At 41.8% G+C, this 119,644-nt stretch overlaps 4 protein-coding genes and 17 non-coding genes across 25 annotated transcripts; 7 read left to right on the forward strand and 14 right to left on the reverse strand.

Moving 5' to 3' along the window:
• The first annotated feature begins 641 nt into the window (after positions 1-641).
• Positions 642-6,078, forward strand: uba3 (ubiquitin-like modifier activating enzyme 3). Of its 3 annotated transcripts, XM_049584725.1 has the most exons (18): positions 669-688; positions 813-851; positions 1,471-1,591; positions 1,699-1,779; positions 1,877-1,959; positions 2,073-2,153; positions 2,311-2,354; positions 2,792-2,856; positions 3,005-3,160; positions 3,271-3,373; positions 3,553-3,666; positions 4,340-4,393; positions 4,592-4,628; positions 4,735-4,816; positions 4,907-5,007; positions 5,143-5,206; positions 5,337-5,391; positions 5,513-6,078. In XM_049584725.1, the coding sequence occupies exons 1-18, from the start codon at positions 669-671 to the stop codon at positions 5,599-5,601; spliced, it is 1,389 nt and encodes a 462-aa protein (XP_049440682.1). In that variant the 3' UTR covers positions 5,602-6,078. The 3 variants fall into 3 exon arrangements, with proteins under 3 accessions (XP_049440690.1, XP_049440682.1, XP_049440674.1); XM_049584733.1 differs by lacking the exon at positions 813-851 and having other exon boundaries at positions 642-688; XM_049584717.1 differs by lacking the exon at positions 669-688 and having other exon boundaries at positions 708-851.
• Positions 6,079-7,145: 1,067 nt separating this feature from the next.
• tmf1 (TATA element modulatory factor 1) lies at positions 7,146-19,095 on the forward strand. The gene is made up of 17 exons (XM_049580800.1): positions 7,146-7,752; positions 7,851-9,214; positions 9,900-10,003; positions 10,808-10,934; positions 11,130-11,235; positions 11,718-11,860; positions 12,436-12,602; positions 13,193-13,349; positions 13,972-14,064; positions 14,196-14,352; positions 14,461-14,653; positions 15,882-15,951; positions 16,033-16,125; positions 16,249-16,371; positions 16,477-16,635; positions 17,120-17,245; positions 18,225-19,095. The coding sequence occupies exons 1-17, from the start codon at positions 7,617-7,619 to the stop codon at positions 18,363-18,365; spliced, it is 3,459 nt and encodes a 1,152-aa protein (XP_049436757.1). The 5' UTR covers positions 7,146-7,616; the 3' UTR covers positions 18,366-19,095.
• On the forward strand, positions 15,449-15,521 carry trnar-acg (transfer RNA arginine (anticodon ACG)). Its single transcript has one exon. It is a non-coding gene; the product is annotated as a tRNA-Arg (tRNA).
• Positions 19,096-20,799: 1,704 nt separating the features above from the next.
• eogt (EGF domain-specific O-linked N-acetylglucosamine (GlcNAc) transferase) lies at positions 20,800-58,003 on the forward strand. 3 transcript variants are annotated; one of them, XM_049587273.1, is made up of 16 exons: positions 20,800-20,884; positions 23,139-23,394; positions 24,750-24,850; positions 25,151-25,259; positions 25,500-25,594; positions 25,686-25,790; positions 45,861-45,967; positions 46,253-46,356; positions 47,543-47,635; positions 47,771-47,842; positions 48,658-48,744; positions 55,112-55,180; positions 55,515-55,576; positions 55,757-55,876; positions 56,268-56,370; positions 56,664-58,003. In XM_049587273.1, exons 2-16 carry the CDS (start codon positions 23,188-23,190, stop codon positions 56,808-56,810), a joined length of 1,581 nt encoding a protein of 526 aa, XP_049443230.1. In that variant the 5' UTR covers positions 20,800-20,884; positions 23,139-23,187; the 3' UTR covers positions 56,811-58,003. The 3 variants fall into 3 exon arrangements, with proteins under 3 accessions (XP_049443230.1, XP_049443251.1, XP_049443241.1); XM_049587294.1 differs by lacking the exon at positions 20,800-20,884 and adding an exon at positions 21,101-21,162; XM_049587284.1 differs by lacking the exon at positions 20,800-20,884 and adding an exon at positions 22,609-22,951.
• trnar-acg (transfer RNA arginine (anticodon ACG)) lies at positions 27,776-27,848 on the forward strand. Its single transcript has one exon. It is a non-coding gene; the product is annotated as a tRNA-Arg (tRNA).
• trnae-cuc (transfer RNA glutamic acid (anticodon CUC)) lies at positions 28,244-28,315 on the reverse strand. Its single transcript has one exon. It is a non-coding gene; the product is annotated as a tRNA-Glu (tRNA).
• On the reverse strand, positions 29,414-29,485 carry trnae-cuc (transfer RNA glutamic acid (anticodon CUC)). The gene has a single exon. It is a non-coding gene; the product is annotated as a tRNA-Glu (tRNA).
• Positions 30,527-30,598, reverse strand: trnae-cuc (transfer RNA glutamic acid (anticodon CUC)). The gene has a single exon. It is a non-coding gene; the product is annotated as a tRNA-Glu (tRNA).
• Positions 31,095-31,166, reverse strand: trnae-cuc (transfer RNA glutamic acid (anticodon CUC)). The gene has a single exon. It is a non-coding gene; the product is annotated as a tRNA-Glu (tRNA).
• trnae-cuc (transfer RNA glutamic acid (anticodon CUC)) lies at positions 33,751-33,822 on the reverse strand. The gene has a single exon. It is a non-coding gene; the product is annotated as a tRNA-Glu (tRNA).
• On the reverse strand, positions 34,340-34,411 carry trnae-cuc (transfer RNA glutamic acid (anticodon CUC)). Its single transcript has one exon. It is a non-coding gene; the product is annotated as a tRNA-Glu (tRNA).
• Positions 34,924-34,995, reverse strand: trnae-cuc (transfer RNA glutamic acid (anticodon CUC)). The gene has a single exon. It is a non-coding gene; the product is annotated as a tRNA-Glu (tRNA).
• Positions 36,419-36,490, reverse strand: trnae-cuc (transfer RNA glutamic acid (anticodon CUC)). Its single transcript has one exon. It is a non-coding gene; the product is annotated as a tRNA-Glu (tRNA).
• Positions 37,335-37,406, reverse strand: trnae-cuc (transfer RNA glutamic acid (anticodon CUC)). Its single transcript has one exon. It is a non-coding gene; the product is annotated as a tRNA-Glu (tRNA).
• Positions 37,918-37,989, reverse strand: trnae-cuc (transfer RNA glutamic acid (anticodon CUC)). Its single transcript has one exon. It is a non-coding gene; the product is annotated as a tRNA-Glu (tRNA).
• On the reverse strand, positions 39,418-39,489 carry trnae-cuc (transfer RNA glutamic acid (anticodon CUC)). The gene has a single exon. It is a non-coding gene; the product is annotated as a tRNA-Glu (tRNA).
• On the reverse strand, positions 40,336-40,407 carry trnae-cuc (transfer RNA glutamic acid (anticodon CUC)). Its single transcript has one exon. It is a non-coding gene; the product is annotated as a tRNA-Glu (tRNA).
• trnae-cuc (transfer RNA glutamic acid (anticodon CUC)) lies at positions 42,421-42,492 on the reverse strand. The gene has a single exon. It is a non-coding gene; the product is annotated as a tRNA-Glu (tRNA).
• trnar-acg (transfer RNA arginine (anticodon ACG)) lies at positions 44,007-44,079 on the forward strand. Its single transcript has one exon. It is a non-coding gene; the product is annotated as a tRNA-Arg (tRNA).
• Positions 49,137-49,208, reverse strand: trnae-cuc (transfer RNA glutamic acid (anticodon CUC)). Its single transcript has one exon. It is a non-coding gene; the product is annotated as a tRNA-Glu (tRNA).
• Positions 58,004-62,297: 4,294 nt separating the features above from the next.
• On the forward strand, positions 62,298-112,172 carry tafa4b (TAFA chemokine like family member 4b). The gene is made up of 6 exons (XM_049579573.1): positions 62,298-62,383; positions 78,524-78,690; positions 80,589-80,704; positions 91,104-91,259; positions 109,028-109,152; positions 111,379-112,172. The coding sequence occupies exons 3-6, from the start codon at positions 80,590-80,592 to the stop codon at positions 111,388-111,390; spliced, it is 408 nt and encodes a 135-aa protein (XP_049435530.1). The 5' UTR covers positions 62,298-62,383; positions 78,524-78,690; position 80,589; the 3' UTR covers positions 111,391-112,172.
• Positions 112,173-119,644: the final 7,472 nt, after the last annotated feature.

The following is a 119,644-nucleotide window of genomic DNA, read 5'->3' on the forward strand; positions in this document are numbered from 1 at the left end:
CTGCTCTTAAAACAGGGTTGTTTACCTCAAATGGACTTCTGTCTTCCAGTCCCTCCTTGACTGTTAACATGTTTTATAGACGATTGCTAAAGTTATAGGGCTGAACCATACAGAGCAGAGCAATTGTCAAGTAACTGCTGTAGTCATTTATTTAACTTGCTTTGCCATCATTAAACTCACTGCTCCAGTGTCCAACATTATTATAAAGTCATCTTGTATGAAAGGTGCCAACATTTGGATATTTGTGCCAAACACACTTTAAATTATTAACATGTGTGACAGAAATACAGCTTGATATAATGTGTAGTAGGTGTGCTTGCTCAGTGGTGTATTGTACATCTGAGCCATACAAAAATAAAGGGTAAATGCTGCCACCTGTTGGATCTATGGTGTACTTGCCGCCTTTATAGTGGACTGTTGACAATGCTGCCTTCACAGCTATCGGAAATATTGATATTCCACTAAAACTATATGGCTAATCCTAAATTAGCTCATGTGCTTTTTATATTCTCTGGGGCCTAGCTATACGACATAATAGCTCTGTTGGTCTCAGATTAAAACCGCCTCTAAATCTTCATTTTTCTTGGAGACTATTTTGATATTACTGTTCAGAGACATTGTATTTACTACGCTAACTTCGGCATTTGAAGTCGCTTAAGTAGCTAAACATGGCGGACACGGATGAGCCGTAAGTAGCTGCCGAAGAAACAAGCAAGAAACACAGTCATTAACTGCCCGAAAAGATGCTTTCAAATCTCATTAACCTACGAAAGCACAGCATGAATGAACCTTCTTTTATTCTCTCTTTTTAGGGAGAAGAAAAGAGGGAGAGTAGTGGAGCTGACTGAGAAGTTAGTGATGAATTGGTAGAACTGGCGGAAGGTTTGAGGTTACCAGACAGGAGGAAGGTTAATGCTAGCTAACGTTAGCTGGAGGAGCTAACTGTAACATTGGCTGTACACAGAGTACACCGACAGCTCGGCTACAGGCAGACTTTGGTCGTTGGTCGTGAGTAGCTAACACGTCTATACAGTCAAAATGTTGTGGTATCTTAAACCTCTATGCAAAGTTAGGTCTTCACTGTACCTTCTCACTGTTGACGTGCTAGCTGCTCACCTAGCCTAGCTGCCGGGAGCTGTCCAGGCAGGAAAGGCTAGTAAAATGCCACAGGGTTAGAAACGCCCACCTGTCAGAAATATTCAGTTTTACCTCATTTTAATGCAGTGGTTATATGACAAAATGTTGCACATGTGAGAGCAGACAAGGGCAGACATCAAAACACAAGTGAATGTTAATACAGTATTATTGAACTTCTTAAACTATTGCATGATTTGCAGTGAACAATATTACAGCTTGATTCGTTGTCCTGCATGAGTTTTTGTGTAAGATCAAACCATACAGTATTATGCAGGCCGTCTGCCATTAAATACTGCTGATGAGACATCCTAAATGGACACATTTGTGTTACAGGATGGTGGTTGATGGAGGCAGTGGATGCAGCTGTGAGTGGGAGGGACGGTGGAACCATATCAAAAAGTTTCTGGAGAGGTCAGGGCCCTTCACGCATCCTGACTTTGAACCCAGCACAGAGGTAACAATTAAAAGGAGCAGTTGATTCAAGTTTTTAATTTATTTGATCTGTCCTGTGCTGTCTGAGGTTTCTCTAATATATACTGTCTCTGTCACCTCTCACCACAGTCATTGCAGTTTATGCTAGAAACCTGCAAAATCCTGGTCATTGGTGCTGGTGGTCTGGGATGTGAGCTGCTGAAAGACCTGGTATGATCACTATTGTTATTGCATTTTAAGCATTTTAAGGTGTAAATTGTGCTTCAGTCTGTTTTGTTTTGTTGCTTTTGTTCATGTTGTGGCTCAGGCCTTGTCAGGATTTCGCAACATTCATGTTGTTGATATGGACACCATTGATGTGTCAAACCTGAATCGTCAGTTCCTCTTCAGGTCAGTATAATCATGTAAAAAATTCCATGTGAATTTCTGACCTGTATTGTTGTTTAATGTTAGATTTGAAGCAATCAGTTATGTTCTATTAATATGTGTGCAATTTTAACCAGACCAAAAGATGTAGGTCGGCCCAAGGCGGACGTTGCAGCTGATTTCGTCAACAGCCGCATACCTGGATGCTGTGTAGTCCCGTATCCTTTTGGCTGAACAACAGTTGCAAGATTTTAGATGCTTCATATAAATGCAGTTGTTTAAAAAGCCCAAACCACAACCTACATGAGTTCTGGGGTTGTGAGAGACAGTGAACATTTTGTCCAAACATGAACTTCTCCTTAATGCTCTGTGCAGACATTTTAAGAAAATTCAAGACTTAGATGAAACATTCTACAGACGTAAGTGTCTCTAGGACTATTCAGTCCCAACTTTCCAAATGTCTTGTTGGAAGATTTGTAACAGTTCAGTCAGCTTATGATACAGCGCTCAAGATTTGATACACTCACAATAGTTTTCACTAAAAATAAACTACCTGTGACCAGGAGACACAGAGAAAAAAGCCATTCATATGGTTAACAACAGCCAATAATTAATTTCAATTGCCAAGCTGGCTGTTATTTCGATAAACACTTTTTTTTTTCGATAACTAAAAAGCCAGTTCACAACACTCTGTTCCCCCTCTGCTCACATAGCCACTGTGTTCAGTTATTCAGCGCTATAATACAAACAGTGCATTACTTTATGCAGGATGAGATTTTGTTACACTCCCGCTGCTTTAACTACGCCATCATAAGATATTAGATTTGAATTCATTCATCTTTCTGTTTACACTTAGAATTCCATATAATTGTCTGTGGACTGGACTCTATAGTTGCCAGGAGGTGGATGAATGGTATGCTGGTAAGTTATTCCTCTTCACTGCAGTCTTTGCTCACAGTACTTTTGCAAAGATTTTTTTTCTCTGCTTCTATTTAAAAATGGTAAAAAGTGTAAGATGTGCCAAAGGGAACATGTTAATCACAAGCAATCCCTTTGTCTTCCTGTGCAGCTGTCATTGCTGGTGTATGAGGACGGTGTGTTAAACCCAAGTTCCATCATTCCTCTAATTGATGGTGGGACTGAAGGCTTTAAAGGCAATGCCAGAGTCATTCTCCCTGGCATGACCGCCTGCATCGACTGTACCCTTGAGCTTTACCCTCCACAGGTAAGTTAGCATTTTTTTTTATGAAATTATGTTTACAAGCACGACTTAGTGGTCTTACAGAAACAATATTTGGTCAGTTTGTTGTTGCTAAAATACACCTGTCTTTGTAGATCAACTTCCCCATGTGTACAATAGCCTCCATGCCTCGTTTGCCAGAACATTGCATTGAGTATGTCCGGATTCTGTTGTGGCCCAAAGAGACACCCTTCGGAGGTATAAATCAACACTGCTGTTATTATGTCTATAGATTGCTCTAATGTTTGTGTGTAATGGTATGTGTAGAATGATTTTTAAGTAAACCTGCCCCCTAACTCACAAGACCTTTACAAACAAGTAAAGTTAAGTTCTTTATTGTGTGTGTGTGTGTGTGTGTGTGTGTGTTTATGGATTAGATGGTGTGGTCCTGGATGGGGATGACCCAGAGCACATCCAGTGGGTGTACCAGAAATCCCTGGAGAGGGCAGCAGAATTCAATATAACAGGAGTCACATACAGACTAACCCAGGGTGAGCACACATAGCAGTCATTCATCTCTCTGTTTTCACCTATCTGTCACAACCAGAACACTGTTACTTTTCTTGCAGCTCCGCTGAGAGATGAGCCAAAGTACATTTGCTACTGTTTGGTACCTTTGTCTGTGTCTCTAAAACACTGTTTCTTTTTGTGCAAGAAAAAGGGTAAAACATTGCAACAAACATATTTTATTGAGGTTTCCTTTGATCAGCACATGTATATGAAGCTTTTACGTCTTTGATTGTCCATTTTTAGGAGTAAGCAAAACCCACATAACTTGCTAGGTCACTAAGTCCTCTGACCAGTCACTTTTGATTGTTCCTTGGGCTTGGCGAAAGCTCAGTGGCGACTGCACTTTCTCATTTGCAGGCCTCTTGTCTGTCGAACAAACTGCCCTGAGTCGTTCAAAGTACAGCTCAAGGCCCCACCTCTTTTCTTAGTGTCTGAATGTACTTATATTGCCCCCACTAATTGGCTTTTTATGATGATTGTTTATAAGTTTTTGCATCACTCATCAATTTTATCATAGTCTCTGCCTGAGTATATGCATGATTTTGTGGCCTTGCTGCCTATTTTTGTAAAGCACTTTGTCCAGCTCACGTTGTTTTAAACGTGCCATGGAAATAAATATGACTTTATTTTCTATATTCTATTTAAATGTTGCAGGTGTTGTAAAGAGGATAATCCCAGCTGTAGCGTCCACAAATGCTGTCATAGCTGGTAAGTGACTAAACTGAAAAAAAGCAAAGGTGTGTTAGTCGAGATCTGTGGACCTGATGCCTTTATAAAAGATTTTATGCCATGCCAGTTTCATGCCCTGCCAGTTAATCATTTCCAAACAGCACTGAGTATGTTGACTTTGTGTAAACACAACTGTCTACCCGGATATAACTGTTATTTTTGGTTTGTTTTACCCAGCTGCTTGTGCAACAGAAGTTTTCAAACTAGCGTCAAGGTGAGCTTGCAGGTTCTGCTAAGCAGCCATATACACAAAGTGAAGATCTGCGTAAACAGCGTGCGCCTGTCATCGCTTTTCATTGTATTATCTTTTGCATCTACAGTGCCTATACACCTCTCAATAACTACATGGTCTTCAATGACGTTGACGGCCTCTACACCTACACTTTTGAAGCAGAACGAAAGGTTTGTCCCTGAATTTCGTCTTCTGCTTCTTGCTAGCTACAGTGATAAAGTTGCCTTTTTGTGAAACGTGTATGTTTATTTCTGATGCAGGAGGACTGTTCAGCCTGCAGCCAGATACCTCTGGACCTGCACTTTTCTCCATCTTCCAAACTCCAGGAGATGTTGGACTATCTGACTGAGAGTGCCTCCCTGTAAGTTTGTCTGCCTTATTATGATTTATTACTAGATACTGCACTGTACCACCCCTGTGCTCTGTGTATGGTTATATTTTTAGAAGAGCATTATGCACTGTTTTCATCAACCAATTACAATGATTTTTTCCCCAGACAAATGAAATCACCTGCTATAACTGCAACAGTGGATGGAAAGAACAAAACATTATATTTACAGGTAATTAACCTCTGGTTTCATTTACACTATCAATTCATGTGATTCTGCAGTGTCCTAATGACAGTAGGATATCATGCAAGTTTTGGTTTTGGCTGACCTTCAGTTTTTTTTGTTTTTTTTTTTGTTTCAGTCTGTCGCTTCAATTGAACAGAGGACGCGGCCAAATCTGTCCAAAACCCTAAAGGGTGAGGCGCTTTATTTAATGAATATGTTTCCTGGATATGGCACACTCTACACTCTGAATTGGTGAAATGAGAACACTGTGAATACACTGACTCACTTATGTTATGAACATGTTTTTTCCAGAGCTGGGACTGACTGACGGACAAGAGCTGGCAGTAGCTGATGCCACCACGCCCCAGACCATGTTGTTCAGACTCTGCTTTACCTCATAGGATCAACTTAAACACTCCCACAACCAGTTTATGTCATTCTTGTTTCTTGGCCAACTATGACTCGATGCAGAATATTTAAATGGCCTAAAAACTACAACGGTTTACAGTGTATTCAGTCACAGTGTAATTGAGTGTAGCTAATTGAATTGTTTAATGTACTTATTGACTTAAGTTAATGTTTTGCACTGAAAAGCCAAAATCATTGTCCATACTTTTTACCATCCTTTGCTGATATATTGTTTGGAAATACTGAGGATTTCTGCATTAATGTGTTCATCTGCACTACAACCTAAAGCATGCTATGTGCAAACACAGCGACAAGCATTGGTTACTTTGGAAAATGTTGTCTGTACATGTTCTGGTTTTGAATATTTATTTATTCCAACATTTTTTTAGTTTTAGTAGCCATTGAAGTGGTGACCAACTGACACTGATAATGATGTGTGAACTGGAATAAAAAAATGATTTTCTTACAAAGTTTCTGTCTTTATGTACCAACATTAATATGTGGGAGTGAAACTTTGTGTTGTACTTTGCTTTAGAGGCTGACTGTTTCCATCAATCAGTATAAACTGAACACTCAATTTTAAGGTATCGACTAACATTAAAAAAAAAGCTTAAACATAAATGTATTGAGTTAATAATATTCATTAATATTCCATGCTTCATCTTTGCTAGTTTAAGGGTTTTTGGGGGGAGTTTTTTCTAATCTGCTGTGAGTGACAGAGGGACATTGTATGCTCTAAATCCCTCTGAGGCAAATTATGATTTGTGATACTGGTCTTTATAAATAAAGTGAATTGCATAATATCTGTGAATTGCATTATGTAAAAATCTTCAGTCCCATAATTGGGAAGGTAAATACTTGAAAAATTAAAAATGCATGGTGGAGGATTCGATCCGCTGACTAGAATTTCATCAGCATTTTCCTCTTTAATAAGTTAGAAGCATGTACAGGCATACCAGTTTAATTGGCAAAGGAAGAATAGCCCAATATTGATGATAATAACAGAATTAAAAATAATGATAAATGTCAAATAAGGATAATTTAGGTGGCAGACATCATCAAGCAAACATCTCAGTAAATTTTTGGCAAGTCATGGATTTTTTACTTAGTGTGAGACTCAACATTCAATGTCACAAACAAAAGATGAGATGTAAGAAATTTATCTTTATGAATATGAAATTTCCATAATAAGGAAATAAAAAGTTAACAATAGCACATATATTGTTATCACATTCAAAGTAAGTGATGTCATTTTTACCATCAATAACAATTGCATGTTTTTAACACAGTGCATAATATAATATAATATATTTCCAAAAACTAACACAATATTATACTTCCTTGTTCGAGCAGAAAGTACGTTTGTTAACAGCGTCTAAAAAAACCTTGAAAAATACATTTTGTTGGGTATATTTTGTCTAATACCACTATCGGCTTATTTATTTATTTATTTATTTATTTGACTAACTCAGCATGTCAAGCCGAGTCAGACCGGATCATGACGTCATGATGCTACGTGGAAAGGAAGTCTCGAGGAGGCTAACGGTAGCAGCAGGGCTACAAGTTGAGAGCGACCAAAACAAACGATGACGGCCGAGCAAAGGAGCCGAAAAAAGATGGATTAGGCACGGGAATGGGTTTGCTTTGATAGTTGTGGCAGAGTTCTAGACACGGCATTAGATATACTCGTATTTCTACATAGGAAAGTATGAAATTTTGACTGCCAACTGGCCAGTTTGCGAGCTGTAACTGTATCTGGGTTTAAAGCTGTTCCTGTACACTAACGTTACAGCTGTGCTAACTAGCCAAGTGGTAGCTAGCTGTCCACAAAGCTTTTCTGGACAGAGCAAAAAAAAATTAAATTGCGAAATTGTTCGCGTTAGGTTATCGTTGAGAAATGTAGTCACAGTTCAAGTGACCGTGTTTTGTGTGGTGACGCCAAATTCCTTTTAAGATCCGCGTAACAATTTGTGGACTTGGTGCTAGCTAGCTAGCCGAACAGTCAAAGATGAGTTGGTTTAACGCGTCTCACCTGTCCAGCTTTGCTAAACAAGCTTTAACAACAGCTCAGAAGTCCATCGACCGAGTTCTGGATATCAAAGAAGAGGACCAATGGGGTGACACAGTTGTAATGCCCTATGATGGTGAGTAGTGTGACACAGGGTGGAGAAAGCTAATGTTGCCTTAAGTAAATAAGGGATTAACGTTACTATTACAACTGGTCCAATTTATTTCCTGTCAGATGTTACAATACCTGGAAAGCTGTCACTGAGTGGAGGATGGGGGATGACGCAGTGGGAAGCACCACCTGAAGAAAAGACCACCACTCCTCCTCCTTCCTCTGAGGCCATTACTACTCCTGTCACTCGCACAGTTGTGGATGAATCAGAAAACTTTTTCAGTGCCTTTCTGCCACCCGGAGACGGACAAGGTGTCACCAAAACCCAGGTAGTGTCTGTACCTCCTACTAAGTCTCAAATGCGGCCTCAGGAGAAGAACAAGAAAAACAAAGAGGCTGTGGCGCAAAAAGAAGTGGAGTCTCAACAGTCATCGCCTGCTGATGAGATTCATGAGAGTCAGACGGTTGCTGAGAGCCAGCCAGTTGAGCTTGAGTCCTCACCAGCAGCACCTTATGCAGACACTATCCTCCTGCAGCCAGTTTCTCCCACAACTTCTTCCAGTGATCTTCCTTGTAACACTGACAGCAAAATGAGCGGTCTAAAAACAGATGTTGGCTCTGCAGTTCCTGTAGAATCAAAAACAGAGCAGTCAAAGACTCTGTCAGATCAACAGGCTGAGCAGGATACCACAGATTCATCTCAACCTGCTAATGTCACCTCTGAACCTAAGAGCACTACACCGTCTGATCCTTCGCCCTCCCCGCCCTCTAAGGAAGCACTGATAGAGCATAAAGACTCAAAGGGAGAGGACCGTCAAAATGATACCCCCTCTCCTCCAGTCAGCGCTTTCTCCTCAGGAACGTCTACTACCAGTGACATTGAAGTGCTTGACCACGAGTCTGTGTTGAGTGAGAGCTCGGCCAGCTCCAGACAGGAAACAGGGGAGGGCAAGGCTGGCCTTCATTTAATGCAGGGCTCCTTCCAGCTTCTCACTGCCTCCACCTGCGGAGATTTCCCCCGTCTGGAGGACTATTCCAAACTCACAGAGAGCTGCGGCTCCTCCTCGGATGCCTTTGAGCGCATTGATTCTTTCAGTGTGCAGTCACTGGACAGCCGGAGCGTCAGTGAGGTTAACTCAGACGATGAGATCCCTGGCAGTCGGACACTGGCGTCTGTCACTGCAGGCCCTCCTCCTTTAACAGCTGTATGTCAGAAGCAAGAAGATGGAGTAGTGGAGAAGGTAGGAGAGGAGGAAGAAGAAGGCTTTACAGAAACCATGAGGGAGCAGTCGCTGGATGAGATGGAGGAGAGTGGACGGAGTGCAACACCTGTTAATAGTGAGCAGCCCGAAGACTTGACGGAACAGGAATCTGAGGCTAATGTCACCCTGTCGGATTCTACCTCCAAAGCTGAAATACAGATCACTCCACCAATCACTGAAGAGATGAAAAGTGTCTCAACAGTTCAGATTCTGGAGCTGCAAAAGGTATCAGTTATTAATGTATTCTTTTGAAGCTGGATGCAGTGTAAATATTTGTTTTATGTACATATTAAAGGATATTTATGTATGTTTACAAAGTCCATATAGCTGTGTGGATCATGTTGAATACACAGTTTATTGTTCAACCTCAAAAACATCACACCTCTAGTATATACTGTATATCTTTGCCTAGACGCTTTGATGAACAAATATGAGGGATGCTTGTTATAGATACTACCATGCAAAATTCTCATGCTGCTCTGAAAAGTAATGTATAAGTAATTTACTGAAAGGTAACTATAGCTCTGCAGTTATCACAGTGCAACACTGGAAAAAATAACAACAGTTGGGTTGAAACAGACTCAGTATTTTATATAGCCTTCCACAGAATGCAAAATAGAAGTATATAACTTTGCTAGTCTAATAGCTTTAATCCCAATTTTTCCATGTGTTTTAAGACCATTGAACACTAGTGTATTTTGAAATATCTACCGATGTATTGTCAGGGTTTTCTTTTAAAAGACATTGGTTGAATATCAATATTTCTCCTATTAGTCCCAGAATTTTTATGTTAAATGAAGGCAAACATGAAACTCTCACAGTATATTTACCACACTGCTTTCCTCGTGAGTAAGTTTATATTTTTAGCCTCTTCTGTTCAGCTGCTATTAATGTTGTGGAAATGTTGTAGGCCATTGATGAGCTGTCAGGTCGCCTTGAGAAGAGAGAGTCTCAGCTGCTGACAGCCAACAAAGAGAAGGCCAGGCTGGAGGAGCTGTGTGACAATCTCAAAGAGTGAGTATATGGCACACGCACACACCTGGTGCACAATGGCACTGCAAGTAATGTTGATAAGAAACCTCTTTTGACCAGGGGACTAATGTTTGCACTGATATCCAGGTCAGACAAGACAACATAGTACCACTGTGTTATGTTGTTTATGAACTCGTACATTAAAGGTATATTATGCAGGATTTTTCTAAAAAACAAAGCACAGACTCATATGAAATCCCTCTCAATCATCAGTTATGACCCACTAGAAGTATGTGGTGGTGTATTTTTCTGCAGAGACTCTGCCCTCTGCCTGTTTTTACTTGTTTTCTTCTTGTTCTCTGTGTTTGGGACATCTATGGGCATGTACCCCCACAACGCTGAGGTGAGGTCAGGGCTTTATAAAGGTATAAAGGTTGTGACCAGGTGCTAGACCATAAGCAGAAGGCACGCAACAGACACAGCACTGTAAAAATACAAATTTATTGAGGTGAAACTCCAAATGAGAGTTAATCTGTGTTTGGCTGTCTTGACTTTCGTTGGTGAGCGTGTTTACAAACAGTAACTGACAATTCTGCATCGTATACCTCTATGCTACAGCAGTACTTTAAATAGTATTTATCCACGTACCTTTTATTTATTATTTTATTGTTGTCTCTACACTATAGAAATACTGCTGGAATTTTCATGTGCTGTTTTTATTAAGTCAGTGTTTGTTAAATGCTTAAAATGATCCACTTGTGCGTAGTTTTAAAAGCTGTCTCGGCCCTGAGGCTTTATAGATTTTGACAATGAGCTCTTCCACTAATGATTCTGTCCACCCTCTAGTGAAGTGATAAGCCTGAAGGAGGAGAGCTCTACTGTTCAGTCCCTAAAGGATGAGTTCACCCAGCGCATCGCAGATGCAGAGAGGAAGGCTCAGCTGGCCTGCAAAGAAAGAGACATAGCCAAGAAGGTAATTTACATATTAGTGATCCGTGGCTCTATTTTCCTCATCAGCAGTAAGTTTAGATAATTCTCTCAGACCTAGAAAGGCCCTGGTAGTATACTATTTTTACAACTAACCCATATGTATCTGTTTTCATGTTAAAATCCAAAATCTAAGGTCCAGAGTATCTATGTCAAAGAAGAGTATTTTTTTGTGCTACAGGAAATAAAGGGCTTGCGAGAAGAGCTTTCTACAAGACTTAACTCCAGTGATACAATGGAGATCATCAGAGAGAAGGAAGAGCAGATCAGAGGCCTGCTGGAAGAAGGTAAGACTATTTTATGAAGCAAACTATAATTCTTCCTCTCCACCAACCTACTGACCCAGACAGATCATTAGCACCAGGATAAATACATGTGAAGAGGTAGGTTGTCCCACAATAACTGGTGTCCCAGCATATCTCAGTTAGATGCAGATTTACAAAGTGGTTGACGTACAGAAGGCTTGAAGTGTAGGCCAGAGATCCCGCGCAAATATGTGTGTATTTTCTTTTTGCAGCACTAACCCTTAAAGGATTTGCCTGAGTTAATTGACTAAGTGTCTCCACCATAATGTCAGAGTAACTTCTGAGCAATTAATCTATCAGGGAAGAAATCATGCATGTATCTCAGTGTTGAAGGAGTAGAGTGTAGGTGGTTTAAGGAACAGCTGGTGACTTTATATCTTGTTACTGAGATATTTCTCGGCTGTAGTTGGACTCAGCATCTTTATTTAATTTCACCAGAAGATGTTTATTTCTGTCTCTTTTAGGTGAAAAGTTGTCCAAGCAGCAGCTTCAGCACAGCAACATCATCAAGAAACTGCGTGTGAAGGAGAAGGAGAGCGACACAAGGATCACCAAGCAACAGAGGAAGATCAAGGAGCAGGAGGAGGAGCTCAAGCAACTGCAGCAGGTCAGACTTTAGCACACAGTTAAACATGTCAGTTTTACCACGGAAATAATTTATAGCCTGCCATAATTAAATGACTGTTATGTGTTGGGGACATTGTTAATATTGGTTTTAGGGGTTAGATCTTCCTTTTTCACAGGCAAATTTAGGCTAACTTTAGTTGACACATTCAAACTGAACTTCTGTATCAGTTGGCAGCATTTTAATTTTTGAAGTGTTTACATTAATTAAATAAGAAAAAGCAAGGTTGAACAGACAGGGTTTGGTATTATTAGGAGGTGAAATAAAATGGCTTTGAGAGCATTTTGTTTTGTTGTTCCATTTTTTGACATTTTTTTTTTGCTTGCCATTGGAAAAAGCAGTAAATAATGTCAACGCATGGGACTTGTTTTTGGTTTACTACGATTCATTACCGCCATCTCTTTTCCTTCCATAATGAACCCATGCAAAACATGATTCGTATTTCCCCAAAGACTTGTTATTTTTTTATGACTGTATAGTGTCAGCTATGATGAGCTTAAATACTATACTTAGTATATATTAATGGCTACAAGTCTGAGCATGTTATATGTGTTTAGGTCCTAGATGGGAAGGAGGAGGTGGAGAAACAGCACAGGGAGAACATCAAGAAGCTGAACGCTGTGGTGGAACGGCAGGAGAAGGAGCTGAGCAGGCTGCAGACAGACTCTGATGAGCTGCAGGAGAAGAACAGGAGCGTCCAGGCTGCTCTGGACAATTCTTACAAGTAAACACACACACTTTGCTGAAACTTAATACTAATGACAGGAGCTCTTACTGTAAATCTAACTTCATAAGCCAGTGATTGTATTGTACTTTACGTGTCATATTATTTCATAGCTGACAGAGTAAATATTTGGAAAGTGACACATTTATTGCTTGTTATTCAAGTTTATTAGATTTGAAAAGAACAACATGCGGGTTGGATCATTGGTGTTTGATTATAAATATATCAAAATAAAATGAGAATGAATGATAACTTATTATAATGTTTTATTCTAAATACTCTGACTGCTGGCTTTGTGTGTCGACTCTGTCCTCTGTGCCAGCTGGAATATGAGAGCCACCTCAGTCAGGTGAATTAATAAAAGGCACGGTAACTGTGGAAATGTTCTGCTCAGTATTATGAGAATAAGCTTGTTTCGATTGTATTTCCTGAATTACCTTGTCTGAAATTTATCATGGTTTTTATTTTAGATCCAGCGTGCTAAGGTACAGAGCCAAACAACAACAATGTCCCACTGTTCCTACAAACAGGGACAACACTGTAATAGGGTCATGATGCTGATGGTCTAACTTTTACATCTCTGATGTCAGGGAGCTGGCAGAACTTCACAAGGCGCACGTCAGCAAAGCCAGTGAGGCGGAGGAAGCGATTCTTAGCAGGGAAACCCAGGCCAAAGAGCAGCTGAGTCTGGCTCTTGAGAAGGCCCAGGAGGAGGCCAGGATGCAACAGGAGGCTCTTGCTAATCAGGTAACACAGGCTCATGCTGTAGACACTTAGGCTCATCAGACCTACTATGCTGCTGCGTGTGCATCCCAGAGCACCTTGCATACATTAATGTTAACCGTACACTACAGTCGGCTTTGGTGCAGCCTCAGTAGACCTTAATCCTTAAATGTGAGTCAGAGGTGCTGCAATTATTCGCAACTGATTTTGTTTTCCCGTGGTGCAGGAGGCACTGCGGCCCACGCTCAAACAATTAAATGTTATTATTACTCAGTCACACAGGCACGCATTGTTAATGGTGTGTGATTCTTTCACTATACCCAGATTTTGTTCATCTACGCCTGCTTTCAATCACAAAGTCACGGGACACTACCAGAGCAGGGGTTATAGTGAATGTTTACAGCATGTTCTTGATGATTTTGTTGGAGATGCTAGAAAAAGTCACCAGTGTCAGTGTAGCAGTGACTGTAGTGTTTTTGTGCACACTTGTTTAGTAGTTTCTTTAATTATACACAAAAATGAAAGTAAGTCAGAGCAGTTTCTGATTTATTGATCCACCCTTGCTGAATTCCCTACATTATGAATTTATTTAAACACTAACTTTAACAGGATGTCCCTCATGAACTCTTTTTAATGTTGTGTACAGGTGGCTGACCTGAGACTGGCTCTACAGAGGGCTGAGCAACAGCAAGCAAGGAAAGAAGATTACTTGAGAGAGGAGATCAGTGAGCTGCAGCAGGTAACATTATATGCTGGTTTGAAGTTGTCCTACCAAGCTGGATCCCTTTTACAAGAGGTGAAAATAACTGTAGTTATAACTGGGACAGCACTCATGTAATGCACACCATTTTGGCTTTTCTTCTTCTACAGAGGCTTCAGGAAGCAGAGACCAGGAACCAGGAACTCAGTCAAAGTGTTACCTCTGCAACACGGCCCTTGCTGCGACAGATTGAGAACTTACAGGCTTCACTGGGCGGACAGACGGCATCCTGGGAAAAACTGGAGAAGAACATCTCTGATAGGCTAGGTAAGAGGCAGGAGTTCAGATGTGTGTGTAAAACAAACACCAAAATGCAGTATTGTACAAGGTGAGCAAAAAGCTCATCATTTTTGATCATCCTCTTCTTTTCAATAGCTGATGCCCAGGCACAGCTAGCTGTTGCTGTGGAGAAGGAGCGATCCGCAACAGAAGACCTTCTGTCCATTAAGTCCCAGCTGGCCTCCCTGGAGTCCCAGAATTCCCTGTTTCGCCAGGAGAAGGCCAGACTCCTGGCACAGCTGGATGCTGAGAAGACCAAGAGAGAGAAACTTGAGGATGAGAGCAGCAGGTAATAAATTACAACTTAAAAGTTAAATCAATAAGGTTAAATGATAAGATTTAACCAGTCATTGGGCCTCAAGCAGCAACATTCTCTTAATGTTCTGTTAAGAGAATTTTTTTTAATTAATCATTAAAGAGAAGTCAACAGCAGGTGCAATAAACGTTCTTAAGCATCCAAGTCTGCTCTCACCCAGGTCTATGGTTGATGAATCCCACTTGATCACAAGTAACCTATTAGCATAGGTGATACCTCTTAATCTTATAAAAAAAGCAGGCGTTGTGCTGTGTGCAGATACTCTGGCACATGCCCAAGAATTGGAGAGATGTCACCAAAAAAGGCTTTAAAAAGCTGTGGAGATTGTATAGATCTTCTGTGCTGCTGCGTTGAAGATGTGTGTGAAGCATCCATGTTTTAAAACACTAAGCTTCTTTGCAGCAATGTCCATATTTGAAGCATTGTCAACTGTCATGGCTACATATGAGTCTGGACAGACATGGATGTAAAGTGCAACTGCAGAACTGCAGCCTGACTGTTGGTGGAGGCATACAAGTGCAAGGCAATTATTCTATTTTCTGGGTAGAATGAAAGTTGTGAAAGTGATGCAAGCATGCAGTCACCACATCCCCCCTTGTAATGCTAATGCTTCCTGGAAAGTGTTTTTGTCTTACCACAACCTATTTATGAGTAAGCGTGAGAGGCAACAGTTGGGGGGATTCCCCCCTTAACAGAAGCAGTCATGCGTGAGCGCATGGCCTTTGTGCCACAGGGTTATCTTTTGTGAGAAGAAAGACTGCTGCAACTGGGCCAGTGGCGCAATGGATAACGCGTCTGACTACGGATCAGAAGATTCTAGGTTCGACTCCTGGCTGGCTCGGAACATTTTTATCATGTACAGAAAGGTGTAAATTATGTATGGTGTACAGTGTGACACAGAGGAAGAAAATATATCCAATATATATCCAATATAGGTAATAAAATGCCTATGCAGCGTCTTACCCACACATGACTGTGAGAAAATGTGAAAATATGACTGCATAAGCTGATGCTGTATACAGCTTGTGGCTGCTTAAGGAATAATGTAGATCTTTCTTCAGTGGAAAAGAGGATTGTTATTAGATTTCACACCATTATGCTGACTTAATTTATTTATAAGCATGTTGGAGGGGTATTTCACTGGTTTTGAATCTTTGATACTGCTGATTGTAGTGACTTGTTGCTTGTTATCTCACTGTAGGGAGCATGTTGATTTGGAAAATCTACGAGGAGAACACATCCGCATGCTAGAAGAGGCCAAGAAAGAAAAGGTGCCATGATGCTCTTTCCTACTCTTGTTAATCTCTTCGAAACAAAATCCTCATGAGCATCTTTTTGCTTCTTCCTTTCAGCTTCTGCTGACCAATCAATTAGAGATGGAGAAGATGAAGGTGGAGCAAGAGAAGAAGAAATGCTACTTAGCACAAGAGGCACTCAAGGAAAAGGTTTGGGAGAATTTAGAGTTTATTAGTCTTGAGTCTGTTTCATCTCATCAGAATTTTCTTAGTTTCAACAGTTCAAATGCTTTAAGTCTGTTCTCTAATAGTCAAGAAATTTTCCCCCATCAGGAGCGGAAGGCCATGACTCACTCTGTAGGAGAGCCCCCAGCCTCGTCCACACCCTCTCTGTCTCGCTCCAGCTCCATCAGTGGGGCAGACAATGGTGGTCTACACACTTCTATTCTTTCCCAGGTACACACTCTGAAAAATGTTACAATCTAGAAATCAAGATTAGATTGTCCACACTTGGATTTGTGTAGCTTGACCGGCCCTGTACTTTGTTTTCCTCTCCTGCAGGATGACTGTTTAGACCACTCTCTGGGTAACATGACCATGTCTATGTCGATGAGCGGGACCAACCTGTACGAGGCCGCCAGGCTGTCTGGAGGCTCCAGCATCATAGAGAACCTTCAGTCTCAGCTCAAACTCAGAGAAGGAGAGATGGCACAACTACAGGTAGCACATCAGAATAAACCCATGTAAAGCTACCTAAGACTGTACTTATTAGTTTGATGGTTCTGCTACATGTCAGCACCACCAGTAGGTAGTATAAGGAGCGAGACAGTCTGCATAGGAAGAGGGTCGGGGTGATGGACAGTGGTGGTGTCCTGTGTGAAACAAAAAGTCAGTGTTGATTTATTTTAACTTAATGTACTTCACATAACTGCTTACATCCATTGGCACTGTTTCCATGGTGCTGGCATGTCATTTTAACACATTACCTGCCACCCCCACATAACGCTGTGTTAAGAAGCCGTTGTCATTTCACATATTTCTGTGAAATCAGGTTGAAAAAATGGAAATGGAGAAAAAAACAACACATATCAACAGAAAAATTCACATTTTGATAGAAAGAGAAAGAGTCACGTTCTGCACTAAAAGGCAGCATTGTACCCAGTAACTACTTTACTACTCTCTTTCTGTCCTCTCCTTGTTGCAGCTTGAGATTTCCAGCCTAGAGAGGAGCCGTTCTGTGATGGCAGAAGAACTGGTCCGACTCACCAATCAAAACGATGAGATGGAGGAGATGGTGAAGGAGATCCCCAAGCTGAAAGTTCAACTCAAGGTAAGGGCTGTGTAAGCAAACAGAGGCTACTTTGAAGATACAGTAACTAACTTTTAGAAAAATATCTTTGTGTCATATTCACTGAAACTGTCACTATATTCTGAAAGAACCACATGAGACAGATAGTCTGTAAAAAAAAATCATTCTCCTCCTCCCCTCCTACTGCCTCTATTGGAATTGGCTCGAATCAGACTACAGCGAGGTTCGCATCGACAAATCAGAGCAGAGAAGTCTCAAACGCAGCCAAGGGATGTGTAACTCAGCTGTCAGCTGTCTGAATCCATGAACTGTGGTCAAACTGTCAAACTAGGCAGCGCTGATCAAATGTGAATCAAGATTCTGTTAATGCATTGCCTATTTCTCACCTCAAATGTTTTCAGAACATATTTTAGTGTACTGTTTAGCTGTAAAATGAGAAAGTTGGTCCAGCTGGTGGGCGGTGCTAGGTACTCCCATTTGACTGTATCCAACATGGCGGCCAGGTAATAAAGTTTTTCATTTTACAACTAAACTGTACAACAAAACAGTGGTTCCCAACTGGTCTAGCCATGCGGCTCGGATTTCTCCTTAGTCATTAGTTCAAGGTCAACACAGTGTAATACATTTGGCATCATACTTGGGTTTGGTCATGTCGTTTAGCTAGTTTGCTGTCTCTGTCAAGTAGCTGTCCGTTAGTCATACGCTCTACAGCAGGAAACGGTTCTTTGAAATAAAAGATCTGTGCCAGAAATTTGCTGTACTTAAAAATAAAGTGTTTTTTTAAATAAACTTGACATGTTCGCAAGTCACGTGTGGTCCATTCAGAGTGGACCCCAACCCACTTTTTTTCCACAGATTATCTGTCTTATTTAGTGCTGTGTGAATGTAATGACAGTTTCAGCAAATATGAAAAAAAGTTACTATTTATTAAAGTTACCAGCTACAGCTTTAATGCTGTATTTGCAGAGGTTCTTCTAATAAGTGTGGCTGTGCATTGCAGGATCTGGAGCAGAGGCACAACACCATCCTGCAGATGTATGGAGAAAAGGCTGAGGAGGCAGAGGAGCTGAGACTGGACCTTGAAGATGTGAAGAACATGTACAAAACCCAGATTGATGAACTGCTCAAGAACCAGAAATGAACAGTTGTTACTGAACTGTTACTTCTGGGACACTCACAAACAAATCAGTCGACCGTCTTGGCCGCCACACATGCATTCACAGAAAACGATAGGAGGGAGAATTTAAGTTTAATCACTGTGTCGAAAGAGAATTCTTTTATCTTTATCAATTATTTTATTTTAATTAATTATCACATACTATATTTAAGTGGGGACATTGGGATTATGCATAACACACAGTGTATTATTACAGAATCAGTATGAAGGATAGCCACAGTTTGTGATTCAGGTGTCCATGTGAAATCTTTGGGACTAAGCACAAACGTTGCTGTAGACATAAATTCTCATGATTAAACCTTTGACATAGTATCATATAGACAGTTTATAACTGTAGGAGATGGTGAAGGTTTTTTTGCACTATACAAATTCATCCTTCTTTATTTCTTAATGCATAGTCAGAATGGGTCAAGAAATATATAAAAATACTGTACAGAGAAATTAATGTATTGTCATTAACTCCTTACAAATCAGCCAGTGTGGAGTAGACCTGAGAGTAGTCTGTGATTGAAATCCTAAAGATTGGATTTAAAACTTTATAAATATGTAAATGAATAAACATTTATTTGGGTGGTGAACAATACTGTTATTAATTTGAAGTGTGTGGAAACACACATCAGAGGTCAGTATGTTCCAAATACTACGTTATCTCAATGCTGCACAGAAGTCTTCAAATAAATCTCCATGTTCTGAACAGCTGTCCAATCTATGCTTTTACCCAAGACCAGCAATACTTGTTAAAAGGACAGTTCACCTCAAAATATATATTTATCATCTTACCTGTAGTGCAGTTTATCAGTCTAGATAATTTTGGTGTGAATTGCAGAGTGTTAGAGATATCAGCCGTAGAGATGACTGCCTTCTTTGCAATGTAATGAAACTAGATGGCACTCAGCTTATAGTGCTCAAAACGAGTAAAAAGAGGCAAAAGAGTACATTTAAAGTCAACAGCAGTATGTCTCTCCAGAAACCATGACTCAGTTACTCAAGATAATCCACAGACCTTGTTGTGAGCAGTTTCATGTGGGAACTATTTTCTTTCTACTGAACTACACTCATGAACTGTATCACCATGCCGAAGGTTGCGTGTATCTGCTGCTAACTCAACTAGCACCACTGAGCCAGCTAATGTCACAGCTCAGCCGAGGACGATTCCATTAATGTTTACATCTTGCGCTGTTACAAGCATGTGCATGTGCGCTAAAATGCACTATTCCCTCTGCATAGTAAAAGAGTTTGTGGTTGTTGAGTATCCTAAAGAGGCAAAGTGGGACTGATTACCCAAGGCCCCATTGGGAAGGGGGAATTGAAAAGTTTGGTTTTGTTTGCAATTTTTTGTTGCTAAGTAAGTAGTGCCATAACTACTTCAAATTTGACTGAGGAATCCAGTTGCAAGTCTGAACTTTGTATATAAAATAGTGGAAGCTCTCTGATGCTATTCTCTCCTCTTCAAGGTGCAAAATGGTTTAGTACGCCTGTACACTAGGATTTGTCTCTAAATGCAGATCGACCAGGTTGAGTGACTGCTTAAGCTGCTGAAGCACCAACATACAATGTCACATCTTTTCTCAAGAGAGGGAAATCAGGGTTACAAAAAAAACTAAAAAAAATCAAAAGGTTAAGAAAGCAAACTGACTTAAAAATGTTTTTTTTTTTTTAAAAAAAAAATAAAAATCAAAAGGTATGTGAGAGACATGGATCAAGAGACGAAAGATGTGAAGCTCACAGAGACTGCTAATGCATAGGGCCCAGGATTTGGTGCTACACCCCTGGTGGGTGCTGTTAGGTAGAAAGAAAATAGTTCTTACGTGTAACTGCTGACATGGTCTGTGGATTATCTTAAGTAACCAGGCCATGTTTTCTGAGCACCACAAACTGAGTGCCATCTAGGTCCACTACATTCAAGAGATGGGAGACATCTCTACAGCCAATATCTCCAGTACTGCAACTCACACCAAAATCTAGATTGATGAACAGCATAACAGGTAAGAGGAAAAACAAGTATTCTTGATTTTGGGGTGAACCGTCCCTTTAAAGTGCAGTTAAATCAATTAAATAAATTCACAAACATTGTCCATGTTAAACATATATTACATAACCCATACATAAACAGATGTGCCTATTGTAAAGGGAAACATTTAATCAACCACGTTTGGATACAGATGTCAAACAAAGGGTTGTAAAACATTTTGATAACTGGTGCTACCATTTAAGTTTTTTATTCCTTTAATTCGTGAGCCCAGCATTTGATGCATTTAATTAACAGATCGATTATGTTGTTTTTATGTCAACATTTACTGTAAATGATCCTGATTAGAAACACTGGAGAGCACCGCCAGTATCTCTAAATACAAAGTGTGGTACACAGCGCCATCCTGTGGCTGTTACTATGTATTGCAAGCCGGCATAAGGTTTCCGGTGTTATGGCGACCACTGGGAAACATCATCGCTTCAGTCAGGAGAATAGCAGGCTGTGCATTCAGGTAAACTGCCTCTCACTGAAAGTCTAACCAACCTTGTTTCGCCAACCACTGATATTAAGTTGTGTGCCTGTCGCAAGTTTTGTGCCGCGGAAATGTGAGATATTTTTTCCTGCCCTGTTCCTTCACTGCCACATCGATACATCTTGAATTACCATGAAGGGATCTTAGCGGCTTTGTTAAGATAAACGTTAACGCTGCACGTTAGCCGCCACATTAATATTTCACACATTAGCCTCCTGTAAAGTACTCTCATGGTTTACCTCCTGATAAAGAAAGGAGTAAGTAATGCGTTATTATCTCCATATGCTCTTTCATGAATATTAGGTCACAGAGTGGGTCTGGCGTACTGTAACAGTGAAGCTATTTTCAGTTAACTAATTGACGCTAACGTTAGCTTAAAGTTTCATCGTTACAAATTAAAGCTAATTAGCTTGCTAACATGAAGTTTGCCTTTTCTATGAGAGCCGTCGCGCGACAAAAAGATGATAGCATAACCCTAGGGGACACATTTGACTATGGTCTTGTAAAAAAAAAAAATCTCTACCTCGAATTAATAAAGTTAACTTTGCGACAATTAACGTTGGCTAAAGTTGGAACTGAAGTTACAATAAGACAGTGTGCAGCTCGTCATGTACATGTAGCTTTGTTCATTAAGTTTCTCATAGATGGAGCCTTTGTTTCCTTTGTTTTATTGTAGTAACGTTACAGTAGCTTGATGATGTGTTGATGCACATGTGAAGGCTGAGAGATTACAGGAGATATTTGAACATGTAAAATGCTTCCTCAGAGGCTTTTCAAACTGAGCAGAATACAGCTGTCTGAAATAACAACGAATACTTCCTCTGTTCATGTTTAAAGATATCAAACATTGTGTAAAATATTATCAACCAGCAGCTTCAGTACGAAGAATCTGTATCAGACTTCTGCCTTGAAACAATATTAGTAGAGCCCTGCTGCTGAGGTGCTGACAAGATTTTGGATTGTAAATGGTCTGTAAGGCAGGGGATGACTTCACCTGCTTCTTCAACGGCTTAGCTTAAATGGAAAATTATGAACAAAGTCACATGTAATGAAAGTGAGTAGTAGACTGACTGAATGGGGAAAAACTGAGACATACTGTTGCATTTGCACGTACATTCCTGAGGTTTCGAGGGCTGTTCATCACTTGTTTTGTAAATGGATGAACGTTTTGACATTGTACATTGACACCCCTGGACTCGACTAAGAGGTGCCAGGTTTCAGTTCAACAATGCGTTGCCTACTTCATGTAAAATTCTGCTTCAGAGGCTTTTCCATTCTGACCAGAATATAGTTCTCTGATAAAACAGTAAATACTTATTGTGACCATGTTTAAAGATATTGAACATTGTGCAACATATTGTCAATTGGCAGAGTCAGTTCACAAGAATCTATATCAGACTGTATAAAATCTGTATAAGGACATGTATGGTTAAATGCACATGTAATGACGGTGAGACATAGACTGACTGAATGTGAAAAAAAACTGAGACATGTTGTTGAAAATGCACATATTTAGACATCTAAATATGTAAGACATCTCAGGCTGTTTAACTGTTTTGTAAAAGGATGAACATCCAGAGAGTATACTTGTAATTCTTTATACAAGAAAAGGAAAAATATTGGAGCTGATGTTGCTTATAGGCTATTTTGCGATGGTTTTATTGGTCAGGTTCATTTAAGATTAAATTGTGCTGTATGTTGCCCATGAACTTAAATAAGTTTGACACCCCTGCCTTAGTGTTTTTTAACTGCTGTCTAACATTTGAGCCTGTTCAGATTTGGGAGCCATTGTTAAAGAGCACAATGTGTTAACTGCAGTAATAGCAGTCACACTAATAGTCTTTGATTATTGATATTAGGAGTGAAGAATGTCAGTGGCTTTGGGCTGTGTAAGCACATGCTTGATACTTATCAGAATTGCAGAGATCATGGAAATATGATTGTCTGTGTTGGCCACCTGGAACTGCATAGGTCACATTGTTACCAGCAGTTTTCATTTACCCCTTCAGTCTTCCTCATGATAGCTGAGACAACAGTCGGAAAAAGGTCAGTAATACTTCCTGCAACAGGACCCTTTCCCTGTGAGGCACTCAGATCCGCCTGGAGCTACGCTCCCACACACTTGCTTGTGCCCACATGCTTGTAAACTGTGGTGTTAGGCTTTAAACCAAGATTACAGAGTACAAGTCTGAGTCTGTGTCTCTTGTCTCTTCTCTTTTTTTTTCTTCCCCAGAGTGCTGTGAAGAGAGGCGGCTATCTCACATGTCTGTGTGATTCTGACTATGCTGCTCTTGGTAGCGCTGGGCATTGTTTTTTCTTTCACTGTGGTCATCACTGAGAAGGCTGAGAACACCAACCACAAACCACCACCAGTACCACTGTTCAACTACAGCAGGATCTCCCTGCCGCCAGAGCACGTACCCTACTTCCTCTACAACAACAAGAGAGTCGCCAAGCAATGCCGCCTGGACCCACTCTGCCCTTTTAAAGTAAGATATGCACTCTGTCAGCTTTTCACTGTTCAAATATTTTTCCGGTGTAGAGTGGTAGCATGTTAGTTCGTTGTGCTGTACTGTGAGGAAAAGCTCTCACAAAGCCCTTTGTCATTTGACTGTCAAGTGCTTTAAGATTTAGATCATGACAAATAACAACATGCAACTTGTTGTGAAATTGTGGTTGCTGTTGGTGTTGTGTAAGATAGCAGCATTATGGTTTGTCTGAATAGCCAGCACATTATTGAATGGAGATCACACTCACTTAAAATTTTTTATACACTGGTGTGTGTGTAAATGGACATTACTCTCCTGTAGCTTTCAAGAAGATGCAAAAGATTGTCCTGAGATTTTGTCTGTGATGTCACACTAATGCTTCACACAGGATGATTTAAAAAAGTTAGGAAAGATCGTTGTTGCACTTCCACAAAGATAAATATTTTCATTCCTTAGGATTCATTTTTGTCTGTAACTGTTAGCACTCTTGTAACTTGTTCAAAAAGTAACTGTATTATGTAGAGCATTCTATTCAACCCTAATGCTTAAGTTTACTTTACAATTGCAATTACAATTTTAGAAAGAAGCAAAAAGCATGTTTTTGATTCTTACTACTGTGTAAAGCTATCTTATTTTTAAAATAAAAATATTGCAACTCAGTTAGCTCATTAAATGGACATGTAACTGGTCTGGTTTTTGGTGTGATGGGGCTATTATGTCGCCTTGCTGTTCTGTATGTAAGGCCACTTGCATAATTGTGGTACAGAGTTGTCCCGCCCCTAAGCTGCCATGAGAGGTAGTAACTAAAACAGTGTGTGTATAAACAGGATAGCCGGCAGGACAGAACCATGGGCAGGATGTGTTAAAAAGCAGCTAGTTTCAGTTAGAGGCTAATTCAAAGAAGAACAGCGGCTGTAAATGTCTGCAAATCGAAAAAACAATGAGTTTTGATAGCTTCTTACCCTCCGAACAGAGGATAAGCTCAGCCCCCATATAACAGGGACAGCAAATTGTTGTTATTGCTGTGTTATGCCATTAATATTGTTTATAAAGCGCTGCAGACACTTTTGTTTAACGTCACACTAGGGGCCGGTGCAGTTGTCTTACACATCATGCCTGTCATGCCTCTTCTGGTTCCATGGTGCTGGCATGCATTTAAAGTCACACACTGGAGTGACATGATGCCGCCATCATTTGGTTCTGTGTAAAAATACAAAGGAGGCATAAAGAAGGGATTTAGTAGTGGCTTTAAGCGCAATCTCTGTGTAGAAAGGGCTTCTCTTTCTCTCTCGGTCTTCCTCTCACACACATACACAAACACACACTGTAAATATTCACACTTGGTTTTACAACAGGATGCACTACAGGATCTGTCTGCCTGTTGGGGATACGAGAAGAACTGTGATCCAGGAAAGCGCTTTAACTACCCAGTCTGTGACAAAGCCGACTCAGGATGGTACTGTTCCTCACATTATGTTTTAACACACTTTATGCTCCCACTTTGCCCTGCGCTGAAACATAATGCAGCCTACATCATTTACATTTCACACACTCCTGGCAGCCATCCATGATGTGTCAGATTCTCAGTAATTTTAAGTATGACAAACAATAGTAATCTTTTATTAACAGGTTTTTAATTAACTCAACCACAGTCTTCACTATTTTTCCAAAGTGGGAGTGTAGTCACAGCATGCATCATTGATGAACCATTATGGTTTCTGGCTTTGCTGATCTGCCTAAATCTCTGATCTGTCAGGGCCCATTCTCTGGAAGCAGCCCAGGAGCTTTTCTGGAAGCAGGCCGATTTTGGTTACGTCAAGGAGCGCCTCTCTGAACTCAAAACACTCTGCAAGGCCAGCAAGCCAGTAAGTCTGCTCATTTCCTTCGTTCCCACAGGCCTACTGAGTCAACAGGAAGAAACAACAGGTAGAAACAGACCCAGTGTTGAACAAAGGAGTCCACGGACAATGGGCCTGCACATAATTTGCTGTTCAAAAGCAGTAGTGTAGAGAGAGTGTAGTTTAGAGACCACTCTCATAATCTTTTAAGGTCCAGCATTAATATCACGTCAATACTAAATATATATACTCTTAATGTGTTTCCAGGGGGACTCATCATTAAAATGCAGTAGCCACACTCGCTTCTGTAAGGCGACCAACCTTTACCTGGACTTGCGTAAGCCGCGCAGAAGTCATGAGAGGTTAGTATTCTTGAAAGTGATATGTACATGAATAAACATTTCACTGACACAGATGACAGTGTCTTGAAACTCATCCATGTTTATGTTGCAGGTACAAGGAGGACTTCATTCAAGAGGGTGAGATTGGAGGTAGCTGCAGACTGAACAAACGAGCCCTTGCTATCGAGGGAGAGCACAAGAGCCCCTTGCAATCTTGGTGAGGCAGGACACACACACTCACACTCACACATTTGGTTACAGAGCTTTAGCCAGTGATTTTTGTCTGAGCTCTCGCGGATTAAAGTTGCTACGACTGATTTCCACCATTTGGAGTACATGTAGGCCAGGCCTTTTCAATTGGTGGCCTGTGGGCCATATCTGGCCCAGAAACAACCTCCAAGTGGCCAACTAGGGGTGGGTCCTGAGACCAGGTATTAAACGGCTTGGGGCAAAATTAATCAAGACTGTAGTATTAATAAGCTTCAACATGACCATTTTGGTTTCATGCGTCATCATGCTGTAGCCTCTTTCCTGCTCTCTGCATGTTGGGGCTGACTTCCTTCACACACACACACACACACACACACACACACACACACACACACACACACAGACACACACATAAACACACACACACACACATAAACTCAACACAGAGCTTAGTCAGACAACAACAGAGCGGCCACGGTGCAGATGAAGGCAATATAAATTCAAGATTACTCTAGTTGACGACGGCAATGCTTGTTACTGTAAGTGAGTGCAATAAAACGTCTGCCAGTAAAAAGCAAATGCTTTATTAATACACCTGTTCAGCATGTAGAAAGCAATATTTCAGTCTTCTCTGTCCGCAGTCTCTCATTCTCTGCTGTCAGTGTTTACAATCCTGGTTTACACAAGCAGATTGCACTAAAATGAAAGCTGCCTGTATGTAGGCTAACTGTTTAACTTAGTTTCCCACTCATCTTAAAATGTACCTGAGGTAGCCGACCTGCAGACAGTGAGTCTCCTCAGTCGAGGGGGAACAGAGAGCAGGATGAATGATTAACGCTGATGTTTTTGCTCTTCATGCTTACATATTATTACTTTTTTTCACTCAGTATAGTGATGTCAGGAGTAATATTTTTTAATTGACAATTTAGATTTGTTTCCAGTGAGGTATTATTGATATTATGAAGTGACTTTGCCGTTGTAACCATGACTGTTGGGAGATGCCAGTAGAGAGAGAGAGAGTGTCTTATTGGCTACTGTTAATGCCACTTGTTATGCTTATTATGTTTCTGCACTTTGTGTTGTTCCTCAGTCAGATATGTGAACGATATAGATATATATTTTTAATTTCAAATGTAAAATGATATATTGCATTGGCATTTGTTTAAAATTTGTCATTACCAATAGCTAAAAAAAAAAAAAAGTTTTCAGTAGCCTGCTTGTTGCTGAAAATGTCTGGCCCATCAACATTTTTCAATGAATTTGTAATCAAATTACCTTTACAGACATTAGAGAATAGCAGCAATGGTACTGTGTGGAATGGTGCTAGTTAAAATCTCATACATTGATATATATTGTGTTATTTGTTAAGCAGGAGTCAAATATATGTTTTACAAATTCCAGATGAGGTGTGTGACTTGGTTGCAGTGTGAATAATGCTTCAGTCAAAACATTATTTTTGCTTAAATCCCTGAGCTCTTGAGAACATGAATTTATGGCCACCAGCAGAGACTAAAAGCTATGTTCCCTGACCGGGCTTTTGAGCCCAGTTTTTGACGATGTATGATATGATATGTGTGTGGTTTATGTATCCTAAAGAGATTGATTTGTAAATAGACTTGTTTTCACAGCAGACATTTTGACGTGTCATAGTATGAAAAGCACAGGTATATTTAATAAGATTAAGAGAGCTGCATTCCTTGTATGGAAGGCCCTGGTATTGGAGATGTAATGGTAATGAGCTATTGTTGATGTTACCAGTTTCACCTGTGCTTTTCCAGCTATGACAAATGAAAATGGTGTGAAGGAGGTTCATTGTTTATGAATGGTTTTATTTGGAGGCATTAATACAGACTAACAGAGAACAATCTGCACATCTACTCCTTTACGTTCTTTGATATGTGAATGAAAATGGGAATGAAAATGGAAATGGAATGTGGGGATGGAATTTGTGCTGCATGCTCCTGTTTTGTTAGAACTGACATGTGGACAACTGGGCCAGTGGCGCAATGGATAACGCGTCTGACTACGGATCAGAAGATTCTAGGTTCGACTCCTGGCTGGCTCGGGTAACATTTTACCACAGTTATGCTGCAATAGACGAGAAGATTGTGAGAAAATGTGACCATAAATGTAAAATATTGCTCATAATATGCACCTATAATTGCAGCTCAGGATCTAATATTCTAACCAGCAAACAAGTTCTATTTGATATTTATTAGTAATGACACAATAATAGTTTTACCTGTTAAAATGTCTGCTGTGAAAGAGGTCCATTGTTTATGAATGGTTTTATTTGGAGGCACGAACAACACAGAAAGATCTGCACATCCACTCCTTTGTGTTCTTTGACATGTGAATGGCAAGTGCTGAAACAAATCTGCCAATATCCAGCATATGATTTCAGAGTGCAGGTCCCCATGTGCTTGTACTTTTTAGTCACCAGATAGGGCCAAAGCTATGTTCCCTGACCGGGAATCGAACCCGGGCCGCGGCGGTGAGAGCACCAAATCCCAACCACTAGACCATCAGGGACTTGTCAATGGGCTTTTGAGTCCAGTTTTTCCCGATGTATGATATGTGTCTATAGGTTCCGTGGCTTATGTGTCCTGAAGAGGTTGATTTGTAAATAGACTTGTTTTCACAGATTAGAGATAGCTGCATTAATTGTAATGATAGATTAATGATAGAGATTAATGATAGCTGAATTCCATTGAGTGAAGGCCCTGGTATTGTCCGTGCTGGCTATCTGGAGTAGCTTACTGGGAGACATAATGGAAATGAGCCATCGTTGATGTTACCAATTTCACCTGTGCTTTTTCTACTGGGACAAGTGAAAATGTCTGGTGTGAAAGAGGTCCATTGTTTATGAATAGTTTTATTTGGAGGCACGAACGACACAGAAAGATCTGCACATCCACTCCTTTGTGTTCTTTGACATGTGAATGGCAAATGCTGAAACAAATCTGCCAATATCCAGTGTATGATTTTGGAGTGCAGGTCCCCATGTGCTTGTACTTTTTAGTCACTAGATAGGGCCAGAGCTATGTTCCCTGACCGGGAATCGAACCGGGCATGGCGATGAGAGCGCCGAATCCTAACCACTAGACCATCAGGGACTTGTCAATGGGCTTTTGAGTCCAGTTTTTCCCGATGTATGATATGTGTCTATGGGTTCCGTGGCTTATGTGTCCTGAAGAGGTTGATTTGTAAATAGACTTGTTTTCACAGATTAGAGATAGCTGCATTAATTGTAATGATAGATTAATGATAGAGATTAATGATAGCTGCATTCCATTGAGTGAAGGCCCTGGTATTGTCCGTGCTGGCTATCTGGAGTAGCTTACTGGGAGACATAATGGAAATGAGCCATCGTTGATGTTACCAATTTCACCTGTGCTTTTTCTACTGGGACAAGTGAAAATGTCTGGTGTGAAAGAGGTCCATTGTTTATGAATAGTTTTATTTGGAGGCACGAACGACACAGAAAGATCTGCACATCCACTCCTTTGTGTTCTTTGACATGTGAATGGCAAGTGCTGAAACAAATCTGCCAATATCCAGTGTATGATTTTGGAGTGCAGGTCCCCATGTGCTTGTACTTTTTAGTCACTAGATAGGGCCAAAGCTATGTTCCCTGACCGGGAATCGAACCCGGGCCGCGGCGGTGAGAGCGCCGAATCCTAACCACTAGACCATCAGGGACTTGTCAGTGTGCTTTTGAGCCCAGTTTTTCCCGATGTATGATATGTGTCTATAGCTTCCGTGGTTTGTAAATAGACTTGTTTTCACAGCAGACATTTTGACGTGTCACAGTATGAAAAGCACAGGTATATTTAATAAGATTAATGACAGCTGCATTCCACCTAGGGAAGGCCCTACTTTTGTCCATGCTGGCTATGTGGAGTAGCTTACTGGGAGATGTAATGGAAATGAGCCATCGTTGATGTTACCAGTTTCACCTGTGCTTTTCCTACTGTGACAAGTGAAAATGTCTGGTGTGAAAGAGGTCCATTGTTTATGAATAGTTTTATTTGGAGGCACGGACGACACAGAAAGATCTGCACATCCACTCCTTTGTGTTCTTTGACATGTGAATGGCAAGTGCTGAAACAAATCTGCCAATATCCAGTGTATGATTTCAGAGTGCAGGTCCCCATGTGCTTGTACTTTTTAGTCACCAGATAGGGCCAAAGCTATGTAGGCGCGAATCTAACCACTAGACCATCAGGGACTTGTCAATGGGCTTTGAGTCAGTTTTTCCCGATGTATGATATGTGTCTATGGGTTCCGTGGCTTATGTGTCCTGAAGAGGTTGATTTGTAAATAGACTTGTTTTCACAGATTAGAGATAGCTGCATTAATTGTAATGATAGATTAATGATAGAGATTAATGATAGCTGCATTCCACCTAGGGAAGGCCCTGGTATTGTCCGTGCTGGCTATCTGGAGTAGCTTACTGGGAGACATAATGGAAATGAGCCATCGTTGATGTTACCAATTTCACCTGTGCTTTTTCTACTGGGACAAGTGAAAATGTCTGGTGTGAAAGAGGTCCATTGTTTATGAATAGTTTTATTTGGAGGCACGAACGACACAGAAAGATCTGCACACCCACTCCTTTGTGTTCTTTGACATGTGAATGGCAAGTGCTGAAACAAATTTGCCAATATCCAGTGTATGATTTTGGAGTGCAGGTCCCCAGGTGCTTGTACTTTTTAGTCACTAGATAGGGCCAGAGCTATGTTCCCTGACCGGGAATCGAACCCGGGCCGCGGCGGTGAGAGCACCGAATCCTAACCACTAGACCATCAGGGACTTGTCAGTGTGCTTTTGAGCCCAGTTTTTCCCGATGTATGATATGTGTCTATAGCTTCCGTGGTTTGTAAATAGACTTGTTTTCACAGCAGACATTTTGACGTGTCACAGTATGAAAAGCACAGGTATATTTAATAAGATTAATGATAGCTGCATTCCACCTAGGGAAGGCCCTACTTTTGTCCATGCTGGCTATGTGGAGTAGCTTACTGGGAGATGTAATAGAAATGAGCCATCATTGATGTTACCAGTTTCACCTGTGCTTTTCCTACTGTGACAAGTGAAAATGTCTGGTGTGAAAGAGGTCCATTGTTTATGAATAGTTTTATTTGGAGGCACGAACGACACAGAAAGATCTGCACATCCACTCCTTTGTGTTCTTTGACATGTGAATGGCAAGTGCTGAAACAAATCTGCCAATATCCAGTGTATGATTTTGGAGTGCAGGTCCCCATGTGCTTGTACTTTTTAGTCACCAGATAGGGCCAAAGCTATGTTCCCTGACCGGGAATCGAACCCGGGCCGCGGCGGTGAGAGCGCCGAATCCTAACCACTAGACCATCAGGGACTTGTCAATGGGCTTTTGAGTCCAGTTTTTCCCGATGTATGATATGTCTATAGGTTCCGTGGCTTATGTGTCCTGAAGAGGTTGATTTTTAAATAGACTTGTTTTCACAGATTAGAGATAGCTGCATTAATTGTAATGATAGATTAATGATAGAGATTAATGATAGCTGCATTCCACCTAGGGAAGGCCCTGGTATTGTCCGTGCTGGCTATCTGGAGTAGCTTACTGGGAGACATAATGGAAATGAGCCATCGTTGATGTTACCAATTTCACCTGTGCTTTTTCTACTGGGACAAGTGAAAATGTCTGGTGTGAAAGAGGTCCATTGTTTATGAATAGTTTTATTTGGAGGCACGAACGACACAGAAAGATCTGCACATCCACTCCTTTGTGTTCTTTGACATGTGAATGGCAAGTGCTGAAACAAATCTGCCAATATCCAGTATATGATTTCAGAGTGCAGGTCCCCATGTGCTTGTACTTTTAGTCACCAGATAGGGCCAAAGCTATGTTCCCTGACCGGGAATCGAACCGGGCATGGCGGTGAGAGCGCGAATCCTAACCACTAGACCATCAGGGACTTGTCAATGTTTGAGTCCAGTTTTTCCCGATGTATGATATGTGTCTATAGGTTCCGTGGCTTATGTGTCCTGAAGAGGTTGATTTGTAAATAGACTTGTTTTCACAGATTAGAGATAGCTGCATTAATTGTAATGACAGATTAATGATAGAGATTAATGATAGCTGCATTCCACCTAGGAAGGCCCTGGTATTGTCCGTGCTGGCTATCTGGAGTAGCTTACTGGGAGACATAATGGAAATGAGCCATCGTTGATGTTACCAATTTCACCTGTGCTTTTTCTACTGGGACAAGTGAAAATGTCTGGTGTGAAAGAGGTCCATTGTTTATGAATAGTTTTATTTGGAGGCACGAACGACACAGAAAGATCTGCACATCCACTCCTTTGTGTTCTTTGTCTATAGGTTCCGTGGTTTGTAAATAGACTTGTTTTCACAGCAGACATTTTGACGTGTCACAGTATGAAAAGCACAGGTATATTTAATAAGATTAATGATAGCTGCATTCCACCTAGGGAAGGCCCTACTTTTGTCCATGCTGGCTATGTGGAGTAGCTTACTGGGAGACGTAATGGAAATGAGCCATCGTTGATGTTACCAGTTTCACCTGTGCTTTTTCTACTGGGACAAGTGAAAATGTCTGGTGTGAAAGAGGTCCATTGTTTATGAATAGTTTTATTTGGAGGCACGAACGACACAGAAAGATCTGCACATCCACTCCTTTGTGTTCTTTGACATGTGAATGGCAAGTGCTGAAACAAATCTGCCAATATCAGTATATGATTTCAGAGTGCAGGTCCCCATGTGCTTGTACTTTTAGTCACCAGATAGGGCCAAAGCTATGTTCCTGACCGGGAATCGAACCCGGCCGCATGGCGGTGAGAGCGAATCCTAACCACTAGACCATCAGGGACTTGTCAATGGGCTTTTGAGTCCAGTTTTTCCCGATGTATGATATGTCTATCGGTTCCGTGGCTTATGTGTCCTGAAGAGGTTGATTTGTAAATAGACTTGTTTTCACAGATTAGAGATAGCTGCATTAATTGTAATGATAGATTAATGATAGAGATTAATGATAGCTGCATTCCACCTAGGGAAGGCCCTGGTATTGTCCGTGCTGGCTATCTGGAGTAGCTTACTGGGAGACATAATGGAAATGAGCCATCGTTGATGTTACCAGTTTCACCTGTGCTTTTTCTACTGGGACAAGTGAAAATGTCTGGTGTGAAAGAGGTCCATTGTTTATGAATAGTTTTATTTGGAGGCACGGACGACACAGAAAGATCTGCACATCCACTCCTTTGTGTTCTTTGACATGTGAATGGCAAGTGCTGAAACAAATCTGCCAATATCCAGTGTATGATTTCAGAGTGCAGGTCCCCATGTGCTTGTACTTTTTAGTCACCAGATAGGGCCAAAGCTATGTTCCCTGACCGGGAATCGAACCCGGGCGTGGCGGTGAGGCGAATCCTAACCACTAGACCATCAGGGACTTGTCAATGGGCTTTTGAGTCCAGTTTTTCCCGATGTATGATATGTGTCTATAGGTTCCGTGGCTTATGTGTCCTGAAGAGGTTGATTTGTAAATAGACTTGTTTTCACAGATTAGAGATAGCTGCATTAATTGTAATGATAGATTAATGATAGAGATTAATGATAGCTGCATTCCACCTAGGAAGGCCCTGGTATTGTCCGTGCTGGCTATCTGGAGTAGCTTACTGGGAGACATAATGGAAATGAGCCATCGTTGATGTTACCAATTTCACCTGTGCTTTTTCTACTGGGACAAGTGAAAATGTCTGGTGTGAAAGAGGTCCATTGTTTATGAATAGTTTTATTTGGAGGCACGAACGACACAGAAAGATCTGCACATCCACTCCTTTGTGTTCTTTGACATGTGAATGGCAAGTGCTGAAACAAATCTGCCAATATCCAGTGTATGATTTTGGAGTGCAGGTCCCCATGTGCTTGTACTTTTTAGTCACTAGATAGGGCCAGAGCTATGTTCCCTGACCGGGAATCGAACCCGGGCCGCGGCGGTGAGAGCGCCGAATCCTAACCACTAGACCATCAGGGACTTGTCAATGGGCTTTTGAGCCCAGTTTTTCCCGATGTATGATATGTGTCTATAGGTTCCGTGGCTTATGTGTCCTGAAGAGGTTGATTTGTAAATAGACTTGTTTTCACAGCAGACATTTTGACGTGTCACAGTATGAAAAGCACAGGTATATTTAATAAGATTAATGATAGCTGCATTCCACCTAGGGAAGGCCCTACTTTTGTCCATGCTGGCTATGTGGAGTAGCTCACTGGGAGACGTAATGGAAATGAGCCATCGTTGATGTTACCAGTTTCACCTGTGCTTTTTCTACTGGGACAAGTGAAAATGTCTGGTGTGAAAGAGGTCCATTGTTTATGAATAGTTTTATTTGGAGGCACAAACGACAGAAAGATCTGCACATCCACTCCTTTGTGTTCTTTGACATGTGAATGGCAAGTGCTGAAACAAATCTGCTGATATCCAGTGTATGATTTTGGAGTGCAGGTCCCCAGGTGCTTGTACTTTTTAGTCACTAGATAGGGCCAAAGCTATGTTCCCTGACCGGGAATCGAACCCCGGCCGCGGCGGTGAGAGCGCCGAATCCTGACCACTAGACCATCAGGGACTTGTCAATGGGCTTTTGAGTCCAGTTTTTCCCGATGTATGATATGTGTCTATAGGTTCCGTGGCTTATGTGTCCTGAAGAGGTTGATTTGTAAATAGACTTGTTTTCACAGATTAGAGATAGCTGCATTAATTGTAATAATAGATTAATGATAGAGATTAATGATAGCTGCATTCCACCTAGGGAAGGCCCTGGTATTGTCCGTGCTGGCTATCTGGAGTAGCTTACTGGGAGACATAATGGAAATGAGCCATCGTTGATGTTACCAATTTCACCTGTGCTTTTTCCACTGGGACAAGTGAAAATGTCTGGTGTGAAAGAGGTCCATTGTTTATGAATAGTTTTATTTGGAGGCACGAACGACACAGAAAGATCTGCACATCCACTCCTTTGTGTTCTTTGACATGTGAATGGCAAGTGCTGAAACAAATCTGCCAATATCCAGTATATGATTTCAGTGCAGGTCCCCATGTGCTTGTACTTTTTAGTCACCAGATAGGGCCAAAGCTATGTTCCCTGACCGGGAATCGAACCCGGGCCGCGGCGGTGAGAGCGCCGAATCCTAACCACTAGACCATCAGGGACTTGTCAATGTGCTTTTGAGTCCAGTTTTTCCCGATGTATGATATGTGTCTATAGGTTCCGTGGCTTATGTGTCCTGAAGAGGTTGATTTGTAAATAGACTTGTTTTCACAGATTAGAGATAGCTGCATTAATTGTAATGATAGATTAATGATAGAGATTAATGATAGCTGCATTCCACCTAGGGAAGGCCCTGGTATTGTCCGTGCTGGCTATCTGGAGTAGCTTACTGGGAGACATAATGGAAATGAGCCATCGTTGATGTTACCAATTTCACCTGTGCTTTTTCTACTGGGACAAGTGAAAATGTCTGGTGTGAAAGAGGTCCATTGTTTATGAATAGTTTTATTTGGAGGCACGAACGACACAGAAAGATCTGCACATCCACTCCTTTGTGTTCTTTGACATGTGAATGGCAAGTGCTGAAACAAATCTGCCAATATCCAGTATATGATTTCAGAGTGCAGGTCCCCATGTGCTTGTACTTTTTAGTCACCAGATAGGGCCAAAGCTATGTTCCCTGACCGGAATCGAACCCGGGCGCGGTGAGCGCCGAATCCTAACCACTAGACCATCAGGGACTTGTCAATGGGCTTTTGAGTCCAGTTTTCCCGATGTATGATATGTCTATAGGTTCCGTGGCTTATGTGTCCTGAAGAGGTTGATTTGTAAATAGACTTGTTTTCACAGATTAGAGATAGCTGCATTAATTGTAATGACAGATTAATGATAGAGATTAATGATAGCTGCATTCCACCTAGGAAGGCCCTGGTATTGTCCGTGCTGGCTATCTGGAGTAGCTTACTGGGAGAGGTAATAGAAATGAGCCATCGTTGATGTTACCAATTTCACCTGTGCTTTTCTACTGGGACAAGTGAAAATGTCTGGTGTGAAAGAGGTCCATTGTTTATGAATAGTTTTATTTGGAGGCACGAACGACACAGAAAGATCTGCACATCCACTCCTTTGTGTTCTTTGTCTATAGGTTCCGTGGTTTGTAAATAGACTTGTTTTCACAGCAGACATTTTGACGTGTCACAGTATGAAAAGCACAGGTATATTTAATAAGATTAATGATAGCTGCATTCCACCTAGGGAAGGCCCTACTTTTGTCCATGCTGGCTATGTGGAGTAGCTTACTGGGAGACGTAATGGAAATGAGCCATCGTTGATGTTACCAGTTTCACCTGTGCTTTTCTACTGGGACAAGTGAAAATGTCTGGTGTGAAAGAGGTCCATTGTTTATGAATAGTTTTATTTGGAGGCACGAACGACACAGAAAGATCTGCACATCCACTCCTTTGTGTTCTTTGACATGTGAATGGCAAGTGCTGAAACAAATCTGCCAATATCCAGCATATGATTTCAGAGTGCAGGTCCCCATGTGCTTGTACTTTTTAGTCACCAGATAGGGCCAAAGCTATGTTCCCTGACCGGGAATCGAACCCGGGCCGCGGCGGTGAGAGCGCCGAATCCTAACCACTAGACCATCAGGGACTTGTCAATGGGCTTTTGAGTCCAGTTTTTCCCGATGTATGATATGTCTATAGGTTCCGTGGCTTATGTGTCCTGAAGAGGTTGATTTGTAAATAGACTTGTTTTCACAGATTAGAGATAGCTGCATTAATTGTAATGACAGATTAATGATAGAGATTAATGATAGCTGCATTCCACCTAGGAAGGCCCTGGTATTGTCCATGCTGGCTATCTGGAGTAGCTTACTGGGAGACATAATGGAAATGAGCCATCGTTGATGTTACCAATTTCACCTGTGCTTTTCTACTGGGACAAGTGAAAATGTCTGGTGTGAAAGAGGTCCATTGTTTATGAATAGTTTTATTTGGAGGCACACGACACAGAAAGTTCTTAACATCCACTCCTTTGTTTTTTTTGTCTATAGGTTCCTTTGTTTTTAAATAGAATTGTTTTGACAGCAGACATTTTGTCGTGTCACAGTATGAAAAGCACAGGTATATTTAATAAGATTAATGATAGCTGCATTCCACCTAGGGAAGGCCCTACTTTTGTCCATGCTGGCTATGTGGAGTAGCTTACTGGGAGACGTAATGGAAATGAGCCATCGTTGATGTTACCAGTTTCACCTGTGCTTTTTCTACTGGGACAAGTGAAAATGTCTGGTGTGAAAGAGGTCCATTGTTTATGAATAGTTTTATTTGGAGGCACGAACGACACAGAAAGATCTGCACATCCACTCCTTTGTGTTCTTTGACATGTGAATGGCAAGTGCTGAAACAAATCTGCCAATATCCAGCATATGATTTCAGAGTGCAGGTCCCCATGTGCTTGTACTTTTTAGTCACCAGATAGGGCCAAAGCTATGTTCCCTGACCGGGAATCGAACCCGGGCCGCGGCGGTGAGAGCGCCGAATCCTAACCACTAGACCATCAGGGACTTGTCAATGGGCTTTTGAGTCCAGTTTTTCCCGATGTATGATATGTCTATAGGTTCCGTGGCTTATGTGTCCTGAAGAGGTTGATTTGTAAATAGACTTGTTTTCACAGATTAGAGATAGCTGCATTAATTGTAATGATAGATTAATGATAGAGATTAATGATAGCTGCATTCCACCTAGGGAAGGCCCTGGTATTGTCCGTGCTGGCTATCTGGAGTAGCTTACTGGGAGACATAATGGAAATGAGCCATCGTTGATGTTACCAATTTCACCTGTGCTTTTTCTACTGGGACAAGTGAAAATGTCTGGTGTGAAAGAGGTCCATTGTTTATGAATAGTTTTATTTGGAGGCACGACGACACAGAAAGATCTGCACATCCACTCCTTTGTGTTCTTTGACATGTGAATGGCAAGTGCTGAAACAAATCTGCCAATATCCAGTATATGATTTCAGAGTGCAGGTCCCCATGTGCTTGTACTTTTTAGTCACCAGATAGGGCCAAAGCTATGTTCCCTGACCGGGAATCGAACCCGGGCCGCGGCGGTGAGAGCGCCGAATCCTAACCACTAGACCATCAGGGACTTGTCAATGGGCTTTTGAGTCCAGTTTTTCCCGATGTATGATATGTCTATAGGTTCCGTGGCTTATGTGTCCTGAAGAGGTTGATTTGTAAATAGACTTGTTTTCACAGATTAGAGATAGCTGCATTAATTGTAATGACAGATTAATGATAGAGATTAATGATAGCTGCATTCCACCTAGGGAAGGCCCTGGTATTGTCCGTGCTGGCTATCTGGAGTAGCTTACTGGGAGACATAATGGAAATGAGCCATCGTTGATGTTACCAATTTCACCTGTGCATTGTCTACTGGGACAAGTGAAAATGTCTGGTGTGAAAGAGGTCCATTGTTTATGAATAGTTTTATTTGGAGGCACGAACGACACAGAAAGATCTGCACATCCACTCCTTTGTGTTCTTTGTCTATAGGTTCCGTGGTTTGTAAATAGACTTGTTTTCACAGCAGACATTTTGACGTGTCACAGTATGAAAAGCACAGGTATATTTAATAAGATTAATGATAGCTGCATTCCACCTAGGGAAGGCCCTACTTTTGTCCATGCTGGCTATGTGGAGTAGCTTACTGGGAGACATAATGGAAATGAGCCATCGTTGATGTTACCAATTTCACCTGTGCTTTTCTACTGGGACAAGTGAAAATGTCTGGTGTGAAAGAGGTCCATTGTTTATGAATAGTTTTATTTGGAGGCACGAAACGACACAGAAAGATCTGCACATCCACTCGTTTGTGTTCTTTGACATGTGAATGGCAAGTGCTGAAACAAATCTGCCAATATCCAGCATATGATTTCAGAGTGCAGGTCCCCATGTGCTTGTACTTTTAGTCACCAGATAGGGCCAAAGCTATGTTCCTGACCGGGAATCGAACCGGGCCGCGGCGGTGAGAGCGCCGAATCCTAACCACTAGACCATCAGGGACTTGTCAATGGGCTTTTGAGTCCAGTTTTTCCCGATGTATGATATGTCTATAGGTTCCGTGGCTTATGTGTCCTGAAGAGGTTGATTTGTAAATAGACTTGTTTTCACAGATTAGAGATAGCTGCATTAATTGTAATGATAGATTAATGATAGAGATTAATGATAGCTGCATTCCACCTAGGGAAGGCCCTGGTATTGTCCGTGCTGGCTATCTGGAGTAGCTTACTGGGAGACATAATGGAAATGAGCCATCGTTGATGTTACCAATTTCACCTGTGCTTTTTCTACTGGGACAAGTGAAAATGTCTGGTGTGAAAGAGGTCCATTGTTTATGAATAGTTTTATTTGGAGGCACGAACGACACAGAAAGATCTGCACATCCACTCCTTTGTGTTCTTTGACATGTGAATGGCAAGTGCTGAAACAAATCTGCCAATATCCAGTATATGATTTCAGAGTGCAGGTCCCCATGTGCTTGTCCTTATTAGTCACCAGATAGGGCCAAAGCTATGTTCCTGACCGGGAATCGAACCCGGGCCGCGGCGATGAGAGCGCCGAATCCTAACCACTAGACCATCAGGGAATTGTCAATGGGCTTTTGAGTCCAGTTTTTCCGATGTATGATATGTCTATAGGTTCCGTGGCTTATGTGTCCTGAAGAGGTTGATTTGTAAATAGACTTGTTTTCACAGATTAGAGATAGCTGCATTAATTGTAATGATAGATTAATGATAGAGATTAATGATAGCTGCATTCCACCTAGGGAAGGCCCTGGTATTGTCCGTGCTGGCTATCTGGAGTAGCTTACTGGGAGACATAATGGAAATGAGCCATCGTTGATGTTACCAATTTCACCTGTGCTTTTTCTACTGGGACAAGTGAAAATGTCTGGTGTGAAAGAGGTCCATTGTTTATGAATAGTTTTATTTGGAGGCACGAACGACACAGAAAGATCTGCACATCCACTCCTTTGTGTTCTTTGTCTATAGGTTCCGTGGTTTGTAAATAGACTTGTTTTCACAGCAGACATTTTGACGTGTCACAGTATGAAAAGCACAGGTATATTTAATAAGATTAATGATAGCTGCATTCCACCTAGGGAAGGCCCTACTTTTGTCCATGCTGGCTATGTGGAGTAGCTCACTGGGAGACATAATGGAAATGAGCCTTCGTTGATGTTACCAGTTTCACCTGTGCTTTTTCTACTGGGACAAGTGAAAATGTCTGGTGTGAAAGAGGTCCATTGTTTATGAATAGTTTTATTTGGAGGCACGAACGACACAGAAAGATCTGCACATCCACTCCTTTGTGTTCTTTGACATGTGAATGGCAAGTGCTGAAACAAATCTGCCAATATCCAGTATATGATTTCAGAGTGCAGGTCCCCATGTGCTTGTACTTTTAGTCACCAGATAGGGCCAAAGCTATGTTCCCTGACCGGGAATCGAACCCGGGCCGCGGCGGTGAGAGCGCCGAATCCTAACCACTAGACCATCAGGGACTTGTCAATGGGCTTTTGAGTCCAGTTTTTCCCGATGTATGATATGTGTCTATAGGTTCCGTGGCTTATGTGTCCTGAAGAGGTTGATTTGTAAATAGACTTGTTTTCACAGATTAGAGATAGCTGCATTAATTGTAATGACAGATTAATGATAGAGATTAATGATAGCTGCATTCCACCTAGGGAAGGCCCTGGTATTGTCCCTGCTGGCTATCTGGAGTAGCTTACTGGGAGACATAATGGAAATGAGCCATCGTTGATGTTACCAATTTCACCTGTGCTTTTTCTACTGGGACAAGTGAAAATGTCTGGTGTGAAAGAGGTCCATTGTTTATGAATAGTTTTATTTGGAGGCACGAACGACACAGAAAGATCTGCACATCCACTCCTTTGTGTTCTTTGTCTATAGGTTCCGTGGTTTGTAAATAGACTTGTTTTCACAGCAGACATTTTGGACGTGTCACAGTATGAAAAGCACAGGTATATTTAATAAGATTAATGATAGCTGCATTCCACCTAGGGAAGGCCCTACTTTTGTCCATGCTGGCTATGTGGAGTAGCTTACTGGGAGACGTAATGGAAATGAGCCATCGTTGATGTTACCAGTTTCACCTGTGCTTTTTCTACTGGGACAAGTGAAAATGTCTGGTGTGAAAGAGGTCCATTGTTTATGAATAGTTTTATTTGGAGGCACGAACGACACAGAAAGATCTGCACATCCACTCCTTTGTGTTCTTTGACATGTGAATGGCAAGTGCTGAAACAAATCTGCCAATATCCAGCATATGATTTCAGAGTGCAGGTCCCCATGTGCTTGTACTTTTTAGTCACCAGATAGGGCCAAAGCTATGTTCCCTGACCGGGAATCGAACCGGGCGCGGTGAGAGCGCGAATCCTAACCACTAGACCATCAGGGACTTGTCAATGGGCTTTTGAGTCCAGTTTTTCCCGATGTATGATATGTCTATAGGTTCCGTGGCTTATGTGTCCTGAAGAGGTTGATTTGTAAATAGACTTGTTTTCACAGATTAGAGATAGCTGCATTAATTGTAATGATAGATTAATGATAGAGATTAATGATAGCTGCATTCCACCTAGGGAAGGCCCTACTATTGTCCATGCTGGCTATGTGGAGTAGCTTACTGGGAGACATAATGGAAATGAGCCATCGTTGATGTTACCAATTTCACCTGTGCTTTTTCTACTGGGACAAGTGAAAATGTCTGGTGTGAAAGAGGTCCATTGTTTATGAATAGTTTTATTTGGAGGCACGAACGACACAGAAAGATCTGCACATCCACTCCTTTGTGTTCTTTGACATGTGAATGGCAAGTGCTGAAACAAATCTGCCAATATCCAGTATATGATTTCAGAGTGCAGGTCCCCATGTGCTTGTACTTTTTAGTCACCAGATAGGGCCAAAGCTATGTTCCCTGACCGGGAATCGAACCCGGGCCATGGCGGTGAGCGCCGAATCCTAACCACTAGACCATCAGGGACTTGTCAATGTGCTTTTGAGTCCAGTTTTTCCCGATGTATGATATGTGTCTATAGGTTCCGTGGCTTATGTGTCCTGAAGAGGTTGATTTGTAAATAGACTTGTTTTCACAGATTAGAGATAGCTGCATTAATTGTAATGATAGATTAATGATAGAGATTAATGATAGCTGCATTCCACCTAGGGAAGGCCCTACTTTTGTCCATGCTGGCTATGTGGAGTAGCTTACTGGGAGATGTAATAGAAATGAGCCATCATTGATGTTACCAGTTTCACCTGTGCTTTTCCTACTGTGACAAGTGAAAATGTCTGGTGTGAAAGAGGTCCATTGTTTATGAATAGTTTTATTTGGAGGCACGAACGACACAGAAAGATCTGCACATCCACTCCTTTGTGTTCTTTGACATGTGAATGGCAAGTGCTGAAACAAATCTGCCAATATCCAGTGTATGATTTTGGAGTGCAGGTCCCCATGTGCTTGTACTTTTTAGTCACCAGATAGGGCCAAAGCTATGTTCCCTGACCGGGAATCGAACCCGGGCCGCGGCGGTGAGAGCGCCGAATCCTAACCACTAGACCATCAGGGACTTGTCAATGGGCTTTTGAGTCCACTTTTCCCGATGTATGATATGTGTCTATAGGTTCCGTGGCTTATGTGTCCTGAAGAGGTTGATTTGTAAATAGACTTGTTTTCACAGATTAGAGATAGCTGCATTAATTGTAATGATAGATTAATGATAGAGATTAATGATAGCTGAATTCCACTGAGTGAAGGCCCTGGTATTGTCCGTGCTGGCTATCTGGAGTAGCTTACTGGGAGACATCATGGAAATGAGCCATCGTTGATGTTACCAATTTCACCTGTGCTTTTCCTACTGTGACAAGTGAAAATGTCTGGTGTGAAAGAGGTCCATTGTTTATGAATAGTTTTATTTGGAGGCACGAACGACACAGAACGATCTGCACATCCACTCCTTTGTGTTCCTTGATATGTATCTGAAACTCAAACCTAATAACTGCATTTGTTCTTTTTCAAACGAAAGCACATAAAAAGGGATAAATGAGAATAAGGCAATCATTTGAATGAAATAAAATATATATATACAAATACTGATCAGACCCTTCAAGGCTGAAGCTGAACCTTTTTACATAACATATTCTTCTAGGCATGCCTGTCATTACTAGTTTTAGGCTATACAAAAACAAAACAGAAACCCAAACAACGTACTATATTTTTCACACACAACAATAACCTGCTTCTGTTTGTTTTGTGTGTTTCCACGAAAACAAAGACAAAATTGACATAAAAAAGTTCCAAACATTTCATGCAAATATTGATCATACCTCAAAGTTTTTAAATCTGCATGTGATTTTCACATTATTAACCCCTTGTCACATCCATTCCACAAGTTGTACAGCATGTTGAACAACTGGTAGCATGGGACTTTTTATGTGTAATAAGACAGATCATCACTAGGTGGTGTGTTGTGCATTGTATTGCCAGAATTTTGTTGAACAAGCTTTTGTAGGTGTTATTGTCCTTCACCTCTTAGAGGCAGCTAATGTCTTGCCTGAAGACTAAGCAGTTACATTATACTTGTCATGTGTACTTCGACCACGAGCTTCTCCATTACAGGGAGACCAGAGCAGGTAAAATCTTAAATTATGTTAAAGGTGTTTGACACAAAGGCATATGAAGTGAGCCATAAGAAAAGTAGGGGTAGTAATCTCCCCCCTCGCCTTGCCATAGAGACTTGAATAAATCAAAGAAACTACCCGTTGTCATTTCAAAAGATCAATGACACAGCTAGAGCAGTGACCTTACTTCGAAATGTTAAACAGAACTAATGATGTGAGTCCTCACCTCACTGACCACACCATATATATTTTATGTTCTTAAAATCATTCAGCTATGTGGTCTACTTTTACATAGTGTCTCAAATGGCTGTTGATGTTATGACCATATTTCTTAAGGTAGTGAGAAACGCATTGCTCCCTCTCACAGCAGTCCTGATAGAGGGGGCACAGGGCCAGTCAGGAATGTGGGGATGGAATTTGTGCTGCATGCTCTTGTTTTGTTAGAACTGACATGTGGACAACTGGGCCAGTGGCGCAATGGATAACGCGTCTGACTACGGATCAGAAGATTCTAGGTTCGACTCCTGGCTGGCTCGAGTAACATTTTTCCACAGTTATGGAGAGAGTTGTGCTGCTACAGACAAGAACATTGTGAGCAAATGTGACAAAAAAGTAAAATATTGCTCATTATGTGCACCTATAATAGCAGCTCAGAATCTTTTATTCTAACCAGCAAACATGTTCTATTTGATATTTATTATTAATGGCACAATAATAGTTTTACCTGTTTAATTTTAAGTTATTACATCTGTTAAAATTCAGCCCTTTTAATTCAAACAATATTTATGTCAGACTTGTGTCTTACAGCATTACAAACTAGGAAGCCTCCACTGAAGGACATAGTATCGTGATTGTGTGCTCCATTTGTTTTGTGAAGTTAGAATTTCCAAGTTCCCAGTCAAAGTTTCAACTCAAACACCCCTTTAAGTCCAATATCCAACTTGGAAAGTCGAGGGAATCTGACCAACTGTGACCGCAAAATCCGTAATGGCTGCTCCGCACATCACCAGTAGTGAAAGCAGTATTACACCGTTTAGTAGCACTTCTGTCTTGATTGTGTCATACACATAGTCCTGTCCACTTTCTATCCGTGGACATGTTGCTACAGTGTTTGTATGCATACAATACAGCTTAATGCGTTGTTATAAACAGGTATCACTAACAACAGCTCACCTGGCATGAATCAGTGTTAATAACAATACTATGGCTTTCTGACTTGTATCAGAACATGATCAGCAAGGCTATGCTAAAGTAACTGCTACTGTTACAGTTCGGTCCTGTCTTGGCCACTTTAAGAGTAACAGAGTAACATTAGCCCAAAGCTGTGTCACTATTCATTATTAATTTTATTCTGTTTGATTCTGTTGTAAAGTTTTAGTTCATAGATTTGTTAAAACTGGACCTTTCAGCAGCACTTAAAAGAGTAACTCTGTTGCACAAATGTCAATGGGTCTTTTACTTATATTCAATAATTCAAGTAATTGTCTCAGTCAGTCCTGGGGACACCATTGAAACAGGAAAACCATAACATGTTAATGTCATTTGAATTTAAGGGCCAGTGAGGTTCCTGTATATTGAATGTTACATCCATCTTTAGTCAAACCAAAAGATGCATAACAATCAAATCTTTACATTTTCAGAAATGTCCTGAAGGTTTGACAGATGGGTCGTAGTGGGCTCTAATAGCCACATCACTTTTTGTTCTCAGAGATAGCTCGATATAAACCTCTCCTTCCTGAAATGAACCGTATTAAAGCACCACTTGGCTCACCCAAACTACCGTCACATTATCAATCAATGTCAAGGCTAATGAACTCTCTAAATGATGACTTTGGTAAAGGAAACTGTCTGGCAATGGGCTAGTGGTGCAATGGATACCGCATCTAACTTGAATCAAGATTCTAGGTTTGACTCCTGGCTAGCTTGAGTTGCATTGCATCTTTCTCATTTGTGGACAGACTGGTGCTGCAGTGACCACAGTAGACTCGAGCAATCAAACGGTCCTCTGGGTTAGACCTAAGAAAGCTTGCACTCTCAATTCGGATAGAAAAAATAGCCATAGGACCAGCTTGCCTTGTCTTGAAAGAAGCATTTTATAAAACATAAAAAATTAAGTTGTATATCACTTTTTTATCCTCAGACAATACCACCCACCCCTACTTGTAGTTAATCTGTGTATGAAAGCTCCAATGATCACACTCAAATCTTCACATTTTGTGCGCTGTTGTCAGAAATGTTTAAGTCGTGTTAATGCAAAATTTTCTACAATCCTATGTCTAACACTGAATTGATGTGTTGTGCTGTGCTGTTTTTGTAGGTATGCTGAGCTGCAGACATACACAGAGCTGGACTTCCACCCCATAGAGGATGGACACTGTGACCTTGTCATTGAAAAGCCCACTGTTTTCATGAAACTAGACGCTGGTAGGTGACAAAGATTTACACGACTCAGTTCAAAGCCTGGAACCTAGACAGGAAGCTAAAAGCTTTACTCTTATAATACCTTTATACTAAAAAAGTACCAATGCTGTTATGTGCAATATGTAATATCAAGTATTCCACCAAAACTCACACTTTATTTAAAAACCTTGTTGGAATGTTACAGTAATGGATTGAGAGCTTGATCCAGAGAATTATTCTTCTTTTAGTTACCAGGGGTGAAATAGACTTGTGTTCACAAAAAATAATATTGGTGTGTTTTTCCAACAGGTGTGAACATGTACCACCATTTCTGTGACTTTGTCAACCTCTACATCTCCCAGCACATCAACAACTCCTTCAGTTTAGATGTCAACATCGTCATGTGGGACACAGTGGGTATCTGATTTGTCCCACAATTTAAAATTTTTAAACTGGCAGAAAATATACCACTACCAGAATGCACTGCGCCAATAAAAGCTCCTGCTGGTGGGTTACGGTGAGCTTGGCCATTTTTTCCACAGGAAACAATATGGCGACCAGCTGGTAACAAATTATCTCAAATTACAGTTTAACAGTTAGCTAAAACATGCTTCTAAAAACATTTGTGGTGAAAATAGGCAACACAGTAACAGAGTCTTGGTTAATATCAGCACTGCGTAGTTGTATGGTTTGATCTCAGTTTTTCAGCCTTCGTTTTTACAATACAGGAAGCAGTATGGTGCCCACTTCCTGTTCACAAATTCTTGTATTACAGCCAAACAGTGTACTCGTTTTACAGTTTGATCAGAGTTTGGTCTGAGATTGAGAGAGTGATGCGTCTCTCTTTCTCATTTTCGTGGTGGCAGGATTATGAAAAATCGGAATTGCAATCTGTAGCTCGAGCCAGTGAAAAATCTACATTTCGTTTCATATAACAAAAGATTTTGTTGATGCATTTGATTATTTTTATTAAGATTTTTTTGGCAGATGCGGTGGTATATTTTAGCTTTCTCTCCCTCTGTAAAACACTGAAAACACAAAATCACACAAATATTTAAAGAGTTTTGCATTCAAATATCTGAAAACAGTGTCTAAAGCAGATTTGATTGGAATCCTATAACTCAGCGAGAAATCAAAACAGCAGTTTGTCTTCAATGTACCGCATTCACAGTTTTTGTTTAACGTGTCAGTGGCATACGTGCCTGATGAAGACAGCAGTGGGAAACACCAGGTGAAAAACAGAGTGCTTCACAGACAGCCTTATCTGGCCCATTGTTCCCTCAACTGTGCACAGTCAGAGGGAGAGAGGAGAAGGGAAAGAAAGAAAACTGACAGGAAGAAGGAAAGCAGTGACCTTTCAGCACAAACTGCACACTGCAATCCAAACAGTGGCAGGCTGTCAGATAGTAGTATGATAACAGATTTTTTATGAAACCACAGTTTCAGAAAAATACAACCAGCAGAGTTTGAGAAGCAGATGACCGATTCTGGCACTGCCAAAGGCCGTAGTTGATTCTTATTTTATTGATTTGTTTTCCTTTTCAGATGTAACATTAATTTGATTAACATTTGTTCCCCTCTTTTTATGTCTTTTCCCAGAGTTTTTATGGTTATGGAGATCTGTTCGATGATACATGGAGGGCCTTCTCAGAGTATGACATCATCCACCTTAAGACCTATGACTCAAAAAGAGTGGGTATAATGCCCCCCTGGGTCACTATCACCACACTATCACCACACAGTTTTTAATTCTTCACAGTGACATATACGCAAACTGATTTCTGTGCTGTGTGCTTTCTTCATTGATCTATTCACTCTTGTTCGCAGGTTTGTTTCAAAGATGCCTTCTTCTCCCTCCTCCCGAGAATGAGATACGGCCTCTTTTACAACACGCCTCTTGTAAGTTACCTCTTGTATCAATATACATATGTCTGTGTGTAGAGCCACTAACTAGATGTACTTAATGTATGTACAACAAATTGCAGTGCCTTATACATTCTCATTAAGTGAATTAAATGCTGTTTTGCTTGTATCTTCATTTCTATTTCTATCTCACATTTCATGACATGTATTTTTGATCATTTATTGCCGTTTCCTCCCCACATGCACAGTGATATCTGGTTTAGTCATAAACATGCAGTTCAGGTCAAATATTTATGTGATGTATTCAAAAGCTCAGCAAGTGCTTATGTTATTTAAATGATAATTCCAAGGAGATTACTATAAAGATAATATCATGTAAATATGTGTTGTCCTGTGGTTCCAGCCTTGAGGTGTGAAATATTGATAGGTCAGCCTCAAGCTGATGCTTTTGATTACCCCTGCAGCACATGTCATGTTTATATTCATGTGCTCACATTTACAGCTGCGGTGCACCAGTGTATGTGTGAGATTCTTAGATTTGAGAAATGCATAGGCTCATATGATATTCATTCCAGGGAGATTAGAAATATGTTTACAATTGTCAGATTCCTCAGTGTGTTACATATTTTTCATCTCAGCCCAGAGCAGTGCAATAGTGTGACCAGATTCAATTTGCCTTCAATTCATTTCAAATCACAGAGTAGATTTTCTAAAAATACATATTGGTTATCTCTTTGCATGACTATATACAACCAAAATAATCATTTAATGCAGTATTTAATATTAAAAAGATGAAAAATAATTTGCACAGGTGAGTGAAATTGACCCTTTCTGTGATGTGTTGATGGCAGATCTCAGACTGCCACAGTGAAGGATTATTTAGGGCGTTCTCCCAGCATGTCCTTCATCGACTGAACATCCTGCAGGATGGACCAAAGGTAGGAAGAATGTCTTTTATGAAACACATCTGTTGCTTTTATATTATAATCTTGTTTATATGCACAGGATGGACACAGTTTCATGAACACCTTTATGATCCAATACAATTCAACAGAGTAATATTGGTAGTAACAGACACTGTCTTCATTGTCACTTTCCTGCAGGTGATGATGATTCATCTCAGTGGTTGTCTTTCAGGTTGCACTTTGTTTTGCTGTTGAGTATCTGTGTCAGTGTTTGTAGCAGTTTTCTGGTAGTTGGTGTATGTTTTCATGGCAGTCTCAAATCAATCAAGACTGTGGTACACAGACAGTAATTGAAACAAACTGGAAATCATTATTACAACTGTCAAGCAGCTTTGACAGACTGCAACATAGACATAAAGGGAGCTTTCCCTGACCAGGAATCGAACCCAGGCCGCGGCGGTGAGAGCGCCGAATCCTAACCACTAGACCACCAGGGAGCTTGTCCACTAGAAAGCTACAACAACATATGAAGCTGTCATATGAATGCCGCCTAGATCCTCTAAATAGAAAACCATAGAAACAGTAGACAAACACATATCTCTGCCCATCGTCAGCCTTTATCCTGGTTTAGTTAATGTTTTATTAATTTAGTCATCAGAACAGGACTAACCAACAGCAAGGCTAACAGCACTGTAAGAAAAGTAAAAGGAAAAAAAAACAGCGATTCATTCAGTCTGATCTGAGTATGTTGAATTTGACTATCATAGACTGAAAACCTCTTCGATGTGTCTCCCTGCCCTCTGCCTCTTCAATGCTGGTTCTAGCACTAGTCTGAACGGGAGTAATGCATGAATAGATTAATGAAGATCTAAAGACGCTGATGTTAGTCAGTCTCCTCACTGAAAGGCATATATGATATATGTGCCGACAGTAACTGGTCAGATTGCCATTGAAATTTGTATGTATGTATATATATATATATATATATATATATATATATCTTTATCAGAAAATGATTCATTATTCATCAAAATCTGGTCCCTGAAAAAGATGAAAACAAGATGAATGACTGATCCGTGTTTAATATATGCTGTGGATATCATGTTTACCAAAGAATAAATCCTAATTGTCTGTATGTCAGCTTTGTGGTGGTGTGGCGACCGATCCAGGGTGTACCCCACCTCTCGTCAGCTGATGAAAGCCAACTGTTGGTTGCCTCACATTGCCTGTGTTTCGGCCAAAAGGTTGCGCATGAACACATTGGAAAAACTACAGCTGATGGCCAACCAGTGTGCACGATCTGCGCCTGTGTGGGAGGAAAAAACTCTCCACACCACTATATAGATAACTGTAACGCAAACCATCACAAAATGTTTCTGCTAAAGAGCTCAGTGGCTCTTAAGAAAAATAATCTTGCCTTAACTAACAAGTTTGTTATGGTCTTACTCCTTCTTGACTGTAGCTGTTCACTTTCCTTACTTCGTTTTCTCTTCTCATGATATGCTGAGCTGAACTGCCAATCAGAGTGATTTTATTTACTGATGGGCTCTGCCATCACCGTCCCTGTCACCGCTGCAGATTCAGCATGCTGAATCACTAAAAAAAGCAGACAAGGGGCAACGAGAGGCAACAAGGGGCAATCAGGGGCAACAATGTGGGACACGCTGCACTGGCTAGGGTGACAGATGCTTACTGACGGCCCAACATTGAGCGATGGCTGACTGCCAGATTGGTGTGTCAGGAGCCGTACAGATAATGTATAGGTGGATGGATGAATCCTAGTTGGGAAACACCAAATGTCTTCTTGTAAATCTGAAATATAAAAAATGTAATGAGCAGATTGAAATTAAATGTACTATTTTGCATCCATGTGCACACACACATCTTGAAGAGCTCCACACCGACAGTTGAAAAGAAAAGGTTGGTGATACCACATGCTGTGGAGGAAATACAGGGCTGTCCACTTGGTTTCTTAGTCAACAGTGAGCATTCGTGTTTATAGGAGTGGCGGTGTATGGGGGGAAGAGTATATGGTCGGTCATGATTGATGCCAGCACATAACACACCTACTGATTATATATTATGATAGATTGATCCTCATTTCTCCATGCTCTCAAGAGTGACACATGCTATCCTCTGCTGAGAGTAATTTGTTCTGCAGTGACACCAAGCACAACATACAAAAAGGTGGCTTCTCAAATTGCACGAAAAAAAAATGCTGCATTCTTGAAATGACAGCCCAGTGTCATCCTTTTCAGACAGTTTGCCACATGGCAGAGGTATATTATGCAACAGGTTTTGAACTCTGCACACTGTTTGAAAAATTCCCTGACAGATTTTCAGACCCAGGCTGCAGTGATGAACTGCCACAGAATGCTAAGCAAAAGGCCAGAAGCTTGTAAATTTGTTGATTTAGTGTCCTTTAAAATATACTCCCAAACCAACACGAGTGAAAGGAGCCACTGGCACACAACGATAACAGGACTTTGACAAACAAATCAAGGCTGTGATAGATTACCTATCTCAAGCTTCAAGTCTCTGCAAGTTGATTTGTCGAAGCCTTCTGGTATGAGTGCAAACCACTGACTGCCTGGAAGGGACGAAATCTTAGAATTGGAAAATTGTCTGCAGTAGCATGAAGAATGTACAGTTTCTGGTCAGTTAGGTTTAACATGTAAAACCATAAGCAGGATTCTTCATTTGTTTATTAGTAGTGATCACAATGCATCTACATACATTTTATGTTATTTCACAGAGAAGGAATGCCATGATAGTAACAGTTCCCTGGTGATCTAGCGTTAGCGGCTTTTCTTCAATAAAAATAAGTCTGCTGATACTGCAGGGAGGACGAGTACAAGCCGAAACAGCTACAGTGAGATGTTAGATGAAGAGGGGCAGACAATAGGCTCTTACTGCACCTCCAACAGGTGAACTTCTTTTACCTGCCATGATGTGTGATGGAAAAACATAGCAAAATAACAGGGGACTTTAGCCGTGCATCAGCCCGCTGCTTTTAGACGTCATCAGTCAAGAAAAGCTGTTATCAGTTAAAGACACACCTTCAAATGGGTAGCTCTGTTGTAATGGAGACGCAATTACCAGCCTCACTGGGCTGACATGCCAAGTCAAGCCAGGCCAAATCAATCCCGCACATGAATGTGGAAAAAAATGTATTAGTAGTGCAAGTAGTGGTCTTGTGTCCGCTTGGTTCATTTCAGCCAATCCTAACCCTGATGAACGATATCACAGATTACCCATAACAAGCAGATTTTGCTATTATCCTAATGAAAATTCAAACTATGATTTTCATTTAATCTGTGTGAGTCGATTAAAAATCATGATATAATAAAATGCAAAAGCCCAGCTTGCATTTTAACTTCCACATTAACACCCTAAAAAAATATTGGTGACTTCCTGGTTGTCTAATGGCTAAACTTTGACGGTCTTGCTGCTGTGGCAAGAGTTCGATTCCCAGTCATAGAGACTGCTATTGTTTGTATGAACCTGGATTTGAAACTGTGATAGCTGTTGTTCAGGTTTTGTTCAGGCTGCTTATGTAGCTAGTCTGTGGAAGATGCCAGTGTTTTTGGTACCCTGCATCTCACATTCTCTCAGTATCACTAAACATGTCATCGTGTCGTCTTCTGTGAGTCAAAATCTGAATACACTTTGCCTTCCTTCCACGTCAGTTATTGCAGTCGTTTTTTGTTTCCATTTATTCATATTCAAACTTATCCACAAAGGGCACACTTATTTTTCTGTGGCATCAGTGATTAATTCTGCTCACATAAAATAACAACAGACAATAAGTTGCCTTGTCACATTGCCCTTAACAGTTCCACATACTGGGAATAATAGCACAGCTTTATGTAATGTAGAAGCACCAAAACCTGAGCACTAGATCAGCAGAGACTGCTCAGGTTTGCTGATCTGGTGTCCTTTACTGCCTGTAACTAAAATAGCATGATTGGAAAGAGCAGCTGGCACAGAGTGATGACAGAACTTCTTGTCAAACAAGGCTCTGAGTTGTTTGCTGTGATAGATTACCCATCTCAAGCTACAAGTCGTTTGCGTCTTCATATCACTGCATTTGAAAATGGTCAGCAGTGGTGTTGTTTGTACTTTATGGTTGATAAACACAGACTCTACTTTTCCCATACCAATCAAATGTTCCCCAGTTTTAGCACATGGCTCCCTGGTGGTCTAGTGGTTAGAATTCCGCACTCTCAGTGATGTGGCCCAGGTTCGATTTCCAATCAGAGAATACCAGGTTTATCAGTGTTCTGGTTTCCTGTCTGTGTACTGGTGTACACATCTGCTGAGTGTGTGATGTAAAAGGGTTTGATCTGTTTCCACAAGTGTCTTTGTTGAATATCCTTAATGTTTATGTTGCTCCTTCACTCTGCTTTGTACCTCTTACTCTTATTCCTACAATATTTCCTTTAGTGCCTTGCAGTTGACTGTGACATCTAACGTATAGAATGTAGGCTAACATGCACATTAGAGGGAAATGTTTAGGTGCAAGAAAGAGGACAGCTGTCGTAGTTAGGATTTTCTTTTACTGCTTTTGGGCATTTTATGCCTAATGTTAGAAAATGGCACATCGATAAGCCAATCTCTGCAAATTGTTGTATTAAAGCCATTTGTATTCCAGTCATTTATCCACTAAAGTTGTGCTTATGCTGTATTTATGTAGTAAGAATGATTGATTCTGCTCAGACAACATAATCAATCATTTCTTTTGAGGCTTCAGTCAAACACTAACTGTAGCCATCTTGAGTTGTTAAGACTTTTTACAGCTTTGTAGCTTCGTTCTATTTTAGAAATTTGTGTTTTTCAGAAACTGAGCAGTGTATATCTGTTCCCAGTGAAAATACTTTGGAAAAGAAATTGCTTGTTTCAGCTCCTGAAAAAAAGAAATACTTAATGTGATGTTCGGGGCTCTTAAGCCTAAGGGAAGCCATTTTGTTGTTGCATAATCACTTAATCCCTCCTCAACCATTTAGCTACTTGAATGGTGTCTGCTTTCGACAAACAAAACATAATATCAAAGTGCTCTGGCCTCTATGCTGTAACTGCGTTTAATGGAGTGATGAATCTGTGTGTGTCATCATGTCAATATGTGGTCCTGGAGGCACTTGTTGTTGCAGGAACTGCCATAGAAGTGGTTTTGAATACTTTGTCAGGTGTTTATATATCTGTCTGTCTATGGACAGATTTTGTCCCTGCAACAGCATCTGAAACATGCAAGATGGAGTCACTGAACTTTACAGGTGTTTAGATGAGATCACAATGAAGTCCCAGTTTGAAAAAGGGTGCGGTCATAGCAACTGTGCTGGAAGTAGGAGGATAGGAAGTAGGGAAGTCACTTTGCTCATCAGACTTCGTGGTAGGTGATGTCATTGCTATTTGAAACACACAGAAAGAGCTCCTCACTGATTGTAGCCTTCTAGTTTCTGAAAGAGTACATGCCTAAGCACTGTACATGCACACACATTTACACACTGTCACCTCCTTATTCATCCTACAACTGTAACTCCTCAGCCTTCCTCACAGGTGTTTTATGATCCAAGGTTTGAAAGTACTTGACTGTATCTTTATGGCCAGCAGAGCTCGATAACTTCTACCTTCTTACGGAGCAGCTCATTGGGTATTCATGGCCTTCACTGGAAATATGCTAAGAGGCTTTTCAGCGAGACATGGGGCTGCTGGCGATAGCAGGCCTGCGACTGAATGAGAGGTCTTCTCGGCCCCAACCCTCTCCTCAGCTCCTCCTTTCATCCCTAGATTAATGGCACAGGCAGAGACTCACACTGCTGCTCTCCTCTATTGTGTCCTATTCATCCGCCTCTACCGCCCCTCTCCTCCTATCTCCCCCTCGTCATAATTTGCTCTGGCCTGGTCTTGCTCAGAATGGCATCTTCAGTACTTTTAAGAAACATTTTTATAAGTGGAGAATAAATGAGATCTGTGGTGAATACATATACATCCACTGCTTTTAGTGAGTTGTTGTAGTTAAGCTGGTTTATTGTGTACAGCAGATTGCACAGGTTGTACATTGCTTTAACGATAGTGAAGTTATGATGCTTATTATTTATTCCCATATGCTGCAAATGTTGGTACTTTGGAAAAGTTCTCTTTCAGAACACAAGGTGGCAGTAGATGAATATAGAAAATCTTAGTCCACACTCTAATGTGAGCACATCATAAAAGAGAAGCTCTGATTCCACTTTAAAAAATACTTAACAATTTGATTTTTGCTAATGTGTCCTCTGTGCTGCATAAAAGAGACATCTTAAGTCGAGGCTTTTTAGTTACTTTGAATGAGCATCATGTTTTCCCAGCCGCCTATCTTTTCTGTCCTTGGCTGATTGATTATTGGGTGCATTGCTGTTTTCAGGAGGGGCGTGTTCGTGTCACCCTGCTGGCTCGCAGCACAGAATACAGAAGGATATTAAACCAAGTGGAGGTGAGTGCAGCAACACCCTCCCTCCTTTCTACTTTGTCTCGTACTTTTTCGCACTCTTTCTGTCCTGCTCTGCCACCTGTCCTCCTTTCGCTTTCCTCTCTCTTTCTCTTTCCCTCTTTGTCTCTTTCTCTTTCCTCACTTTACACAGTTCTCTCACGCCCTCAGCCCCTCCTCTCACACATTGATTTACTGCCCACATCTGTTAAGTGCCTATTTAAAATCTTATTTGCTATAAACAGTACAAGTAAAAAAGGCTTGTGATTTATATGGTCACTGCCCATATTTGTTTGCTCTCTCATTGATCAGAGAACACGTCCCTCTGTTGTTGTTACAGCTGGTAAATGCCCTCAAGACTGTGCCTTTACTGGAGGTCAATGTGGTGGACTACAAATACAAGTGAGTTATAGAGCGCCGGCCGCGTTACTACACCAGCTATTCAGTGCTGCTTAGCATTGTTCAGCGATGTAACAGTGTTGTGCAGGAATAAATGAAGTGTTTAGCCTTTTAAATTGTATAACAGTGACAGTGTTTACACAATGAAGATGACTGATGTGTGACTCCCTGTCTGGCTTTCAGGGATGTTCCCTTCCTGATGCAGTTGAGGATCACCCACAACTCTGACATCTTTATAGGGATGCACGGGGCGGGTCTCACACACCTCCTCTTCCTCCCTGACTGGGCTGTCATCTTTGAGCTGTGAGTGACACTTTTTGTCTGCATCTATGTGTGTGTTTGTGTGTGTGAGTGAAAGACAGAAGAAGACAAAGAGGGAAGCATGGAGAGCGATGGCTTTGGCAGTGTGCTGCGCCTAAAGTACCCCTCAGACACTCGGTGTATGACTGTGAAATACTGTCTAATTAACCAGGCATTCATCACACCTGGCTTCCCTGGGTAGAGGTGCTGATTGGAATGTGTGTGCGTGCGTGTGTGAATGAGCATGTGTGTATTTTGGTGAGTGACACAGAGCGAGAACCACAGTGTGCATGCAGCGAGAGGGAGAGAGAGAGGAGAGATGGAGCAAGAAAGAGTGAAAGTGAGGCAGACCGAGGAGAGCAAGAGATAAAGTGGCTGCATCTGTCCCTCCCAGATATAATTGTCAGGATGAGAGCTGCTATCGAGATTTGGCTCGGCTGCGGGGCATTCGATACGTGACTTGGCAGAAAATGGACAAAGTGCTCCCACAGGACAAGGTAGGGGAAACTCCCGTACCAGCCATTAGCTCCCCGGCACCTCAGCGGGGAGTTTTCTCAATTCATCTCACCTATCTCACATATACACACACTTGCACCTTCACGCACATGTTTAATTACGTGCAATTATAGGCACAGCAGAACAAACATACATGCTTCATTTCTCACTTATGGTGTCTCATCTGTGTCGTCTAATTGTAAGGACACACTGACAATACAAGTGCGTACATGTTAATGCTTTTATGTTGTTTCTCCGTGCGTTTCTATCTCCATTTCTCTCTCACTTCTCTCAGGGTCACCATCCAACCCTTGGGGACCATCCAAAGTTTACCAACTACTCCTTTGATGTGGGGGAGTTCATGCGCCTCGTGCTGGAGGCAGCTGATTACGTCACACACCATCCCAAATGGCAGCGTCAAACCCTTCATGATGAACTCTAGAGTCTCTGTGAGTGTGGGACACCGCCGCTGCTGGAGAACTTTTCACATGTGATCAAAAGACCTCTTCACATTGGCAAAGTACTTTTTAGAAGTTACCTCATCCATCAGTGGTCTGGTTGAGTATTTGTCACCTCCTGTCTGCTGCTTTGATGATAGGTCCTGGATGAGTGAAAGCAATATGGCGGACAACTCGGAGTTGAATAGCTTCCACCGGCTCTATTAGTGTCAAATCAGTTAAAGGACAAGTTGCGTGCAGTCGAAGCATCTGGAGCGCGATAAGATGTGTCCTATGTTTCTTCATTACCTCCGCTGCGTCTACTTCATTCCATGCCGACAAAGTTGCCTAATGAGCAGCTGTTACGGCGTCCCTTCACATGCGACATCTTGTCACATTTGATCAGTGTCACCTTGATGTGAGCCTCTTCAGAGCTGTTGACAATCACACCAGAGTTTCTGAGCACACCCAGCGTACACCTTTCTCATATGACGTGCAGTATTCACATGCTGGATTCACGCCTGTAGTTCTAGACTTAGACTGTTTTTGCAGTTTGACACGTGAATTGAGGTTAGACTCATCACACACATTAATAGACAAAAGGTAGGTAAGACACTCCCACTGCCATGAGGGATTTTCTTTTATATCAGTATTTGCGTTCGTATCTGTACAAGCACAACGATACTTTTAAACACTTTAACTGTAAGTACTGTAAATGTGAAGTCAAATATTTGTCAGTACAGTTCAGCACTCCATTGTTTCATGTAACGTGATGAAAATAATGTTGCATTTGTCAGCTAAAGATCAAAAATATATGCAAGACTTTTTAACATTTAACTAACTTAAATGTGTGTATGTCATGTTGGTCTGATGGACAGATGTCTGTTTTTATTATTAATTCCTTTGCATTTTACCAAAGGAAACACAATGTCATTATGGTCAAACGATGAGGGTGCTGCTGTTGTCTGTTACCTTTTGAATCCTGTTTATATTTTCCAGTAACTGCGTCTGAGTTGGATTCAGCATTTTCGTACTGTGTGATGTAATGCACCGGAGTTATCTGAGCGATCAGAAGATCATTTTCGTGTTTCTCGGCGTCTGCGTCAGCTTGATGTTTTATTTATCGATGAAACCACGTTGAACTCAGTCAGACCTTTTCGGTCAGGGCTTTTGCTCGACTTGTAGGCAATTTCATATTCAAAAGCTGTGTAATATTTTTGAAATAAATAATTCTAAAAAAAAAATGCTGAAGCATGTCTTCCTGTCTGTGCTGACCATATTAGGCATCAGAGATTTAATTCATCTTAATTTAATCAATCATCTTTTGAAGTCTGACCTTGGAGGGGAAAAACTGAAGCCTCTGTCGTGCCGGTTCTTGCTGACACCAGACAGCTCTTTGCTGTGGCTTTCATTATTTTAGTGAGTTCAGGTCTGAGGAGGGAGAGGGCTCTTCAGCAAAAGGGCACTAGTTCACTTTTTACTGTCACCATAATAAATCTGGATGACCTCAAAAACTACTAAGTTAACAGTGACGCGTCACGGCCACACGGGGGCAGTACAACACCACACATGAAGCCAAATCGTCACCCTGCGCTGGTGTGATCGTCCCTGACAGACTTGTTCCAAACACTGTAGAGAGCGAGAACAATTTATTCACAAATATATCCAGCGGGTCATAAGACGACAGTGTTTGTTTAAGTGTATTTGCTCCAATATCACAAGTTGGATGTCAGCAGCCGTGCTCCTGCCCGCTCTTTGCGGATGTTGGGTCTGAACTTTCGGAGTATTGACAGACACCGGGCCTGTCTGGGATGGACACTATTTATGGCCCTGCTCGGGTTACTGCCAGTGACCTCGTAAAGAAATGAAGAATCTCTATGCAGGGGGGGATCAAAAGCAGAGGAACCAAGATGTCTGTTCTCATTAACCTTCATGGCGGCTCCAAATCGATGACCAAGTGCTCTTTTTTAGCGCAAAGCCTGCCTACTGGATGTATCCAAAATGGAGCATCTGGGTGGAAGAGAAGACGTCAGCACGTGAGAAAGTCAACTCAAATCAACCAACACACCTTTCCTTTGCACCTTTAAAGTATGAAGCGTGAGGAAAACAGTGTACACGGTGTGTGTGGTCGTGGTGAGCACAGTATAACCTTGCGTCATTGGCCGCCAGGGCGCAGCGCACACTTGTGTTATTAGTGGCGTTGCAGGCACACTTTACTCCACCTATCATCATTAAATAGGCCCCACATTCACTGCCTGGGGCCGCTGGGACTTTACCACCCAGAATTCTTCAGCAGCCATGTTTGGGTGGCCTTATTTAGTCGTGCTGTAAGTAATCTTGTGTTTTCCTCCAGAAATGCTGAATGACTTATCTCTGTCGCCCTCACGCAGACCCTGCGCCGTGAAGAAATGGGCTGCAGACGCGTCATGACAGGAGAGCCGATTGCAAGCAAAAGGCTGCGGTTTAATCAGTGAGGTGGAAGCTGTGCGTAAAGTCATTAGATCACGTCTGAGCCGAGATTCACACTTCAGAATAAGTTTTTTTTACGACTCTGGCTTTAAAGCGGGAGACATACTTAATCTGACGGTTTAGTGCCCTGTTTTAGATTGTCTGACATTTCCACTGGAGCAGCCGTATCAGCAGTGATATTCTGAACTTTCTGCTCCATTATTAAACAACTTTATGTCCCAGAGCAGCATTATATCTTTAATTATCACCCAAAGCTTATATTCCAGCCATTTATCTTTGTGTAAAACAACGTGATCATTACCATAATCTAATTTATCTCCAAAGACAAACATTTCTCACCACTGAACAAAGACAAATCAATCACAATCCGCTCGTCTTACCTTGGCCACTTCTCCAGGCGTCCCACACACAAAGAAAACGGGATTAATGCAGGAATATCGATTCAGGAGGAAGAAATATGCCTCAAGTCATGAGCAGATATTACCTTAATGTTTTCTCCCCTGGGCGATGATTATTGGGGGAATAATCCCAGAGGCGATCCTGTAACAACGCTCCTCTGATACTTGACACGCCAAGATGACTTCAGCCTGGACTTTTACCTTTTCCACAACACCGGAATGTGCAAGGATGATTCTGCCACCTTTAACTTGCCATTCCTGCTTAAGACAAAAACACTCAAACGGATACATGCAGGGAAACGTGTTAATGAAACAGATGGCTCTTTAACAACTATAATGGGAAGTGTAAAGGAAGTAAATTCAGTTTCACACCGTTCAACCTCCCACTTTAAACCCTGCGTCTACGTCACATGATGTGGTTTCCTCTGTTACTATCTGGCTCCCTCTGAGGATGGATAGATGAGATAAGTGCTGTGGGCTGTTGCATCCATTAGCTGCCTCACTTTAAGATAAAAGGCCTCCGATCCCCATTGCGACACACAGGTTCAATACTGTAGGCACAACCACTTGCCGGTGCAGACAGGATATATTATGTTTTATCAACTTTCTGCTGCTTCTTTTTTCTCTCTCTGCACTTACACTCTGCACAGTTCATCTTTTGTTTATTTTTTGTCTGCAAACTGGATTAGCTGCTTGACAGCAAAGTAAGCGCAAAGAAAAGCACGGTGACAGGACAGTCTGGAGCTGTCCGGCGTCCTGAATTTATATGCAGCGCGTCTGGCCTTGTCCACGGTGCTGAAATCAGGGCTTTCACTTGAATGTTGTCTCTTTTTTTTTTACCTGAATGCTGCGACTAAAAGGGGGCTGCGTGTGCCTCTGTCCTGGTGAACCCACATCAATTACTAATCTGTTCTTACTTCAAAGTCAGACAGATCGATTTGTAATAGATTCAAGCCGAACTGAATGGGTTGAAAATAACACACTTTCTCACTCATGCACAGGTAGCAGAATGGTCGTAAGGGGGAGAGCAGTGTCAGACAAGATTACTGCAAGATGAATGCCAGTGCTCCATGTTCCTGAAATCCATCACATTTCATGGTGCACGGCTCCTTTTTTGTTGCTTAGATAACTTAAAAAGTGTCCTTTAACTGCTCCCAACAAAAGTGTCTCCACTGACACCGTATGGCCCGGCAACGCTGGCAACAAGGAAGCAAGGAAGGCATCTGAACGTATCGGATACTCCTCACCTTGGGTCGTTAGCAGACATCGACCTCCTCTAAGTCTTAACGACTGCAAATACAGCGCAAAGCAATCAATCGCCATCAACACACTAGAATATTCTAGGGATGGAATAATTGATAGGCTGTCTCCTGGTGCGTAACGGAGAGGCGGCGGTGATTAAGTTCTGTTTAACATCGCGGTGGGGGGGTTTAGATTTACACCATCCGCGCATTGCCGAGCACAGAACCGAGTATTGATATACAGACACCATCTGTAACATGATCGACGTGTAGAGGCAGGTGATGAGGAGGGGGTCATCCACTTGAGCACGGTCGAGCATCTGTCAGTCACCAGACCCCCTCCTCAACTCAACACAAGCAGTGGAGTGGTGCAAACTGGAGTGTAAGATATGACCCCCAGCCTCACTATTAGGCAAACTCCTACCAATCTGAGCAAAAATCAATAACACTTCTAGGGACCTTGTACTCATATATCTTACTTTTACCTTAGGAAGAATATATCCCGTGTGAAATTTATGACTATGCCAAGGGTGCATGGCCAGGTGTACTCCCAAAATACTCCATCTGTGGGGTCCGAATCACTGCAGCTTGTATCATGTATGTTTCCCCGTATTGATCAGTTGTACCTGCCCTGTTCTGAGGCTAAATCCATTGAAACAAACCATAAAAAGTGGAAATGTCAAGTGTGTCACGATGACGAAAAATGACACGTATTAAGATGAACTTTTTGCAGTTTGAGAAAGGCTGTTATGTAGCCCATCTCTCTTTGAGGCACAGAATTGCCCCCCTCCTCTCTCTCTTCCCCTCCACCAAAACAGTCCAGGCTACTTGGAAACTACATGACATCAGTGAGGAAGAGGGGGTGTACTTGGGAGCTGGTGAACTGGGCGGGCGCTGTTGCACGTGTTCTGAATGGGGAAGACGGGCTCGCATCGCATTTCTCATGTCCAATCGATCCCTGCTCGGGAGGAGCGACGGGAGCGCAACTATCACTCCTGCATCACTATACCATCACTCTCATCAGTATCTCTCCGGCGACTTTAATGTGTCTGTGTGACAGTCGCAGGCGCAGGGGGATGAACTTGTGTGGAGTGCTCGCCAGAAAACACCAGCCCGGTGTCTCTTTGGGGGGATTAACGCACTTTTGATGACTTTCTCCTCAGTGTGGTTTTGACATGGGACGCGGTGAGATCATGGCACATTGGAGCACATCGCTATTGCGCGAGCTGTGTTTTCTTACCCGGCTCCGGAGGGCTGGTACTGTGGCGTGGCAGTAGCCCTCTTGCTCACCCCTGCTTCTGTGTGTTTGTGCGCGGGCTCCGGGAACTGGACAGGAGGCTCCAAAGGATTGCCCCGTTTAGTGGGAAACAAAATCAGTGGAGTTGGAGCAGAAAGTGGCAAAGTGCTCTACTGTCTCACCTGGATCCTTTACAATTCCTTGTGATCATGCCATCGAGTTTATAGATTTGGGTAAGGTGGTGTTTTTTTATTCCAATTTAATTAGTGCACATTCACATTTTAATTCCCTGTCTTTCCATGGCGCACGGTCAATAGGCTAATGAAACGAGGATGGGGTCAGAGGGGGACTTTGGCTGTAGAGCTGTGGAACATTTTCTCCACGGGCAGCAGGGAGAGAAGGGGTGGTGACTGGCTGACTGACTCACTAAACGACTGGCGAGCTGAAAGCAACTTTGATGTTCTTGGCTCAGAGCGCAGCGAACACATTTTTTTTTTTTTTTTTTTGCTGAGGAACGATTTCTTGAAAGAACAGCAGGATTTCCAACCCAAACCTCCCTGATCTCCAAGTGACTCCGCTGCCTCTCGGCGCGTGATTGCCATGCGTAAAAATGGAACACATGATGAGCGGATTCAAGCGGGCGGTCAGATCCGCTGACCGTGTGTAAGCGCGTGCTTTCGGGGCGAGGGCAAGGGAAGATTGAGGTGAGACTGATGCAGTGTGGACTACTGTGAGGTTAAATAAGCGATCGGTCGAAGCTCGGCGCTGCTTACTACCTATTGAGTGATCCGCGAGGCTGATCCGCTGACCGGGCTCTTTTCACGCGCCTTCTAATCGCTTTGCATGGATCGTGATCGGCTGCTGGGAGTCGAGAGGAGAGCGCGCGGAGCTCAGACATATGGGAGAGAAATGAGGTGCCGCCGGGCTCTCCGGGCAGATTGCGCACGGAGGCAGGGAGGTGTGTTGCAGAACCTAATGGGCACACTCTATTGGGCGCGCACGCACACGCTCAGCACGCACAGACACACTCTCACCCCCGCCCCCCCACCCCTTCTTTCTCTCTCCTATGCGCACACACACAAACTGAGGGGAAAATTACTTGGTGCATGTTAATGGGCGCAGTAATGAGACCCAACCCCTATCGTGTTGTAATTGTTAGTCATCCTTGTCTCAACCCCTCCCTCTCCCATCCCCTCCTTCCCTCCCTCTCCCTTTGCTTATATCGCTCGCTGTCCCGCTGCTCAGCTCTGCAATTTGTACTGTATTGAAAGAGTGTAATTATTTCCCCATTGTTTTTAGCGCGCCGCACTGGCACTCCACAGAAAGTGGTGTCATTAGTGTGACAGGGCGGACAGGAGAGGAGAGAGGGGGGAGAGGGGAGCTGGGTGGAGAGGATCGGTCCAGGGACTTAATTCTCATTGACAGTCACATTAACACAGGAGCAGCACTCTTAATCCTGGGGAGATTACTCTCTCCAACCTGACCCACTGTCACCCAGCCGCCCTTCACACACTTATACACACACACACACACACACACACACACACACACCTGTATAAAGGTGGCACTCTGACGTCTTGCTGTGCCGCTTTTCCTGTCTGCAGTGGATGACTTCTCCTCTGTCTTTGTCACCCTTTCAATCTCCTCACACCCACCCTTCTACTCAGTGCACTTTTCACATACACACACACACACACACACACACACACACACACACACACACACACATTCACACACTTGGCAATTACTCCTCTCTCCAGGCTCACTCTCATCTGAACCCTTCCTCTTCGCCCTCCCTCCTTCCCTCCTTTAGTAGCTCCCAGCGGTGGGACAGCCGGTATCCTCAGAGGGCCGTTCGGCTCTACATGTCTCAACAGTTCCCTATCTACTTACCCCACAGAGGGCTGTTCAGGATGACTGGCTCGCTGGGAATGAGGGGGGAATGGATTGTGTGCATTTGCGATTGTGCATGAGGACACGGCCAAGCAGAGAGGCGACGGACGCCAGCGAGGAGAAGGGGAGAGGAAAGGAGGCGAGAGAAATGAGCTGGAGAGACAGAAAAAATATTTGTGAGAGATGAGGCGAGGGAAGGAGATAGTGTGTGTGTGTGTGTGTGTGTGTGTGTGTGTGTGTGTGTGTGTAAGGGAGAAATACACAGCCTATGTGTGAAATGACCTGTGTGTGTGTGTGAGTGTGTGTAAGTAACAGGAGAAACTCTGCACAATGGAATTTGTGTGTGCTTGTTTGTGTGTGAGGGAGAGACAACACAGTGAAATGATGATGATGTGTATGTGTGTGTGTGTAAGTGTGTGTAAGGCGCTCTGGATGACATGCTAGATGAATAAAGCGGGATCAGGCATGTAGGACTGGTGAGGTGACAGCAGCGCGACAGATTGGAGATCACCTCCACACACACACACTGGCATTAACAGATTGACTGTGATGAATGGATACTTCCCGACTGAGAGGAGGAGGAGAGGAGAAAAGAGATGGGAGGAGAAGAGAGGCCTTCTTTTGTGTCATGGACAGAAAGATGGAGAAAGGCCTCTCATTTGTAAATGACAGTGTCCCGGACAGCTTTTCATCCCGGGCAGTTTCTGGGTGTATGGAGTCTGAGGACATGAGTAGGCGTCATGCAGAAGCAGTGGACAATAACATCTTCACTCATCCTCGTAAAATCAGGTTGACAGAAAAAGAAAAAATACACCGGGGACAGATGTCTCTTCTCAAGCAGGAGATCCATGACTCTAATGGAGGAAAGAGGGATATTAGATCGATGAGTGTGAGCTTGGCGTGTGTCTGTTTCTTGTCTCAACCACAAAACCGCACTTGGACAGAGGTCACAACCCGTTGTAATAAAAAGGGTAAAGTTCAGATGTTGCTGACATGCCAGAGTGATAACATGTGATACACTGTGGTGATACACTAAGTTTGGGCCTCCACTAATAAGCAAAGCCACTGTCCACCTTTTGGTGAACAGACTCCCCCTGTTGTGTGTATTGCTCAGTAGTCATCTGCGTTTCATAACTCAAGATGGGATAGTTTCATCCATAATGTAATCCACTTTTATCACTAAATGTTTGAACTGTGATAGATGACTTAATTTGTTAAAGTACTCAAGCTCAGAATGGTTTTCACTTTGGTGAAACTATTTATTAAGTCAATACCCTCCATTCTGATCTTAATTTGAATAATTTTCTTAGCGCATACAGCCCTAATTGGACTCCCCCCACAAATGTAATAAAGTTAGAGCTGTAGACCGATAAATTGGCCAGACTGAAATATTGGCTGGGCTGATTCATCAGCTGCTGTAAACTTGTTTTGGCTGTATTCGTGTTGGTGTATATTTTATTTGATAAATGACAACCCGCAGTACAGAAATGCCAAAGTAGGTTTGAGTTCATATAAAAACAGTGCCATAATCATGTAGTTTTCCCACCAGAGAGTTCTGACAAGTTGATTTTTCCACTGTAAAACGTTCTGTGTAATATGTATCTTGTTCACAGTTCTTTAAAAAAATCAAAAGACAAAAAGAAGACTGTTTACTGTTTGTGTTTATGTAAAAAACAATGTTGACCATCATACCATATTAGATTTTCGAGACTCATAAATATCGATATTGGCCTCAAAAATCCAGTATCAGCTGGGCTATAATTAATATCCCTTTGTAATTCTTTTATTTAAATAGTTTGTACTCAAATATAGTTTTTCTATATTTTTATATATATGTGGATGTTCTTAAATTCAGTTCACCTGCCTTTTTGGTTGATATAATTCCATAACAGTATCTCCCCATCTATCTGAAGACATTTAACATTGTCATCTTTCTTCTATTATCGCCACCAACACAGCACACAGTGAGTTTATGAACCAAAAAGTACAGTATGAGCACACTGGATAAGCAATATATAAGGTTGTAGTTTGCACAAATCACTAAAATGAACTAAAAACACACTTGAGCTAAAGTTTCCCAAGTGTCCTGTAAGCAGATGTGCAGTGATGATTCTATCTTTGGGCCTTCCCCCTCACACAGCAATCATTTTGTAAGAGCAGGTACCATCCGGTCTGAGCAGCGGAGGTCTCATTTTGGAGCTCCACAGCTGTGTGTGCTCCTTGTTTTCCATTCTCCCCTCTGTCAGTCAGTCAATCAGTCACAGCAAGGCCCCTGTCTCCTGTGTGGCGCCATCACACCATCCAGACTCTTTCTAATTCAGGTCCTTTTTTTGACTGACAGGCCACACTGCCACATGGCCTCCCCCTGTCCAGCCCAGAGAGGACAGTGAAAGGCGTAGCAGGTACACTCAGACTTACTGCTCTCACGGCTTGGAAGTAGTTGACAGATTGTTGGATTATTGTTCTTTATGTGTCAAGTGCCTTTAAAGAGTCAGTCATGTACCACTGAGGGATTCTTTTTTTTTTTTTTCAACAGCTGTTTGGAGTTTGCGAGTAATTAATTTATGCTTAATTTGAGTCATTTTCAATTGGGAGAGAGTTTTGAGGGCGTCCTAACCCTTTTGCGAAAACTGAAAATAACACCACCTCACAGGCCTCAAGGTGATTTCTCCACACCTCCGACTCACTTTGACCATGACAAATCTCCCAAAGTGATAGTAATGATTGTAATTGAACAGGCACAGTTCCTTCCCACAGTGCTCTATCTATCACCTTGGATGCAATCTGCTGCTTTCACTCGTGTGTGTGTGTCTCAGCGAGAGACAGTGTGTCCCTGTTCGCTCCCCTCTGGCAGCTGGCAGATGTGCCGGTAACCGTGAGCGACAGTGTTAGTGTGTTTGTGGGATTATGAAAAGCTCCCAGCATGCTCTGCAGCGTGGGTCCACTGTGAAGCCGTAGCGAGGAAGCGGTGCGGTCGTGGCAGAGCCTGGGGCGGTCATCACAGCAGCCCTCAAACAACACCTCATGTGGGGGAGAGAGGGTTCAACCCCGTGGGATGCAGAGCACGAAAGAGGGAGGACAGGGAAGAGAGGAGGAGAGGAGGAGATAGGAAACAGCAGAGAAGGGAGGCCAGGGCCTGATGTGGGTGAGAGTGGGACTGGAGGGGTGTCTGAGAGACAGGCTTCAACAGAGAGGAGTTTGGGGAGCCAGGACTGAGGGGAAATCTGCCAGAGGAGTGAGTGAGTGAGTGTGTGTAAATGTGTATGTCGATGTGATGTGTCAGTGCACAGAGTTTATGTGTATGTGTGTGTGTGTGTGTGGGGGGGAGGGGGGTGCTGGAGGTGATGGCTTTGTAATGAAAACAGCAGGCAGCCAGTGGTCGAGCGTCCCTCTTGGTGGCTGACTGATGTCAGTCACCAGCGGACAATAGCCTCCTGTGGGGATGGCTGCTGGAATGAGGATGAATCATTATTGTCTCTTTGTGTGTGTGTGTCTGTGTGTCTGTGTGTGTCTGTGTGTGTATCACTCACTCTTGAGAATTGGGACTAAACCTTATTTTTGTTTTGTTTTTTTACTCTTCAATTAGGCTGGAAAATATATTTTGAAAGAGTCTATTAAGTCTCGTCTATTAAAGCCTGTAATGGGACAACCTCTCAATGATTTCATTTTTTCTGAAAAAGCATACACACTGGGTGTTACAGGTAAGATCTGATGGAGTTGATGTCTCATGGACCATTGACCAAAAGTTATATCTTTATTAATTTCACAGCAGTCGTAGTGAGAAGCCATTTTATTTTAATTTTTAAGATATTTTTTGGGCATTTTCCCTTTATGTGCCTGATCAAATTATGTTGTTGTAGAGATCTGACAGAGTTGACAAAAATCTGGGACCCATCTGTAAAGGGCCAATTTTTTCATAAAAAAAAAAAAGATTTTAAAAATTAGATTATAGCGGTACATTTTTACACAGATGTTGTCAATAGCAACTGTTACAGAGACAAGTGTTTTCTGGCACAAGTCAAGTTTAGAAGTAAAAAAAAAAAAAATGAAAGCAGATCAGAATTTTCTTTAATTTTATAACTTTAAGGGTTTTTTGATAGGATATGATTTGTCCCATTTTTTTAAGAATGGGGGATATACAATATATATATATATATATATATATATATTGTATATCCACACTTAAATAACTGAGAATTAATGGTTTGCTATCAAACCATATATTTTAATTGGATTTTAATTAGTGTAATTGAAGGTAAATTACATGCCTAATCACACTGTGGGGATAAATATCTGTTCATATAATCACATTACAGTGAGTCAACAGAAACACTCGTCCCCACAAGGAAAAGCCATATGTTTGGGCTAAAGGTCCAGTGTGTAGTTTTTAGAGGCGTCTAGTGGTGAGGTTGCAAAACTGAAAATTCTCTCATGCGCCAAACGTGTAGGAGAACTACAGTGGTTGACGTGAAAGCAAGAATGGCCCTGTGTGGAGCCAGTGTTTGATTTGTCCGTTCTGGGCTACTATAGAACAAAATGGCGGACTCCGTAGAAGAGGACCTGCTCCATATGTAGATACAAAAGGCTCATTTTAAGGTCACAAAAATACAACAATTCTTAGTTTTTAAGGTGATTATACACTAATGAAAACATAGTTATGAGTACTATATACCATTTCTGCCAATATATCCCTCTAAATCCAACACACTGGACTTTTAAGACTTGTTTTTTGGTAGTTAGGCATGTCATAGTCATGGCTGAGGTTAAGTTAAGTCTCCAGGGAATGATTATAAGTCACTGCAATCTCCCCCCAAATGCTTAAAAACAAAAGGTTTGTGCGTGCGGTGAGAGGTTGGGAACATTTGTATGAAAGTGTTTTCGTGTCAGCTGGTCCTGATATCTGTATATGATCCATGTATGGAATTGCTTTGTGAGAGTGTGTGAGTATGTGTGCCCATTTGCCAGTATGTGTGTGTGTGTGTGAGAGAGAGAGAGAGAGAGAGGGAGAGAGAGAAGGGTTAGAGGCCCAGCTTGTCTCTGGGGAGCAGAGTGATATGGTGTCATGCTCTGGAGACCCACAGACAAATTAATTCACTTATTGACACTGCTGACACGTCTCAGTGACTTTGTAAAATGAACAATTGATCAGGCTTCCTCTCTCTCTCTGTCTTTCTCTCCCTCCCGCTCTCTCTACACTTTATTTTCCCTGACCTCTCTTTCTCTCCTTTCCTCTCTCTGCTATTTCCCACTCTGACCACTGTCCAACTCCTTCATCTGTGGCTTTCTTTCCCTTGCTTTTTCTCCTTTAATCCTTTCTACTTGTATCAGGCTCTCCCTTTGCTTTGGCTGGCCCATTGACAGGCGTGGCACGTACGGTAATTAATATAATTACGCGCAAGCTGGTCATTAGCAGCAGAGGGGACTGATATAATCAAGATGTCGGTTTGTCTGCATATATGAGTGTCTGTGGGTATACGGATGTGCAGCGATAGCAAGAAAGAGTGTGTGTGTGTGTGTGTGTGTGTGTGTGTGTGTGTGTGTGTGTGTGTGTGTGTGTGTGTGTGTAAGAGAGAGAGAAGGAGAGGTTGTGAAAGCAGCGTCTTTATCTGTGTGTCCATTGATTTAAAGCTGTTGTGTGGAAGCATCGTGAGGCCGAGAGTTGAGCTTCAGTGAGTGTTTGTCCAGCGCTTTTTCTTTTCTCTCCCTTGGCCAGAGGAGCAAGCTACAACTGCAGCGAGGCCGGGGCTCATAGAAAATCAAAGCAGGCTTCACATCAAGGTTGTTTATTTTCCATTAATCATAATTTGGACACAAAGCACAATGAATGGCCGCTGCTCTCGGGAGACTTGTTGTCAGGGCCTCGGACCGCTTTTGTTTGGCTCCGAGCCGCCATTCGATACCAGCAGCTACAGAGGAAGGGTCCAGTCGGGTTTGGCAGCGCGCGCGCGCGCACACACACACACACACACACACACACACACACACACACACACACACTTTGTTCTTATCCGTTTCCTTTTCTTATTCTCTGTACAGACAGGAGCTAGGAGCATTGACTGGGTGTGTAGAAACCATGTTTTATTACTTGGCCAAGTTGTGTTGTCTCCCTCCTGCCCTGCTGTGGTTCACGACTTCTCTCCTCTATACTTCCCCTCTGTTTGATCCCTGTGCAGGCTGGGAAGGGAAGGAAAAACTTGGGGACAGTATGAGAAGTGGTGAAAAGGTGAGATGCTTGCAGTGAAAAAATAAGGATCGGAAAGATAAAGAAAGAAAGGAAAGAAGTAGACAGAAGTGCAAATGTCCTTCCTGTTAGAAGCATTTAGATAATGAAAATGGTAAATGTTGCATCATTGTTCTCATAGCAACAATCCCAGCGCTAGTAAGAGAGTCTGGTATTGCTACTTCGCTGCTGGTAACACATACAGTAGTAAAGCCAGGATGTGAGAGCCAACTTTACATTTGCATTTGTGCATGATAGTGTGAATAAAATGTGGGCTGGTATGAAATCGTTGTAGCGGAAAAACATTGCAGTAGACCTCGCAGGGAGGAAGGCAGATCAGTGGTGAAGACAGAGAGCTTACTGAGTGAGCAGAACAGTACATAAAGATTGCACTCCACCATTCTAAATCACAGTGTTTACTTTTTTTTCCCCCCTCCACCAACAAAAGCGAGCTGCAGCCAGCAAGGATAAAAGAGGAGTAACAACAGGAGAAAGGCATCAATATTGCAGATACCTAGTTTGTCTCGAGTGGAGAGGGGAAGAAAACCTGCCAAAATGTGCGTGGGTGTGTACAGCCATCTAAAAGTATCTCCTTTACTTTCCACCTTTCCATCCGTCTTCCAGTGCTGAGGGACACTGACTTTTAATGGCCTTTTATTGCTTTATTAGAGTGCGCTGGATTTACAGCCCGGGCCCTGCCTCTGTCTGTCAGCGGCTCTGAGGAGGGCTGCTCTGATCTATGCCGGCCCAATGCTGTCTGTCTGGGTTTTAAACGACTAACTTGTAAAGAGGAAACCAGGGACTGGGCCGTGGCCGCAGACTTGTTGTGTTAGCGGGCTAATTTTTATTAGCCTGTTAGTGTCTGTGCTTTGTTTCCCCTCCATAAAACAGGTAACAGCGTACATCTGCCTCTTCCCCTCCTCTGCTTCAGAGGGAGAGGTTGTTATAGGACTTTAATGAGACTTGCTAGCAATGTGTGAGTGTGACAGGTATACTCAGCAACACCCAAAAAGAGTGCTGTTCATTCTGTGTAAACAGTGCAAGGGGAGCGATCTGTAAAGGTGCGTGTTTATGCTGAAGTGTGTGTTTGTCAGTTTGCGGGTAGAGACGGAGTGCGTGTGTGAACTGTATGGGTGTGTTTGTGAATTAGTCTGCTATTGTGTTTGTATGCCAGCTGGAGAGGTGTTTCCAGACTCCCCGAAGTGACTGGTCGTCCGCTTCGACACATGAAACACACACTGGGACTCTGATCATTTCAGACTTTTATCCATGAAAGTGGGGGAGGGGGAGGAGAGAGTGAAAGGGAAAGAGAGAAAGAGGAAGTGAGAGGAGCGGCAAAGGAGATGAAAACGAGTTGGTAGATAGAGTACGAGAAGGGCAGCAAAGAGCAACCTTGGAAAAAAACAACATGTTCTGAACACTTTCACAGACACAGACACACACACACGCACACACACACATATTTCGTGGTCACCGGATCCTGACACGATGGCTTGTGCAACAAGGTGGGATTTGGACTTAAGTGCATGCCGATCAATTGAGCTGTAATGGTACCTTAGTGCCAAGGCCATTCTCTGAACTCTCGCAGTCAATACCAGAGTCAGGTAATGGTCCTGAATTCAGACTTTCACTCACAACTTTCTCTCCGCTCTTTCTCCCCACCTGGCCATTTCACCAAACAGAGGGTCCTCCACTTAATTGCTTGTTGGTTTATTGGAGGAAACAATACAGCAGGAGAGGAGTGGCGGTACAGATGGATGGCCGTAAACTGGTGCGGCGTTATTATGTGTCCCTCAGATGACTTCTGACCTTTTCCTTTATAAAACAAACCTATGAGAATCATATGTTATACAAAGATATAAACTCACTATTGCTGTGGACCTTGAAGATGAACACAGTGTAGTTTTTATCACACAGTGATCGGTGCTTTCATACAGATTCTGCACATGATTATATTAGAATATTCGTCCATGCTAGTTTAAAAATACATATGTATGGCATTTATGTCCTAAACAAACCTTTCAAAATGCAGCTAAACCACCAAAACTGTGGTGTGTTAGAAGCATTAGTAGTACATTGGTGGTAAGAAGTTGTATGATGTCAGACGAAACATTGTCATAAGCATACACATAAATTACACTTAGAGTAATTAATGTACAATTTAAGGGGTGTAAATATAGACAGTGCAGGCACTGCAGTTGCACTGGGGCCTCATTGTGGTGGGTCTGAAGATATGTTGGATGGAGAGCTGGCCTTTGCAAGTGATTCAGATTCCCACCTCGGGAATATCCCGGTGTTAAAGCTATGTTATTGAAGATAGTCAATAGCAATCAGTTATAAAATTATAAGCTTATTCTGCTTAAGCTATAAAAGCTGTAAACTATAAAACTCTTCAATTAAATTAAAATGTTCTTATTTTCTTTCCTATTTTTGTCATATACAGATATGCAGTGATGATAGCTAGGGAGTATATATGTTGACATTGTGCACAGGGAAGAAGTTTCCTTGTAGGCTTTCTCCAAGGAAGTCCTGTCCTCTGACAGAAATCCAGTCATTTTAACCCAAACCACGACTTATCTCCTAACCAAAACAAGAGATCCCTTTCTGGTAGAAAGCCCTCGAGGACGATATCTCCCAACTGCTCATGGTGTCCAGTGTCATGTCTCTTTTTGATCATATGATAAGATGAGATGATTTAGAGAGAGTGGTGCAGATATGAGTCATAAAACCCGGGGATGAGTTAGCATTTTTTGCACTCCCGGTTCCCTTGTCTTGAAGGCAGTGTTTTTTTTAGATGCCTGAAATAATGTCTGTGGTTAACACAAGCTAAAGAGACTTTTAGATTTTCTTCTACAACATAAAGTATGTCAGTAAATGCCCCATTTGTGAATTTTGAAGCTTTTACATGTCCTTAAGGCGGTTGCTAACACTTGGCTAAATGACATTACAGAATATCGTCATCTCATAAACACAGCTTTACAGCCTCGTCTTGGTGGCAACATTAAGTCATGTGACTGTGGTGTGCTCATTACTTCTGGTGATTGCACGCACACACGTCAAAAATCATAGAAGAGGTGCTCATTTGTGATGACTGTGTTGCTGAACAAAACATGTTAGTACCATAAATGTGTGTTTGCCACAGAGCATATTTTCTGCAATAATCCAGAATCCAACGGAAAAATCCCTCTGGCTTTTTATGGAGGGAACCAGGGTGATGCTAACTTCCGCATCTGCCTACAGAAAAACATTTCTCTGATGCACTGTGTACGGTGGGTGGCTGGGTGCAAAATCTGGCACCAGGGCTTGTCATTATAGTCCGCACTGGGGCACATCGTAACTACCTTATGCCACTGCACAATTTAAACATATACAGCGTATATCAGTGTGCATGATATATGTTTAATAACTTACATATAATTTTTAGAATAGTCTAATTCCACATTGATGTAGAACTGTGGATAGTTGGGTTTGTACTTGTGTGTCTATGATGTGTCTGACTCACAATATGTCCAATATTTCCACCTCACTGCCTCTGCCCAATGCCACAGTCAGAGGAGCTCCCATGCATGTTCTGACACGCACATGGTGTCACACACAAACATACCTGGCGATGTGTTCAGTTATAAGTTGAAGAAGAAGAAGTGGTGAGATATGATTAGAAATTACAATGGGGTGGGGGTGGGGGGGGGTGGGGGTGGGGGGGGGGGTATTGATTTTGTAGCCTACAGAAAACAGCGGGAGAGGAGAAATCAGAGATTCTCATCTGCACACTGATAAAAGGGGGAGAGAAGGGAAAGAGAGATGGAGACAAACCTGTATGGAGGGGTGGATGTTGCAGAGAGCCATGACGAGAGACACGAGGTAAAACAAACAAGAACCAGGAAAATAGCGGGCCGTGGTGGCTGAACATGAGGGTGCAGAGGAACGGGGCTTCTGAATACATACTGCTGCGTTAATTTAACTTTGTGTGTGTCACTGTGTGCTTTCGCGTTCAGGCACACACCCGCTCTATCTGCCCAGCGACCCAGAGGAAATGGCGAAGAGCAGCATGCTGTAATGGTTTAGAGTCGGAGGCAGACAAATATATAGAAGTGGAACATTACACACCCTAACTGAATGTTAATACTCTGCATATCGGCAGAAATCTGAAACGCTTCACATAAGATTCTGTCGGGCTCTGGCCTGTTTCATTTTCAATATCTTTCCGCCTTAGGAAGATGCACTTTGTTTTACACTGATATGCTTTTTGTCTGCTGGGTCTGTGTCTGGGCACAAAGAAATCAGCGTACTGGTGTGATGCTTGTGTGGCCTCCAATCTCACTGCTTTTCTGTTTTTCACACATGCACACTGGAGTTCAGCCCAAGCCCATGTGACAAAACTAATACTGACATGTTTGTTCATACATTTATTTATCTTTCTTTCTTTCATGTTGTATTTAATGTTGCTTTTAAACTAGTAATCAGGACAGAAACGACTTTTGTCAGTGTACAGAAAAGCCTCCAAAACAGCTTTGAAGGCATCATGAGACATCAGATTTTGCACAAGCACAGACTTAATTATTTCATCACAGTTAGCTGCTGTCGATGCACTGCATCTGTCGTAGGGTGGTAGAAGAAATTTCAGCACACGGCACAGCCTTTTAGGAAATCATTGTAAATCATTACCAAACTGAATTGTTGAAAATGAAGGAATTCAATATACAGAGAATATTAGATTGCAGTGTTTTTATGTACCTGTGGTCAGGCTGAAGCCTCATCCAGCTGGCACTATATGAAAGTGTTATATATCTGATATTTCATTAAAGGCCACTATTGGTCCATTAATTCAGTAAGCCAAGGTATCAGTGTAACTGTGAAGCTCATTCGCTAAATACGAGTGTGTGAGAGAGGCAAAACTGTTGGAGGGACACACAGTATAGGATGTATTTCTTAGAGCTGCACCACTAATGGAAATGCCTTATACGAAGCACAAGATGAAGGACAGCAAGGTCATTAAATATTGAAAGAGTTGATCCTAATGTGCTTATAAATATGCTCAGTTAATCAGTCATTTTTCATGCTCATTTTGATTTTGTTATTTCTTGTTGACAGCAGTGATATATGGCAGACAACGAGAAAGCTCAGGGTCACCATAATGTTTTTGTGGAGTACAGTATCATGCACAGTATCACACATTTCCAGGCTGTAGTTTTCCCTTTTTTTCAACCTTGACATTGAGCAAAACCTTAAAATTAATGTGCTAGACAAAAGGTCAAAGGTCACAAAAGTCATCAGCCTGAAGATTATGAATACCTTAAGAAATATGCTGCGCTCGATCCTGCTGTGGATTGAAGAGTTCAATGGATCGACCAGATGCCTGACATCATCGTCCCGAGTGAGGCAGAATCAATCCCAGTCGGATGATGAGACTATCTCGTCAAACTATCTGAAGCAGATTTTTACAAACACATAAATCACTCCTGTTTTTTCAGTGCTGTCTGATAAACAGCACTTTGGGAAATGCAATTACTCCAATTAGAGAGATAACATATCGATTCAAGAAAGATAAACTAGAGATATTCACAAAAGACCGAACACTGCTACATACTAAACAGGTGACAGCAGAAGTTATCAACTAATGATGCGGTTTCTATTCTCTGCAGGAGCTCCGTCCTGATGAACGGGAACTTCCTGTACTGTCCTGACAAATGATATAATCTGTAAAACTGACAAACAGCAGAGTGTCAGTATCATCCCCAACATGCAGGACGTGTCTCGCTGTTTTATTTCTGATGCAAAGCATACATGTTCCCTGATGTGACGGGTAAGGTCACTGAGATTTTATGTACAAGTATCATTTTGTGAATTGTATGAGTACGTTTGTGACCGTGCGCGTGTGCTGGCAGAGTGCTGGCAGATGATGCTGTTTGGATGCAGGGCACACAGATATATTTGTTGGCCGAGGTGGGATTGTCTCATTGCATGTCAATGAGCCCCAGTGTCACTCCTGTGTGATTACTGCAAGAAATGACACAAATCAGCCCTTCAGCCCACAGAGACACACGCAGATGAGGTGGGGAGGGTGATATAGGAGGAGGGATAATTTTAGAAAGAGCGAGACTTGATGTTCTCGGATAATCTTGAGCATGTCTGTGCTCTGTTTGTTAATGTGTGCGCGCGTGTGTGTGTGTGTGTGTGTGTGTGTGTGTGTGTGTCCTTACTGCTGCCAAATCCAAAGACTCCTCACAGCCGTGATGACCAGCTGAGCCCCCCCCCCCACACACACACACTTCTGCTTCCTTCAACATAATGCCCTCAGGGACACTTGAGACTTTTTAGTCAACATGAATGTTTTGTATAAAAATGTGTGAGACTGTGTCTTCATGCACATCAGCACAGATTGTTTTGTATTTATTCTAGCCTATGTATCACTATGGCCACAATCTGTGCGTGTGTGTGTGTGGGTGTTTGTGTGTGAGAGCCAGTAGAGGTGACAACATCGCTGTGACTGATGGGACGTTTTGTCCCTGAAGACCTGACGAGATTGAGCTGCATCTGGAGGCCACACATACACACACACACACACACACACACACACACATATGCGCACAAACATGCACTATTGTGCTCTTTTAATGAGTGTATCAGAGAACAAAGCTGATAAAAATGCGTGCCATGGCACAGCCTTTAAAAAGAGAATAAGAAATGGGCTACAGTGCTGCCATGCAGCATGCCTAATCACGCTGCACACACAGCACATGCACCTTGCATACTTTCACGTACTGTATCAGAATGAAACACACACACACACACACACACACACACACACACACACACACACGCTACACACAAACACACAATTGCAAATTTGAAATATCACTTCACTGTACTGAATGGCCTTGATATGTGTATTTGCAACCCACTTCCTTTGCAGGAGTGCATACACAAGATACACTCAGAATACACATTAAACACACTTTTAGTGGTGTGTGTGTGTGTGTTTGCAACACGATATATTTTCCAGTATTTGTTTAAACTATTATTTTTACAGTTCACCACAGTTATCCTTGCATCTTTATCTCCAACAGTCTTTTCATTCGCCCACTCTCCATTGTCTGCCCTTTCATTATCTCACCTTATCTCTTTCTCTGTGACCTGTGTAACTCCTCTGATGATGTTATGAAAGGTTATTTATCTTTGTTACAACTACCCCCCATTTATTTTGTCAAACTTTCACTGCCCTGCCAGTTTCTCACTTACTTTAGTAACATGCCTCCAACTGAGGTATCTCTTCCTGATCTCTGACTCCTTCATGGGGGTTGCTGTTGGTTTGTTCCCCACCAGGGGGCAGTGGCATTACACTGATGGCTCAATGGAGGTATCAGGCTTGGATGGAGCTGACACACTCCCAGGAAGTTTCTGAGCGTAGCAGCGGACTGAGCTGCATATCAATGAGTCATGATGAATAATGAAGGTTCGAAGAGGAGAACATTTTGTTATTAATGTGAATCTGTTGTCTTTCATTTAGATTGCGGAGTTAGTCCCTTTGTAAAGAGAGGTGTGTTGACACACTCTTACAGCGGCATGGTAATTTACTCTGTGTATGTGAGTGTGAGTGTGAGAGGGAGAGTGTGCGTACAAGTGCACACGCATCAGAAGCTGTCACTCAGCTGTAATTAGGGAGAGTCTCTCCTGCTGTCCTCCGACACTGTTTGAATTTACCTTGCAAACACTGTGCAAATATACTGTATGTGTGTGTGTGTGAGAGTGAGAGTGTGTGTGTGCAGAACGTCAACTTGTGTTTATGGCTTGTTTGATCATCTGATTCGCTCCCGGGGAATGTTTAAGCTATGAGACCATTGTGCAGGTTTTTCTTATGTACGGCCATTTTGGAATCAATTTAAGTTTTACTGTGCTGTGTACTCTTGTTTTAGTGTGTCTGAATGTGTGTGTATGTATATGACAGAGTATGAGTATGTGTTTGTGTGTGTGTGTGTATGTGTGTCAGAGAGGGGGGGGGGGCTGTGTGTGATCTAGAGTGGGGATCACATTCAGCCTGGGGGTAGGTGAACCTATTGTAAACAATGGATCTAACAGAATCTAGGCCCTCACATCTCTACCCCTGTGTGTGAGTGTGTGTGTGTGTGTGTGTGTGTGTGTGTGTGTGTGTGTGTGTGTGTGTGTGTGTGTAGACCTTCATACAAGGCCATTGGAGGCCACTGAGGAACCCCAGGGCAGGCTGGCCTCTCTGACCGAGTGTCTTTGTACCTCCTCTCTCCAGGGGCTTCTTCTGTTTGAGGTGAGGAAGAGGAGAAGCAGGAGGAAGAGGAAGAAGAGGAGGAGGAGGAGGGCTGAGGTGTGTGTGAATGCAGCCATGGCCTGTACACCCTGTCCATAGAGGAGCTACTGAGTGGAAGAGAGATCAAGGAAGACAGAGACGACCAACAGGTGAGACGACATCCTGTGAAGATGCACATGAAGGCATGAAACAGTAACGCTGCAACTAATGATTTCATTATCGATGAGTCAGTCCTTTTTATGAAACGATTCATTGTCTACTCTGTGGTGAAATGTCAGAAAATAGTAAATATCCTCATATGCTCAGAGGTCATGCTGACATCTTCAAATTGCTTTTTTCTAATCGAACCGGCAGTTTAAAACCCAAAGATAAAGGACCTGTGTGGATATAAAACACAGCAAAGCAGCAAAGGTTCACATTTAAGGAGCCAGAACCAGCAAATATGCAGCAATAACTTATATGATTAATCCATTATCACAATTCCTGTCTATTAATTTTCTGGTCAATTGGCTATATCTTTTAATCAGCTAGTCCTCTCAGCAGTGACAACATCCGCACCATGACAGAGCTGAAACAATTAGTTGATAAGCAGAAAATTATTCAGCAACATTTTGATAATTAGTATTTGATTGTTTCAGTTAATTGTTAACTGCTGATTTAAGCTGATCAAATGTAAGAATTTGCTGCTCTTTTTTGTCATATATAATAGTTAATGGAATATCTTAAAGTTTTGGAGGGGTGGACAAAATGAAACAAGCAATTTAAAGTCATCACCCTGGTCTGTGGGAAAGTGATGTGATGGATGATTTTCATTTTTTCCCTCACTTTAATAGACAAAATGATTAATCAGTTGATCAAGAAAGTAATCAAAATAATCACTGATAAAAAAAAAAAAGATTAGTCACAGTCCTAGCCTCCTAAGACCCCAGCTTTCAAATTCTCCTGGCTATTTGGCATTAGTAGGACCTGGTAAGTGTAAAAAAAACAAATCGTTGTGTTAAACAGTAAGTAGTTTTTGGAAAAAACAAAACAAAACAAAACAAAAAAAAAAACAGTGTAAAATGTGTGTAATGAATTATAAAACAGTTTATTTCAGTGCTTGAATGTTGTTGTGCAAAAACAAAACTAAAAACAATGCAACATTTAGTAAATCTGTGGGTTAGAGGTCTCTGTTCAAGTCTAAAAGTTGTCAAACTGTTAATTTCAATACCTGAACACCTGGCTGTGCAAAACAAAAGTCTTGTGATTTGCTCATTTTGTGGCTCTGAAAACATTTTCATTGCTCCACGATCCAAGCTGAACGTCTTTTTTGTCTGTAGGAACAGTCTGTCACAACTTACTGGCCTACACAAACTGCTGCAATAATATAATGCTATATTAAACCACAAATGTTATTAAGCACATATAAACAAGTTTCAGCCATAAAATGTAATCAGGTTTTGTACCTTGTCCACTTTTGTGTCGAGATCGGCTGCAGACTGAGCATAGACGTGTTCACGAACGAGGACAGCAGGTGTGAGTTAAGCAGAATGTAGTATAAGATGCAGTGAACCCAAAATGTGATGTCCTCATATGTGGACACAGGGTCTCAGGAGGCTAATCCACATGTAATTATTTCTGAGCTGAGCCTCATGTTTCTTTTTAACCCATTATGACTCATTAAGTCAACACTGTTTTTCTGCTGCCAGAAGAAAATTGGAAGAGTTAATCCTAATGTGATGCTAATAGGCATAAAAGCATAAAAAGATGCTGGTACTGTACCGCTGGTGAGTTAGATACAACTGCAGTATGTGCGCCTGTGCTGGAGGAATATTTTTCTCAGGTCAATTCTGTTCTCGCAGTTGTCATTTTTTCCTTTGACCTTTGCCAGCTCGCCTCTTACGTTGTTTCTGGTTGTTTGAAAAGCAATATCTTTTGTTTGCTGTGCTCCTCTGCCTCCTGTCTTTTGGGGGGGGCGGGGTTCTAACCTCTTCTCATGGCCTCTTCCTTCTTCTCTCTCCCCTTTGTTCCCTTTTTGTCCCTCTGTCTCCTCTCTCCTCTTTCTCAGGATGAAACTGTGGGGGAGGTCAGCTTGGCCTGTGCAGGTGGCCTTCCTCGTTGCCTTGGTGATGCTCTGGGTTGACCCGGTGTCTGCTGGCAGCCGTAACCATCGGGGACCGACAGGTACACCAGGTCTTGCTCTGAACTCCCCCTTCCAACACCACAAGAGGTTAATTACACTGTCAGTGCAAAGGTATAACACATGTTCCCCGAGCCTTTCGCTGACTGACTCATCCCGATCCTGGAGGAGGGGGCCAGGCGGGGACAGTTTGCTCTGTCCCCCAGTGTGGCATAATGTAATCTAGACAAGACCTTTTGGGCTTGGATGCAAACACACCCCCGTTTGAATGATCGAGCTTGTACAGATACAAATGGCACTTAAGCTGTCAGGAGCTGTCAACACAAATAGATCAGTGTGGGTGTGATGTGATCTCTTCGGAGTGGCTGCAGACATCCAGCAGTTCAGGGCTGATGCTGTTGTTCTCAAGCGGCCTGATTGTTAGTAGTTTAGGGTTGCTGTAAAATAGGGTCTCGTGCAGAAGAGGCCATGTAGGCTCATGATTTCTAATCCTCAGGCTCCTAATTGGCAAAGCCTACATTAATATGCATAGCGCTGCGGTGCTCCCTTTAACCAAAGCACCACTTCACTTACTCCCTGAGAAATCCATGAAAAAAGATAGAAACCACTGCTGACTCAATTTAGGCCCACAAGCTAAATCTATTCTCTATCCTTAATTTCCATAAGTCATGGAGACAGGCCTCCACCCAACCAAAAAATGACCAACACAGTCTTATTAATATTTCATTGGGGTTGGCTGCAGGGACAGTTGTGCTGAGTCACGGCATCTTGCGCCTCAACTTGTTGGCGACAACCTCCCAAGTCACCTCCTCCTCACACTTAATTATGACAATTTCCTTAATTATCTCTCGGTCTCTCCACGTTCTCGCTGCTCGTGTTTTGCAAAGTGACCTTTATGTGCCATGGAAATGCTACCAGCATCCAGTCTGTGCATTGAGTGATGGTATTAGTTTGCTTTTGACAGAGAGGAGGCAGCCTGCTTACGGTAGGGACACGACTAATTGCAGGCCCTCTGTATTGTGAAGGTCAGCAGGGGTGCCCGCCCCCTTCTTATTTCCCTCTCGCTGTGAAACAAGATGACTCGCTCCCAAACTGACTGGTACTTTCTATTAGAGGGTTTACTCTAATTGGTGGAAGTTTAGGACTTGTGAGTACCACCATGACACACACAGCGGTTTGAGGCTGAGAAATAATTGGCTGTGTGTTCTTACTGTTGGACACATTTTCAGTGTGTCCCAGTGTAAAAGTGTTTTTACTGCTGTTTTGTTGGCAGGTCAGTGAGGCAGTTGTTTGATACGTGTTTCTGCTGGTATACCGTTTGCTGCCACATGGTGGCTCTAGAGGTCAAAAAATGCTTCTCAAGAAATATGTTTTTTTTTTTTAAATCTTAGTCTCATTTACCCAGTGCCATTCTCAGAGGCAATCTGTCATTTTACACAAACTCGCCTCAAAAACAAATCTATAATGGGAACGGATGGAATGAATGTCAACTAACCATGCAGACATAATATGACTGACAGCTGTCACCTTGAATAACTGTGGAAGAAAAATAACATCTGCTTTGCTTCTTATTTCCTGGCAGTACTCTCATGGGAATGAGCTATGTAGAAATGTTTCCTGCTCACAGATATAGTGTCCGTGGTATTTTCAGCTCATACCTGGCAGGTGTCACACAAAGTGTCCACGATGAGTTTGTCAGTTTTTTGTCAAGTTTCATCTGCCCTGCAATCAGCAAACACCAGATACATCTTAAAATATATACATATAAATAAAAATATTGACCTTAAACAACACATTCTGAGAAATCCCATGTCAAAACACTCGACACACAAAAATGATCTGCTAATGTACTTATCACTCATCCTGTCACTTTCACAGTTGCTCTCCTCAAAAATAAGTCCAGCCTGTGTGGAAAATTGTGAAACATATTGCCAACATGCAGCAACAAATGCTTCAGCACAACAGTAAGCTCTTCAGTGCTTTTCATTTAATCTTTTACTGCATTTCATAACCATAACACGCAGCAATTCATAAGCAAGACACACAATAAATTGCATTCTAGGAGCCTCAGCAAGGCAAGGCAACACAAATAATGATGCAGTCCAAGCGTATGTGTTGGTTCTCTTATAAACGTCAGGCTGTCTTTGCTGGTAAATTGATTGATCGTGCTCTTACAGCTTCCAGTAGCATTCTCATGTATTCTCTCATATTTTCTTTTCTTGTTTGAATGCTTGAAATTCGATAGTCTGAGACTTGCAGTTCAGTCACTAGCTTGCAGGAGTGTGCAGAACTAATAGTGTGTATTGCAAGTTTTCTCAGCTTGTTATAGCATGACAACAAACCTGGCTAATCCCAACGTACTCTTGAAATGATATTTTAACTCACCAAATGATGCACTTCTTAATGAATTCATGAAGTTAGTGGGATTTCCTTTGCTCTCCTCGGCACATGTGAGAAAAAACATTGCCGCCTCTTTCCGCATGAAAAGAGATACTGTCATACTTACATGCACTTTACACATAAGCAAGCTTGTTGTAGACTCAATTGCGTGCATGTGTGTCCATGCATGTTTAAATCTGAGCATTCTGCACACCAAGTCTGTGTGTCCTTATCTAAGGCTGCTTATAAGTTGTCTCCTTAGCGAGCAGGTTTAACTGGGGATAGATTTGTTGTGCAGGAGTACTCAGCCGTACCAGCGACCTGTTATGATAATTAGCAAAAAGCCTGTGGGCCTGTTAAACACTGATAATGTCAGGAGTATTGATGGGCTGTGTAGGTTCGGGGTGAGGATGAGATGGAGCAAGTGGAGAAGGGGAAAGAAGGGCAACGAGTGATCTAAGAGGGCAAATGAGGAAAGAAAAGAGGACTGTAAGAAAAAAAAAGAGTTCCAGGAGCTAGGTGTAATATGCAAATATGTTGATTAGTAGTAGAGAGGATACGGGAAAATATGTGACATGGTCCTCCCTTTGTTCCTCACAGCTGATCACTGTTACCTTGCTCACTTGAGACTAACCTGTGTGGTCCTATAGAGATGTACAATATGCTCCCTCTACATCGACTTTGCCGCCTGTGACAGATTTTCTAGATATCTAGCCGTTCATAGCGGTAGACATGCCTGTCAGGTATTGACGGGGGAAAGACACAGCTTTTTGATAAATTGCACAATGCTCCTGCTTGCCTGTGTCTGTCAGAATACATCAATCGCCTGGCTAACCCATCAGTTCAAGGTAGCTTGGTTTGTTGGCTGCCCAGCTACTGTTGCCCCCCCCCCCCCACCACCACCACCACCACCTCACCACCACCACCACCACCACCACCACCTTACCTCCCACCCCACCTCCCCTCTGCCTGCTGTGGGAATAAAAGCATTTAGCCATGCTTGAGAAGTCTTTTCATCTCAGCGTGTGCTGGGTTCTATTACACTGAGATGGCCATAACAGAATGGTTTAAAGGCAACATTGAGACATTAGATACACTGTTATTATGTGTATATAGCTGCAGGCTGACTGCTCAACACATGAATCTTAAGCAGATGAGGGGTAGCACTCTGAACAGGGGCTGGTGGAGGAAAGACAGAAGTGAGGGTGCTCACAGTCAGGCTGCAGCACTTCAGTCTGCACTCCAGACTACTTGTCTGATGTTTGGGACTTGTCCCCATTTTGAACTGTTGCTATTCAGGCTACTTGGTTGTAGCCACAGCGAGATATTGACCCAACTTTATGCTGATATCTCCCGGAACATCTTCTGAAAATGTACTCTCAGTGACATTTCATTGCAAAAAATCACATGTTCCTTATATGACAGTTGCTGACATGTGTTTGTAGGTTAGTATGGCTGCACTGAAACATTCATGAACAGTTCGTTCTACGTGAAACACATAGTTTTGCACCCAATCCAGCCTATTAAGTGTTGGTTATTTGTAGCCATAATCCTCATACATATGGGTCAGTAGGGGCCTGCTACACCTACTGGTAGGTTCAGAAGGCCTTTATCAGTTCAGTAGGTTTCACTCTCACTTTCTTTAGATTTAAAACAACTTGGCAACACTTAGGAAAAATATCATGGCTGGGCATAAATACTGGTTTTACATGGCACTCGAACCTCGGTCTCCTGGGTTAGGGTTAGCCCTTTTGTGTGAAGGCCCTTTGTGGCAGAAAGCCCTTTCTCACTCACAGACAGTTTCATTTCATGACCTGATAATGGTCTTCTCATGCTAATGGTAGATGTGGTCGGCCCCTACTAACCCATGGTGCTTATCAACACTGATAACGACCATTTAATGGCATGATAACAGCAAACTGACCAATTTTTTTGCAGCAATTTTTTTGTGCGTTTCAGCGCACCTGCCATGCGTCTACATTGAAAACATTGGATTTGATGGCACTAAAAATGTGACATGTGTATGGCCCTTATGGTTGCTTAACCTCAGACACAACCTGCCGCCGCGCTTTTGAAAGCTGGCACTGAAGAGACACAAGGGTAGCACCCAGCACCCGACCTCGTGTTTTCTGGGCGTGTGTACGGCCCCTTAGGCTTCTAGCCTCGATGAATTTAATATGAAATGCGTCAGCCACATCTGTGCACTTTAATTCACCACAAACAACACATGGAAACATGTTTACTGTGCACTAACATTATAAACATTACATTATGAGAGTCTTATAGGAGTGTTTGCCATAAACTCAAGAACTTGCTTTACACCTGTTGTTTCAGGTCAACAAGAGTGGGTGGTTTGAGTTCATTTCTCCCACATTAAATAGATTTTGGCTGTAAACTCTGTATGGCTCTAACCTTTATTGATCGTGTACACACCTTGGATGCTCAAGGGTATAATTCATAGCAGTGCTGCTCCTTCACAGATGTACATTTCTGCTCTGAAACAGACCCACACTTACAGGCCCACAAATACAACATATAGCCTACAGTCAATCCATGCACAAGTTTATATATCCACCTACTTTATCATGTTTTTCACAAACTAGTTGAGCTATTTCATGCACATTATTATTGGTGCAGCATGATGAAACTTTTTCTGCATGGGAGGAAATGCCAGCTGTCCATTATTAGAGTGAAAAAAAAAATGCAATAAAATAAAGGTCAGGATGTCACTGATATAAAACACTGATGTAGCCAAGTCTTTTATTTCTGCTCACACTGTGGTTTTTATTCTTTACTCGCATTTCTGTGACACCACATAGAAATGTTGTCACCTCATCACTGAGCTGATGGCAGTTTTTCACTCTCAAATAGTTTGACTTTGCTCTTGATTCAGAAGCTGAGAGCAAAACCACAAACTAAGACAGTCGTGATGTAATTAATTTACTGTTAATTCAATTTGCCGAGGATAAAGAAATCAACATTTCGAGATATGATATGGTATTTTGGTTGAAAGTAGCCAATTTGTGCAGGTCTGAAGAAATGAATTATTTATCTGGGTTTTAAGACAAAGTTAGTGATCAGGCCTGGCACTCACAATTGGAGAAGCATTTGGCTTCATGGACAGAAAAGTGGTGACTAAAACAACTTCAAGTGTCTTTTACAGCCTTTTTTTTATCAGCATGACATGATTTACTTGAATCTTTCAGGCTGACATTAATCTCAGCGAGGTAAATTCCTTCACTAAATTATCAGACAAATGTAAGTGATGTGATGACATTTCAGAAATATTTTGCTGGCAGCAAAAAGAGCCACATCTCTGTCACATTTTACTCGTGATTTGATTCCAGTTAACGATCGTTGCTTCGGCAGCGAATCATCGTCAGTGTAAAAAATGTGTCTCTCTGCATGCAGATTATTGTGCTGTTCCCTGATGAAGGCCACACAGGCAACATCTGAAACACACTGAAGTTGTTTGGAGTGTCCTTTTGAACTGGCCATGAAAGGGAGGCTTTTAGAGTATTTGCCTGAAGAGCACCTTGGGCTCTCTTTTCATTAAGCTGTGACTGAAAACCTGACCGAGGCCTTCCAACCTGTTGACCTCACAGACAGTACACCAGCCTGAATTCACCCCGTTCTCATTTATTCTTCATTAAGTTTTTAATTAACATAAAAAGGAACATAAATGGAGTTCACTGCTCACACACACATCCTCAAAGCTTTACAGTTCTGAAATACAGACAGGTCTGGCCCAGGTCTGACATAGGCAATAAAGAGAGGAGACCTGTGAACCCTCTGACCTGTAACAACACTGCTCTACCTTCTGCATGACTCCCTCTGTCTTTCTGTCCACTAACAAGCGGCCTATATCTGAAATGGGGGCAGCTGATTGACCAGTCTCAACCAGTGACCGCTCTGCACAAACTGTCAAAACAATTTTCAGTACAGATCAATAACGCTGGTATAGCCTGATTAAAACAAAAGCAATTTGATTTTTTTTTCACATTGTAACTGTGTGCTTTAATTGTGATTATTATCGTTTTAATAATGGCTGCACTGATATTTTTTGACCCATTGAATTTGGTTCAGTTTTATTATATTCAAGATTTTTACCAGTGGATATCGGCTATATGTGTTTGTGTGCGTGTGCACGGTGGTAATCCGGCAGCTGCTCCAGCCTCAGGAGAGCCTGAGACAGAGGAGTGAGGGAAATGAAAGTGGAGGGATGATAGCGGAGGGGCGCCCTCAGAGAGCTTGGGATCATTGATGGGGCTCTCTGGAGAAGAGAACAAACAAACTTTAAATCAGAAAGGATGAGAGGGGCCACGGCCTGCAGAAATGGAACCCTCTACAGAGTGTGTGTGTGCTCTGTTTGTGTGTTTGCCGCCGTGTGTGTGTGTGTGTGTGTGTGTGTGTGTGTGTGTGTGTGTGTGTGTGTGTGTGTGTGTGTGTGTGTGTGTGTGTGCACTTTTGTGTCTTGCCTGCAAAGCTCATTCAGCTGAGCATGAAAAGTTTTGGAGCCTGGGTAAAGTCACGTCCATAAATGAAATCTGGGCTCATGGTACAGTATAACCAAGGTTTTTCCAGGGCTGTAAAGAGGCTTATAGGTAGTAATGTCACCAGCAGGGTTTGCTGTGCTCGGGAAGATGTGCCAGAGACTCTCAGGAGTGAACAACAAGCTTTGAGTGGAAAGATAAGGCAGCTGGAATCTGTTCAGAAGCCATAAGCAAAGATTAGATTTACTAAACATTTTCCTCAACATTTGTGGTCGGCGCATTTTCCTTCAGGTGGCCACGGAACCCTCCTCCTGAGAGATTCATGGGTTTAATGTGCTGAGCGAAATGTAACATTAGCATAGGCATTATACAGCAAACACTTCTTAACATTTAGATGAAACATGAGCCTGTGCACACATTATCCTGGCGGCACCCTCATGCTTTTGTATTGTATGTGGACAGACAGATATTGCTTTTTATTGGAAATGTAAAATTGAAATATGAGCTTTCCCACACTGTAAGTGGAAACATAGGTTATTCAGACCAACTTGGATCCAGCTATTAGACATTTTAAGTAGTTGGTTGGGTTCAGAAATCCCCTTAAGTCTGTAGTTATGTTTACTGGGGGACTGATCCCAAACAACAAAAATATTCAAGTGTGCATATACTGTTATTGTGGGGATAGTAACAGTTTTTTTAAAGTTATTTTGAGACCAAGGCTCAAGAAGTGGAAGAATGGGTTAGTGCAATGGTGGAAACAGCATCATATGAATGTATGCTTAGTACAATAAGTGGAGATCAGAAGGAAGGGGCGTCCCCCTGGGATCGGTATTGGGCTTTCACTAAAATACAGGATACACCTAAATGGTCCACAACTCTCACCAGAACCCCCTCCATCAATCACATCACTCCTGTCCCTCAGCAACTTCACTGGCTCCCAGTTAAATACCACATCGACTCCTCGCCTTTAAGGCCATACACAACCTGGCTTCTCTGTACCTCTCCCAACTCTTGCACATCCACACCCCCACCTGCACTCTCAGGTCGTCCTCTTCCATCCACCTCACTGTCCCTGGGGTCTAGAGCAGGGCTGTTAAACTCACTTCAGTTCATGGGCCACATGCAGCTAAATTTAATCTTAAGTGTGCTGGACCAGTAAAACCATCACATAAATAACAACCCCTTTAGATTGTTCCCCTTTTGTTAGGGTAAAGAAGTCCATTCTGAAAACATTCAAACAGCCTGAGATATCCTGAGAAAAATATGTGCACATTATGTAGTATGTCAGTATGTCTCAGTTTTTTTCACATTCAGTCGGTTGACTACTCACTTTCATTACATGTGACTTTTCTTAATAATTTCCCACTAAAGTGGAAGCTATTGAAGATGCAGGTTATGTCATCCTCTGCCCTACAAACCATTTCCAATCTTAAGATTTGTCAGTCTAATGTTGTGTTCACAGCAAACGCGATGTGAATTTTCACGTCGCGTTACTCATGCGAGTTTAATCGCTAGAATATTTTGTGTTGACTCGCTTTATACACACGTGAAACCACTGAATCAATGAATGAACTTCCGCCGGTGTGTTCTCGGCATCATACATCCCTGGAGGATCTCAGTGCTGATTGGTTATCACAGTGGGAATTGGTCCCTGAAGTTCAGATTTTTCAACTCTCGCAAACAAGCGTATGACACAAAATCGCGCTATTGCTTCATTGGTGCTGCTAAATTTGCATGTTTTGCATTGTTCGCGTCGCGTCCATTGTGCCGCCCTGCAGGAATTTGTGTCTAAGGGCGTCTTTCCACTGGCTTTTCTTGTAATTCACTCGAGCAAATTGTTTTATTTGCGCCCAAGCACCAAACAGGGTTCCACCCACATTGTTCTGAGATAGCAGTCTGATACAGATTCTTTTGTACTGAAGCTGTTGGTTGAAATTTGTTTTCCGCCATTCTTCCACAACTTTCCTGAAACCTGGCACCTCTTAGCCTCAATATCAGGTGTGCGATGTCATCCAGTGGGCCAGATTGGACTGTTTGATGAGCCGGTTCTGGCCCCTGGGCCATATGTTTGACACCCCTGGTCTAGAGCCTTCAGCCGCTCTGCCCCCCGCCTCTGGAACTCCCTCCCACCCGACATTTGTAGCATCAACTCTCTCTCCACTTTCAAATCCCACCTCAAAACTTACCTCTTTCAAATAGCCTCCTGTCTGTCTAGCCACACACATCCACTATTTACTGTAAACTTGTTTTGCTGAATGTTTATTTTATGTTACTTTATTCCTTATCTCGTTGACTTTTTTAATCTGCTGTTATTTTCTCTTTCTCCGCCTGTAAGGTGACCTTGAGTGTCATGAGAGGTGCCTATAAATAAAATGTAATATTATTATTAATAGTTATCAGTCTTCTCTGTGACTATGTGACACTGTAGTTAGACTCTCAAAATATGTATGGCATGTTTTCCTTGTTTTTTTCCCCCCTTTACTTCTTGGATTTCTTTGTTTATTTTTACTAGATATATGTACGAGAGTCTGTCTCCTAAATACAAAAAAAAAAAAAAATCCCTGAAAGGAATAATATATATGCCATGTACCAAGCATTTCAAAAACAAACAAAAATTAAATTTAAATAAAGATATAAACTGCTACATACATGACTGCAACTGTAAGAACGTTTCACACACACACGAATGTTTCACACACACACACACACACACACACACACACACACACACACACACACACACACACACACACATCTGTGGGTTAAAATTTACTTTATGTAAGCTAAGTGTGCCCTTCTGTCCCATTACTGTCAAGAGAATGCTATAATTAACCAGACCAAGGTCCCCGGGGAAGTGTGCAGATAATCAGGTGAGATTAGACGCTTTTTGTGTGTCGCAGGTGTCAGGTGAAAAGCAATTATCCTCAAATACTGTTAATTGTGACCTACAGAATTAAATGCACAGTCACACAAATGCAGAGAAGAACACACTGACACAGAGGTAAAATGTGCAAATACAGGTAGCACACATGCAGCTGCCCCACACAGACACACTGTATATAGTACTGTACACAGACACAGTCCATAAAGATGTACCCTCAACCACATGACTCATAAAATGTGCATGTCTCTTCTTTACTTAGACCAAGTGGTTTATTGTGTTTGAAAGGAATCAAAAGAAATGATTATTTTTTCAACATTTCTTGCTCTGATTTTTTCCCCCCTCTGCACACAGTGACAACAACAGAGGCGCCTCGGTGTCTAAGTTAATGAGGGCACTGTGCTGAGAATAAAAGCAAAGTATCACTAAAGAGTGTTTACTTATGAATCAGAGAGTATGAGGCTGGAATAAATTGAGGAGTTTATACAAAAGTAAATAATTCAGCAGATTTGTTTAATCCTCAGAGAAGCTGTTGTGGTGTATATTAGATTGTTTGTTTCTTTGCAGCACAAATTTATTTGAATTTAAAGTCTTTGCTGCAACAAACCGTTAAAAGCACCAATAAGCCGCTATAAAAGCGTATGAATTTCTCGCAAATAATCCCCCTCTTCTCTTCTCTGTCTGTCTCAGTCTCGTACCAGGTGAAGCAGGGGACGTGTGAGGTGGTGGCCATCCATCGCTGCTGTAATAAGAATAAGATTGAGGAACGCTCTCAAACCGTCAAGTGTTCCTGTTTCCCTGGGCAGGTCGCTGGCACCACCAGAGCCAGACCCTCCTGTGTGGAAGGTAAAACTCCACAGCCCTGTGTGTATGTACGTGTGAATGTGTATATTCATATAGCCCTAGTGATACAGTGTATTTACAGCCTCTCAATCCAGATCATTTTCCAACAGTGCAAATTTTCCTCACAATAAGACATCTCCATTTCAAGTATAAGAAGCCAACGTACGGGTTCCTTTCTTATAAAAATATTAATTTGTTTACATGTCATCATATATTAAAACTATGTAATGAAAACCAGCACAATGTGATATTTTGAAGGCGAACTTTTCTCCTGAGCAAATCACCTTCATGACAATGATTCTAGTAAAGCTGTAAGTCTGGTTATACTGGTCGGATGCAGTTGCACCAACTACTTCAACTGCAGCAACCTTTTGAACCCTTAGTTAATTTCTAAATTTATTTTAAATCATAGACCGTATTTAATAATGGACATAGCTACCATGATGTCACCCACTGCTTCGTGGACTCCTGTTTTAAAGCCCTGAGTTCGGTATTTCGGCTGTTGCCATCTTGGTTTTTTTGGAACCAGAAGTGAGGGGTAGATCTGACTCACAGGCCCAGTTCAGACCAGTGATTCACGCCAAGACAAAAACGTTTAAGAACGTTGCAGAGAAAAAGCTCAACTCAAGCCGGCTGATGGTGTCACCTGCAACTCTGCCGGACAAATCATCCGCAGCTGGTTTTAGATCGTAAAGCACGTCACCTGTTTCTATAGCCAATCGGCTTCTAGTGAAGTCCGCTGGTCAAATCAAAATGACCACAGACAGCGTTGTTAATTTGCTGCAGCAGGTGCTCCGTCCCCTCCCAACCTTCTGTTTCCATCCTCATGGATGGTGGGTCGCTGCTGCTGCTTGCTGTATGTGCTTATGCCCCCTCACACACACACACACACACACACACATTCTCATTGACTAAATGATTAGCGCTGCTTACTTATCATTGTGGAGTATTTATTATGAATACAGTCCATCTAATGCTCATTTTGTTCCTGTTTTCGCCGTTTCATCACTACTACAAAGGCAGCTGTAGCTAGTATCTCACTATCACTATCCTCATTCAAATTTTAAGAAGCTACAAATTATTTTCAGCCACAAAATAAGTCTGAAAAGCTGGAAATCAGAATGGAAGTACAGAGAGTTGTGGCATAGAGATGATACACTGGCTCATCTAGTTGCATTGGTATGAACCAGCAGGTTTTTGGGACGTTGTAGAACGACGCCTCACAGACAGCCTGCCACTCAAGAAGCCCCAAATCTGCATAACTTTAAGACTTAATAAAATGTAAACTCATGAGTTATATTAAAATTGCCCCCCCCCCATACAGTTGTCATGAATGTTAAAATTAGCCATGGAAACCAAAACCATTTTTTTGTACCAGGCTGTAAACATGTTTATTTCTTCTGTTAAAGCAGCTGTGTAGAGCTTTATGTTTTCGTTGATTATAGCGTCCCCTTTGGTCGAAGCGGTATGACACCCACAGCCTGGTGTCGTAAAATTCTGACTGCAGCTAGCATTCGGCTTCATTCGTAAAATCTCGACTGCAACTGGCAATTACCGCATGCATTTGTTTTGGAGAGCGAGAGGAAAATCATAAATGTTGTGGTGTAGCTCTGAATTTCTTATAAACTGAGGACAACTGCCTGCTGTATATTTGTGTTCATGGTCACAGTCACAAATTTTGTGGCGTTTGTTGTAACGTTACTAGACAAAAGCGGTTCACATCAGCTAACGTCACATTTAGCTTGCTTATAACTTCCATGTCGTCACATATTGAAGAGACACAACGTCTAACAAGTTGCTGTATATTCTCTAAATAAAAACAAAAATTACAGACCTGTCGATTAGGAAAAGGGCCAACTCAGGATCAGTTTTAAAACCTTTTAAATCTCTCAGCTCTCTCCACTTGGTGAATGCCCGACCGAGGTTTACATGCATTTGGGCTCGAGCCCTATCACTGTCCCGTTTAGCCTTCTTCTGTTCTTTTTCTTTTAGATGGTGCTCCTTCTTTATTCGCCATGACATCGAAAGTACAACCAAGTCCTTGATACATCGGGTAAAACCGTTATGTGTTCAGCAATGCCCATTGCGTACCGCTTACTTGAAGAACACTCTCTGTAAACACGGCTCCTTCTTCTTCTGTGGTTTAATGGCTGCGGGCCGCTGCGTGCAGACTCCGGGTGCCATATTCTGGTTTGCTGACTTCCGCTGTGTCCGACCCGACCGAGGCTACGCGAAATAGCCATATAGAGAAAGGCTTTTTTGTAGCTGTCGGGTTCAAATAAATATGCGGATCTTCAAGGGGATACGAACTAGGGACAGTTTTATAAATGGTAAAAAGTTCTGCACAGCTGCTTTAAGTTGAGCATTTTAACATGGGGGTCGATGGGGACTGACTTCCTTCTGGAGCCAGCCCCAAGTGGCCATACAAAGAACTGCAGTTTTTGGCACTTGGTGCGTTGGCTTCATTTTTCAGCCCTGGAGGTTGTCGCTTGGTAGAAACATTTAATTTGCACACTGTATGAAAATATCTTGTTTATTCTGTTCCAACACTTCATGAAACCTACAGTCAAGGAAATATGCAAACCTAAAACACTGTGTTTTTATGGCTGAACCAATCAAAGAGAAATAATCTGGATGTCTTGTGCATCATTTTCTATACATTTTCAAACATTTTTCTAGCAGGACTTCTTTTTGCTGGACATGTTTGGTTTCTTTTGGACACATTAAGAACATGACTAGAATTCCAAATTATGTTTTGTATGTTTGGACATTGCTCGACTGCACAACATGTTTTTGTAATGATCCATGCAGTGCTGAATCTGAGGGCCAAAGAGGCTAAAAATGTTTTTTTTCTTCTTCTTTTTTTAATCATCCTTGCATCATTAAATTTTCTCCATGAGTCATCTCACCTAAAACAAATCATTACCCAGTTCATTACAACATAAATAAATGAGTCCATTGCAGGAAAGATTAATAGGTTGCACTTTTTAAATTGCTGCCAGTTTGGACTCCTGTGTAGAAATTGATTTTCTCATGGCACAAAATCAGGACGACACTGTTCGTCTTCTTGCACAAACACAGCCAAACCTTTTAAAGGTGGATGAAAACATGAAAAGCTGATGGAAAAATGACACCTGGCCTTTCTATCCTTCTTAGTGAGGCCACACAGTAAAGAAACCCACAAGGGGTGAGACAGGGAAGATGAACAAATATCAAAAGGAAGGAACAATAAAATGCTGTCTTAACACTGAGCACTATAAAAACTCATGATCTGAAACTGAAACCGTGAGTAAACGTCTACAGTGGTCTCCTTTGTTTTTATTTTAATACACATACACTGGTGCACTTCTGAAAATGTTTTAAACAGTATGCTTTTCAGTATAAAGTGAATTAAAACAGTATATCTCTGCCCCTCTAGTCCAACAGTTTGTGGTTCGTCATGTCCCAAGGAGATCCTGTAACATGAAAGGTTAAAGCCACTAATGCAGGTAATGGAAGCCCAGCCACCAGTGTCTCCTTGCCTCCATATTCCCCTGTGTTGTATGAAAGGAGAGGCAAATATACGACAGCTGTCGGCCAAGACGGCCTCGGTCTCAAGTCTGGAAATTTTAAACTGCCGTTTAAAAGGCCTGATTTTATTTGGGACAGCATTCCATTTCATATCTAGACAGGCCACTTGAGTATACGACAGATGGCAATGGAAAAAGTACTTTCTTCTGATCTCTTTTATACGTCAAGACATAACAAGACGTTGAACCCAGGAAGACTAGCGATCACTTTGTGGAAACAAATGGGGATCCAAATTGGCAACAGGGATGTTTGGGTGGAAAATGTGGATAAAATCAGAGCATAAAATCATTATGTTGCTCAAGATGTTCAGTCATTCATTACAAAATACATGCAAAATATATTTGGTAGAGGAAAAATTACAAAGAAAACACATTATCCAAGGAATCCTGCTCACACACACTCAGCAAGCATATACATGTATACATGTGTTTGTGTCTGCTAATGTGCTTTGTGTGTGTGTGTGTGTATGTGTAGTGATGACAGACAGATGAAAGCTGCGGGTCATTCTCATAGACCTTTGTTCCACCCGTTTGTCCGCTGTGCGAGCTCCTACCCAGCAAGAAACAAGCAGTGTCACTGACCCCTATCATCCGCAGACGCTCCGCTGAGATCACAAACACACACACAGTGTTGGCCAACTCGATCCAATCACACTGTATTAGCCCCCTACCAGAGGAAAATACATAGTTGTCTCATATGTGAGGCGAGCCAGTGAGTCTCCGAAGCACGCGGGTTACTCAAACTGTTAAGGTCAGCCAGGGGGTGGACACTCACACACTCACACACCCGCATAGAGCTGAATGACTGATAAACTAACACAAATAGAGAGTGATGTGATGTATGGATGAAGATGAAGTGATGTATTTTCTCAGATGTGGAACTTGATGAGATTTGCAGGTTTTTTTGGCCTGGTTGTTTACTTCCAGTGAAAATAGAGTATTAGCACATTATCATCCTAATGCTGTCAATAAATGATATGGTAATTTTCAAGAGGGAAATAAACAAGCCACTCACCCTGCCTCAGCTTTAGTTTGTTTGCTTCTATTAACAGACTCAAAATAGCTTGGTAACAAGAAGAAATTAAAGTTGTTTAGTTCGGTAAATTAAAGCAAAATGCTTATTTTACTTGAGAAACTACTTAGAACTCACTTTTCTGTGTTGTGTGTATTGTGATAATGATTTAAGTGTTGCATTGTTTGGGGTCACACAGACCCTTCTGCTGTGTTAGAAAAAAAGAGAGCAATTATTACAAGATTTTTGCATTATTTTATTATCTTTCGACCTTGTTAAACCCAATATGTAGAGGGTGTTTAGTGGTAACCTTTCTCTTTGTCACAAACTGGACCTGCACATTTAATGAGGATGAAAAAACACAGAAATAACCATGAACTATTTTTATTACACTAAAAATAAATATATAATGTTGCCAGGAGAGGGGAACATGTGTACGTGTAGAACATGTGCATTTGTACCCCTAAATGAAAACATGAATGTAACAGAGGACTTTCGTTTTAATGAAGTTGAAGACGTGTCCACCACAAACTGATGAATAGACTCACCAGAATACAGGAAATCAAGTGTTTGGTGCTCAGAATTTGCTGGGTGAGGACGTTTGTGTCCCCCAACCAATGTTGAAACCAAACCTATACACTTTCTGCAGACCTCTTGTGAACAAACTGTTTAAAACTTTATTTTTAATGCATTTTTAGGGCTATTAAATCACAGGCAAACAGACAGAGCCGTAACTGATATCAGTATGAACACGTGAACAAAATGTGCAGTTAGATCGCCCATCAGTGTCGTGTTCAATATAACGTGTGAGCAAATTGCAGTGTTTTGTTTTATATGTTTTTGCCTTATTTTCATAGTTAGATTTTATTTATCTTATTTTGTAATCATGCTGTTTAATGTACAGTCAACACCAATCACAGATACAGAGAATATAAAATCATATGTATTTAAACATGTTATGTTTTAAGAGTCATGAAGTATCAAGCTGATAAAACAATATTAAATCTGTTTTTTGTGTTGCTAACAAGGGCCCAGTGTCCTCAGGAGCCAAAGCACAACTATTATCATTATTTAAATTTGCACCCTAAACTGCTCACACTCACTTTTGCACCTTTAGTGTGTTATTTTCTTCTATTTAAATTAATTAGTAAAAGTAACAGTAATGTGTTTGTATTTCAGTTTGAATCACGTCTGACTTCCTGTGCTGCACGCATGTCCTCAAAGCATCCAAGCACCTTCTATAGTTAGCAATGACAGCCACCCCTATAGCACCCAGCTCACTGCCTCTATCCTGTCTCTTGCTATTCCTGCATGTGGCCAGTAGACGGTGCTTTTCCCATTCAAATGACTCCGTCACAAACACACCTGCTGGATCATTTCTACACTATTTTCACCCAATAAAAAAAGTAGATTTGTTGTTTAACCTCTTTGATGAGTTCCTCGATGGGAACGATTGCTTGATAATGATAAAATCAGGCAGCCAGAGCAAAGATGATTGGCTTTGTAATGAAAGTTGGGATAAATAAGGAATCATGTGAAGCTTTGGCAGTCTCTCAGAATAGGCATTTGCTATTGTTCACTTCTCCTTTAAGACTTGGTTACCAGGAGGAAGGAGTGACACTGATGAGGAGTTAATACAGACGGTTATAACTATGTTACTGAAAGTCATTCAATGATACATTTGTTTTGATAGTCTTAATCAGATTTCCTCTGTCTCCCTTACAATATCACACACACACACACACACAAACACACACACACTCCTCCTTCACACTAGTCATGAGGTTTTCTAATTTCCTATTCAGATCTCACCCCTGAGTCTCGCCACCTCTCACTTCCAAATCCAGTGCTCAGCAGCACTTATCTCATGAGTCATGCTTGACCTCTGAATTCACAGTTACTAAAGATCTCACACACATCCATGCACACACACACTCGCGCGGGTGCACGTTCGTACATACTACTCTCACCTTTTAGGCTTGAGCACTGATGGAAAGAGACAAACCCCTCTCAGTAGCCAGCCTTTGTAGAAAAGCCACAGTGTAAATGGAGTTACATTATTGATGCAGGCTGAAAGAGGAGTAAATGGCAGCAGGTCCCATTACTGGCTGCTGCACGGTGGGGCCCATTACTGTGAGACTAACTTTTTTTTACAGTGAACTCTGGCCCCTACATTATTTTCGCCCTGGATTTTTTTTTCTTTTTTTAAATCATGAAACACACTTCTTTTTGATTTTATTTTCTATTAGAATTAGTGACAGTGTTGTGTGTAAATAAAGAGTTAGTGCTGTAATAGTAACAATGCACTTTATTTCTTTAGGAACTTTCATACAAGCAATGCTGCACAAAGTGCTTTACGATAAGGAAATTACATCCAGTGAGTGCATCACATGGAAACAGACATAGAGTGAGCATAATTAGAGGGATAGAATAAGGCTGAATATGAATGGTAAGGTGATTACTGAGTGAGTTTTTTAGTGGTAGAATTGTTAATAGCCAACCGATAGGGTTCAAGAGGTTAATTTGTTTTTAAGAATACTCTACAGGAGAAGTGATCTGGGTGCATGTGTGTGTCTGCGTCCTATAGATCTCACATCTGGAGACAAAATAGCTTGTCTAAGTGCAGACAAAATGTGTGTCCACTGTTTTGCGTTTTACCGCAGTAGCATTCAGGATAAATAAAATGTTTTTGTCCCACTCGGGGTTCTGCCAAATTTTGTTAAGCTCACACAGCTGGTTAGGAATGTGTTGGTTGTAGCCAGGGTTGCATGCACCTCCAGGGAATGAATGTAAGCCTGTGCAATGTCCAAAAAGTAAGCTACCCTCACATAATCCATGTGGGCTGTTACCCTTCGCTTAGTTGTTGAAAACATACTCGTGACTAAATGTCATTATCAGTACAACAATGTATAAATTACTCTATTAGAGGACGTGCATTCAAAGCACAGGTATTAACATCAAATACAGTGTGCTGAATGTAAAGGTGCTCATTATGAGGAATGACTCCACTGTAGTGCCAAATTATGGACGCATTAGGAGCGTTTAATGTTAAGCTCATACCTGCAAAGCTAAATGGAGGCACATTACTGCTTTGTTATTTAACCTATTACAATGTGTCAGGCACTGACACTGCGCTCTGGGCTTCCCTGAGCACCAGTCTGAAGACATTTTTTAAAATTGGTCAAACCGTTTGGCTGAAAAGGGAGTTTTTCTTGTGCTGTATCTCGTCTGTGGGCACATGGGACTTCATTATATTTTAGGAAAATAACAGTAGTCCCATGTGCCCAAAGACTAGATAGAGTATGATAACAAAATGTCTGTTTCTTAGAAACTACAAGGGGCACAATCATCTGTTTGGTTTCTATGAACTCATAACAAGTTGGATATCAAAGACATGCACATATTTTCAGTGTAAAACATATTTCACATGAAAGACATTTAAAGGGACACTTGTCCCACAAAGTGACCATTTGCATATCAATTAGTCGTGCTGTGTCACCTTGAATTCATTAAGTAAACTTTGTCTTTCAAGCATGTCTCCACAGAAAACGGCAAACATATGTATTTATTGACTGATTGGGAACCATGTTTAGCAATGGCAAAACTATGTTGAGGCATCTGGTTACAATCTCTCACACAACTATAATCCAAATCTCATATAAAAATGTACATATGCATAAACTAATACAAGTCCATTGAGCTACCAGAGATCATCGGGAGTGTGAGAAGGGAGTTACTGACTATGCTTAGTGTAGGTGGGTGGTGTGTAAGCATATAGTTTTGCTGTTGTTAAACGCGGTCCCCAGTCAATCAATATCACTGTTATTGTAGTTAAAATTTCACACTTGCAGCCTCAGCATAGTGACGATATATATTTTATTCTTAATATTTTTAATATCTTAAGTACTAGTGTTAAACACTGTAGCGAAATGCACCTTTTATTTTTATTTTTAATACATATTTTCATTTCTATTTTATTTTATTGCTTTATTTTTACATACTTCTATTTCATACTCTTAATTGTACCTCTTATAATTCTCTATTATTTACATCAAAGCGACTGTAACGAATCACAGTTTCCCCTCGGGGGGTCAATAAAGTATTACTGATTCTAATTCTGATTTCAATATGTTAGGCATTTTCTGTGGAGGCATTAGAGAGAGACAAAGTTTTCTTCACAAATTCAAGCTAACACATCATGACTAATAGATATGCACATGGTGTTTTTCCTCATTTTTCAAAAATCATGACTTAGACCATTGCTAAAAGTGTAATTTTTCATGTTATCTAAAAATTTTATAGTTGTACTAATAGATATTTGCCCAAAGTATGTTCATACAAGATTCAAGACTTTAGACCAATCAGAGCAAATGTTGTCACATTTTTTCTGATAAAATGAAATATAGCATTTGGGCACAAATGGGTGCTTTTGTCTGCAGTGTAGTAATTGCAACCATTTGATATATCCATTACATTGATTAATGACGCCATTTTACGGTCTGTTTTTCTGAACAGTTCAGATCATAGATGCTTCGAGGGAGCAATAATAAAAAAATTAAATCAATATTTTGTGTCAAATTATTGATTTCTTTAGTAAGTAGCTGTGTAATAAATACCCTTCAGGGTGATGCAAGACCACTCTGCAACCCTGTCAAGATTAATTTCGCAATAATGACCTGCTCGCTGTACATATCCCTCAGAGCCAAAGGTACAAGCTTTTGGAGTTAAAGTAAAGTTGCATATAACAGAAATATTCAAGTTAAGGAGCTACAAGCTACAAGGACATCTGTATTTAACAGTATCTGACTAACAGTAACACATCAACTCTTTTCTGAGAATGAGTAAAAAGGACTCTTCCCACAGATGCTGTCAGTAAAATGTGTTTGATGGTGAGAGACAGAGAGCACAGCGACCTGATGAAAACGGTGGATGAGTGGATTTAGTTTGCCGTGTTATTTGCTGAACTCTGCGAGAGACAAACTATGTTTCATTACCTGGCAAAGAAATCTAGTTTAGTGTTTCAGCAGCACACATCAACCTGCTGTTATTTACTGTGATATCTGCTCCATCATATCATGTTTTTGTCATTTTCACTGTGTATTTTCTTTTTTTTTCGGACAGTTTTTTTTTTTTCACTCGTGTTTTTCGTCATGCATACCTGGGTGTGCCGGCATGGCTGTGTGAGCCCTGGCAACAGAGATACAGTGTGTTAGTAAATCATTGTAGAAAGAGATGGATGCCTCTCTCCAACTGCTTCTGCACTCCAGGATCACTGAGTGGAACAGTTACAATGCCCCGGGGTATCCATACCTCTGGGTCCGGCCCCAACTTCTTGTGTGTGTGTGTGTGTGTGTGAAGGTACATCATATTCCCTTTAAATAGTAATGACCTGGGGGCAAGGGCATGGGGCTGCTTGTGATTGTGCTTTTACGCCTGACACTTACTGCACAGTGGGGACTGCACACATGTACACACACAAAAACAAAAGCACACAAAGGCATCTCTGTGTGCACACATGCAAATGCACTCAGGCACACACACATGCAAAGTTAAAGTAAACTCCCTGCTGCAGTTTGTGTTGCTCCTTCGTAAAGTATTAATGGGCACTCTAACAGACATGCACCCGGGTGCACATATTGTATTAGTATGCCCTGCCTTACATCAAACAGGCTGCATCTGAATGATACATTCAGATATGTAGTCAGTGATTAGTATTTTTAATCAAAGGCTAATCTAGTATTCTTTATCATGTGATTTAACATGAAAGGGTGAGAGGTGAAGGAAGTCCCTTTGAACGTGCACAGTTGGCGGCAATTACAATCACATGAAATACATGTCTTTGTTGGATGGTAGAGCACGCTGGCTGATCTGGTGTCATATTTCCTGTCTTAGTGCGTTCCAAAAAAAATATGCATCTTGACACATGGAATATTACCATGAACACCAAATTAATTTAAGCTATTTTTTCTCCCTATTGGAACGGGGTGTGGATTTGCATTTGCTAATTTTTTTTCACCCAAAGAGATGCTGTATATCAAGTTGGAAGTGTTTGCATGGGATATCTTGTGTCAGTGAGCATTTGTTAAATACCTGTGGAGTTGGAACATGGCACACGTTTACAAAGTGTTAATTGGCAAAAATAATTTAGCACACAGCCTTTAATTTCACAGGACTGTGAACATTACATTATGTCTTCATATAAAGTCACAGAGCCAACACGTGCATGAGGGGACCTGCAATTTCAAGTTTGTCCACTTGATGTCACAAACATTACAATGACAATTCAGGCAGCTTTGCAGGAAGAAATGAGCAGAGGCTACGTTGGGATGAACGCTCACCCAGCTGACATACTCGCTCTCACACACATAAAACAAAAGAGGAAAAGCCGTAACCACAACGGGCGCTCAGATGAGTGACATTTATCAGGTGTGTTAGACTGACGTGATCAGTAGGAGGAGAGACAGGGCTGTAGGCAGGCTCGTGGCGTGAAGCCTCCGCAGAACTTATTTAAAGAACCCCAGAGACTGTGTGAGAACCTGGGGAATAACATAGCCTCAGTCCCTTGAGTTGCCTAATCACCTGCACCTTAAGCAGAGCACTGTCTAGACGTTTGCCCTCAGCTGATCCCGCTCTGAAAGTTTGAGAGAGAACTTAAAAGGGAGCCATTTTGAGTGCAGATTCCATTGTAATGAGTGAATAGTAACTGTGATGAAATGTACGCCTGAGTTGGAAACACTTTTTTAATTAGCAAATGCACCTTTTGTGAATACAAATGTCGACTCTTAATGAGACTGATGCAATTAGAGTAGGTAGGCGGAGAGGTGCTTATATACATCTTCCCTTTCTCTATTTCAAGATGCGGGCAATGATTCATTCTCACACTTACTTGTTGAACACTTTAGTACACGTTTTACAGGTAGTAAGTGTGAAGCTTTCAATGCCTTTCATCCAACATTTTAAAATGATCTAATGATTTTAAAGTAGTTTCTGCCAGTGTGACTGTGAATAATGAACAACTTGCATATGTGAGTCATGACAAAGTGTTGTTAAGATGGAGCGGCCCTGTCTCATAGAAATTAGATGTATATACAAGTCGTTTGAAAAAGCAAATATGTTTTTGAGGGAAACATAAAGCAGAGCAAATGATGTCTTCTGTCAACATAATGAGGAAATGTTGCTAATTACTGTAGAATGTAAAGTCACCATCTTACCCTATCCGTAACAAAATACAGGAGTATGGATGCAAACCTGTTCTGCTGTCAAGGCCCTTTATTTGTACACTTTGACTTTACACTACAACATCATTTAGAAAGCAGTTTAGTAACGTACCAGCATAATTTGCAAGAGTCAGGGTTGGATGAATCAGTAAACTGATAAATGAATAGTTCAACATTTTGGGAAATATGCTCTCTGACAGTTAGATTAGAAGATCAATACAACTATCATGACTGTACTGTAAATATGAAGCAAGCATAGTTTAGCATAAAACTGGAGATGGTAGCAAACAGTTTGCTCTGTCCAAAGATAACGACGCCAACCTACCAGCACCTCTAAAGCTCTAATTAGGTTTTTAATGTACAAAAACCACAGGGTGAAAATGACAAGTGGTGGTTTTACAGGGGGTTATGTCTGAATACCGCTTATCCTGTTAGGGGTCGTCGGGGGGGCTGGATCTCAGCTGACATTGGGCGAGAGGCAGGGTACACCCTGGACAGGTCGCCAGACTATCACAGGGCTGACACATAGAGACAGACAACCATTCACACTCACATTCACACCTACGGACAATTTAGAGTCACCAGTTAACCTGCATGTCTTTGGACTGTGGGAGGAAGCCGAAGTACCCGGAGAAAACCCACACAGTTTCACCTGTAGAGCTATTTATTTATCGAGATAAGTGGTACTCCTTATAGCCGTTGGGCCAAATCTGGCCTGCAGTAGCATGCCAGAGCCCCCCCAAATCATTTTCTAATTCACTGTGAAAATTAATTGATTCACACTGGGATTTTTTTTGTACTTCTAATACAAATAATATGCCAGAGTGCATTAAAAAGCATCATAATAGAGCTTCTTTATCAAAAAAATGCCAGGGGGGATCCTCCCCCATACAACCCAACAGAGGCCCAGGCAAAGCCCCCAATATCCTCAAATCCTTAAAACACCCCTGTATATACCTGACCTGTTCAGGGTGGCTGCGACTGGCCCCTGCCCTGTTGTCATTTTGCAAAAGTGGCCCCTGGGTGAAGCAAGTTGAGTATCACTGACCTAGATTGTTTTGGTGTGAGTTGCAAAGTGTTGGAGGTATCGGCTGTTGAGGTGCCTGCCTTCTCTTGAATATAATAAAACTAGTTAGCGCTCAGCTTGTGGTGCTCAAAAGCCACATGCATGTATTTACTCATAGACAAGAGGCTCATACTAACCCACCTGAGCTCGCTAATGTTACAGGTCAGCCCAGTAGAATGCTATTTATGTTTACATCTTGTGCTGTCATGAGTTCAAGTCTCTTGTTCATGAGTAGATACGCTTCCATCTGCGCAGTGATATGGTTGATGGGTGTAGTTTGGTAGAAAGAAAATATGAAACATGAAACTGCTCACAACAAGGTCTGTGGATTATGGAAAGACACATTGCTGTGGAGGTTTGGGTTTTTGGGTGTTTTGAGCAGCACAAGCTGAGTGCCATCTAGTTCCGTTATATCTGAGAGAAGGCAGATGTCTACAGCCGATATCTCCAACACTCTGCAACTCACATACAACAATTTAGATTGATAACTAGCATTACAGGTAAGAGGAAAAGGGTGAGCTGTCCCTTTAAAAGATAAATCAAGATATAACATGTTAATTAATGAGCTTTAGAGGTGTTGGTGCTTGGACTTTATCTTTATTATTCATTGGACAAAGCCAACCAAATATATTAAATTAAAATTAATTTAAAGTAGAATTTAAGATGTCCATCCAGAGTAGGAATGGCCCCTTGTACAGTTGCTGATTTTGAAAGCATCACTGGAGTAAATTTAACAAGCACCCAGCACCAGTATCTACACATTTACTCTGTACGGTCCCAGAAAAAAAAAAAGAAAATGGTCCCAGAGGTGATGATCTCACAATGAACTACTGCACACACTAAGTACCTCTGTAATCTTTTTATCATTGACCTGTTAAGACCTGTCTGTGAGTGCTGTCCAACATCTGAACTATCTATGACATCACAGGCCTTGTACCGACCGCCGTTCATTTCCTGACATGACAGGCAGGTGCTTATGTGTCACGCCCGGCCCGCCCTACCAGTATAGCATGAGATAAGCTGCAGGGAACGCTAACTCCATAATAGCACTCACAGGCCATGCCCATTAGCTCTAAATAACACTCTTGGAGTGCAAAGCACCGTCGTCGACACCATAATGGCCACATTAACGAGCATTACACAGCCATTGGTTTTTAGAACCGCTTACTGCCACTGAGCTCATGCATCATAACAGTGTGTTCAACATCACGCCCCGTTATAGCTCTGAGTTCTTTTGTGTTGACTTGGCAACTTGGCATTGGCCTCCTTCTTCTCCCCGCATGTCTTCCTGTCTCTGTTTTTGCATTCGCGCTGCCTATTTTCCAGTCTGCTTCAGTTCATTACTCACCTTCTCTCTGTTCTATTTGTTTAATCTGCTCCTTTCTCTGTCGGACCCAGTGATAGCCATCCTCAAACAGCCGCCTTCCTCTCCACCCTTCACTCTCTGCCTCTCTCAGTTCCCCTCGCTGCTCATCTCCACACTACAAAGATGTTTTCCTGGTGAACACCTATTATTTAGCCTTGTCTTCCTCCCTCTCCTCCCTCTTCCCTCTCTTTCTCTCAGTCACGGTGTTTTCATCTTACATGATGCTTGAGAGGATTTGTCCATGTTCTTTTGCATTATGCAGCTGAGAGCCCATTTTCCTGCCAATATCACCTCATCTCCTCCCTTTGTTGGAAACAGTAGTCACGCAGGATCAAAATTTCTTCCTAAACACCATCAATCCAGCAGTTTAATGAAGTTGGAGAAATGGGTGCACTCTTTTATCCCCCTCTGCGTCCACACTCGAGACAGGAGGATGGAAGGATGATGGGTTAGGAGGGAAAGAATTGAGTTATTCTCAGCTGTCGGGCTGTCTCCTGTCTAGACAGTAGGTCAGATGATCTGGAAGATTTGAGTGTCAGCTGCTAAGACGTGAGAAAACTTTGGGTTTTAAAACTGGATTAACTGTAGATCAGGCCAACTTCTGAAGCTGCATTGTACTCTTCTCCCTGCACACAGCAGATCACCAATTCTTTTTTTCTTCTTTAATTTAGATACAATTAGGGAAATCAAACTGTAGACGGCCCTTTTCATATCATGTTTTTCACAACACAGCATTATTCAAGAGAGATGAGTTTCACAGAGGGCTTTTATGCCTGCGAAAATTATACAGGAGATCACAAACATTAGTGTCTCTTGTCTCAAATGCTCAAGAGAAGAAGTTTTAATTGATAGCCCTGCTTCATCATAATCCTGTTCTTGCTCTCTGTATTGTACAATTGGAGTAATACTCATTGTCTCATTGTCTAACTGTGCCGTGTGTTTTGCTGATTATACCAGAAACAAAAGTTAGACGATAAGCAGTCGTTTCATTGAAATCACAGGAAGTGACTCGCATCGGCACAAATATAAAAATACACAGAAATACACTTCTGGGAACAAAAACAATATCTTATTCAAAGACGTCTGCCCTGTCGGAACGTCAGCAGCATTACAGGGTAACCATATCTGATAGTTTAAGGACTTTTATTAGTCATTGCTGCCAAGGTAAAATCCAGTGTCATATTTCCCCTGTTCTATCCTCCTTCAATTTCATCTCCTGCGGGTGCCAGACTTACCCCTTCCACACAGGCTTTAAGATCCCATGTTGAGAGATTACATTAATCTGATTAAAATGAAAAAAAGGTAACTGCTATACATTTGAGCTCCTCGCAGTAATCATATTAGAGATAAAGAAAAAAACTCCAGTGCTCAGAGACACTGGCTGTCTGGACAGAATCAGTGTTTGTCACAAGCGCTATCCATGGTGCTGATCCTATTGCGGTCTCAGTGGTGGGATCAGCACCATGGACAGTGCTTGTGACATTTACATTGTAAAAATATGCTTTGGGCGCTCCCATTATTTTGGCCAATAAGAGTTTGTGTTGGCTTTGGATAGAAAGTGTTGCAGAGTTATTGTGTCGGTAATGGCTGGTGTGTTTGTGTTGTAAACACCACCCTCTTATTGCCTTTTGTCATTAATTCAATGTTCATTAAGTCATATAGTGTTGTAGTCAAGACCAAGTCATAACCAAGTCCCTAGCTGCACCGTGAAGGGCTGAAAAATGGAGCCAACGCGGAAATTTTCATCAACAACATCAAATTAACTCAGGTTCCTTACCTTACATTTCTACGGGGTCATAGCAGACAAAAGACTAACTTGGAAATATCATATTGAACTTGTCTGTAAGAAGACTATGAAGTCAGTAGGTATCTGAAGTAGAGTCCGTTCACTGGACGATCATTCTTGTACTTGAACTTTTTACTGTAGCTTAATATATCCTCATATAATTGTTGTAATACTATTTGGGCTGCTACGTGTCCCACTTAACTCAATAAGATTTTTCTAATTCAAAAGAAACATTGCAAAAAATGCGAATCATCTGCTTCTCTCTTTAAAAAAAAAAAATCAACTCTTATCAATTTTTAATGTAGCATATACCAGACTGAGACATGTGTATTCATGTATAAATATGTACAGCTCACTCATGACTTGCCGATGCGTTTTTCAGAACTTTCCAAAGTCTTCCTCAGACATTCACCCATATTCCACAAGACACTCTAAGGACCTTTATCTTCCATATTGTTGGGCTTCTCTTAATCAATATTCATTGAGATACAGGGGACCAATTCTTTGGAACAACCGTCATCCATCTCTACAATCATCATCTACATTATTGTTACTCAAAAATCATCTGAAAATGACCCTTATGAGCAAAGACTCTCGACACTTTAATTATTCATTTGTAATTTGTTTGTTTTTTGTTGTTGTAATTTTACATCCATACAATTATGTATTACTTATTAGTCTGGAACTCTTATTCAATGATGTGAACTTTATTTTTATCTTTTTCTTTTTATGTGTAATTGTTATTTAATAGGGGAGGTATCGTCATGAGCCATTTTTGGCTTCTAAACTCTCCTGTTCTCATGTTTTAACTTTTAATTTCTCTTTCCTGTATTTTCTATACATGTACGGTATGTGCAAATAAACTTAAGTGCCAAAAACTGCAGTTCCTCGAATGGCCACTTGAGGCTGGCGCCAGAGGCCAGTTAGTCTCCATCGACCTCCATATATATGCCCAACTTTACACCTGAAATAAATGTGTTTACAGGCTGGTGCAAGAACTGTTCTGGTCTCTTTAGCTGATTTCAACATTCATGACAACTGTAACTATAATTCACCTAAAGTTTCACATCTTTAAGGTCAGGGCCGCTTGAGTGACAGGCTGTGTGCAAGGTGTCACTACAGTCTCTGAGTCCCCTCACTCATCCACAGTTCCACACTCTCATCCACATATACTCACTTCACACTCCAAAAAAACCAAGATTGTGATGGTCGAAATGCCAAATGAACTTGAGGCTTCAAAATGGAAGTCGACAAAGCAACAGGTGACATCATTGTAGCTACGTCCATTATTTTATACAATCTATTTTATACAATTTATACTATCTATATATCTATGAAAAGACCAGAGTGTATCAAGACTGAGACAAAACCAAGACTGAAGATTCACCTCTTTTATTGCTTTATGTGAACATATAAATGTACCATGAGAATAGTCTTGATAAAACAATCAAAGGGCACTGCAGAGGTGAATTTTATGTGTGGGAATTTTTCTTTGTTTTCTGGGAGCAATCAAATACAAACACTAAAGAGAGATGAAATCAACTTAAACATCTTTACTCAACACTCCTTTTTTTGCACATGCAAATAGATGATATCTGTGCAGTTGTGATCTTGAACGGTCTTGAAATAAAATCCAGAGTCCTCTTTTCCGTGACTGAGACAAGACCGAATTAAAATTTGAGATAAGACCTCCAAAAAGTGCATTTAGTTACCTGCTGTCTTTCTTTTCCTGTAAACCTCCATCTACTGCTCCAGCCTCCATTGTAGCTCAGAAGTGGTGGTGCCAGATGCAGCCGTGTATGGACGGAGAGGAGTGTAAGGTCCTCCCTGACCTGACTGGCTGGTCCTGCAGCACTGGCAACAAAGTCAAAACCACCAAGGTGAGAGGAATGCCCATCTGCGTTTTTATTCTTGTATACACGTGCAAGCAGCGGGCCCATGCCTGTCTCTTTCTCCCTCCGTCTGTCTCTAAGTGTAATTACTGACAATGATCAATTGTGTGCACATTTTAAGCATATGTCATCCCTCGCATGCTGGTCTTTTCCTTTCATTTGTTGCCTGTACTGTTTTCTGAGTCACCTACATGTATACCTGGCCACTCCAATTACTGCAGAGCCTTTGATAACTTTGCATTTGTAAGCAACAACAAAGCAAGCAACCTCATCAGTGTTTACATCACAAAGTCCCCTGAGAAACGCATGATGTCCAGAAAGAATACATAAAAATGCTATTGAGCATCTTCCAGCTTCACTAATATTTGATGTAGCTACAATTGACCTTGATCTTCAATTGAATTGATTTTTTTCCCCTCTGTCAAATATCTTGCGCCATTTAGTGTATAGTAAACAAACTTTCAACTTTTTCATACTGTATATGAAGAAAAAACAATCAGAAGTGCTTACCAATCAAATTAAATTTTGTTTGTCTCTTCAAGATGCCTACAAATGTAATTAGAGTGCAGTCTAATTTAAGCACTAATTTCAAACATCAATAAGAAATTACAAAGAATCAGAGACAGTTAATCAACAAGCAACCCCCACAGTGAGCCTTATTTGTTAATCTGCTGTAACTGTATCACCTCAGGCGAGGGTGACAAAGAACTGATGGAGAAAAGACCTCTGTACACTCTGTACCCGAGACAAGCACTGTGTGATGCCATGTAAACTGACGCTATTCAGATGAGATAAATTGATTTAAATGAGAGTCCTTCATGGCCCTTTGTAAGCTGTTGAAGTGTGAAAGTTAATTTGCGGGACTGACGACTGGGGTGTGTGTCTATACGTGCCAGAGTGCTTGTCGTGGGATGGAGCAGGTGCAGTTTATTTACAGGTGAAATATAAAAAAAAAAAAGAAAAGGGAAACAGTTGTGAGGGAAGCAGCGCAGGCGCCATAAGAGTAATTGCTCGAGAGATGGCATAACAGCACAACATCTGTCGCATTCATTAGAATGCATTATGGCTGGGGCCTTCCACAGAGGCTTTACAATTAAGAGTCATAATTAAATTGGTGAGTGGGATAGACTGAGGAGCAGAGGCACTGCTGGGCTCAGTCACACGCAGTGGAATTAATGACCCTGGGCCTAACACCAACTCTGGGACTAGTAGGTGCAATTATCCTCATTCTGTTGCGTGATGCCACCTCTTTCCCTCATCTGCTTTGTCCTCTTCTTCTCTGTTTTGTTTCTTCCACCCGGTCTGACCAGCCGATCAGCTGAGAGAAGAACGAGGAGCCAATGCCCGACTGCATCAGTGGACATTAATTGTGCATTTGCAAGGTGCTTTGGGACCGGGTAGCAGTTACTTGGAGACTTGGTGGCAGATGTCACTGAAGATGGTTGCAATGAGACATTGATTCCCTGGCAACTGCATGCACGTCCCTGCTCTCCCGCTCCCTCTGTGCCTCTCTTCTTTATCCTGCATCTCTCTTTTCTACCCGTGACCTCCTTTCACCATCTCCGCGTCTCATTCACCATGATGATCTCTATCTGTCCATCTCTTTCACTCCCACACAGCGTAGGTGTGCTGTAAAAAGATGCATAGATTTCTTGACATCCTGACTGAGGAACCAGAACACTGTCTAACAAGAAACAGCAAAGACACCGCAACATAAGACACATGTTTTCACATGTCCCATTTCATATGTGTGGCTTTACAGCTGAACATTCTAAGGATTAAAACCACCAGGTTTTTCCAATATAAGAGCGTATGTCTTTATTATAAATGCACATTAGATGGGGGTTTGTTGATGGAAAACAGGCTCTATACATATCCCAATTATACGCCTTCGAAACTAAGCGTAAACAAACCATTACAGCTCCGAGACATGTGAAATCCAGCTTTAGCAGTTGAGACACTGTTGGACCCAGCAATCAGTCAGCCGGCCAGAGTGCAAACAAACATTTTCAATCCAATAAAAACGACGGCGAGCCAGAAACGTAGAGAAAATGGTTTGATTTGGAATATTCTCCCCTGACCTCTGACTGACTCTTAAAAAATGGAAACGTTCATTCAGCGAGGGTGAAGCGGGACACAGAATCACTCCGTGTAATTACATGTCTCTGTGACACTGATCCTCTTGTCTTATCTGTGGTATTGTTTCTTTTGTAGGTTACACGATAGCAAGAGAGCCACCGAGCCACGAGGAAACCTGAAACTCTCCATGTGGAAAGGATGGATGACTCACACATATTTACTGTACGATGGGGAAAATATCAAGGAAAGGACCACTGTCAGGCCATCCATCACAAAACAATGGGATAAAATGCCCTCATCACAAACTATGTACACTTGGCTACATGGAGCCACACAGCCAGCATACACACTATCCTGGCTGCTGAGACCAATGGACTACAATCATGGACACCCAGGGTAAATCTGGACACAAATGGACTCTTATTTTCCAATAATGGACAAAATGTGGATTGATCAGAAAAATGGTCGATTTCAAAGAGAGACTAAGCATTTCAAAGTATATATTTCAACAAAGCATTTGTGGATGAATGTGAGATGTGAACTAAAAGCTGTGCTCTTAGTGCTGCTGGACACAGATCCAGACCTGTTGTCAACATGTGGAGCTTATACAGGAGACAGTGGAGATGATTTGGGAGAAATGAAAGAGATAGCAGCTCATAACTAGCAAATAGCAAATTAGCATCAAATTGCTCTTGTGGGTCAAGTCACTACCATGAAGACTGTTCTGCGGGAGTCATTTTGCAGTTCTAATTAGGAATTGCAGTGTAGGATCATAACAACATATTAAAAATTCATGTAAGATATTTGCACTAGTTGAAACCGTTTGGGAATGTTTTGTTTTTCTAGATATCTCCCATCTTTTGCTGTGGATGTCACATGAAATTGAAGGTGAGCATTTTGTAAAATGTCTGACACTTGAAGTAGATAAATATTATATATATATATATCTCATGCCCCATTATTCCTGAGTAGTTATTGGTTAAAAATGGCTCTGGCTATTGAGCCTCACTTACATACAGCTTGGTGCAACATGAACTAGCAGAGTATGATTCATCTGTCTCATTTTTGCCCAGAAACATTTCCAAGCTCAGCCTTCAAAGTTATATATCTTTGATCTATTATATTCAGTCTGTGACATCTCTTATGTTAACTGTTAAAAGGAGGCCCATAAAATGTTCAAACAAGAAGGACGAGTTGTCTTTATGTTGTTATTTCACTTTATTGGGAATGCTTTCTTCTTCATCTTTCTAAATGTTCAGATCCTTAATCTTTAAAAGCTCCAAAATACAAAGCGATTGTATGTATAGGGGTCCTTTTAACTACTCCTATTAGGAGATACAGAACAATATTGTGCGCACATTGCCCATTGCTTGCCTCCAGAATCCACATCAATGCTTCAGCGAGATATACAGAAATAATTGCCATCAATAATGGCAGTTCAACCCTTTGCAAACATGTTTTTTTTTCCCCACAGGGCTCGATCATTACTGCACTGAGTACAATAGCGTAGCGCCCCAAACAGCCACCTTAAATCTCTCAATTATCTCCGTCCACTCTCCCTCTCACACTTGCCTTCCCTTTGAATCTCTCCATCCCTCTCTTGTGCCCCTCTCTCTCTTTTCCGCCACATAGCGTATCGTACAAAAGATGGCACAGTTAAAATAGTTTTCACACACGGTATCTTTATTTCTCAGCTTTCTGTAGCATAGTGCCACTTTTTGCTCTTTCCAAATCTATTTTTCTGTCACAGACACACATCCAAGTGCAAGTCTTTCTCTGACTGCATCTGTCCGCCTCTCTGATATGTGAGTGTGTTGGGTCAGTGTGCCCAGGGGTTAGCCCGCCGGGGGCTGCGCCACTGCGAATGAGAGCCTCTGCTTTCAGACATGCTGCTTTGTGAGCTATGATAAATCTGTGGGAGCTGAGCTGCTGCCTCTCCAGCTCCAGTGCTGAGCTCTGAGCCAGAGGGAGCTGGGGGACAGCAGGGCTACCAGTGGCAGGCAGCTCCACTCTCATTACTGAGAGGCCTGGATAGCGCTAGGCTTCTCTCGGGACCACTGACATGGAATATTTTTAGGCCTACGGTGCAGCACTGCAGTTAGGCCAGTCACACCACAATGCCCTCTTTCCTTGAGCATCGTCTCAGCAACAATGGTCCATTTAGAGTGGGGATACAGTGACATTCGCGTACAAGCAGATACACCTACATTCACACAGAAACTTAAACTTTTACAAGCCTTAAACCCACCCACTCACACCCACAAACTAATATGGGAGAACTGGAATAAGCAGAGAAAGTGGCAAGCCTTAATTACAGCCAACGTAAGGCAAAATGTCTTCAGAGCTGTGCAACATCAAACCATGTAAAGGCTCTGTTTCCTTTCCCTCCCCCTCTCTCCTCCACCGCTTCCTTCCCTCGCTTTCCATCTCTGTCTCCCCCAGAGGTTTGGTGTTCTGTAGATGAGCCTGGCGCCTTGCTCCCTCCGTCCTACATGGCTCTCTGCAGCAGAATCAATATTTGAGGACAATTTGCGCTGCGCTGCTCCCTGGTGGCTGGGGTTTGACGCTGCAGCTCCACCCTCAGCTCCAACAACGCTTAGACAGTCAGAGAAGAGCTGCCAGGGAGAGATTTGATATTTACCAAAAAAAAAAAAAAAAAACTTGCAAAGTGCCCCGTACATATATTTACGACTGCTGTGCAGGCTGGGCAGCCCCGCAGCAGAGCAGACGCACACTCCTCCGTCTTTGCCAATTTATGAGAAGGAAGACGACTGAACTCACTAAGAGGCCTCAAGGTATCTTGGAGGGATTTCGTATTACCATATTCACCTTTAATGAGGTGTTACATAGCATGCAAATTTAGCAGGTATCAGTGCCTATCCATGGGTCTATACATTGTCCATTCTTTGCGTAAAAAAAAAAAAAAACTTCTAACAACCTCGTTACAGGCTGCTTTCACAAATAATGAAAGAAATCTATTCACTGTATGATGCTTACAGGCACCGACACATTCTTCAATGTAAAAAAAATGTTGTTTTTAACTGGAAGTGGATGTGTCTGTAATGTGTCAGTAGGGGTCTAACCTCCCAAACGTCCCATGGAGACTGGTTACTTTCATCTCCACGGGTTAGCAACTGGTGGGACCCAGAGGGCAGGACTTACAGAAGCAAACAAACAGCATGGAGTACATGACTGCAGTATGAGATGCTAATGAACGAGGATAGGCAGTTTGAGTGAGAATGGAAAACAGGAGAGCGACGAGCTCCCTTAAAGAAAAAACAGAGATAGAGAGGTATAACTATAGTGTGTGCGAGAGGGGGAGCGTGTGAAGAGTATTTTAAGTATGTCTTTGTTTATGCGCTAAGCCTGGGTGGCTCCCGAGAGGCCACTTGCATCGTCAAACCAAACGCCTCCAATAGTCCATCATCACACTCGTCGGCAATTCACACAATCGGTACCTAGAGAGGGAGAAATAAAGGGATGAAACACTGTTGTCTTGGCTTATGCATCATCTTTTGTCAAGTCCAATTTGTATTAGCCTCCAGCCATATCCAGGAAATATGGGTTCAGGATTCATGTTCAGTGAGAATGGTAATCTTCAGATGAAGTGAGTCTGTCAGAAGCAGAGAGATGTGTGACAACTTGAGTCAGCTCTCGGAAAAAGAGAGCTTTTGCCATTGTGGAGGAAAACGGGCTCCACCTCCTGCTGTCTGGAGCTGACATTGATTTAATATAAGTCAGAGGGAGATTAGCTGATGAAGAAGATCTGATCGGTGTTATCAGTGCAGGATGGCAGTCGCTGGTCTTGTCGCTGTCACTTCAGAGGGAACAAATCAGCTCAAGCCAAAATGTTTCCTTCAACAGATCAAATCTTTTTAGCGCAGTAAGTGTGACATATAATTAGTCAGTTGTGTGCACAAAACCTCTCAAAAATACATTATTGAAGTCTCATCTAATTGCACTGGGGCCTTTTATCATCCCTCAACACAATGCAGTCAGAGCCCCCTCGCTCAGTATTCTGGTGCCGCACGTTAGATTAGTGCAACATGGTCACGTGAATTTATTGGCTACCACAGCTGGTTAGCCGTCAGGTGATGGTGTGGGGATTAATTGCATTAGCTCCACTCTCTTACCCAGCATAGAATATGTGACAAAACACCACAACACAGCCCATTAAAATTCAATGAAACCCAGCGAGAAAAAAAAAAAGGCAAACAATCAAAAGTGTCTTTAATATTCATTTTGCGGCAGGCCTGCGACGGGCCGATATTGACGGTGGAGTAAACCGGGGAATTCATTAACATCTTCTCCCTCACTGCTTCCTCTTGCTGAGCCGTTCCTTGCTGCGTCGTCAAACTCACTTATCTCTCTGAAGCAATTAGCCACTGGAGGCTCCATTGACCTGAGCCTTTGTTAGACTAACGGGCTACATTAGCATGGCCGTAGCCTGGCAGTCTTGGCAATGCATGTGTCGGTGCCAATGTGAGGAGCACTGATAAAGAGGAGCCCCGGGGTGTGCATGTGCATGTGTGTGCACGTGTGCATTTGGGACAACACAGGAGCTACATGCATGTATATTAACTGACCGCTACCACTGAGCCATGTGTACTGAGCACCTATATACTCCTCGTGTATATGTGTGTAGGTGTGTGTGTGTGTGTGAGTGTGTGTGGGTGTTGTTTGCACAAGGGGGGTGTGAATAACTAAATGGTCAATGTAAGCATTTCATTTCTGTGTGTGAATGGAATATTGTCTGCCTTTATGCTGCGACATGCAAAAAATCCAAGAGCTGAATCCACAGTAACACTGATAATGTAGACAGCAGCTATCAGACACCAGCAATATACATTTCGATACACAATATCTCCATTGTATTGCACGCTATGTTACGCACACACACACAAGACAGAAGTGATAGATTTCATTTTGCCTACTGAAGCTGTAAGATTACACACACATATACAAATGAGAATACGATGAGTTGCAGTGCTTGCAGGGGAGAAGTGTTGCTTGCTGGCACTGCCGAGCTTATGACTATAGAGACCGTAGTGTTGTGCGTGGCCTGTGGCACTCGGCTGGCAAATATGGTATGGTAACAGTGCTATTTAAAGCCTGTTTCTAATTTGGAGAAATTGCATTTACTTTACTGTCACACTGTATTACTGTCAGCCATGTGGAGAGTGCCCTGACATGTGAGAACACAACAACAGAGAGAATCCACATTAAGACAGCGCATAAATATGAATCTAACCGTCAGACAAACAGCCCCCATTTATGCTAAGCAGAGAAATAGCCTACTAGTAAGTGTTTCGGTGTTTACACCAATGACAACAACAGCTAAGTATGCATGCATTATTCATAATTAATTATCCAAATGTGCTACTCCTTCCTTATTTACCAAATTAATGGTTTGTTTTCCTGAGAAATGTCTCCTGTCTGGTATGTTGGGTGGAGACACCACGTCCTCATAAATTTCCCTGGCAGGTGAGGTATGGAGAGAGTGATGAGACAGAACAAGGGAGGTTCAAACACACAGAAAAACCATTAGTTCCACCGTCTCCTTGGCCCTCTGCTACAAATGTAAAAATCATTACAGACAGAGACCTTACAAGTTCTACAATGTTGTGGCACTTGTAGGGCAATGTGATCTCATTCCTACTTCGTCATATTTTCAGGCTTGGGTAGAGGCCCTCAGCTTTAGCGACACTGGGGGCAGAGTTTTGCGTTGTATCTTGACGTTGCTCTGGAAGTTTAAGAATGATGTGGACAGGCACGTCCCACTGGTAGGAGGCCCAGGGTAGAACATGCTGGAAGTATTACATGTCTCATCTGGCCTGGGAACACCCTGGGGTCTCCTATGAGGAGCTGGACAGTGTCGCTGGGGAGAGGGACGTATGGGGTGCTTTGCTTGGCCTGCTGCCCCCGCGAGCAGGCCTGGGATAAGCGCACGAAAATAAAATGATGAATGACTGGATGGGTTTACATTGGAGTTGGTTGAAACACCAGTGCATCTCATACAGACACCAGGAGGTGCATTGTGCGTCCATATCTGACAACAAGGGCCACAACCCAAGCAGCGTTTTGGACGCCCTGGGAGTGAGACCATGCTTTCTAATAAAATCAAGAGCCAAACTCCTTCCCCCTCTACTAGCTACAGTAGCATCTGTTCCAGCTAGCATCTCCACATCAGTAACTTGGTCTTTGATTTGTCTTTCCGCAACACTGAAACACCTATGGTTTTGCATCTGCATTATAACCTAAATTGGCATCTGCTGCTGTACTGGATAGTAAATCCTGAGTGCCTTGTCACAGTCAAATACTAAAACATGTTGTGATTTTTCACTGTGATGGTTAGCTTAAAGCGTCTCTTCCTCTTATAGTTCTTGTTAGCTTGCAACAAATAGAGCTCCTACAGCGAGCCAAATTGAAACCAGTGTTGTGTTGAAGTGTGTTTCCCTTTACTTAAACCTGAGCCCAACCCATACCTAGCCACAGCTGCTTATCTTTTCCATGCCCTATCAGAGTCTGTACAAAAATCACTGGATGTAGCTTCTGTGATGTCACCCACTGGTATGTGGACTCCCATTTTCAAAGCCTCGAGAATTTTGGCCATCACCATCATGGCACATTTGTGGAACCAGAGGTCACCATATCTGGGCGAGAGGGTGGAGCTGACTCATAGACTGTGGTGCTGCACACAGTGACCATGCCCTAAATTGTGTGTAGCTTTAAGAAAATTTGAATAAGTGAGTTATCTAAAAATTCACCCCCTGTACAGTTGCCATGATGTGGGAATTAGCTTTACAGACCAGACTGTTTTTTGTACCAGGCTGTAAACATGTTTATTTCTCTTGCAAAGTTGGGCATTTTAACATGGGGGTCTATGGGGACTGGCTCACGTTTGGAGCCAGCCTCAAGTGGCCATCAGAGGACTGCAGTTGGCACTTCCGTGTTGGCTTCATTTTTCAGTGCAAAACCATAATCTAGCATAAGTCCAAACATCACTGCTGAGAGGGCCCTATGGAAAAAGGAGGGAAACACTAGTGAAGGGAACTTTTGGATTTTATTTCAGAAGAAAGAAAACGTGAAGAAAAACGTAATTTGCTCATCACTATCCAGTGTCTTTCATACATTTGTCTATACCAGGTGTAGGCAACATGCAGCTCTGGATCCACATGTGACTCTTAAGACCCTCTTCATCGGCCCTGTGGCTTTGACGTAAAATTATATTGGAATGAATGACGGTTTTTTTTGTTTTGTTTTTTTTTAACATTCAGACTTTTATTTGTCATTGTTGTAGGCTTAAAGTGATTATTGCATCCTATAACTGTAAAAATGTGCAGCCTTTACGTCAAATCAGAAAATGTTTTAATGTTTCAGCAACTAAAATGTAGACAAAAATATGTCTACGACCTGGTGCCTTTACTCTAAATTTTGCTGAACTTTAGAAGCGGTGGCTAGTCCGGAGTCTCTCTATAAGCTATCGATTCCAAATCCAAAAAAGGCAAAGTCCTGGAGGAAAACAGATGATTTAATAGTGTCTGGAAAGAATAATTTGCTTTCACCACCCACACTGCAAAGTTAAAGTTCTAAATAATTATAAACAGTCCACTGCAGACTAGCCACCTTGTACTAAATCATATTAATGAATGCTGATTTACCTGTTTGTAATGTTGATGGGCTAATTTGGACTTAATAGGCTGTTATCTTTTGAAATCTGTTTTGCAGCTCTAGACAGATTTTTTTCCCTTTTTTGGCCAATAATGGCTCTTTTAATAGTAAAGGTCGCTGACCCTTGGTCTATACAGAAAGCGTACATTTTTGAAAACAACAAAAAGCAAAGCAATGCCATTGTTTATTAAATGTTTATGTTTCTGATGGCATTTAACATACTGAGAAGACTCCAGTGACGATCTGTGAGAATGGACAGGGCCGAGGTTGGATCAATGCAAAGCTTATAACTGCCCCGGAAACCCCATGAAGTTAAGTCAGTTAATTTTTTAGTTAATTCCATTAACTGCAAATTTATTTCAGAAGTTGAACCAGCCAGTGTGGTACCCAATCAACGTCACTCTGTGTTATCCTGTAAACCCCTGTTTATATTATGCTCATGTGGTATTGTGCATTTTGCTAAATGAAGTTTGGTTTTTAATAGATTTGTACAATTTAACTGGCATACAGAAAACCTGAGGCTAAACAGTATATCAATAAATGAGCACAGGTTTGTTCCTGGGATTCTGTGCAACATAATGAAGCTGCAATCTATATAGTTTATATCAGCTATGGACAGGGCCAAGAGCAGTTTTTTTTCCACAGTGATAAAGCCATAGAAATGACATGGTGTTTGTAGATATAAAATCAAATTTTCAAGGGAGCTGTAGTTTTGTATATGCAGGGAAAA

Source organism: Epinephelus fuscoguttatus, linkage group LG1, assembly GCF_011397635.1.
Source record: "Epinephelus fuscoguttatus linkage group LG1, E.fuscoguttatus.final_Chr_v1".
Lineage (NCBI taxonomy): Eukaryota > Metazoa > Chordata > Actinopteri > Perciformes > Serranidae > Epinephelus > Epinephelus fuscoguttatus.

Bases quoted from the DNA above. Each gene is read 5' to 3' on its own strand.
- uba3 (XM_049584717.1), top strand. From the start codon at position 784: ATGAACCTTCTTTTATTCTCTCTTTTTAGGGAGAAGAAAAGAGGGAGA. The intron at 1,592-1,698 runs GTAACAATTAAA...CTCTCACCACAG, and splicing joins ACTTTGAACCCAGCACAGAG to TCATTGCAGTTTATGCTAGA. The intron at 5,392-5,512 runs GTGAGGCGCTTT...TGTTTTTTCCAG, and splicing joins TCTGTCCAAAACCCTAAAGG to AGCTGGGACTGACTGACGGA.
- tmf1 (XM_049580800.1), top strand. From the start codon at position 7,617: ATGAGTTGGTTTAACGCGTCTCACCTGTCCAGCTTTGCTAAACAAGCT. The intron at 10,004-10,807 runs GTGAGTATATGG...TCCACCCTCTAG, and splicing joins CTGTGTGACAATCTCAAAGA to TGAAGTGATAAGCCTGAAGG. The intron at 14,654-15,881 runs GTAATAAATTAC...ATCTCACTGTAG, and splicing joins CTTGAGGATGAGAGCAGCAG to GGAGCATGTTGATTTGGAAA.
- eogt (XM_049587273.1), top strand. From the start codon at position 23,188: ATGCTGCTCTTGGTAGCGCTGGGCATTGTTTTTTCTTTCACTGTGGTC. The intron at 25,595-25,685 runs GTTAGTATTCTT...TTTATGTTGCAG, and splicing joins CCGCGCAGAAGTCATGAGAG to GTACAAGGAGGACTTCATTC. The intron at 55,181-55,514 runs GTGAGTGCAGCA...TTGTTGTTACAG, and splicing joins GGATATTAAACCAAGTGGAG to CTGGTAAATGCCCTCAAGAC.
- tafa4b (XM_049579573.1), top strand. From the start codon at position 80,590: ATGAAACTGTGGGGGAGGTCAGCTTGGCCTGTGCAGGTGGCCTTCCTC. The intron at 80,705-91,103 runs GTACACCAGGTC...TGTCTGTCTCAG, and splicing joins TAACCATCGGGGACCGACAG to TCTCGTACCAGGTGAAGCAG. The intron at 91,260-109,027 runs GTAAAACTCCAC...CTACTGCTCCAG, and splicing joins CAGACCCTCCTGTGTGGAAG to CCTCCATTGTAGCTCAGAAG.